The 138,146-nt window shown below is 40.0% G+C and overlaps 16 protein-coding genes across 19 annotated transcripts; 10 read left to right on the top strand and 6 right to left on the bottom strand.

Annotated features, from left to right (window-relative positions):
- Nucleotides 1–13,363: 13,363 nt before the first annotated feature.
- Nucleotides 13,364–16,803, top strand: LOC121793638 (putative late blight resistance protein homolog R1B-16). Its single transcript, XM_042191674.1, has 2 exons — nt 13,364–16,095; nt 16,599–16,803. The coding sequence occupies exon 1, from the start codon at nt 13,476–13,478 to the stop codon at nt 16,083–16,085; it is 2,610 nt and encodes an 869-aa protein (XP_042047608.1). The 5' UTR covers nt 13,364–13,475; the 3' UTR covers nt 16,086–16,095; nt 16,599–16,803.
- Nucleotides 16,804–17,857: 1,054 nt separating this feature from the next.
- On the top strand, nt 17,858–18,652 carry LOC121797040. Its single transcript, XM_042195775.1, has one exon. It carries the CDS (start codon nt 17,858–17,860, stop codon nt 18,650–18,652), a length of 795 nt encoding a protein of 264 aa, XP_042051709.1.
- A 12,989-nt stretch (nt 18,653–31,641) lies between these two features.
- On the top strand, nt 31,642–35,140 carry LOC121793632 (putative late blight resistance protein homolog R1A-10). Its single transcript, XM_042191664.1, has 2 exons — nt 31,642–34,265; nt 34,931–35,140. Exon 1 carries the CDS (start codon nt 31,642–31,644, stop codon nt 33,133–33,135), a length of 1,494 nt encoding a protein of 497 aa, XP_042047598.1. The 3' UTR covers nt 33,136–34,265; nt 34,931–35,140.
- Nucleotides 35,141–38,900: 3,760 nt separating this feature from the next.
- Nucleotides 38,901–49,296, bottom strand: LOC121796082 (dihydrolipoyl dehydrogenase 1, chloroplastic-like). Its single transcript, XM_042194808.1, has 11 exons — nt 48,960–49,296; nt 48,242–48,388; nt 47,593–47,727; nt 47,305–47,422; nt 46,740–46,864; nt 40,373–40,435; nt 40,130–40,204; nt 39,972–40,050; nt 39,777–39,891; nt 39,348–39,462; nt 38,901–38,926 (listed from the first exon to the last, which is right to left on the bottom strand). The coding sequence occupies exons 1-9, from the start codon at nt 49,263–49,265 to the stop codon at nt 39,782–39,784; spliced, it is 1,158 nt and encodes a 385-aa protein (XP_042050742.1). The 5' UTR covers nt 49,266–49,296; the 3' UTR covers nt 38,901–38,926; nt 39,348–39,462; nt 39,777–39,781.
- A 6,703-nt stretch (nt 49,297–55,999) lies between these two features.
- LOC121797038 lies at nt 56,000–56,782 on the top strand. The gene has a single exon (XM_042195774.1). It carries the CDS (start codon nt 56,000–56,002, stop codon nt 56,780–56,782), a length of 783 nt encoding a protein of 260 aa, XP_042051708.1.
- A 2,896-nt stretch (nt 56,783–59,678) lies between these two features.
- On the top strand, nt 59,679–71,900 carry LOC121796081 (serine/threonine-protein phosphatase 4 regulatory subunit 3-like). Of its 3 annotated transcripts, none has more exons than XM_042194806.1 (24): nt 59,679–60,060; nt 61,769–61,849; nt 61,940–62,039; nt 62,136–62,220; nt 62,328–62,377; nt 63,309–63,388; nt 63,533–63,589; nt 65,071–65,170; nt 65,260–65,337; nt 65,445–65,509; nt 65,626–65,694; nt 65,789–65,866; nt 65,943–66,035; nt 67,450–67,520; nt 67,665–67,742; nt 67,859–67,949; nt 68,962–69,054; nt 69,273–69,484; nt 69,562–69,676; nt 70,087–70,218; nt 70,333–70,440; nt 70,516–70,625; nt 70,723–70,827; nt 70,903–71,900. In XM_042194806.1, the coding sequence occupies exons 1-24, from the start codon at nt 60,022–60,024 to the stop codon at nt 71,369–71,371; spliced, it is 2,559 nt and encodes an 852-aa protein (XP_042050740.1). In that variant the 5' UTR covers nt 59,679–60,021; the 3' UTR covers nt 71,372–71,900. The 3 variants fall into 3 exon arrangements, with proteins under 3 accessions (XP_042050740.1, XP_042050739.1, XP_042050738.1); XM_042194805.1 differs by having other exon boundaries at nt 65,943–66,038; XM_042194804.1 differs by having other exon boundaries at nt 65,943–66,038; nt 70,333–70,625.
- A 791-nt stretch (nt 71,901–72,691) lies between these two features.
- LOC121794920 (outer envelope pore protein 16-2, chloroplastic-like) lies at nt 72,692–74,765 on the top strand. The gene is made up of 7 exons (XM_042193323.1): nt 72,692–72,876; nt 73,273–73,324; nt 73,507–73,566; nt 73,963–73,994; nt 74,145–74,178; nt 74,305–74,372; nt 74,488–74,765. The coding sequence occupies exons 1-7, from the start codon at nt 72,745–72,747 to the stop codon at nt 74,629–74,631; spliced, it is 522 nt and encodes a 173-aa protein (XP_042049257.1). The 5' UTR covers nt 72,692–72,744; the 3' UTR covers nt 74,632–74,765.
- Nucleotides 74,766–78,486: 3,721 nt separating this feature from the next.
- On the top strand, nt 78,487–80,089 carry LOC121793631 (serine carboxypeptidase-like 50). Its single transcript, XM_042191663.1, has one exon. It carries the CDS (start codon nt 78,503–78,505, stop codon nt 79,811–79,813), a length of 1,311 nt encoding a protein of 436 aa, XP_042047597.1. The 5' UTR covers nt 78,487–78,502; the 3' UTR covers nt 79,814–80,089.
- Nucleotides 80,090–81,030: 941 nt separating this feature from the next.
- Nucleotides 81,031–81,966, bottom strand: LOC121797037 (putative F-box protein At3g10430). The gene has a single exon (XM_042195773.1). It carries the CDS (start codon nt 81,964–81,966, stop codon nt 81,031–81,033), a length of 936 nt encoding a protein of 311 aa, XP_042051707.1.
- A 2,594-nt stretch (nt 81,967–84,560) lies between these two features.
- On the bottom strand, nt 84,561–95,659 carry LOC121796079 (bromodomain and WD repeat-containing protein 3-like). Its single transcript, XM_042194803.1, has 25 exons — nt 95,391–95,659; nt 95,112–95,177; nt 93,642–93,993; nt 93,395–93,549; nt 92,867–93,106; nt 92,563–92,672; nt 92,392–92,469; nt 92,202–92,308; nt 91,396–91,490; nt 91,203–91,315; nt 90,968–91,071; nt 90,800–90,877; nt 90,620–90,698; nt 90,349–90,517; nt 89,863–89,933; nt 89,580–89,660; nt 89,396–89,466; nt 88,916–89,012; nt 88,784–88,843; nt 88,472–88,526; nt 87,976–88,367; nt 85,958–87,799; nt 85,292–85,861; nt 85,141–85,199; nt 84,561–85,005 (listed from the first exon to the last, which is right to left on the bottom strand). The coding sequence occupies exons 3-25, from the start codon at nt 93,986–93,988 to the stop codon at nt 84,810–84,812; spliced, it is 5,169 nt and encodes a 1,722-aa protein (XP_042050737.1). The 5' UTR covers nt 93,989–93,993; nt 95,112–95,177; nt 95,391–95,659; the 3' UTR covers nt 84,561–84,809.
- A 1,927-nt stretch (nt 95,660–97,586) lies between these two features.
- On the top strand, nt 97,587–100,490 carry LOC121793522. Its single transcript, XM_042191543.1, has 3 exons — nt 97,587–97,723; nt 99,171–99,286; nt 99,745–100,490. The coding sequence occupies exons 1-3, from the start codon at nt 97,619–97,621 to the stop codon at nt 100,064–100,066; spliced, it is 543 nt and encodes a 180-aa protein (XP_042047477.1). The 5' UTR covers nt 97,587–97,618; the 3' UTR covers nt 100,067–100,490.
- A 1,187-nt stretch (nt 100,491–101,677) lies between these two features.
- On the top strand, nt 101,678–102,845 carry LOC121793711 (bZIP transcription factor 44-like). The gene has a single exon (XM_042191753.1). The coding sequence runs from the start codon at nt 102,243–102,245 to the stop codon at nt 102,678–102,680; it is 438 nt and encodes a 145-aa protein (XP_042047687.1). The 5' UTR covers nt 101,678–102,242; the 3' UTR covers nt 102,681–102,845.
- Nucleotides 102,846–108,305: 5,460 nt separating this feature from the next.
- LOC121793814 (DELLA protein RGL1-like) lies at nt 108,306–111,253 on the bottom strand. The gene is made up of 3 exons (XM_042191852.1): nt 111,119–111,253; nt 110,022–110,148; nt 108,306–109,954 (listed from the first exon to the last, which is right to left on the bottom strand). Exons 2-3 carry the CDS (start codon nt 110,076–110,078, stop codon nt 108,479–108,481), a joined length of 1,533 nt encoding a protein of 510 aa, XP_042047786.1. The 5' UTR covers nt 110,079–110,148; nt 111,119–111,253; the 3' UTR covers nt 108,306–108,478.
- LOC121797036 (DELLA protein GAI1-like) lies at nt 111,102–111,839 on the bottom strand. The gene has a single exon (XM_042195772.1). The coding sequence runs from the start codon at nt 111,837–111,839 to the stop codon at nt 111,102–111,104; it is 738 nt and encodes a 245-aa protein (XP_042051706.1).
- Nucleotides 111,840–117,650: 5,811 nt separating this feature from the next.
- LOC121796078 (copper chaperone for superoxide dismutase, chloroplastic/cytosolic-like) lies at nt 117,651–127,478 on the top strand. Its single transcript, XM_042194802.1, has 6 exons — nt 117,651–117,948; nt 118,049–118,078; nt 125,955–126,027; nt 126,135–126,269; nt 126,666–126,883; nt 127,022–127,478. The coding sequence occupies exons 1-6, from the start codon at nt 117,682–117,684 to the stop codon at nt 127,283–127,285; spliced, it is 987 nt and encodes a 328-aa protein (XP_042050736.1). The 5' UTR covers nt 117,651–117,681; the 3' UTR covers nt 127,286–127,478.
- Nucleotides 127,479–130,255: 2,777 nt separating this feature from the next.
- On the bottom strand, nt 130,256–133,773 carry LOC121796077 (probable LRR receptor-like serine/threonine-protein kinase At1g12460). Of its 2 annotated transcripts, none has more exons than XM_042194800.1 (3): nt 133,641–133,773; nt 131,954–133,177; nt 130,256–131,865 (listed from the first exon to the last, which is right to left on the bottom strand). In XM_042194800.1, the coding sequence occupies exons 2-3, from the start codon at nt 133,123–133,125 to the stop codon at nt 130,395–130,397; spliced, it is 2,643 nt and encodes an 880-aa protein (XP_042050734.1). In that variant the 5' UTR covers nt 133,126–133,177; nt 133,641–133,773; the 3' UTR covers nt 130,256–130,394. The 2 variants fall into 2 exon arrangements, with proteins under 2 accessions (XP_042050734.1, XP_042050735.1); XM_042194801.1 differs by having other exon boundaries at nt 133,259–133,756.
- Between the last annotated feature and the right edge of the window lie 4,373 nt (nt 133,774–138,146).

Genomic DNA, 138,146 nt, shown 5'->3' with positions numbered 1-138,146 from the left:
AAAAAGGAGAAGGAAAAAAAAGGTGAAGGAAAAATTCAAACGGAAAAGGAAAAAAAAGAAAAGAATTTTTTTATTTTTATTTTATTTAACTAGCTCTACGGAGAAAAACTTCAGCTCTACGGAGGAGAAAACTAATGGTAAAAAATAATAAAAGCAAGAGAGCAAGCATATTTTATATTTCACCCATGCTCTACGGAGTATATCAAATGTTGTAGAAGATAATTGCATCTTCCATAGGAGCGCAGAGTAATCCATTGCTGTGCTTCGTGCTCCTTGCATAACAAATAAAACAAAAAAAAATTAAAATAAAACTATACAAAATATTACACTCCAAATTAGTATTATAAACCGTTCTACAATATTAGCTTAAAGCAATAATATTCCCCGGCAACGGCGCCAAAAACTTGATGCACTATTTATTAGCACTAAAAATACCTGCAAGCATACAGGGTAGAACTAGTATAGCTAAAGGTCAGTACCAGAATATCGAACACAGGGAATAAGATTGCAACTGGCTATCATATACTAAGCGTCATATACTATCTAGAGACATGGAGTTTTGGGTTTTAGTAAGATTAAACTAGAGAAAAAATATTAAAAAACGCATAGAAACAAAATAATACAAAACATGCTAAAGAAAGTAGAGTTTTAAGATCCAACTACTACGACCTAGTGATGATTAATCTCACAGAACCTTTACCTTTATGTGTCTCCAGGATTATTAGGAAAGTCGCGATTTTCAGATAAGCCCTCTCTCGAGTGCACCTATCTAGTAGATTAGACTCTAACTATCAAAGTCTCCTTCCAATAGATTAGATTCTAACTCCTTAAGTTCCTAAGACTCAAGCCCTCACAAAGGGTCCCCTCTCTCGAGTGCAGATAAACCTATGTGTTGTACTCGTTCCTTTTACCACGTAAAACTAGCTATCTCTCGATTAATCTAGTTAGACGGACATAGTTCTAAAGTTGGCCAGACAAAAGAACAATAAAAGCACAAGAACAAGCAAAATAATCACAAGAGCTAGAAAAAGGTTCAATTCAATAAATCAAAACATAATCATAATAGTTTTCACCAAAAAAACTACAAATGATGTATAACTACTCATAGACAAGTAGTAAAAACAAAAATTAAAGTATAAGACATGAAAGAAATTGATAAACCGAAGGTTGAATCTTCAATCTTCAGTCTTTTCTTGCCTGGATCTGCAGAGCTCCGCTCCAATGGAAGATGGATGAATTTAAGGGTGGAATATGGAATGGAAGAAGTGTAGAGAGTGAGAAGGATTGGAGGCTCTGAGATCAAGATTGTGAATTAGGTTTAGAGGTATTTATAGGCTGGAAAAAGGTTTATTTTTGATAAATTTCGTGTCCTACAAGAAATAGGAGAGATTTGGCTTCACAATATAATAATTTCTTTTCTTCCGTGAATTTCCGCCTGAATTCCCGCCAGCTTTGACTGCACTGCGCAATGTTCGTAGAATTGTCATAACTTTCTCCACAGAACTCCGATTGAGACATGCGAGATATCCACGCGAAGCTCTTTCGAAGACGAAGAGAATGACATATAGTAAGCACTGATTGGACTTCAAAATCGCTTCCAGAATGGGCTCGAACAGAGGCTGCTGCACTTTGGCTTTTTTTCACCTTTTTCTATCTTTTTCTATCATTTATCAACAAACACGTCAAAAATACCAAATGTATAACATATGCAATTTAAGAACATAATTTGCATGATTGACATTTAAAACAAGTCAAATCTAGTCCTTAAAAACATCCAAAATCTGTGTTTGTCACCGCTACATAGTTGGTATATTTATTTTTTATTACAGCTTGTGATGTATGTCGTTTGTATGGTGTAACGATTTGAATATTTTCAACCAAACGCAAGAATCACTCTTGGTTTGTGTTAAAATCTCTTAAATTAGGTCCCACATATTATGACAGTGAGTGACTCATTTCTCATATGGTATTAGATCGATGATGAATTTTATCTCTCTATCTCTTGTTTTACCTACTCACACTATGAAAGTCTGAATTGCCATTCTGGCCCACAATTGCAGGGGCGTATTAAAATCTCTTAAATTTTGTCAATCTATGTGGTCCATTTCTAATAGTTTGAGCTGAATGTATGTAGTGTAATAAAACGTGTATAGATTTATTTTTGTTAGACTTGTCTAGCTATGTATTACTACGTAGTTTTTCCTTAATTTGATAGCAAACTGCCAGTGTTTTTCAGTTTCAGCCATTGTTACATTGCTTGCAATATGCTCCTAAACATCTCCTATCCCTACCAATGTTTCTTGCTTGTTACTAGTACTATTTTCAGCTTGTGTTATAATTTTGTGGGTGATTTTTCATATTGTGTCAGAAAGCTTGAATTAATGCAAAAATTGAATTGATTTAGGTTTTATTGCTGCAAGTTTTGCTGGTGTTTATGAGCGACAAAGACATCAGAGAGAGAAGATGCAAAGGGTGCTATGCTAGCTATTTGTAGATTTTAGTTGTACCTCTCATTCCAGAACTATTTTTGGGATTTGAACTATTTTTGGGATTATAGTTTGTGATTTTTTTGTTTTTTGGTTGTTATAAATTGATATCGAATTTAATGCTGTTGAAATTGAGCTGAGATGAGAGAGAGCCGTTGGTAAGAGGAAAGAGCCGTTGGTGATGAGCTGTCTTTTATTTTAGCTGTTAGTTAGTCAGAGAGAAATAATTAGTTGTAGCTAGTAGTTCCTGATCTAGCTACACCCACTGTTAAAATCCACCACGAAGCAATGAAAACATCGAGGTATCCCCTTCGCATGAAACACATGAGAGTGTCATTTTCTTCCATTTCCATGATCTCAAGCATCGAGCCTGTAGGTTTGTCATCAACCTCAAGGAATGCAAGAATGCATCAGTCCATTTTTTCTTTCTCCCCAAACCCAATGACTCTCTATCATTATCTCGGCCTTGATTCTTGAGCATTACCTCATCTTCAAGATAATCCTCCGCCATTGAGTCGACCAATTCAATTGGAATCAAAGTGTAACCAATGCAAACTAGGCTAAATTCCTTCACAGTTAATGGAGGCCTCTTGGCATTGAATACCTCCCGAGTGCAGTGCAGTCACCTCACCGGGTCGAAGAGGCAAAGTCTATCCATTTGTTTCTGAAGAGCCCATGCCCAAAGATGGAAGGCATACGGGAAGCCCCGAGGCCAATCGTTAAATACGGGAAACGGTTCCACACGATGTCAAGGAAGGCCAGTTTGCTGTCGTTGCGAACAAGGGCAAGGAGAAGCCTACGCGGTTCGTTCTCGAGCTGTCTGTTCTCAAACACCCGCCATTCCTGAGGCTGCTTCAGCTGGCTGAAGACGAGTTCGGGTTTCAGCACGATGGCGCCCTCAAGTTGCCTTGCCAGCCTGAGGAGCTGCGCAGGATTCTGCAAGACAGGCTCTGCGCATTAGTTTGATATTGTTCACTTTGGCTAGAGTCAAATCCGCACGGATTCGTTTTTGGGTCACCTCAAAAGGCCTCAAACTAATTATGGGTGGATAACACTTGTATACCAATCCAATTTACCTCACTCATCCAATGTGGGATGGATTTGTAACCAACACTTTTTTTTTTTCTGAAAGGAAAATACACACTCCTTATTCAAGTCAATACTACTCATTTAAGTGGTATGTCAATAATAATCGTTAAATAATTAAATTCTAACAGAACTTTCTCCATCCCAGTTCCCACAAAATCACATAAAGAAAGATCCACCATGCCTTTCTCAACCCATAATTGAAGAACCAAGAAATGCTTAGAATTGCCTGATCGATTTAAATCAAACATATTTTCAGTTTCAGGAAGAAACTTCAAAGTATTATAATTCACTCTGCACCTTAACATGCGGATATCTCGAGGAACAGTATCACACCCAAGTCGATCAACAAAAGTAATCCATCTGATTGTTTTTGTTTTTGGTTGTTATAAATGTTATCCATCTGAAGTCATAAATAGAAGGAAACAAATTGTAAAGACGAAGAGATATTCAAAATCATTAATGCCTCATTAAATACAAGCTTGGGATGGATGATGCATTGCATGAGTATCAAAATCACTAATGTCTCCTTAAATACAAGCTTGGGATGGATGATGCTACAACATGAATAACTCAAAACCGGATGCAGACAATACATTACAAATGAATGCTATGAAGTTAGACCCAAGGAAAGTACAATAGCATGTAACCGAATCCCCGGTCATCCAGATTAGAGGCCCAATCTGATACGGAGAAACCTGTATCAATGATAATTGGCGAGAAATCGTCGGATAAAAGAGGTCCGTTCGCGGAGAAACTCCGTCGAGCAACCAAGTAACAAAGACGGAAAAGTAAATTGCAGAAAGTAAAATACGATAAAAGATAATTGTATTTCTTTATTTCATCATATGATTGTTTTTGGTTGTTACAAATTCATCTTGAATTCACTGTTTATCGGATATCAGTTAAGGCACATTAACTATTATTTGAGAGTAGGATAAGATAAGTGGGTTACAATCTTGAGAGTAAATTTCTTCTTGAAGATCACTATAGAGGAATTCATAGTTCATATCAAGGTGAGTAACTGTCAAATGAGCAAAGACTGCTAGATCCAGATGGTGTTGAAAGTTAGATTGCATAAGAGATTGTTTAACCGAAGATACATGATTGTATTAGATGATATATGGAGCAAGGAAGTATGGGATGAGATAAAAATGCACATCCCAGACAACAATAATGGGAGTCGAATTGTGATCATGTCCAGAGAATCTCATGTAGCCAAATATATTGCAGAGTCGGAGAGACTACATCATGTGAAATTGCTTTCCAAGTCTTCAAGTTGGGATCTACTTTGCCAAGTTGTGTTTGGAAAAGAGGATTGCCCTCTTGAATTACAAGGGATAGGAGCTAAGATTGCGGTGGGCTTCCTCTTGCCATTCAAGTGATTTGAGGGTTGTTATCAAAGAAAGAGAGATCTACATATGTATGGAGCAGATTTCAACAGATGTAAGAGCTTCCATTGTTGAATCAGAGGAGCAATTCTCCACTATTCTTTCCTTGAGTTATAATCACTTACCCCATCTACTTGAAACCATGTTTCTTATATATGGGAGTTTTACCAGAAGATGCTGCGATTAAGGTATCTGGATTTCTCTCACTGCTGTTCCTACAGATACAATCCTTAAATCTGGTGCACTGGAAAGCCGATGAGACCAACTTCCCTAAACTCCGGGAGCTGTTTGTAGCCCGCTACTATAGGCTAGAGGAAATCCCCAGCGCCATTGGAGATATCCCGACTCTCCAACGAATTCATATTTGTGAATGTGGCACTTCTATAGTGGCCTCGGCACAACAAATTCTAAAGGTGCAGCAAGAAGAGTAAGGCAACTTCGACCTCAAATTGTATATACGTTAGTAGTTTGACCCAAAAGGTAAATATACATGCTCAATTTGTGACTATACGATTTGTTCCTTACTATTCTTTCCCCCTTACATAGTTGGTATATTTATATTTTTTATTACAACTTGTGATGTACTGTCGTTTGTATGGAGTAACGATTCGAATATTTTCAACCAAACGCAAGAAATCTATTAAGGGGTTGCTCCCTTAACGAGATAAAAGCGAGTAGCGAGGAAGTCGCAGGGAAGCGATGCCCCGTCGATCAACCGAGATAGAGTGTTTCTTGCGTGAAAGATAAACAAAAGTAAGGAAAAACTTGTTATTTCATGAGTGTAGAAAAAGAATAACAAGGCCTATTTATAGACTAAAGACCCTAGGTTGATTCTACTTTGATTTGGAAAAGAATCAACAACAAAAACTACCAAAAATAAAGACTTAGAAATAAGATTAATTAAACTACCAAAAATAGAATAAAATGAACTAAAATAAAATAAGATACTTCCATGCTTCCTAACGCGAGACGAAGTCGCCATACTTGTTGGGCGATCGAGTCACGCGTCGCAGTTTGTCTTTCTTGACAGGAGTTCTTGCCTTCTTCCTCCCACGTTCCGATGTCTCAAACGTGATCTTTTCCTCGGGGTTTCTCAAGACATCTTCATTCCCCTGCTCCTGGGCTGTTGCCGAGGGATCCTTATCCATGTCCGTATCAACTCCCCCTCCGTTAACAACCTCATTGTCCTCAAGGAGCAGATGCGGGAATCGCCGTTGAAGCGTTGGGATTGGGTCCCACGTCGGGTGTGCCCCGGCGTCATCTGCCCATTGCACCAGACCTTCTTCACATGCATTACCATCTACCCACACAGTTCTGCGTTCCAACACTTTAGTAGGAGCCACAATTGGCCGACCTCTCGCAAAGGCTTGGGGTAAGTCAGCTACTGCGAATTCCGACGTCTCCACAAATGGACGCAGCAAATTCACATGGAACACATTGTGGACTCGGCTGCCATCTGGTAATCGTAATCGGTACGCCACCGGCCCAATACGCTCCAACACCTCAAAGGGTCCGAAAAACCTCTTAGCTAACTTGGTAGAAAGCGGTTTTGCCACTGAATGTTGGCGATATAACTGCAGTTTCAACAACACCTTGTCGCCTACATTGAACTCCACATGACGTCTATGCTTGTTTGCGGCATCACTCATTCGCTGACGCGCTTTCTCCAAATTCTGCCGAAGCACGACAAACAGATCTCCACGTTGACGAATGAGAGCTGCCACATCGGGCGGAGTGGCTGCGGATGGGGGGCAGCCACCAAAGGCGGCGGGTCTCTACCATACAGGGCCTTGAATGGAGAAACGCCGAGACCCTCATGATGGAAGCAATTCAATGCCAATTCCGCCCATGGCAGAAAATTCACCCACTTCGAGGGCCGATCAGCCGTGAAAGCACGCAAATATTGTTGTAATCCTCGATTTCGCACCTCCGTCTGTCCGTCTGACTGCGGGTATTAGGCCGTGGTAAACTGCAATTTAGTACCACTTCGACGCATCATTTCCTTCCACACATCATTGAGAAATACTGGATCTCTGTCCGAAACTAAAGTTTTAGGAAAACCGTGGTGTTTGACCACCGTATCAACGAACAGATTGGCCACTCGTAAGGCGTTAAAGCTAGAGGGTAACGGAGCGAAGTGTGCATATTTAGACAAACGATCAACCACCACCATAATTGACGAGTAACCACGTGACTATGGGAGACCAGTGATGAAATCTATTGACACATCCTCCCAAACCTGCGAGGGAATTGGTAGGGGTTGTAGCAGACCGGCTGGCTTCTGCGTAGAATACTTGGTTGTTTGGCATTCAAAGCACGATTCCACAAACTTCTTCACGTCCTTACGCATGCCTTTCCAATAAAAGCATGCCGCCAAACGACGAAAATTCCAGTCAATACCCGGATGTCCGGCTGAAGGAGCGCTGTGATGCTCGCGCAATAAAACCTCTTTGGATACTGATTGAGCGCTCACATAGATGCGTCGCTGAAAATACACAAATCCGTCTGTGAAAGACAGCCGGGGGTCTGTGGTTCCACTATCTATTTGTTTGCGTATCTCGAGCAGGTCTTCCTTGGAAGCTGCCTCACCCCGTAAAACCTCCAGGATGTCGGGCAAAGGATGGCACAAGGCCAACAATTGCGCGGTGTCGGTCTGCTCCGCGGTGACATCAGCTGCAGTCACCTCCATGTCGCGTCGGGAAAGCGCATCAGCCACCCGGTTTGACGTGCCAGTTTTGTACTCAATTCTAAACTTATACCCCATGAGCTTGCGTGTATAGAGTTGCTGATCCGGGGTCTGTATTATCTGCTGTAAGAGCTCTTTCAAGCTCTTTTGGTCACTTTGGATTACAAATTCACGACCTAGTAAGTACTGCCTCCATTTCTGCACCGCCTCAACAATTGCGTATAATTCCTTATGATAAGTAGATGACACGCGACGGCGAGGCCCCAACTTCTTGCTAAAAAATGCTAAGGGGTGGTTATCTTGTAACAATACCGCCCCAATCCCAAAATCCGATGCATCGGTGTCCAAATAAAACGGCCGCTCAAAATTAGGGAGTCGTAGAACTGGAGCGGTCGTCATAGCCCTTTTTAGTGCCTCAAAGCTAGTCTCCGCCGCGGCTGTCCAAACAAAGCGTCCTTCTTCAGGAGCTCCGTTAATGGCACAACGATCGATGCATAGTTTGCGATAAAGTGGCGGTAATACCCTGTCAGCCCGAGAAAGCCGCGCAATAGTTTTATTGTAGACGGAACCGGCCACACGATCATTGTCTCTATTTTATTTGGGTCATCCTTCAACTGGCCATCCGAGATTAGATGTCCATGGTACTCCACTGTAGTACTGCAAAAAAGTGCATTTTGAGGCTTTTACAAAAAATTGGTTGGCCGCCAGGATAGCGAGAACCGCTCTTAGGTGTCGCACGTGAGTGTCCACGGAGGGACTGTAAATTAGTATATCATCAAAGAACACAATTACTGACTTTCGCAGTAAGGGGCGAAAGATGTCATTCATAGCAGACTGAAAAGTGGATGGTGCATTTGTCAGACCGAACGGCATGACCAAGAACTCGAAGTGGCCGTCATGCGTACGGAAGGCTGTTTTGTAGATGTCCTCCTCGTTCATACAGATCTGATGATAACCCGAGCGTAGGTCGAGCTTGGTTAAAAAACGGGCTGCACCCAATTCGTCAAACAGCTCGTCCGTGGTTGGGATAGGGAAGTGATCCCGGACGGTCGCAACGTTGAGTGCTCTGTAATCTATGCAAAACCGGTATGATCCGTCTTTCTTGCCAATTAGCAGGACCGGTGATGAGAATGAACTCTGACTACGGCGGATGATCCCTGTCCCCAACATCTCTTGAACTTGGAGCTCAATTTCATTCTTTTGGAAGTAGGGGTACCGGTAAGGGCGCACATTCATTGGTTTGGAATTTGGGAGCAAATGAATGCGGTGGTCGAATGGCCGTCGAGGTGGCATACCCGATGGGATCTGGAATACCTCTGCGTGTGCTGTAAGAGCCCCCAAAATTGAAGAGGGTAGATCTAGAGGAAATACTACCGCAGCTGGTTCATCCTGACTTATCCGATCCTCAGGGATGCGCACTAATTCGAATACCGATCCTTCACTATGCAGGGTCAGTAAACTTGCAAACTGGTGGCAAGACACTTGCTTTGGAACCGATGGTGTCAACTGGAGACAAACGGGTTGGCCGTCGCGGATAAACTCAAGAGAGCCTTGGTCATAGTCGCTCGTGACCCGTCTAAGAGATTTCAGCCTTGCCATCCCCAAGATAACGTCAGGCCCATGGACTGGAAGAATATGTAGATCAATGAGGAAAACATGGTTCTGGATTACGAGCCTAGTTTGAATGCTGGCGTAAGAGCAGATCAGAGACTCCCCGTTACCGACATAAACGCGGAATGGTTTGATTGCTTTTAACGGAAGGGCTAATTTCTCGGCGACACGGGGTGCAAAAAGTCATGCGAACTACCGGTGTCCACAAAAATTAAGACCGGAGTTGTTCTTATCGTGCCGGTCAACTCAATCGAAGCAGGCCATTGCCTGCCCTCCAAGGCATAAATATGGGAAATATCCGCTGTGATTACCTCACTCTCCTGGTGCTCCTCCGACGGAATCTCCTCATCTTCCGTTTCACCATCATCAACCCCCATATATGCTAGAAACGTCATGTTACAGACGTGGCCCGGAGTAAATTTATCATCACAATACCAACACAATCCTTTCCGAGTGCGTTCAGCACGCTCGGCTGCAGTTAACCGAATAACCGGGAGTTTGTTGTATACGGGACGCCTCGGCAGGCCCCCACGGTCCGGTAGGTCGTTTAGTGAAGTCGCCGCTGCTGATTGATGTGGTAGGCGAGGTTCCTTAGCGGACCAATTCCGGCGCTGGAACCCAGTCGATGGAGCAGGGCGCTCCAGGAAACCATCGTACTCGACTGCCAATGCCATGGCGGCAGCCACGGACGCCGGGTGTTGAATTCGAACCTGATTCTTGACAGGTTGTTGTAACCCTTCTATGTAAATAGACAGCAAAATATATTCAGGCATCCCCTTTACCCGATTCAGCATTGATTCAAAGTGGGTATGGTAATCTGCCAAGGACCCCGTCTGGCAAAGCTTAGCAATCAACCCGATGAAGTTTTTGAAGCATTGGGGATCAAAATGCCGGCGAACATCTTCTAAAAAATCCTTCCATTGCACATTCGAATTATTCTCACGATAGTTAAAAACCCACTCCACCACCGGGGGGTCAAAAAGCATCACTACGTAGTGCAGACGGTGATCGTCTGGCATCATTATATGATCAAAGTAGTACTGCACGCGCGTGATCCAATTAGGGGCGTCCGATCCGTTGAAGTGGGGTGGCTTCATCTTGACCTCCCGTGGAGCCTCAAATTGGTTATGTGAGGATGATTGGTTTTTCCAAGAAGGGTTATCCCAGCAGGTTGGGTGTCGTGCTGGTTGCCAATTGGTTGGCCGACTGCTTGCCGGCGGTTCCCAGGTCGAGACGGGCTGGGTTGCGCCGGATGGGCCAGGGCCCGGGAAAGAAAACGACATAGAGCCCACGGAAAACCCTAGACTTGGGTTAACATATTGAGTATCTGTTGAAACAAATGGCATGTGACTGATCGGCTGATAACTTAGTGGTGGAATAAACGCGCCCGGGGTGAAAGATCCCGGCGGATGTGTGATGGGTGGTTGGGGTAGGCTTGGTTGCAGAGGGCCCCCGCCAAATCCAGGACAGGAACTTGGTTGTTGTCGAACCGAGACGGTCGTCGCGGATGTAGGAATTGCCGACATACCCATCGGATCAAAACCCACAGACCTGCTGTGTTATTAGGCGGGTCTGGTGTCGGCCTGGTTGAGGAAATCAGCACCATCGTCCGGCGGTCCACCTCCTCGAGCTTCGTTTTGAATCTTGCGAGTGAAGCCAAAATATGCTCCAGGGTCGACTGAAAAGGGCCGGGTTGCAGCGGCATGGTCGGAACTGTCGTAGCAATTGACCCATGTCCGCTCGTGGGTGCCGTTGTGGCTACCATCGAATCGGTACGACCTACGCCTGTACGAGAATCGACCATGAGTTCAGGTGAAAGCACCAGTTGTTAAGGGGTTGCTCTCTTAACGAGATAAAAGCGAGTAGCGAGGAAGTCGCGGGGAAGCGATGCCCCGTCGATCAACCGAGATAGAGTGTTTCTTGCGTGAAAGATAAACAAAAGTAAGGAAAAACGTGTTATTTCATGAGTCTGGAAAAAGAATAACAAGGCCTATTTATAGACTAAAGATCCTAGGTTGATTCTACTTTGATTTGGAAAAGAATCAACAACGAAAACTACCAAAAATAAAGACTTAGAAATAAGATTAATTAAACTACCAAAAATAGAATAAAATAAACTAAAATAAAATAAGATACTTCCATGCTTCCTAACGCGAGACGAAGTCGCCATACTTGTTGGGCGGTCGAGTCACGCGTCGCAGTTTGTCTTTCTTGACAGGAGTTCTTGCCTTCTTCCTCCCACGTTCCGATGTCTCAAACGTGATCTCTTCCTCGGGGTTTCTCAAGACATCTTCACTCCCCTGCTCCGAGGGATCATGGGTTGTTGCCGAGGGATCCTTATCCATGTCCGTATCAACTCCCCCTCCGTTAACAACCTCCTTGTCCTCAAGGAGCAGATGCGGGAATCGCCGTTGAAGCGTTGGGATTGGCTCCCACGTCGGGTGTGCCCCGGCGTCATCTGCCCATTGCACCAGACCTTTTTCACATGCATTACCATCTACCCACACAGTTCTGCGTTCCAACACTTTAGTAGGAGCCACAATTGGCCGACCTCTCGCAAAGGCTTGGGGTAAGTCAGCTACTGCGTATTCCGACGTCTCCACAAATGGACGCAGCAAATTCACATGGAACACATTGTGGACTCGGCTGCCATCTGGTAATCATAATCAGTACGCCACCGGCCCAATACGCTCCAACACCTCAAAGGGTCCGAAAAACCTCTTAGCTAACTTGGTAGAAAGCGGTTTTGCCACTGAATGTTGGCGATATAACTGCAGTTTCAACAACACCTTGTCGCCTACATTGAACTCCACATGACGTCTATGCTTGTTTGCGGCATCACTCATTCGCTGACGCGCTTTCTCCAAATTCTGCCGAAGCACGACAAACAGATCTCCACGTTGACGAATGAGAGCTGCCACATCGGGCGGAGTGGCTGCGGATGGGGGGCAGCCACCAAAGGCGGCGGGTCTCTACCATACAGGGCCTTGAATGGAGAAACGCCGAGACCCTCATGATGGAAGCAATTCAATGCCAATTCCGCCCATGGCAGAAAATTCACCCACTTCGAGGGCCGATCAGCCGTGAAAGCACGCAAATATTGTTGTAATCCTCGATTTCGCACCTCCGTCTGTCCGTCTGACTGCGGGTATTAGGCCGTGGTAAACTGCAATTTAGTACCACTTCGACGCATCATTTCCTTCCACACATCATTGAGAAATACCGGATCTCTGTCCGAAACTAAAGTTTTAGGAAAACCGTGGTGTTTGACCACCGTATCAACGAACAGATTGGCCACTCGTAGAGCGTTAAAGCTAGAGGGTAACGGAGCGAAGTGTGCATATTTAGACAATCGATCAACCACCACCATAATTGACGAGTAACCACGTGACTGTGGGGGACCAGTGATGAAATCGTCATTCCCCTGCTCCTGGGCTGTTGCCGAGGGATCATGGGTTGTTGCCGAGGGATCCTTATCCATGTCCGTATCAAAATCACTCTTGGTTTGTGTTAAAATCTCTTAAATTAGGTCTCGCATATTATGACGGTGAGTGAATATGATATTAGATCGATGATGAATTTTAGTTAGACATTAACCAACTACCGGGCAAAAGATAATTTAGCCACCACAATATTTTATTGTTTGTTCACACGAAACAACTAAATGCACCTAATATATTATGGAGTATGGAGTTTGTAATAATGACAAACCGTCCTGGTTAAAATATAATGGAATAATCGATTGATGAGGAATTTAATAGCAACTTTCAATTTTATATTGCATGCTTACAAGATCCGAATCTTATCTCTTGGATGAAAGCTTGATACTATTGGTTGTGCGTGTTAAGATATTCAGACTCTTCTTCTGTTTAATGAGACAGTTATATTGTGAAACATATTTAATCAGTTAATATCATAAAAGTGAGTAATTTTACTCTACAAAACTAATACGGATTTCTCAAATGAGTTTCAGGAACAATGTTTTTTGTTATATTCAAGCAATATGGATATACTTCAAACTACAACCACCCTAATAAAATTATAGCCAACTACCCAATTAATTATTCAGTAAAATAAGTATTACTGGCCTCAAGGTCATCACTCAGAAATTTCAAATGATCAACAACTGTGATAAATGTTAGTTTCATCATTTTTTATTTGCAACAATCTTTCTTCCTTGCTGTGTTTTGTTAGTGAGAAAGAAAGTTTTGAAAAATGGCATACAATCTTCAATCACTCATAACCATCCTTGAAGGAATACTTAATCCTGAAGAATCACTTTGGATTGTTAATCACAACAAACCACGACTCCAATCCCTACTCCAAAAAGCTGAGTCTCTGCTACAGATTCTTGAAAAGTCTTCACTTACCAATATACCAAGTAATTTGGAGAGCCAAATCAGAGATGTTTCATACAAAGCAGAAGATATTATTGAAACAAGAATGGTTTCTTCGAAACTTATGCAAGACCGGATTTCTAAGTTTGAGCAAGTGGTTTCCAACAGCGTGGGCTTGGCCTTCCCCACATCAGATCTGCAGCAACTAACTGAAGATCTGGATTTGGTAATGGAACAAGTGTTGAAGCTCATGCAGGGGAGGAACACGACTTCATCAAATCGTGCTTCTTTCTCTCATGGTGAAGTGCAACAAGCAGCCCAACAACTTGAATCTGTAAACCTCGTGGAGGTGGAGGAAAAGAAGATGTCGGCTGGTGCTTCTTTGTCGAGCTCCAAGAACGATTTGGTGGGAGTTGATGCAGATATGCTGCAGTTGAAGGATCGACTTACAAATATGCAGACCAAGCTGGAGATCATCCCTATTACTGGGATGGGTGGCATAGGTAAGTCCACTCTTGCTCGAAATCTTTATGATGATCCACTCATTATTTCCCACTTTGATTATCGTGGTTGGGCTGCTATTTCACAACTTCCCAATATGCAAGATATTCTATTAAGTCTTCTTCGTCGCCCAAACAAAAAGATTGATGCTGAACTAAATGCACGTAATGAAAATGAGTTGAAAGATATATTGTATAAGAGGTTGTTCGGGCGCAGATACATGATTGTGTTAGATGATATATGGAGTACCATGTTCTGGGATAAGGTAAGGATGTATTTTCCAGACAACAATGATGGGAGTCGTATTATGATCACCACAAGGGAATCTCATGTGGCCCAATATGTTGCAAACTCTAAGAGTCTGCATCATGACATGCAATTGCTTTCCAAGTCTTCAAGTTGGGATCTACTTCGCCAAATTGTGTTTGGAGAAGAGGATTGCCCTCTTGATTTCCAATGGATAGGAACTAAGATTGCGAGTGAATGTGGCGGGCTTCCCCTTGCCATTCATGTGATTGGTGGGCTATTGTCAAAGGTCAAAAGATCAATGGATGTATGGGAGCATCTTTCAACAGATGTAAAAGCTTCCATTGTTGAATCTGAGGAGCGATTCTCCAATATACTTTCCTTGAGTTATAACCACTTACCCATTTACTTGAAACCATGTTTCTTATATATGGGGGCTTTTCCTGAAGATACCGAGATTAAGGGATCTAGACTTATGAGTCAATGGATAGCGGAGGGATTTGTGAAATCTAATGGTGATAAGAGTTTGGAGGAAGAGGCTAAGGATTATTTAAAACTTCTCGTGGAGAGGAATCTACTTTTGGTTACACGAAAAAAGTCCAATGGGAAAGCAATGAGTTACTCTGTCCATGATCTTTTGAGGGATTTATGTATAAGGAAAGCTAATGAGGAGAAGTTTTTACACGTTAAGGATTCCATGCGGCGTGTAAGTGTTGAGTCATCATATGAAATGGATGATGTGTGTGCTTCACCACAATTAATGTCACTTGCCCGATCTTTTATATGCACTAGTGATAAGATCAATATATCCTCTGTTTTATGCATATTAAGATTGGTTAGGGTGTTAGATGTAATGGGTATGTTATTGGAGGAGTTCCCAGAAGAAATTTTACAACTTGTGAACTTACGCTACTTAGCTATAAACTGCTCTTCAGGTTTACCTGATGGAATATCAAGATTGCACAATCTGCATACCTTGATTTGTCCACACTTTGTGCCCTATGTGACATCTGAATTTTGGGAGATGTGTGAGCTAAGACATATTAGTTTTGAAAGGACAATAATGACAATCGGGAAGATAAAATTTGATCTTAAGAAGCTGCAGAATCTCAGCACTGTGTGGATAACTCCTAAGTTGATTAGAAGTGGCTGTTTTGAAGGAATTCCAAATATCATAAAGTTGGGAATCTATTATGAAGACTCACCAAACATTGAAGTTGATCTAAGCCATCTTCACAAGCTCGAAATATTGCATTGCGAATCTGAATTGGATAAAGATGGTAGCCGTTTTCTGCACAAACTCAGATTTCCATCTAATATTAGAAAGTTAACTCTTCGTAGATGTGTAGTATTCAGGAGTTTGTTGGCAACTCTGTGTACACTACCGAATCTGGAAGTGCTGAGAATAGTGGAATGTGCATTCGAAAGAGAGGGAGAGGCAGCGGAAGAGTGGGAGGCGACAAAAGGAGGTGAATTTCGCTCACTGTTGTTCCTACATTTACAATCCTTAAATCTGGTGCACTGGAAAGCCGATGAGACCAACTTCCCTAAACTCCAGAGGCTGTTTGTAGCCCGCTGCTATAAGTTAGAGGAAATCCCCAGCGCCATTGGAGATATCCCAACTTTCCAAGAAATTTGTATTCTTGAATGCGGCGCTTCTACAGTGGCCTCGGCACAACAAATTCTAAAGGTGCAGCAAGAAGAGTACGGCAACTTCGACCTCAAATTGTATATACTTTAAAACCCAAAAGGTAAGAATACATGCTCCATTTGTGACTATACTTTTTTGTTCCTTACTATTCTTTTCCCCCCTAAATAGTTGGTATATTTATTTTTTTATTACAGCTTGTGATGTATGTCATTTGTATGGTGTAACGATTTGAATATTTTCAACCAAACGCAAGAATCACTCTTGGTTTGTGTTAAAATCTCTTAAATTTTATCAATCTATGTGGTCCATTTCTAATAGTTTGAGCTGAATGTATGTAGTGTAATAAAATGTGTATAGATTTATTTTTGTTAGACTTGTCTAGCTATGTATTACTATGTAGTTTTTGATTAATTTGATAGCAAACTGCTCGTGTTTTTCAGTTTCAGCCATTGTTACATTGCTTGCAATATGCTCCTAAACATCTAGTGATGCCTGCCAATGTTTCTTGCTTGTTACTACTGTTTTCAGCTTGTATAATTTTTTGGGTGATTTTTCATCTTCTATCAGAAAGCTTGAATTAATGCATAAATTGACTTGATTTAGGTTGTATTGCTGCAAGTTTTGCTGGTGTTTGTGAGCGAGAAAGAGATCAGAGAGAGAAGATGCAAAGGGTGCTATACTAGCTATTTGTGGGATTTTAGTTGTACCTCTCATCCCATAACTATTTTTGGGATTTGAACTATTTTTGGGATTTTAGTTTGTGATTGTTTTTTGTTTTTTGGTTGTTATAAATTGATATCGAATTTAATGCTGTTGAAATTGAGCTGAGATGAGAGAGAGCCGTCGGTAAGAGGAAAAAGCCGCTGATAGTTAGTCAGAGAGAAATAATCAGCTGTAGCTAGTAGTTCCTGATCTAGCTACACCCACTTCGTAGTATATTAGTGATGAGCTTCACTTCGTATCATTCTTGAGTTTTATGAAATAAAGATCTCCATTTTTGGGATTTTAGTTGTAGATTGTTTTTGTTTTTGGTTGTTATAAATGTTTTCCATCTGAAGTCATAAATAGAAGGAAACAAATTGTAAAGACGAGGAGATATTCAAAATCAGTAATGTCTCCTTAAATACAAGCTTGGGATGGATGATGCTACAACATGAATAACTCAAAACCGGATGACACCATTGGATTGTCTTTTTAGAATAACACTCCTTCTAGGAGGTAAAATGGTCCAAGTGTGATTTCAAAGCAAGAAAGTCTTCAAACATTGCCTTCTTTCAAACAAGAATAACAACAAACAAATATTAAGGTTGTAAATGCCAACTTTGGCTCTAGTGATAATGGGATGGACAACTTAGTTTATAGCTTAAGTTGTTACAAATGCCACACTAGTAAAATAGAATTTTGATAATTGGAAAATAGTTATAAATAACTTGTTGGAAAGACATCTTGAAGTATCCAAGAATGTTGGGAAGAGAAAGTATGAAGTTCCAACCCATTGGAAAGAGAATATATCATTTATAATGTAGAGTCCTAATAGTCTAGTCCATATGTACATTTATATCTCATGCCCTATAAATACCAATGTACAATGTATCAAAGAAACACAATTAAGTGAATAAACATTCTTCTCCAATATTCAATATCTGATTATTCAACATGGTATCACGAGCAATGTTTCGTTCTTAGCCTCTCTTTTTTTTAATCCAAAATCAGAAAACAACCTTTTTTCGAATTCAGAATTTATCTTCATCATCGTTCGATACCCTTCCAGCCCTCCGGCCAAGATCCAGCAGTATACAACTCTTTTTTTTCCAATCTCAAACCTGCAAACCAAAGCCAAAATCAAGTGAGATCCAATTCAAATGGCCGAATCAATTGAATCAGTTTCAATAGGATTCAAACTCGATGTGAAAAAATTTCCTATTTGGTCCAAACTCATGCTCGTTGCCGTCGGCAGCCAAGACAAATTGGACCATCTTGAGGGGGACACCATTCCTCCCAAGTCCAACGATCCAAAATTCAAAGAATGGCAGGCCGCCGACTACACGGTCTTCTCATGGCTCATCCAAAACATGGAGCCCCGACTCGTCATGCACTTTGCGCAACATCAGACGGCCAATGCTATGTGGAAGAGCTTGGTCACAACCTTCGGCGTGAGGGCCGATCGAGTCCAAATCTATGATCTCGAAACGACAACAATCAAGACAATTCAAGGAGATAACACACTCGAATTCTACTGGGGAGAACTCCAGAAACACTGGGTCAATTTTGATGCAAGAAAACCATGTCCCTACACCTGCTGTGACAAGAAAGTCGAAATTTACATGAAGGAGACGGTTATTCAAAGGTTACACCAGTTTCTCGGTGGCCTCAATGACAAATACGGCAGCCTTAGGCGAGAAATCCTCAAGCTTAGGGATGATACAACAGCCGAAGAAGCTTTTGGCATCGTCAAACAAGAAGAAGGGCGGACCGCAGTTTGGAACCCATCGGTCAAACCGACGCTGACTCAGGGGAGGCTGGAATTGGAGCCGGTTTTGGAGTCCGATTCAGGCAACCGACGCCACCCACTCAGAACAGAACATTCGCTCCACCCCACACCCTGTGACCACCAACTACCACAACCACACGGATATCCCCACAATCGGACACCTTAAATCGACAAATCGAAGCTTTACTGTACACACTGTGGTATGAACAAACACACAATGGAGACATGCTTAAAATGCATCAGATATCCGGAGTGGTGGGAAGACGGCCACAAATTGAATCAGAATGGAATAACCAAAGGGAAATCAGCGGTGGGGCGAGGGGAGAGCACCGGAGTCGTCGCCCCGACGGGCAGCCAAAAGGCTACCTACGCCAACGACGACATCAAAATGACGATCGGACCTCCAATCGGAGGCGGGTGGTGGCCAGAAGCCGATGAAGAGGTGGGGGCGGCGACGGAGGTAGCGAAGGCTCGGTGTGGGAATGCAAATGAAGGTAAAAGGTTTGGGATTTTAATCCCAAACCCTCCTATTTTTCCCTTATTACAAAACCCACCCCTAATTTTTCCTCAATCCCCCACAGTTTCTAAAAATTACAAAAACCACCCCATTCTGGTAATATCTATCAAACTAGTCCCCAAACTCCCCACAAATCCGAAACAGCTCCACAAAGTTCATTAACCCCTGTTTTTGCCTATAAAAATTGTTCTACTTTAGATGATCCATATATGGCTCGAATATGTCATGTTCAATCTGAGGGGGCTAAGAAAGATAAACGATGGATTTTTTACTGTGGTGTTACTGATACAATGACGTATGATTTAGCAGATTTGTGTAACTTAACCACGTCACACCGCAAATATGTTGAAACTGCTAGCGGAGAACTAGCTTGGGTAGAAGGAGCCGGCACTATTCAAATTTCTCCATTATTAACTCTATCAAATTGTCTCTATGTTCCATCTCTATGCCAAAAGTTGATGTCTATTAGTCATGTAACAAAGGAGCTCGATTGCACCCTTCTAATGCATCCTAAGTTTTTGTGTTCTGCAGGGTCTTCGGACGGGAGCGATTATTGGGCGTGGCACTAAAATCCATGGATTGTACTATGTGGATAAGATAGCTCAACCGGACAGAGTAATGTTGGTTAAAAGAACTTCAGAACAGGAAACGATGTTATGGCATAGGCGGTTCGGGTATCCATCTCCGGGTTATTTGAAAATTTTATTTCCTACTCTTGTTTCAAATTTAGCATTTAATTGTAAAACTTGTGTTTTGGCCAAGTGCCACAGACAATCTTTTCCTTCTACCGATACTAGAGTTGAGACTATGTTTTCATTAATACATTCTGATGTGTGGGGTCCGTCTCCTATTGCTGTGGGACATGGTGTTAAGGATGAATTCCTTACCTCGATTCAATTCCTTCGTGAAGTCGCGGGAATCTTTGCCCGTCGATCAACGACGTTAGGAATTAGGTTTCTTTGTGAAGAAGAAAGGAAAATTAACGTAAAAATATCTTATTTCATAAGGAGAGAAATAAAATACACGCCTATTTATACTAGGACCCTAGGGTTGATTCGACCTACGATCCGGGAAAGAATCAACTAAGAAAACCCGGAAAGGAGTTTACAATTCACTCGACGCAATTAAATTAAATAAGCCCAAAAGTACTAATGATAATAAAATAAAGAAAACTAATAAAAGAAATACTAAGCTAAAGGAAATAAGTCTCGTCCTCCCCATGCATGCGCCACGTCGGCCAGACGGGCCGGAGGTCGGCGCTGCCTACGCGCGCGATCTCTGGCGATGGTTCTCTCCGTCTCCCTGGCTCCTCTATCTCTCGTGTCCACGTCCAATTCTTCTATTGCCTCGTCGTGAGCCGACTCCTCGGGGTGATCGGCCGTCGGTACCGTAACAACTCCCCCCGATAGCGGCGAACTTGTCCTCAAGGAGCAAGGATGGAAACTGGCGTTGCACCACATCTCTAGGTTCCCAACTCGGATCACCGGCGTCGTCCTCCCATTCCAGCAGCAGCTCCTCCACCGACGTCCCATCGCGCCACACCGTTCGTCGATCCGGCACCCGCGATGGGCGGACCACCGGTCTACCACGCGCGAAGGTAACGGGGAGCGGCGTTGTCGCCTTGCTGACCCCCTCAACAAAAGGCTTTAATAGCCCTACATGAAACACGTCGTGCACGCGACTTCCCTCTGGCAACTTAAGCCTATAAGCCACCTGGCCAATTCGCTCCAACACCTCAAAGGGCCCATAAAATCGCCTCGCGAGCTTCGACGATAAAGGTTTCGCGACGGAATGTTGTCGGTATAATTGTAACTTCAACAACACCATATCCCCGACCTCAAACTCAACGTCCCTACGGTGCTTGTTCGCCGCCTCGCGCATTCTCTGCTGTGCGCGCTCCAGATTTCTTCGAAGCGCCACTATCAACTCCCCCCGTTGAGTAATCATTTCTGCTACGTCCGGAGGCGTTGACGCCGGCGGTTGTGCCGCGATGAGTGTGGGGGGGTCGCGCCCGTACAGCGCTTTGAATGGTGATGTCCCCAACCCTTCATGATGGAAGCAATTCAATGCAAGTTCCGCCCACGGCAGAAAATTCGACCATTTGGACGGTCTATCCGCGACGAATGCCCTCAAATACTGCTCCAACCCCCTATTTCGCACCTCCGTCTGCCCATCCGACTGCGGGTGGTAGGCGGTCGAGAAATTAAGCTTCGTCCCACTCAAACGCAAAATTCCTTCCCAAATGTTATTCAAGAAAACCGGGTCTCTGTCCGACACCAACGTCTTCGGGAACCCATGATGTTTTACCACCGTCTCGATGAACACAGCGGCCACCTTCAGGGCATTGTAGTTCCTTGGTAATGGCGCGAAATGCGCGTACTTCGTCAACCGATCAACCGCCACCAGAATCGCTGTGAAGCCCCGTGACTGTGGCAGGCCCGTGATGAAATCCATCGAAACGTCCTCCCAAACCTGTGAGGGTATCGGTAGCGGCTGCAACAGCCCTGCTGGCTTCTGGGTGGAATACTTCGTCGTCTGGCAGTCAAAACAAGCCTCCACAAATCGCTTGACATCCTTGCGCATCCCCTTCCAAAAGAACGCCGCCGCGAGGCGCTTAAAAGTACGGTCGACACCCGGGTGACCGGCTGCCGGCGCCGCATGAAACTCTTGGAGCAACACGTCCTTGACTGATGAATCCCGACTCACATACAGGCGACGTTTGTAGTATAAGAGGCCGTCCACAAATGATATCGCCGGGTCGCCCGTACCCGTCTCCACGGCCACCCACAAATCAACTAATTCTGCACTCGTCTGCGCCTCGTCTCTCAACGTCTGAAGGACCTCGGGGACCGGCTGTGCCACCATGGCCAGTACGCGGCTATCCTCCGCCGGGTCCTGTCCCTCCGCTGCGGCGTCGGGTTCTACCTCCACCTCGGCGTCCGGATCCCTTCTGGACAAGGCATCAGCGACCTTGTTCGAGGCACCCATCTTATACTCGATGCGGAATTTATATCCCATCAATTTCCTTGCATAGAACTGCTGATCGGGTGTCTGAATCACCTGCTGCAGGAGATCCTTCAAACTCTTTTGGTCGCTGCGGATTACGAATTCTCGACCAAGCAAGTACTGTCGCCACTTCTGCACAGATTCAACAATGGCGTAAAGTTCCTTGTGGTACGTCGACGCTACACGGCGCCTTGGTCCCAGCTTCTTACTGAAGTACGCCAGGGGATGGCCATCCTGAAGTAGCACCGCCCCGACCCCAAAATCGGACGCATCAGTCTCCAAGTAGAAAGTCCGGGTGAAATCGGGTAATCGAAGGACCGGAGCCGTCGACATAGCGTCCTTCAATGCTGTGAAGCTCATCTCCGCTTCCGCCGACCATCCAAACGAGTCCTTCTTTAATAACTCCGTCAGAGGACCCGCAATTGAAGCATAATGCTGCACAAACCGCCTGTAGTAGCCCGTCAGACCCAAAAATCCGCGAAGTTGGCGCACCGAGGTAGGCACCGGCCACGCTAACATCGCCTCGATTTTAGACCGGTCCGCCTTTAAGTGCCCCTCCGAAATCACATGGCCCAGATACTCCACCGTTGTACACGCAAAGGTGCACTTATTCAGTTTAACATAGAAATTACTCCTCGCGAGAATAGTAAGTACTTCATTCAGATGGCGAACATGTGCCGGCAGCGTGGGACTGTAGATGAGGATGTCGTCGAAGAACACGATCACGAACTTGCGCAAGAGCGGCCTAAACAAAGTATTCATGGCCGACTGGAAGGTAGACGGCACGTTTGTTAGCCCGAATGGCATAACCAGGAACTCAAAGTGCCCATCATGCGTGCGAAAAGCGGTCTTATATATGCCCTCGTCACACATCCTGATCTGGTGATAGCCGGAACGCAGATCCAACTTGGAAAAGAACCTTGCCGACCCCAACTCATCAAATAATTCATCAGTCGTCGGGATTAGAAATTGGTCGGGAACCGTTGCCGCGTTTAAGGCCCGGTAATCAATACAAAAGCGGAACGAGCCGTCCTTCTTCCGGATCAGTAATACCGGCGACGAGAAAGGGCTCTGGCTGGGGCGAATTATGCCTAAGTCCAACATCTCCTTCACTTGTCTCTCTATTTCCGTCTTCTGGAAGTAGGGGTATCTGTAAGGCCGCACGTTAACTGGTTTCGAGTCCGGAAGCAGATGGATCCTGTGATCAAACGGCCGGCGGGGAGGAATTCTTGTCGGCATGCCAAACACCCCATTATGCGCTCTCAGTACTGCCACGATCTCCTCCGGCAATTCGGTTGGAAAAGAAATCGCCGGCTGCTCCTGCAACGCCTCCCGTTGCGGTAACTGGACGAGCTCATAGAGCTCGGACTCGCCATTAAGAGTGAACAATGACGCAAACTGATGCACGGATACCACCCTGGTCGGTGGCGGCACCAACTTCAGAATAATGTGTTCCCCGTTGCGCACAAACTCCAACGTGCCCGTCTCAAAGTCATTCGTCACCCGGCGGAGGGACTTAAGCCACATCCTTCCCAAGATCACGTCCGGTCCGTGGATCGGCAGGATGTGTAAATCCACCATAAAGACGTGGTTCTGAACCACTATCCTCGTCTGTTTGGTCGTCCAAGAACAGAGTAATGACTGGCCGTTCCCCACATAAACTCTAAACGGCCGCACCCGTTGAAGGGGCAGCGCCAGCTTCTCCGCCACGCTGGGATGGAGGAAGTCATGCGAACTACCTGTGTCGACCAAGATCCGTACCTCCGCGGATCCAATTCTACCCGCCAATTCTATGTCGTCCTCTTTTTGTCTCCCCTCCATTGCAAATATGTGAGAAAGATCTGCGGTCACCATTTGATTTCCCGGAGTAGTCTCTTCATCCTCCTGCACCTCATCCTCAGAGTCGTCATCCACGCCCATGTAGACCAAGAACTTCCCGCGGCAGTTATGCCCCGGAACCCACTTCTCTGGACAAAACCAACACAGCCCCAAGTGTGAACCCTCCGCCTTCTCCGCAGCAGTCAATCGAATCACGGGCAGCTTCGCAAACTCGGAGAATTTCTGCTGCGGGGGCCTATTAATATGCGGTGGCTGAACAGGCTGTTTCTGCTCAAAGCGCGGTCCCCCACGGCGCTGAAATCCTGGGGGTATCTGGGGCTTCTCCAAACAACTATCGAAATCCACCGCTAGCGCCATAGCCGCGGCCACAGATGCCGGGTACTGGTGACGCACCTGGTTCTTAATCGGCTGAGACAAACCCTCAATGTAAATTGGCAATAAAATATACTCCGGGACGCCCCTGACACGGTTCAGCATCGTCTCAAAAGACGCGTTATACTCCCCCAAAGATCCTGTCTGGCACAACTTCGCAATTAACCCGATGAAGTTCTGAAAACATTGCGGATCAAATCGCCTGCGCACATCCGCCAGAAAATCCCACCAGTTCGCATCCGGATTATTCTCGCGGTAATTAAAAATCCACTCCGATGCCTGCCCTTCAAACATCATCACCACATAATGCAGCCTCCGTTCTTCCGGCGTACCCATATGCTCAAAATAATATTGCACTCTCGATATCCAATTCGCCGCGTCAGAGCCGTCAAATCGGGGAGCTTTCATCTTCTCGTATCGGGGCTGATCCCCACGCCCTTGATCCCAGCGATTCGAATCCGAGGCTCCCACGCCATCCGTACGCCCCCATGCACCATCCCAAGCCGTCGGATGTTGGTTAAAACGGGGCTCCGATCGGTGCAACGGATTATCCCAAGCCGTTGGTCGGTTGCCACGCACCCCCACTCCATCAGACATGTCCCATGGAGACGCTCCCGTAGGGTTCGCCGTTGGCGCCCCTCGTAAGTGCAAGCCGCCGCCAAACCCTAGATTAGGGTGAGTCGCGACTCCCGTCGCTGCCGTGGCCACGGAGCGGTACCGCCCCCCGTCATCTCTCCCTCGCTGCCACTCCGGGTAAGGCGGGTCCTCCTCCGGTCGCTGCGGTTGATGCGTGTTGGCGGCGCGGCGGTCCGAGGCGTCAGCCCTGGCCTCCAGGCGCGCGAGCGACGCCAGGATGTGCTCCAAGGCTAGCGATGGTGGATCAACGGCCCCACTTGGTAGTGGCCGCGACTCCACACCCACGTTGACGCAAGCCGACGTTGCTCCCATCGGTTCCGTGCGATTTCCCACTCGATTCGACATGGATGAATGAGATCGTCAATGAAGGCACCAGTTGTTAAGGATGAATTCCTTAACTCGATTCAATTCCTTCGTGAAGTCGCGGGAATCTTTGCCCGTCGATCAACGACGTTAGGAATTAGGTTTCTTTGTGAAGAAGAAAGGAAAATTAGCGTAAAAATATCTTATTTCATAAGGAGAGAAATAAAATACACGCCTATTTATACTAGGACCCTAGGGTTGATTCGACCTACGATCCGGGAAAGAATCAACTAAGAAAACCAGGAAAGGAGTTTATAATTCACTCGACGCAATTAAATTAAATAAGCCCAAAAGTACTAATGATAATAAAATAAAGAAAACTAATAAAAGAAATACTAAGCTAAAGGAAATAAGTCTCGTCCTCCTCATGCATGTGCCACGTCGGCTAGACGGGCCGGAGGTCAGCGCTGCCTACGCGCGCGATCTCTGGCGATGGTTCTCTCCGTCTCCCTGGCTCCTCTATCTCTCGTGTCCACGTCCAATTCTTCTATTGCCTCGTCGTGAGCCGACTCCTCGGGGTGATCGGCCGTCGGTACCGTAACACATGGGTTCTGCTATTTTGTCTTGTTCATTGATGATTGCACTCGAATGACATGGGTCTATTTTTTGAAAAATAAATCTGATGTTTTTTCAAAATTTGTTGAATTCTACTCGATGATTCTTACTCAATTCCAAACCAAGATTAAAAATTTTCGGTCCGATAATAGGGGGAATTTGTTAACTCAAAAATGAAAGAATTTTTGTGCTAAGAAAGACTTATTGCATCAAACATCTTGTGCCTATACGCCTGAGCAAAATGGGGTAGCCGAACGGAAAAATAGAGTCGTCCTAGAAATGACTAGGGCACTTCTCCTTGATTCCAAGGTTCCAAAATATTTTTGTTAGAGGCTGTAGCTACTTCCATTTATCTCCTCAATCGCCTTCCTACTCGCAGCTAAAAAATGAGATCTCCTCTCCAAGCCTTATCTTCCTTAACAACAGTCCCATCTGTTCTGTCTCTTAAACCCCGTATTTTTTGATATTCAGTATTTGTGCATATTCTGAAAAACGATCGTACCAAACTGTCTCCCTATTCCCTAAAATGTGTTTTTATAGGATATGGCATAAACCAAAAAGGATATAGATGTTATGATCCTAACAGTCGACAAGTCATTACCACAATGAACTGTCAGTTTTTGGAAAATAAGTTCTTTTATGGTTCCTAACTCCGAGTCAGGGGGGAAATACGATAGACTTCCTGAGTTGGTCACCTATGCCATGCACATCAGAATCAGATCCTACTGAGGGTCCACCCGAACTAGCTAATACTGCTTCCGAGCAAGTCTTGCACACTGTACAACCTCTGGAACCCGGTGACTCACCAATACCTCGTCCGACACCTGAGGTAAACAATACTGCAATTGAAATTCCTATTATTACTGATGATACTTCTGCATGTAACCCAGTAGATGGAGATACTGGACAATACATTCTACCTCACCGGAGTAATCGAGGTGTCCCACCCAAAAGATATCCGCCGGAAAGAAGGAGGAAAGCAAGATACTCAGTAGGGAATATTGCAAGGGCAAACTAGACAAAAATGGTGAGAGATTTCGAAGAAGCATTATATGAGGAAGAGGAGATTCCCCAGGCAGTCGAAATAGCCATGAAAAATAAAAAGTGGAGAGAAGCAATGCAAATAGAATTGAAGGCACTTGCAAGGAATCATATTTTGGAAAAATGTCTGCTCCCAGAAGGGAAACGCGCAGTGGGATGTAGATGGGTATTCACAATCAAACAAAGACTAGATGGATCCATTGAAAGGTACAAAGCTCGACTTGTGGCAAAAGGATACACTCAAACCTATGGAGTGGATTATTCATAAACCTTTTCCCCAGTATCCAAGATGGATACAGTTCCAGTATTATTCTCAATTGCAGCAAACAAAGATTGGAATTTACATCAATTCGACGTTACAAATGCCTTTTTACACGGAGAATTGAAGAAAGAAGTCTATATGGAGAGCCCTCCTGGCTTTGAGGGAGAGTTCAAAGGAGGGGAGGTATGCCGACTGAAGAAAACTTTGTACGGACTAAAACAGTTTTCGAGAGCATGGTTTGGTAGATTCAATGAAGCAATAATATATCAATAAAGCAATGTAGATCACACCTTGTTCCTAAAAAGGAAAGGAAAAAATATTACTTGCCTACTGATCTATGTTGACGATATGATCATAATGGGAAAAGATGAAGAGAAGATCAATCAACTCAAGAAAAATCTGGCAACTGAATTTGAGATGAAAGATCTAGGAGCACTGAAATACTTTCTTTGTGTGGAAGTATTAAGATTAAGGAAAGAGATCTTTATCAACCAAAGAAAATATATCCTTGATCTATTGGCAGAAGTAGGGACGATGGATTGTAAACCAACAGAAACACCCATCATTGTCAATCATGGTCTACAAATTGAAGAAGGTGCTCAACTGACAAATCAAGAAAGTTACCAAAGGCTTGTGGGGAAGCTAATCTACTTATCTCATACTAGACATGATATTGCATACGCAGTCAGTATAGTAAGTCAGTTTATGCACTAACCTCAACAAAAGCATCTTGAAGTAGCATTAAGGATCGTGAGATATATGAAAGGAACATTTGATCACGGGATCATGTTCAAAAAGAATAACCATTGGGAAATTCAAGGATACACTGACGCAGACTGGGCAGGGAATCCCGTTGACAGAAGATCCAGTCCTGGTTACTTTACATTCGTTGGGTGGAATTTGGTCACCTGGAAAAGTAAGAAACAAAAAGTTGTGGCACTCTCAAACGCAGAAGCAGAATTTAGAGGTATTAGAAATGGATTAACAAAAGTCTTATGGTTAAGAAGACTAATGGAAGAATTGGGGTTGTTATCACAGATTACATGTCAACTTTTTTGCGATAACAAGGCTGCCACTAGTATAATAGAGAATCCAGTTCAACATGATCGAACAAAACATGTTGAAGTTCACAGACACTTCATCAAGGAAAATATTGAGGCGGGAATTGTTGAATTCCCTTTTGTTCGATCCAAAGATCAACTTACAGACATATTGACTAAGGCAATTGGCGCAAGAGATTTCTCGGTTGTTCTTGGCAAGTTAAGTATCGGGAATCCCGTTACTTAACTTGAGGGGGAGTGTTGGAAAGACAACTTGAAGTATCCAAGAATGTTGGGAAGAGAAAGTATGAAGTTCCAATCCATTGGAAAGAGAATATAACATTTATAATGTAGAGTCCCAATAGTCTAGTCCATATGTACATTTATATCTCATGCCCTATAAATACCAATGTACAATGTATCAAAGAAACACAATTCAGTGAATAAATATTCTTCTCCAATATTCAATATCCGATTATTCAACAAAACTAACTCACTAGTAAAATAGGGGGCGCACTATGGTCAATAAGTGAAATTCTGTAAAAAATCAAAGCAAATCTCAGCCCTTGGATCCTTAGATTGGATGGTTGTGATAAACTACATTATTAGACTAAGATGCTACATTATTAGTGCTACATTATTAGACTAAAATACTACATTATTTTACTAGATTAGTACATTATTAGCAAAGTTACATTATTGAACCACACATGCTTCATCAAAAGCTTTCCAACCCCGAAAGCCTTAGCTTGACCTATTCCGCACCAGATCTGCTGCAAGTAACTCAAGAGCTGGATTTGGCAATGGAACAAGTGGTAAAGCTCAAGGAGGAGAAGAAGACGATGTTAAGTGGTGCTTCTTCCTCACATGGTGAAGTGCAACAACAACTTGAATCTGTAAACCTCGTGGAGGAAGGAAAAGAAGATGCCGGCTTTATCGAGCTCCAAGAACCATTTGGTGGGAATTGATGCACTTCTGTTGCAGTTGAAGGATCGGCTTATAAACATGCAAAGCAAGCTAGAGATCATCCTCATTACTGGGATGGGTGGGATTGGTAAGTCCACACTAGCTCGAAATCTTTATGGCGATCAACTCATTAATACTCACTTTGATTATTGTCGTTGGGCTGCAATTCTCCACTATTCTTTCCTTGAGTTATAATCACTTACCCATTTACTTGAAACCATGTTTCTTATATATGGGAACTTTTCCAATGGGAGCTTTTCATGTTGCAATTAAGGGTCTGGACTTAAGACTCTATGGATAGCTGAAGGATTTGTGAAATGTAATGGAGACAAGAGTTTGGAGGAAGTGGCTGAGGATTACTTAAAGGCTCTCGTGGAGAGGAATATACTTTCGGTTGTACGGAAAAAAACTAATGGGAAACCACTGGGTTATTCAATGCATGACCTTTTGAGGGATCTGTGCATAAAAAAAGCTAAAGAGGAGAAGTTTTTACTCGTCAAGAATTCCATGCGGCATGTGAGTGTTCAATCATCATATGAAATGGAAGATGTGTGTGCTTCACCACAGTTGATGTCACTTGTTCGATATTTCCTATGCACCCATGATGATATTTTATCCCCTGTTTTTGGCATATTACGATTGATTAGAGTGCTAGATGTATTCACAGTGGTTTTCGAGAAGTTTTCAGAAGAAATATTACAACTTGTAAACCTATGGTACTTAGCTTTCTCTTGCACTTCAGGTTTTCCTGTTGGAATATCAAGATTGTGGAATTTGCAAACCTTGGTTTGTGGAGAAGAGATAAGCTATTTGCCACCTGAAATATGGGAGCAGTCTGAGTTAAGATATCTCAGATTGTTTAGCATACTCAAAATGGATGAGGAATACATGATAAGATGTGTCCATAAGAAGCTGCATACAATTACCTTTGTGTGGGTAACTCCTTCACTAATTAGGAGTGGTTTTTTTGAAACAATTCCAAATATCATAAAGTTGGGAATATATTACATCGACTCATCAGGAATTTAAGTTGATCTTAGCCATCTTCACAAACTCGAAATATTAAGATGCCTATCTGAATTGGATAAAGATGGTAGCCGTTTTCTACACAAACTCAGATTTCCATCTAATCTTACAAAGTTAAATGTAGTTGTTGTGTAGTATCTCAGAGCTTCTTGACAACTCTATGTGCACTACCGAATCTGGAAGTGCTCAAAATAGTGAAATCAAAGAGAGGGAGAGGCAGAGGAAGAAGAGTGGGAAGTGACGGAAGGAGAGGTATTCCGGTCACTGCAGTGTTTATATCTCCAGTTCTTAAATCTAGTGCGTTGGAAAGCTGATGAGAGCAACTTCCCTAAACTTGAGCACCTTATTTTATGTAATTGTCATGAGCTAGAGGAAATCCCCAGTGCCATCGGAGATATTGCAAGTCTCCAAGAAATTGAAATACATGAATGTGGCGCATCAAATTAAGAAGGTGCAGATAGAAGAGTCCGGGAACGACGACCTCAAAGTGTCTATACGTTATTCATTTACTATATTTCTTACAACTCCCTACCGCCTAACATCTTTCCGCAAAACTAACATACAAAAATATCTAAAACTTAGGTCCCCAAACATAAAATTCTTGGTTAAGTTATTATTTTGGAATTTTAGTTAGACATTAACCCAACTACCCGGCAAAAGACAATTTAGCCACCACAATATTTTATTGTTTGTTCACACGAAACAACCAAATGCACCTAATATATTATGGATTATGGAGTTTGTAATAATGACAAACCGTCCTAGTTAAAATATAATGGAATAATCGATTGATGAGGAATTTATTAGCAACTTTCAATTTTATATTGCATGCTTACAAGATCCGAATCTTATCTCTTGGATGAAAGCTTGATACTATTGGTTGTGCGTGTTAAGATATTCAGACTCTTCTTCTGTTTAATGAGACAGTTATATTGTGAAACATATTTAATCAGTTAATATCATAAAAGTCAGTAATTTTACTCTACAAAACTAATACGGATTTCTCAAATGAGTTTCAGGACCAATGTTTTTTGTTATATTCAAGCAATATGGATATACTTCAAACTACAACCACCCTAATAAAATTATAGCCAACTACCCAATAAATTATTCAATAAAATAAGTATTATTGGCCTCAAGGTCATCACTCAGAAATTTCAAATGATCAACAACTGTGATAAATGTTAGTTTCATCATTTTTTATTTGCAACAATCTTTCTTCCTTGCTGTGTTTTGTTAGTGAGAAAGAAAGTTTTGAAAAATGGCATACAATCTTCAATCACTCATAACCATCCTTGAAGGAATACTTAATCCTGAAGAATCACTTTGGATTGTTAATCACAACAAACCACGACTCCAATCCCTACTCCAAAAGGCTGAGTCTCTGCTACAGATTCTTGAAAAGTCATCACTTACCAATGTACCAAGTAATTTAAATTGTTAAACAAGTTAATTGCAGCTTTGATGCCTAGTTTATTTGCAACAAGCTTTCTTCGTTGCTGTGTTTTGCTTGTGAGAAAGAGATCTGAAAAATGGCATACAATCTTCAATCACTCATCACCATCATCCAACGAATCCTTAATCCTGAAGAATCACTTTGGATTGTTGATGGCAACACACCACAACTCCAATCCCTTCTCCAAAAAGCTGAATCTCTGCTTCACATTCTTGAAAAGTCTTCCCTCACCAATATACCAATTAATTTGGAGAGCCGAATCAGAGATGTTTCATATAAAGCTGAAGATATTATTGAATCAAACATGGTTCGTCAAATGCTTTCCACCCCTCAAGGCTCAAGGCTTACTTTCTCCACTCCAAATCTACACAGAGTAATACAACTACTTGATTTTGCAACGGAAAAACTTGTGAAGCATGTGGAGGGCAAGGCATACTCAACTGGCCTTTCATCATCGAGTGGCGCTTCTTCTTCGCATGATCTATCACCAGATGTGCAGCAAACAATGCAACAACTTCAATCTGTTAAGCTTGAGGAGGTGGACGAAATTAAGATGCCGGTTGCTGTACCTTTGTCGAGCTCCAAGAACAATTTGGTTGGAGTTGATGCAGATATGCTGCAGTTGAAAGATCGACTTACAAATATGCAGACCAAGCTGGAGATCATCCCTATTACTGGGATGGGTGGCATTGGTAAGTCCACTCTTGCTCGAAATCTTTATGATGATCCACTCATTATTTCCCACTTTGATTATCGTGGTTGGGCTGCAATTTCACAACTTCCCAATATGCGAGATATTCTATTAAGTCTTCTTCGTCGCCGAAACGAAAAGATTGATGCTCAACTAAATGCACGTAATGAAAATGAGTTGAAAGATATATTGTATAAGAGGTTGCTTGGGCGCATATACATGATTGTGTTAGATGATATATGGAGTACCAAGTTTTGGGATAAGATAAGAATGTATTTTCCAGACAACAATGATGGGAGTCGTATTATGATCACCACCAGGGAATCTCATGTGGCCCAATATGTTACAAACTCTAAGAGTATGCATCATGACATGCAATTGTTTAATGAGGCTGCAAGTTGGGATCTACTTCGCCAAATTGTGTTTGGAGAAGAGGATTGCCCTCTTGATTTCCAATGGATAGGAACTAAGATTGCGAGTGAATGTGGTGGGCTTCCCCTTGCCATTCATGTGATTGGTGGGCTATTGTCAAAGGTCGAAAGATCAAAAGATGTGTGGGAGCAGATTTCAACAGATGTAAAAGCTTCCATAGTTAAATCAGATGAGCGGTTCTCCAATATACTCTCCTTGAGTTATAACCACTTACCCATTTGCTTGAAACCATGTTTCTTATATATGGGAGCTTTTCCAGAAGATAACGAGATTAAGGGATCTAGACTTATGAGTCTATGGATAGGGGAGGGATTTGTGAAATCTAATGGTGATAAGAGTTTGGAGGAAGAGGCTAAGGATTATTTAAAACTTCTCGTGCAGAGGAATCTACTTTTGGTTACACAAAAAAAAGTCCAATGGGAAAGCATTGAGTTACTCTGTCCATGATCTTTTGAGGGATTTATGTATAAGGAAAGCTAATGAGGAGAAGTTTTTACACGTTAAGGATTCGATGCGGCGTGTAAGTGTTGAGTCATCATATGACATGAAGGATGTGTGTGCTTCACCTCAATTAATGTCACTTGTCCGATCTTTTATATGCACTAATGATAAGATTAATATATCTCCTGTTTTTGGCTTATTAAGATTAGTTAGGGTGTTGGATATAATGGGTATGTTATTGGAGGAGTTCCCACAAGAAATTTTACAACTTGTCAACCTACGCTACTTAGCTATCAACTGTTCTTCGGGTTTACCTGATGGAATGTCAAGATTGCACAATCTGCATACCTTGATTTGTCCACACTTTATGCGCTATGTGACATCTGAATTATGGGAGATGTATGAGCTAAGAGATATTAAGATGAAGGGGATAATAATCCAAATCAGGAAGATAAAATTTGATCTCAAGAAGCTGCAGACTCTTAGCACTGTGTTGATAACTCCTAAGTTGATTAGTATTGGCTTTTCTGAAAGAATTCCAAATATCATGAGGTTGGGAATCTATTATGAAGACTTACCAAACATTGAAGTTGATCTTAGCCATCTTCTCAAGCTTAAAATATTGCGTTGCCAATCTCAATTGGATAAAGATGGTAGCCGTTTTCTGCACAAACTCAGATTTCCATCTAATCTTAGAAAGTTAACTCTTATTCGTTGTGTAGTATTTAGGAGTTTGTTCACAACTCTGTGTACACTACCGAATCTGGAAGTGCTGAGAATAATGAAATGTGCATTCGAAAGAGAGGGAGAAAAGGTGGAAGAGGAAGAGGAAGAGTGGGAGGCGACAGAAGGAGGTGAATTCCGCTCACTGTTGTTCCTACAGTTAGAATCCTTAAATCTGGTGCACTGGAAAGCCGATGAGACCAACTTCCCAAAACTCCAGAGGCTGTTTGTAGCCCGCTGCTATAAGCTAGAGGAAATCCCCAGCGCCATTGGAGATATCCCAACTCTCCAACGAATTTATATTTGTGAATGTGGCGCTTCTATACTGGCCTCGGCACAACAAATTCTAAAGGTGCAGCAAGAAGAGTACGACAACTTCGACCTCGAATTGTATATGCGTTAAAACCCAAAAGGTAAACATACATGCTCCATTTGTGACTATACTTTTTTGTTCCTTACTATTCTTTTCCCCCTTACATAGTTGTTATATATATATTTTTTACTACAGCTTGTGATGTATGTCGTTTGTATGGTGTAACGATTTGAATATTTTCAGCCAAACGCAAGAATCACTCTTGGTTTGTGTTAAAATCTCTTAAATTAGGTCCCACATGTTATGACGGTGAGTAACTCATTTCTAATATAGTATTAGATCGATGGTGAATTTTATCTCTCTATCTCTTGTTTTACCTGCTCACACTATGAAAGTCCGATGTGCCATTCTGGCCCATAATTGCAGGGGCGTATTAAAATCTCTTAAATTTTATCAATCTATGTGGTCCATTTCTAATAGTTTGAGCTGAATGTATGTAGTGTAATAAAATGTGTATAGATTTATTTTTGTTAGACTTGTCTAGCTATGTATTACTATGTAGTTTTTGATTAATTTGATAGCAAACTGCTCGTGTTTTTCAGTTTCAGCCATTGTTACATTGCTTGCAATATGCTCCTAAACATCTAGTGATGCCTGCCAATGTTTCTTGCTTGTTACTACTGTTTTCAGCTTGTATAATTTTTTGGGTGATTTTTCATCTTCTATCAGAAAGCTTGAATTAATGCATAAATTGACTTGATTTAGGTTGTATTGCTGCAAGTTTTGCTGGTGTTTGTGAGCGAGAAAGAGATCAGAGAGAGAAGATGCAAAGGGTGCTATATTAGCTATTTGTGGGATTTTAGTTGTACCTCTCATTCCATAACTATTTTTCAGATTGAGTGAACTACATAAAGCATCTCTGACGTTTCCATTTGTTTCATTCCAGACCCCTGATAAAAAAAAAATATTGACACACGTCTCTGGCGTTTAACATAATCACATATCGTATATTTGTAGCCATTTTTCGGACTAAAATACCCTTATGCCTTGCAGGGCATTTCAGTCATTTTTACTCTGCACATGGCTGCATTTTTGCAGACATTAGCTCTGCACATGGCTGCGCTTTTGTCAAATCATAGTATAATTGTTTGAGTTGATTTATTTGATTTCACAAATACCATAAAAAATTTGTTAAGACTTTGATACACAATTAATCAATAGATATTATAAATAAATATAAAAAACATGCACAAAAAATGTATTATACTTCTAACAGTTAATCCATTACATTCACTACTAAGTATTTAATTCCCCACCGCCGACGCAAATTTATTCTCTAATTCATAGATATACATTTTGATTTTACATGCATAAAGATAAAGATGCGTACTGTATAACTCATAGGATTTCCTTTGTTATATTTTCCTACGTATATTAAAATGTTTTTGCTAATCCTTTTAGTTAGTTATTTTATTAATTAAATTTATATATTTTATTATTAAAAATATAAAAGTTGTTCCATGAAAAATATTACTACTACTACAAGAAAAAAAGTGTTGTTTCGTTAATATTTTTATTTTTTTATGGAATATTTCATTTTATTTACTAAAAACATCTTAAACTCGGTGGTTTGGCTAGTCATTTCAATTATAACTCATTTTTTATAGTTGAATATAAAGTGTTTTTACTATATAAAAAATAATAATATTAAAGAAAAAAATAAATTTTTATTAAACAGGCGCACACTTTTTTTCTTTTAATATTTTCTATAGAATATATGTTATATTTTTAATAATAAAATTCATAAATTTATATTGTTAAAGTAATTAACTCATTACTAAAAGGACTGGCAAAGAAACAATTAGAAATCCTAATAAAGAATAAAAGGATTTAAAGCATCTTTAAAGTATACTATATAAATAACATGTAAATGGATTAATGAATAAAGCCGTGTGGACGGTGGGGTTAAATGAACAGTATAGCACATGTTGCTGCGTTTAATGAACAAAACTCTGCAGTGAATATTAAGTAGCAGGTACATGCAGTGCAGCAGCCTGCCACAGCAGATTTCCATTGGATATGACCATAATGCCCTTTTAAGGCTGAAGGGGTCTTTTAGTCAGAAAAAACCTGATTATGTTAAACGCCAGAGACGTGTGGCGATATTTTTTTTGTCAGGGGTCTGGAGTTAAACAAATGGAAACGTCAGAGATGTTCGGTTTCCCAGACAAATAAGGCCTCGTTTGGTTTCCCAGACAAACATAATTTAATCCTATCTTCTCCAATAATCAGATGTTCGGTTACCACTTTCCACCTAATCTTGGCCCGCAACTATTGATCTAGGCCCGTCTCGCCCATCTCGACCGACTCCTTTTCTCCCTAATCTCGTGACTATCCATCTGAGCCCACCCCCTACGACTAAATTATCCGCCTCTCTCAACCAATGCTCTTGTTCAAAGGAGAGAGATGATCTGGGTTGGGTTGAAGAAGAAGACTCCTATTTTTATTTATTAATTTATACTTCGTAAATTTACGTTCAATATAACACTTGTCATTTTTTTTGGAATCCACGTACATTAATCGAGTGTAAAGTAAATAAAAATAAAAATAAAATAAAAATAAAAGGGACGATAAAGTGTCTATTGTTGCATTATAAAAAAATCACTTGCAATTATTTAATAAATGAACTAAACAACCAATTGATTATTCATTTAACTAGTTAACATTTAATGGACAAATTAATTGAATTTTGATGCACGATTATTAAAAACTTTGTGTTGCTAATAAATTGAATTTTTCAGTCAGTTAATAACTTTATATTTATTAAATTAATTAATTGAACCAAATTTATTTGTAAATAATCTTATTTTTAGTCTTATGTGCCAAACATTATTAAGATGATACAACATATAATCTTACTAACCAAACACCAAAATGGAATTCAATACTAATCTAATTCTATACAAAGCCCATCCCAACTTATCCTATATTGTATCTTGATATCATTTTGTCTATCAAACCGAACAAACACTAATATGTTAAAATTTATCCCTTCCTTAAAAATTTACTCATTTAACCAACCCTACATATATAAATATATCGAGAAGAGCATAATGAAAAATGGCCACGGCGATCAGAAGTTGGTAATTTGAATCTTGAATGTGATGTTAATGGTAGCGGTGTGGTTTGGAATGCGATCAACAAAGTCAAAGTGATAGCAAACAGAGCAATGGTAAATAACAAGAGATTTTAAAAAAACGGAATAAATTCACCTATAGGGTGGAGATATGCGAATTTTTCAGAATAAAAGATTTTTACTTTTTTTACTTTTTCTTTTTTACCTCCTTAAATCCTAACACTCATGAATGCACCACTTCTGTTGTTGCCTCGAGCACAACAAATTCAGAAGGTGCAGCATGAAGATATTGGAAATTACGACCTCAAACTTCGTCTCGTATCACATACTATGACACATGATGATCACACTGCCAAGAGGTAAAACCCAAGTTCATTAATTTATTCATGCGTTCCATTTTCATATAGTACCATTTCCACTACTTCATGACCAGCTTGAAGACCATTTATGAAGTTCTCCATACCTAAGACCGCACACTGGAAAGTAGGGAGTTGGGCAGCGCTTGTGTTCAGCACGCTGCAGTACCCTACTTCTCGAATGCACTGGCAAGCTGATGTGTGCAGCCCATCAGTTATAATGAGTTTCAGATTTTGAGGGTCTATGGGCGTGGTTAGAGTGAAATACTCTCTGGAGGTTAGAAGGAGAGTGTCTACTGTTGAGTTTGTAAGCGGCCTCGTAAGAGGATCAACACTGTCAGGTTGTTCAGTTTCTTCTGCCTTTATGTTTCATTCTGCAAAGGATTGTTTCTGTGCCTTATTCATCCGTTTAAGTTCTTTGGTCAAATATTTAGAATCTTTCAGTGTTGTATACAGTTATCTACACTTTTGGTCAGAGTAGAGGCTGTTAATGCCTCATTTGATAATGGGATCAATGGGAACTTCTTTTATCAAACAAATGATGATATTATACCAGATTAGAAGTCAGTCTTATTCTAATAGTAATAAATGATCAATTAGAAGATGTGTACCTCGAGGAGGTGAAAGTTCGAATTGAAGAGTTGTTGCAAACCAAACACAGCAACAGCTGTTCTGATAGCATCAATGCCTTTGTCTTTCTGAAACTTTCATAATCATTGGAGGATTTAAAAACTCCCTGTTCATTTGTAATAGCTAAAAAATCTCTTACAAGAATGAAGATCCTATACAGTGACGTTCACAAATCTCTTACAAGAATGAGGGTTCTATACAGCAATGAGTGGTTATACGGCGACAGGTTCACTAACTGGCTAAGAATTATGGGAGTTTACCTGTACCATGGGATTTCAGTGAAGAGAGTTTTTCAGTACATATATATGCAATATTTTGTGAGTTTGTGTGTGTTCAGTGATAATAATTGGATCCCAATATCTCAGAAGCTTACCTTTGCTGATTTATATAGCTCTTGGGATAAAGTTGGGTGTGCATGAACGGCAAACTTTATGTCCTGTGAGGTACCAATATACAAACATAAGTGATATTCCAATACTTCCATGATAGACTTTTCAAGATTGCTAACTTTGAGCATTCCCATACCTGGACTCTGGTTCCTAATGCAATAGCATTAGATGCTTCGTGTATGAGGTCTGCAGCGTGCATCCCGAAAATGTGAACGCCAAGAATTTCACCGGTGTCAGGTCTGTATATCAACTGCATAAAAAGAAAAGGTTAATCCAAGAAATGTCATGAAATGCAAAAAAATTGAAAAATCAAAATCGTGAACATTCCGATTCCTGTTCATGGTATATGAGGGTTAAGGAAAATGTCGTATACATATAACAGCATGCACAAAATTACTATTATAGGTCACGGAAGACAAATTAAGCTTGTTTTCTTGCTTCAAATGATACTATTTTTTTCCTTCCATCACTTTTCCGCATCTTTTCTTCAATAAACTCAGAGTCATGCTGAGAGAAAGAAGAGGAGAGAAAGAACATTGGTCTGTTCTTTCTTTGCTTATGAGGAAATAGATATTCTAACATCCATTGATCAAGTACGTGCTAATTACCACAAGTCGTGTAATGTTATCACACGTTTGTATAGCAGCAAAAAGAAGATAAATGAGACAGACCTTTGCGAATCCTTCCCCTTCGTTTTCAGCCAAGGCCTTGGTGTTGGCCTTGAAACTCGTTTTGGCAATACTTATTTCAAACCCCTGATTTTCAGCCTTTTCCCATTGCTTGAGGCTGCAAAGTAAAACAATTGAGATTTAGGAACATATAAGCATATTATAAAATCAATAATGAAATCTTACAACAGAGTAGTGATTGAGTAGGCACATACAGGTAAAATCCTATCCACAAGTGTTATGCAGAGTTTATGAAAACCACCATGCCACTTTGAATTTTATGGGGAATTCAGCGATGCTATGCAGGTTTTTACTTTTAACAATGAAATAATAGTAATTATAGTGTGCAGTCCCTAGAAAGTGGCTAGTGTGATAAGTTAAAGTGAGAGTTAATCCAATTCAAGTCCTATGCGAGTCATGCAACTAATTTACCTCGGTCAGTCCAACCATGTCAGTCCAACCATACTGATCTCAGGATGAGTGAAACAGGCTGCTGGAATGCTTAAATGGTTAAGCACGTGATCATTTCCAGTAAGTTGTTCGACAACTGTTAGAAGAAATATTACAAGAAATATGTTAAATAAAATATAAGTTCACATACTGATTTAACTAAGTGCAATCACAAACCAGAAATTCCTTGAGCACTTGCTGTATGGGCGAGCATCAATTTACCATTTGCATCACCAATGCAGTACAGGTGTGGGATCTATTGACAGAAGTGTTGTGTCAAACACAATAGAGGTTGTTGTAAACAGTTTCCAGTGACAAATAGATGACAAACTAACCAGGTTTCCATCTGCATCAATCACTCTCATGCGCTCATCAACAGGAACAAATCCCCTTTGTGTCTCCACATTAATCTGCAGTCATGTCAAGACAGACCGTCTTTTATACTTTCAGACTGATAAAGTGAAAATTCATTCAGTGTACTGTAAACAATGCACAGTCTATGAGAAACTGAACCATAATACGAGGAATGTAAGTTGGTTTGGTAACAAATTTATAGTATAAGATAGGTTAATACTTACATTCTCCAGTCCAAGGCCTTTTGTGAAAGGAGCCCTTCCGGTTGCAATTAAGGCTGCATCGACCTACATCAAAGTGTTACTTGCTCACAAATGGTTCATATCTCACATTACTAAATGAGAAGAATCAAATTCGATGGGTGTAAGAAAGCTTCTGGGGACCTCTGCATAAAATGGTGGAAATCGTTTTTAGATGACAAATTTAACTATTTTCTTTGTCTGTTAGATCAAATATCCTCGTGTAATCATCCAGATAGAACAATATTTCATAATCGAATGCTCTAGTAGCAAATCATTAGATTTCTATGTAAAACATGTAGTATATCTGTTAGGAGTGAAAGGCGAGGGGAGGGGTAGGGAGCACGAGAGATGCACGGAATTACGACTTGTCAAGCGTAAGGCTAGTAATGGATGGAATTCGATCACTTGTATTGCAAAAAGAATAATGAAGAACACTCCTCCGCAGAGGCCTACGACTAAGTCGTCCAATTACAAATGATCTATCCAAGATGAATTGAACTCCCTAATTACATTTATTTATACTAAACGCAGCTTAACTAAAAGGCATAAAACTAGGAATGCATGAAAGTAGGAAACGGCTGAACTGCTTGCCGAGCTGGGTGGCTGACTTCTTCAAACCCCTGCGCTGGCTCCCTTTTCCTCGCCGCCTCCAACCTCTTTCCCCTTTTTGCGGCGGGTGTACACCTTCCATCCACCGAGGCTGTTGACCGTATCAATTGCTCCGCCCGTCGGAACAGCCTTGTCCTCAAGGCTGAAGAAAGGAAACTGTCCGCGGATGTCCGCCTCGTCCATCCAGGTTGCCTCGTCATCCCCCAGGCCGACCCAACTAATGAGGACCTGGTCGACGGTATCGTCATCTCGGTGCTCAGTCCGGCGTGCCAGCACTTTGTCCGGAAGGAAGAGTGGCGCGGCATCACCCAGGCTATCGGGCAGCGTGGCCTCCACCGGTGCGTCTCCCACGGCCCGTTTGAGGAGTGAGACATGGAACACCGGGTGAATGCGGGCCGAGTCGGGGAGCTTTAGGCGATAAGCCGTCGTGCCTATGCGCGCCTCAATCCGAAAGGGGCCAAAGAACCGGGGTGCTAACTTCCTGTTGCGGCCACTGAACAGGGAGGACTGACGGTGCGGCCGAAATTTCAAGTAGACCATATCCCCCACGCCGAACTCGACGTCCCGACGCCGTTTGTTCGCGGCCGTCGTCATGCGGTCCTGGGCTCGCCCTAAGTGACGGCGCAGCAGCTTGAGCATCTCGTCGCGAGAGCGAAGAGTATCTAGCACGGATTGTGCCCGAATCTCCCCGGGCAGAAAGGCGTGCAGCGTGGGCGGGGGTCGGCCGTACACCGCCTCGAATGGTGTCATGCACGAAGCCGAGTGCGTGCTCGTGTTGTAGCAGTATTCAGCCCAGCCCAGCCATTTGTTCCATTGTTTGGGCCGATCAGAGGAGAAACAGCGCAAATATGTTTGCAGACAACGGTTGAGTACCTCCGTTTGGCCATCGGTCTCGGGGTGGTAGGCGGAGCTCATCTTAAGCGTGGTTCCTGTGGCCCGAAACAACTCCTTCCAGAATGAGCTGAGGAAGATGGGGTCGCGATCTGAAACGATAGACCGAGGAATGCCGTGGAGGCGAACCACCTCGTGCGTGAATAACTCCGCGACTTGGCGGGCCGTAACAGGGTGTCGGAGGCCGATGAAATGAGCATACTTGGAGAGGCGATCGACGATGACGAAAATGCAGTCCAGACCCCCCGCCCTAGGCAGCCCCGACACGAAGTCCATACTAATGTCTTCCCAGATTCGATCCGGAATCGGTAATGGCTGGAGCAGTCCGGTCGGGGACTTGGTTTCAGACTTGTGTCGCTGGCACGTCGCGCATGCTGCGACGAAATTAGTGACCTGTTTCACCATCCCGGGCCAGTAAACATTCGAGGCGATGCGGCGATACGTGCGGTAGGCTCCTGAGTGGCCGCCTGTGGGCGTGACATGGAATTCGCCGAGCAGCCGCGGGATCCACGGCGAGCCGGGTGGGACGACTATCCGGCCCTTGTAGAACAGGGTTCCGTGGATCAGCTCGTAATGAGGGGAGCTTGGCTGGTCGGCCTCCAGCACGGCCTTGATCTTTGCGAGTGCCGGGTCCGAGGTGAGAGTCGACTGGACCGAGGACCACTCGGGCCACGAAGGGATCGAAATTGCCGATAGTTCCAGCGTGTCGTCGTCGCGGCGGGATAGGGCGTCTGCTGCCCGATTCAGCTTTCCCTCCTTGTAGATGATGGTGAAGTCGTAGCCCAACAGTTTGGTGGCCCAGTTTTGTTGTGCCGGGGTAGCTAGAGGGTGGGCTAGTAGCTGGCGTAGGCTACGCTGGTCCGTGTAGACGACGAAACGGCTGCCCAGTAAGTAGGGGCGCCAATGCTGGATTGCGAGGAGGAGGGCCATGAGTTCCTTCTCGTATGCCGATTTGGTTAGCCAACGTGAAGATAGCGTCTTGCTGAAGTACGCCACCGGTTGGCGGTCCTGCATGAGCACGGCCCCGAGGCCACGGCCCGACGCATCGCATTCTATTACGAATTCCTTCGAGAAATCCGGCATCCTGAGCAGCGGGGCGGATGTTAACGCTGCTTTGAGGGCTTCGAAAGCGGACGCCGCCGTTTCAGGCCAAGCCCAGGCCGGCTTGGAACGGGGCGTTGGCGGTTTCTTTAGGAGTTCCGTTAGCGGGGCGGCGATCTTGCCGTAGTCCTTGATAAACCGGCGGTAGTACCCTGTTAGGCCCAGGAACCCGCGCACACACTTCAGGGATTTCAGCGTCGGCCAGCGGAGGACAGCCGAGATCTTGGCCGGGTCCATCCTCACCCCGTCGAAAGACACAATGTGGTCGAGGTACTCGACGCTAGTCCGGCCCAAAAGGCATTTTTTTGCGTTGACGACGAGGGAGTGCGTGTTGAGCACCTCGAAGACTTTGCGGAGGTGGCGCATGTGTTCCGCCCATGTGGCGCTGTAGACAAGGATGTCGTCAAAGAAAACTAAGACTAATTTCCGCAGGGCCGGTCGGAAAATGTCGTTCATCATGCTCTGGAAGGTGGCCGGAGCGTTGGTGAGGCCGAATGGCATCACTAGGAACTCGTAGTGGCCGGAGTGGGCGCGAAAAGCCGTTTTCGGGATGTCGGCCGCTGCCACCCGAATCTGGTGGTATCCCGCCTTGAGATTGATTTTGCTAAACCACTTGGCCCCGTGTAGCTCGTCCAGGAGTTCCTGTATCACTGGGATAGGGTATTTGTCCGGCACTGTACGCTTATTGAGCTCCCTGTAGTCCACGCAAAAACGCCACGAACCATCTTTCTTGCGCACGAGGAGAACCGGGCTCGAGAATGGGCTGGTGCTAGGTTGGATGACTCCGGAGGCCAGCATCTCAGCCACGAGCTTCTCCATCTCGTCCTTCTGCAGGTGATTGTACCGGTAGGGGCGTACGGAAACCGGGTTGGTGTCTGGGACGAGCGGGATCCTGTGATCGGTGCGGCGATGCGGAGGCAAGCCGGCGGATTCCCGTGTGGTGTCTGGAAACTCCCCGATCAATCCCAGGATTTGCGATCTGGCAGCCGCGGATAAGGCCGAATCGAGGCCGAAAGGTTCCGCCGCCGCCCCCTTTTCCATTGCCCAAAGGACCCAACAGCGGTCACCCTCCTCGAGGCCGCGGAGGTCGCGAGTGGAACACGCCCGGCGCATGAGGTACGGGTCGCCCTTAAGTGAGACGGGGCGGCCGTGTACTCGGAAGTCCATGCTCGAACGCTGCCAATTCGCCATGACATAGCCGAGGGACGCGAGCCATGCGACCCCCAAAATGACGTCAATGTTCCGGAGGGGAAATACATAGCACGATACTACAAACTCCTCATTTTCTAATACTAGAGACACATGTCTACACATCCCTGCAGCCTGTCGGGTGGAGCCGTCTCCCAGAACCACCGAGTACGGCGAGGTCGGTGTGACCGGCAGCGCGAGCCGCTGGGCGCACTGCTCGGAGATGAAGCAGTAATTCGCCCCGCTATCGATCATCACCTTAACCGGATGAGAGGCGATTCCTCCAAAGAGCTTCATCGTGTTTGCCGTGTCCAGACCGTTTAGGGACAACACCGGCAGTTGTGGCTCCGCCCCGGGTTCCATCACTTCCTCTTCGTCGGGGTCGGAGTCCGCGGCTGAGTCCTCATGTTCTTCGCAAATCATGACGTTGAGAGTCCTGGGTGGGCATCGGTGGGCTGGCCCAAACTTTAAGCCGCACTTGACACAGGTCCCTGCTGCAATATGCCGACTATATTCCTCCGGAGACACATTCCGAAAGCATTTGGAGACTGGCTTCGACGAGGCTGTCGAGTACGAGGGGTTCGGAGAATACCCTTTCGTGGCTAACCGATTTGAGTGGATCTGGTAAGAGTGCGTCTGGACCGTGGTTTGGGAGGGAGTCGGCCGCTGAGGTTGGGCCGATGCCATGATGTCGAGGTCTAGGGCCATTTCGACCGCATCCTTATAGGTCGTGATTTTGGCGGCCTTCATTTGCAGCCGCACCTCGGGTCGGAGGGCAGCCATGAAAAACCCAGGTATTGCTGGCACGAGATGTCCGGTACCTGTGCAAGGCACGCCTCAAAGGCCGCCACAAATTCCGCCAGCGACCCGGTGTGTCTTACCGCCGCGAATGCTTCATATTCGTTCAGGGCCCCGGTGCCTCCGAAACGCTTCATCAGCTCTCTTGCGAACCGAGCCCATGTCAGATCCGGGACTCGGTGTCGCAGCAATTGGTACCACGGCAGGGCCTCTCCCGCCAGTGCCACCATCGCCAAGGCCACCCGATCCTCAGGAGCGGTCCCGGTGATCAAGAAATACTGCTCAGCTCGTGCCAGCCAAGCGAGGGCATCAGAGCCATCGAATGTGGGCATGGGCGACACCGAGGCGCTCCCGGCCGCCGCTGTTTTTGAGGCGTGGTTCGCTGAAGTGGAACCATCCTCGGGGTTAGGTGCATCCTTGAGGTTCAGGGACGCGAAGCCTGCTCGCATCTCCAGGAGCATGGCCGTGAGTTCGGAACGGACCTCGGCTACCTGGTCCTCCGTGTGGCGGAACTGAGTGTTGAGTTCCTTGACAGCCGCGTCCAATGAAAGATTGCTCTGACGCAGATCCCCGGTCGCCTTCTCCAAATCCTCCAGTCGTGAGTCCGCCCTTGAGTTAACCATCGTTCACCGCACCAATTGTTAGGAGTGAAAGGCGAGGGGAGGGGTAGGGAGCACGAGAGGTGCACGGAATTACGACTTGTCAAGCGTAAGGCTAGTAATGGATGGAATTCGATCACTTGTATTGCAAAAAGAATAATGAAGAACACTCCTCCGCAGAGGCCTACGACTAAGTCGTCCAATTACAAATTATCTATCCTAGATGAATTGAACTCCCTAATTACATTTATTTATACTAAACGCAGCTTAACTAAAAGGCATAAAACTAGGAATGCATGAAAGTAGGAAACGGCTGAACTGCTTGCCGAGCTGGGTGGCTGACTTCTTCAAACCCCTGCGCTGGCTCCCTTCTTTTCCTCGCCGCCTCCAACCTCTTTCCCCTTTTTGCGGCGGGTGTACACCTTCCATCCACCGAGGCTGTTGACCGTATCAATATCGGAGGAAATTCAATTTTTCTTTTGCTCAGTTGGTTACTATTTAAACTTGAGCACTGGTGAACTTCTTTACTTTCTTTCTGATATTGTTTGGTGAAGGAGGCGGCAAGTCCCAGGTTGTACATTCGTTAGTTCATAGGCATGCATGGAAGATGGTAACCAGGAAAAGTATTTGTTACCTCCAACGTATCTTTTGGTTCTTTTGTCTTCGCATCAATAAGCTCAATAGGCACTGGCTTCCCATCTTTTGCAGGAGTTATCTTTCAAAAGTACCCGAGTAAAAAAATATCAGTATGCTTTAGAGGAAGCTATGTGCAAAATAAGAAACAATTCTGTACCTAGGTAGCAAATACTCCAGTGTGATAATCAATTTTTCGTGGATTTATCAAAACTCGTTGAGCTAGCTTGCCTATCTCAGGATCAAATCCGGGCATAAGTTGATCCATAGCTTCAATAATTGTAACCTATATAACATTGCACAATTAGTTGCTTGAAGGAGCATCTTCATCTCTGGTAGGGATCGTGTCTTAGCAAGACTATTGAGTTTGTCCAAAAAAAGGTTAAGGTGTTGACAAGAATAGGAACCGGGTTGATTATCTATTTCCCTCATTCTTACAAATTCTCACCAAAATATAATTTTTAGTTTGAGAAACAAAAAGTTAAACTACTTGAAAGAACTCAGAGAAGAATGCATTTTTTTGCCATTACCTCACTACCAAGAGCAGTGTATACATCACTGAACTCAAGCCCAATGTAACCACTTCCAACTATGGCGATCCAATCCGGAACAAATTCCAATTTAAGGGCATGATCACTGGTTATTACCGTCTTCCCTGCATATTAGGGATACTAGGATGCATCAGGTTATTTGATACCGAACAAATGTTTAAAGAGAATGATAGAGATATCACCTATAAGGCATATAATGCTCCAAAAAAACAGAGGACAACACAAAAGGAGAAAACATGACCTCTTTTTTCACAAATCTATTTTTCTTCTCTCATTCTCCCCCAACTACGGCACCATTCAGACCCATAAGAAAAAGATGGATTACATATACAGTATGCTACAGAAGATCAACACAGCACGCAGTTGCATAATTGTGTTCAGGTCACGGCATTTTCAGTTGACAAAAAAATAGACAATGAGCAAGTGATAAAGATAAAAGTATCAGATAATGCATTCCTAAGGCATCAATAAATGTTAAGAGAGACAATAGACCTGTAAGGGAGTGTGGATATCAAAATAGTAATTAAATGGAGAGAGTGTCTACCATCAACTTCAATTCCTCTAGGAACAAAAGGAACTGACCCCGTGGCAATAATTATGTCCTTTGCAGTAACCACATTGTCAGATGAACCAATTTTTCCATATTTGACTTTCTGAGGGCCCTGAAATAATTAAAGAGATTTCTAGAGTGAATCATACGAACTCGATCCTCATTATGGAAGATTCAAACTGAATAAGCATTAGTTACATTGTCCTCCAATATATCTAGAATAAGAGAATAGTTTATTGTCAATATTTATATACAGATTAAAGGATAACACTTAGAGCATACCACTATGGTGCCAAATCCTGTTAATATGTCCACGCCAAGTGATTTCAGTGAATTAGTTAAATTACCACGGATTTTTGAAGCAAGATTATTAGCATGGTCAGCGACTGCCTGTCTGTCATACCCGGCAGCAGCAACCTATAATTAGAGGTCGAAAAGAAAAAAGACGGAGTTATGACGCAGTTTCAAGGAACTATAGAGGCGTAATAAATCTTTGGAAGTATTGGTGCAGTAAAAGGAATGTCGCTGTAGTAATTACAATACAATGAAAAACAAGACCCAACAAAATTAAGAGCTAAGAGCGATTTCAGCATCTAGTGTGAAGAATAATCTAATTTCAGCACAAACTTCAACCACTAATTCCTTATGCTAATCATTGTTCCAGGGATTAGATGGCCGATCTCAACTCATTTTACGAACAAACAAGTACAGATAGGTGTATGGTGAGTAATTTAAACTACATATGAAAGGAAGTAGCAGTAATAAACACTGTCCACAATTTTAATAATCTAGAACGAAGTCAGCTATTCTTTCCACAAATAGATTGTCACAGGCTTATGGTGAGGTATCGTATAAAGAAAGCTACACAACTTCTGAATGAAACTATTGAATTTGTGATTTTCATTTTAATTGTAAAGAGTAAAGGAAATACCTGCAAACCTAAAGCTTTCAGATGATGCTCATCTTGAAGCTCACGCATCCTACCACTTACTGCTAGTAGGGCTTTAGAAGGAACACACCCTCGATTTACACAAGTTCCACCCATCACATCGCCCTCAATAATAGCTGTTTTTAGACCCTGAAAGTAACCATGGAATTCTTGAGGTTTTATTACAACTATACATCTATAGAATTATCTCTCAGATAAAAAGAGAGATAAAATAATAAAGATTGGAAGTAATATTTCATGGTGCAAGCAAAGTGAAGATCCAAGTGACGTTCAAACTCAATCCATTCTAAACCAAACACATCACATGATTCAACTAAGGCTCAAAAGTTGAAAACCATAAAATTCATAAATATAGCTGAATTTCCAGCTCAACACCTTGGTCAAGGGTATAAGAGGCTTATCCATCAATTATAAAATCGAATGCAACTGAAAAGCCTAACCTACAGCGTGTACTGTTATTCAACAATGCAGCTAATTTTTTAGCTCAAAAACCTCAAGATGGAAATGAAAAATGTCATAATAAACTAAAACTTAGGTATGTAAAATCAAACTTTCACATATTAGTAATCAATAATGAAGCTCAAAACTCCAAATTCAGCCTAACACCACAGAGTTTCAGCTCGAATTTAGCCCTAACAACCAAAATCAGTCATCACCCGACCACAAAGGCACAAACTAAAATTGAAATCAAAGCTCCTACTTTCTCCACGGCATGCAGCCCAGCCCCATGGCCGCCGACACCAGCTCCAATAATGACGAGATCATAATCGAACGACGCCGGAGCGCTGCTTCCATTGCCCGCATCAGAATTCGAAGCCGAGAAAACTGACAGCCGCCGAGAATTCGCCTTCGCTGAGACAGCTCCGACGCCGCGATTACGGAACTGCGGCGGCGAGCGAAATCCAAACGCCTCTCTCCGGAGGCCGCACAGACGTGAACTCGAATGTGGCCGGAGAGTGGAATACGGCGGGTTGGAGATCGACAGAGGCGAAATTGAAGCATGCATCTCGGAGCTGTGTGATGAGAGAAAAAGTGAGTAGTGTGTGTGACAAAGAGATGAATCTTCTTATTCGACAGTTGGGGATAAACTTAAACACCCGGTTGACGCTGACGTGGCGAACGGTCTCAAATGTTATTCTACTGTACACTAGAGCATCTCCAATAGCATTAGGCTAGTCATAGCCTAGCCACAAACTCCTTCTATCACATTATCAGTACTAGACAAGCAACTGAACAAGTAATATAGCTAGCAACAATAAACAAAATTATAAAAAACAAATAATTAACACTCACACAAAATACGGAATTAAATTTACGACACAAATACAGGAAAATTCAATAATAATATTTAATTTAAAAAATACATTAATTAAAAAAATTACATAATTAAAAAAAGGTAGATTAAAAAAATTACATAATTAAAAAAAAACTAACGTCGTTCAGTCCTCCGAGCCCACAACTCTTCAATTAAATCCTTTTGGAGTCGAATATAAGCATCCACTTGGCACATGTCGGCATGTGCTTGGAGGCGGCCGGCTTCATTGTGAGGTACCCCGCTTCGTACGTTGGGGGCGGCCACATCGTGGCTTGGACCGGCTCCATTATCGTCGTTGGCCCAACTAGTCAGTTGTACACATTCATCTTCGACAATCATGTTGTGCATGATAATATAGACGTACATTATATCAGCAATGCATTCGACATGCCACAAATGCGTTGGACCCCTAATTGCCGCCCATCGAGACTGGAGCACACCAAATGCGCGTTCCACGTCCTTACGCGCCGACTCTTGCCGTTCCGCAAAGTAGGCTTTCCTCTCATCTGATCCGCATCTGATCGTCTTCACAAAAACGGGCCACCTAGGGTATATCCCATCCGCCAAATAGTATCTCATATCATGCCGGTTGCCGTTGGCGACAAAACTGATGGCCGGACCGACGCCCTGGCACTGCTCGTTGAAAAGGGGCGACGAGTTGAGGACGTTGAGGTCGTTGTTCGACCCGGCTACCCCAAAATACGCATGCCAAATCCACAGCCGGTAATCAGCTACGGCCTCGGGGATCATCGTGGGATTCTTTCCCTTGTAGCCGGTCGTGTAGAACCCCTTCCAGGTAGCGGGACAGTTCTTCCACTCCCAATGCATACAATCTATGCTGCCTAACATACCCGGGAACCCATGCTTCTCCCTGTGCATCTGCATCAGCTCCTGGCAGTCTTCGGGGGTAGGGCTTCAAAGGTACTGATCACAAAATATTTCAACCACGCCCTGACAGAAATACTTCATACATTCAAGGGCAGTCGTCTCACCGATGTGGAGGTACTCGCCCCACATGTCTGCCGCGCCTCCGTAGGCCAACTGCCTGATTGCCGCAGTGCACTTTTGAATTGGTGTGTGGCCGGGTCTGCCAGCCGCATCGTGCCTAAAGCGGAAACACAGATATCGATGCTCTAAAGCGTCAACAATACGCATAAACAGGGTCATGTTCATCCTAAAACGCCGCCTGAAAAGGTTGGCGTTAAACCGCGGCTCCTGTGCGAAGTAGTCTTCATATAGCCGTTGATGTGCAGCTACGTGATCCCATTCAATCACTGCTCAGCGGTGGACAACGGGTCGAGGTCGAGGTACCGCCGGCTGCAAGGCCCTTTGTATCAGCCGGTTTATCTCACTGGACGTATAGGCCTCCAACTCTTTGTTCATTTGCCGTTCATACTCCTCAGCATCCCCACCACTACCACCACTACTACCATCCGCGTTACTCATTTCGCGTTGTTGATCTTGTACAGAAATTAAGATATAGAGAAAACTCGTTAAAACAAGTGGTGCGAATGAAAATGACGTGCAAATCGCGTATATATAGTGTTTCGAAAATTAAATAAATAAAAAAATGGGCTGGCCGATCGCTCGCCGATCGGGAGCCTGCAATGGCGGCCAGCCGACCGGCGAGCAGATCTGCCAACGCCCGAAAATCTGCGTGCGCTCGCCGATTTTCTCGCCGAATTGCCGCTCGCCGCCTGCAATGGTTCGGCAAGCGAACCGGCCAGCGCCGGGAATCGGCTAGCCGGTCCACTCGCCGCCATTGGGGATGCTCTTATAGATCGACGAATTATTGTCTCACCATTCAATTAGTAAATCTAGGATTAGACTCTATGCCTTGTTCGGTTGATGGGAAAGTAAAGTTGGCAAGAAAAATAAATCTCAGGAATATAATTCCTAATAACTTTATTTTTCCGTGTTTAGAAAATATCAAGATTTTAAATTTTATACTATTTTATTTAAACACCAAACTAAAAATATACTCTTACTTATTATCTTTTATTTATAAATTTTTATTTATAAAAAAGAATTGTAATATAATTTTTTTAATAAATTATTAATTACAAATGATAATAATTATATTGATCCTTATGTATTATTTTATTATTTTAAATATGTATTATCCATCATAATATATAATATAATTGTAATTATAGCTACATGGAGTATTATAATGATAAATGATTATAATTATAATATTTACGTATATATAACTGAATAAATTTTATAATTTTAAATTTCACTACAACTTTATTGATTGTTATTAATTTATAAGATAATTATTATTATTTATTATTATATAATTTATATTATAAATTACATTTAAATTTTTTAGTAAATTATTAATTATTATTGTGATAATAAAAAATATATATAAATATTATAATAATATAGTTATTATGATAATTTTAATTATAATTATTTATTATGCCAAAATTAAGAATGATTTATAATTTTATATCATTTTTAATACATTTTAATTAATTAATTAATAATAATAATAATAATAAAATTATACTTATATTGCATTAAATATGTAAGAATTCCAAAACTTGAAAAAGAATACTTAAGAAAAGTTGGGGTTCATAATCCTGAAAAGTTGTACTAACTTTCTTTGTTCTTGAGATTCTGATTACTTTCCTAGTTCGATAAAAAACTGAAACAAACACATTAATTTAAAATTTAAGAAATTAGATTACCTTCCTAAACAGAATCCTGACAATCAAATTAGATTAATAGAGATTAAAATAGAAGGGAGAATAGTAAACTCATTATTAACTTATTGATGAATGGAATAATATTAATAGTTAATATTATTATCCTCCTCTCTCTTACTTTACTATATCATTCTCATCATCTCTCTTACTTTACTAATTTTATCTTAATTCCCATGTCATCCTCATTGCCCATATTTTTATGGGACGAAGAGATTAGTATATTTTACTAAGTAGGTCACATATTTTATTTACCCATTTCACTCAAATTTTAGTTATATAACAAATACTCCCTCCGTCCAAAACAAAATAAAGATATTTGAGATGACACATGAATTAATGCATAATTGGTAAAGTAAGAGAGATGAAGAGAAAGATAGTTAGAGTGTCCACAATAGTGGTACAACCACGACTCAACCACAAAAAGAAGTTGTCCGCCCAGTCAGCACAACCATGCATTAGCCTCAAAAAGTTGTCCAGCCACGCCTCAACCACGACACAGCCACGCCTCACATTTTGTTTAATTGTTAGTATATTTTAGGGTAAATTGCTTCAAAAGTCGTCAATTTTGCAAATATCTTGGTATTTCCCTTAAACTTTAAAAGTTGCATGAAAAGTCATGAACTTCACATTTGGGTGCCGATTTCTCGTGTCGGGTATTCCGGCCATCCGGGTGCTGCCGTGTAAATTTTATGCTGAAGTGGCGGATGATTAGGATGCTGACTATACATTAAATGACTTTTTTTTTCTTTTTAATTTTCATTTCCCTTCCCCTAATTTACTAACTAAAGGATTTTAACACTTAACGGGAAAATTGCAAAATATCACGCCCAAACTCACTGCTCAAAAAACTCAAATTCACTTCTTCTCAACAACATCCGGCTAGCGTGACGACAAGCTTGAACTACGGCTAGCGTGACGGCGCAGTGACGGGGCGGCGACGACGACGACGACCTTTGCATCCGATGGCACCGCCGAATGCGTAAGTTCTTCTTCTAAATGTCGACTTTTCATGACTTCAAATTGCCTCTAAATGTCAACTTCCCGTGAACATTCGACGGCAATTTCCCGTTATGTATATAGATTTCACGTTATGTACACATTCTGTAGTATAAAGTAGAGAGAGCTTTGGTATAAAGTTTGTAGTAAAGCCCTAAAAATATTCATAAATGAAATTGATGTAGTATAAAGTTGCTGTAATATAAAGCTCTAATCATAAGCATAAATGAGATTGTTGTAGTATAAAGTTGTTGTAGTATAAACATAAATGAAATTCTGTTTATATATTTGTGATAAGTTATCTGAATTTGAAATTGGAATTTGTTCAGGGAAGATATATTTGGCCTCTCTATTCATCATGGGGGCCAATTCATTCCTAATGGTAAATTTCAGAAATATATTGGTGGTGGAAGGACAGAGGCAAGTGGTTTAGACCCAGACAAATTTGGGTATTTCGATTTAATCGAGGAATTGAATAAAATAGGGATTGAGACATGGAGTACACTCACCTTTATGAATCATGTGACAGCTACCCACGTGGATATTAAAAGTGATAAGGAGGTGATGGAGATGTTGTCTAATACTCCAAGTGTGAGTTTTAAAAGAATGTGTAGTATTTATGTTGTTGATAGGAGTATGTGCATGGGTGGTGAACATGAGAGGGTGGTGAATAAGGTTGAAACTGTAAAAAAGAGAAAGAGTATGGTTGAAAAAAGTAACTTTGAGTCTGCTACAAATACTAGGAAGTCCACTACTATGAGCAAGGGTAAGAGTGTGGTAGAAAAAAGTATGGAGAAGAACGTGGTTCAATCAGTGGAGAAGAGGGTTTTTGAAAGTGTTAAGAAGAATGTTGCTATATCTTTTGATGGAGGTGGCAGTGAGAGGGTGGTTAAGTCTACAGAGAAGCATGGGATTGAAATATTTAGTAAGAATGTAATTGAAGATGTGAGTAAGATAGTGACTCGGTCTGTGGATAATAATGTAGGTGGAGCTGGGAGTAAGAGTTTCAGTGATTCTGTGGATGAGAATATGAGTGGTTCTGCGGGTAAGAATGTGAGCCATGGTGTGAGTACAAGTACTGATCAGAATGTAGGTGAGAAGAACGCGATGGGAGATGGAGGGTATGACAGTGAAAGTGATGGGAGTTATATACCATCAAGTGATGAGGAGACCGATGATGAAATGGAAGCCGATGAGCTAGTGTCTGAGGATGAAGAATATGCACAAGGCAGAAAGAAGATTAAAGAGAGGAAGAAGCCCTTTGTAATAACTGATGAGATGTTCCAGGGGATAGTCAATGGAGGCCAAAAGAGTGACTATGTGTCTGAATATGAAAATTCTGAAGAGGATGATATTTACTGTGACTCCACTGACTTTGAAGATGAAGAGAGACGATCAAGACAATGACATGCTAAAGTGATGTATGATCCAAAATGTGATCATAAGCTTCTCACAGTCACTGCTGGTATGGGATTTATTGATGGTCACCAGGCTAGAGACGCACTGATAGATAATGCCGTGTTGAATGGATGGATGATTTATGGGAGTCGAGTGACGAAGACCGGTGCATTTATAATAAAAAAATCACCAAGGGGTTCACACTTGTCCCAGGGCTATGAGGAACAAAATTGCTACATCCAATTGGATTGCTAGAAAATACTTAGAAGTTCTTAAGCTTAGACCAAATCTGAGTTGTAAAGATTTAGGTATAGCTTTAATGCAGAGGTTTGCTGTTGAGGCCACAAAGTTGAAGCATGTTGTCAGATTCCTTGTGAGTGGATGATTTATGGGAGTCGAGTGACGAAGACCGGTGCATTTATAATCAAAAATCAGCAAGGGGTTCACACTTGTTCCAGGGCTATGAGGAACAAAATTGCTACATCCAATTTGATTGCTAGAAAATACTTAGAAGTTCTTAAGCTTAGACCAAATCTGAGTTGTAAAGATTTAGGTATAGATTTAATGCAGGTGTTTGCTGTTGAGGCCACAAAGTGGAAGCTATATCATTCAAAGAGAAAAGCTATTGATCTGTTGAGGGGATCTGTGGAAGATCACTATGCTAAGTTGAGGAGGTATGTACTTGAATTGAGTAGAGCTGACAAAGAAGGTAGGTTTGAACTACATGTGGATGTAGGTGTTGTGTTCAAGGCAATGTATATTGGATTTAGTGGTTTGAGAAAGGGTTTTAAGGAGGGATGTATGAGGGTGATTGGACTAGATGGGGCTTTCTTGAAGACATATCTTGGTGGCATATTGTTATCGGCAGTGGGAACTGATGGGAACAATCAAATGTATCCTATAGCCTGGGCAGTAGTTGAAGTTGAGAACGAGGTTTGTTGGACTTGGTTCATCAACATTCTAGTGGAAGAGCTCAACTTAGGAGAAGGAGTTGGAATTACCATCATAAGTGACCAACAAAAGGTATAATCTAAATTGACATTTTACTTTTGCATTCTTTGATTACTCAATTCAGTCTCGTACTGCATCTTATATAGTAGCAGACACAAGTTAATGGAAATAAATAAAATTCATTTCAAGCTTCAGATTATATTAAAGGCTCTCAGCATACACTAGTTTTTTGGATATTTGAAGTTGTTGATGGTCTCTGTATTGTCAATTTAAGATGGATTTTGATTATTATGTAGGGGCTTGAGAATGCAGTGAAGGAGCTTATCCCATTGGCCGAGCATAGAAATTGTGCAAGACACATCTATGCCAATTGGAAAAAAAAATCACAAAGGTCCTAAACTTAAGCAGCTTTTCTGGAAGCTAGTTAGAAGCACCTACATGCAGGAGTATGAATTGGCATGCCGGGAGTTAGAGAAGGAAAATGGGCAAGCTTTTGCTGATTTAATGGACAAGAACCCGAGCAGTTTTTGTAGGGCCTTCCTCACCCCAACACAATGCTCTGATGCTATTCTCAATAACGTCTGTGAGTGTTTCAATTCATACATTTTGGAGGCTAGAAATAAACATATCATAGACATGCTTGAGGAGATGAGAACAACGCTTATGGAGAAGTTGTACATAAAGCATGTGGAGATTGAATCTGCTGGGAGTAGTTCATCCGTATGTCCAAAAATTAAAAAGAAACTCAATACAATGCTATATGAGAGCAGAAACTGTACGACAATACCTGCAATAGGGGGAAAATTCGAAGTTACTCATTTTGATGACAGATTTGTAGTGACTCCTTCAACAAGGCAGTGCGGTTGTAGGAAGTGGGATATAACAAGCATCCCTTGTTTGCATGGTGTTGCTGCTATTAACTATCTGAAGCAGGATGTGGATGACTATGTCCACCAATACTTTTCTGTGAGCAAGTATAAGGTGGCATATGGGTATGGTCTACCAGCTGTGAATGGGGAGAAACTATGGCCTGTTGCCGAAGGTTTTCCAGTTACCCCAGCACATGTGAGGAGATGCCTGGTAGACCTAAGAAGGTTAGGAGGAGGGACCCATTCGAGAAGGATCCGGCCAGACCAAACAAGCTAAGGAAGATATGTGTGATGACTAGCAGGAACTGTTTCCAAGAAGGACACAACTCAAGGAGTTGCAAGAATGAGACTGTTCATCTGCCAGAAAAACCAACGGTCGGTTTCAGTTTGACTTTAATACATTGATTTGTGTCTTGGTTGAATACATTATGAACTAATTCAAATTTTTTCAAGCAAAAATGGGAAGGCCTCGCAAGACGCCGCAATCACCGACGTCACATAGTGGCACCACCACTGTTCGAGGGAGAGGTAGAGGAAGAGGAAGAGGGAGTGGAAGAAGAGCGGGGCTGGAGTAGGACCGACTGGAGCAAACCCGGCTGGAGTAGGCTCTACTCAACAAAGTGCAACTTGAAGATATGCCATGAAGATGTTCTTTGTTGTTTCTATTCCTTTAAATGCTTGGTGTTGTTATGAGATGACATCTTGAGATATTTGGTTTGTTTTGTTGACTTCTTGACATATTTGGTTTGTATTGTTGACATCTTGAGATTTTTGGTGTGTTATGTTAACTGATGAGATATATTTGGTGTGTTTTGTTAACTGATCTGCTGCAAGTTTCGGTTGATTGGGATTTAAGTTTTACTCATTTTAATTAGACTAAGTAGTAGTACAGTTGCATGATTTTTGTGCAATACAGCTACTGTACTACCACTACAAAATTATATATGCAAAAATTTTGAGCAATAGCCATCTACTGTACTCAAATTCCATGTTTTTCACTTGTCACTTCATGGATCACCAGCTACTGTATTCAATTCCATATATACAAAATGATGACATGAACAAGAAGGATAAAGTAATCACTGCATTGAAAATTGCATACAGTCTCCAGTGAAAATAAATTTGAGGATATAATAGAACTTCAATGTAATATCCTAGGCTATGCTGAAATACATTAGGCTATTACATATTTGGACTATTATACATAAGAACCCAGACCACAACACATAAACAACAAATGACATACTTCAAGTTCCGATTCCGTCGACGCAAATTTTCAGCCACAATTTGGAGTGATTCAAATTCAACTTCTTTCAAATGGACTTTCTCCGTTAGCATATCTTGCATAGCAACACTCACTTGCAATGCCTTTTCCATGTTGTCTCTCTCCATCTTCACTTTTTTCATATAGTTCTCTTGATTTGGTAATAAAGATGGATCAATCCAGCGGAAGAACTTGCAGTCATCATGCTTCCAAGTGCTACACCGATAGAAACATCGTCCTGGATTGGCATTCGTCTTAGATGTAACAACTTCAGTTTCAATTCCGTGACTACAAACCATGACTTATAGCCTTGGCCAACTTCTATGGCTCGAATTATGCGACGATGTGGACATCCTAAATCAAATCAAAATTATGCTCAAATTATAGCTGTTGGACAGTGGCAGACAACAAATCATCAAAGAGACTCAACATTATGTTCAAATCTTCAATGCAAATCTGCAAATCTGAACATTAATTTAACTTGTTCAACCACTAAATTCAACCAAAACCCAATCTGCAACAACATGATTTTTGAATCTGCAAACCTAAATTCAACCTGCAAATCTGATTTCAAACAATCTGCAAACCTAAATTCAACCCTCAACAAATAAACAAATCTGCAAACAATCTATTTTATGCCTCAATTCGAGTTCGAATAAACAAATAAACAAATCTGCAAACAAATAGACAGATCGATTTCGAATTCATGCTTCAATTCGAGTTCGAATCGAATCGGAATCGAACCCTACCCTATATTCGAAAACCCAACCCGAAATCGAACCCTATATCCAACAATCGATTTCGAATAGAAATACATCCAGATTTCGTAAATCAAATCCATTGGTTTGATTAAATCTAACCTCGTATTTGATTGAAGACAAAATCGTGAGGAATCGTGATGAGAATTGCAGATGGAGGAATCACCACCCTACCTATGGAGGAAACACGATGGGATTGTAGATTGACGAATCGCGACCAGTTACATGTCGCAATGGAGAAGAAAGAGTTGAAATCTCGACGGGAATTGAGATTTCTGTCACAGAGAGAAGAGACATAAACCCTAAATTGATATACATTTTAATTTAATTGAAACTAAAAAGCGACGTCGTTTTATTATTCTGCCGGAGATTTTGCCATGTCACGCCTCCGGCGAGCCACGTAGGATTAGTTTTTACAGGAAATGTACCGGGTCGGGTCGTACGGGAAATTTGCAACACCTTGTAAAGTTCATGACTTTTCATGCAACTTTTAAAGTTTACGGGAAATACCAAATTATTTGCAAAGTTGACGACTTTTGAAGCAATATACCCTATATTTTAATTTGATTTGAACAAAATTAATTGTACGAAAATAAATAAATTGGAATGGAATGAAAAAACTGAATTGGGAATATGCATTTTATAGATAAAAATTAAAGAATTAAAAAAACCAGAAAAGTATTGTCGCGGCGGTCTGCGGCTTGCAATAGGCCGCTGCGGCGCCGCTGAGAAACCGCCGCGGCGCTTTGGCGGCTCACAATAAGCCGTCGCGCCACACGGCGGCCGCGACGGCTACCCTATTGTGGTCACTCTTAAAATAATGTTATTGACAGTAGACCCACACTACTTCCATTACTTTTTACTTTTTTTTTATTTTTTTCTTATCTTATCAAGTGCATATTAAAATTTATGTGATATATAAATTTTTTATATTCATTAGAGATGGAGACGGAGGGAGTTAAAAAAATCAAAACAAAAAAAACAAAAACAATTTAAAAAGAGAAAAAGATCACATTTTCCATATTTGTGATTGGAATTGTTTGACCACAAAGGAAAAGCGCGTGAATGTCGGAAAATGGCGGGGTGGTAGAACAGTAATTTCCTAAAAACGAGGTTAAAATCGTCATCCAGCTCAGTACTCTTACTCTGCGTTCAAAGGTCGGGGCAAAAATTAAAAAAGGACTTGGTAGAAAAAGAAGGAAAGAAAAGAGAAACTCGCGACAGATAGGAGAGAGGGACGGGAGAGAGGGAGAAGAGGGAGGCTGGAAGCTCACTCTCAATACCAATGGTGGTTAGGGTTTTTCTACTGATTCGAATACAGTAGCCCCGCCCGAGCAACCTCCTGATTTTGTCGGAACAGCTCGTCTCCTGCCCTCTTTATTCTTCAAAACCCTAATTTCGCGTTCGGGGGTTTGGTGATTTGAGCTCAGCAAGTTCTTCCCCTTGCTGTTCTCGCTCGGAATTCGCATCGAGATTAGCTTCTTGGTGTTTTCAATGGGGTCGCAGGACAAATCACCGAACAATACCACGCAGGTCAGTAAAGGGAAAAACACACCATCGAAGAAAGAAGTTTTTCTCTGTATCTTAGGCTTAGGGTTGAATTGGAGTGGGTTAGGTCCTTTTCAGGTTTCGATTTAGAGCTCTCGTGTTTATTGGCTTTAATTGGGGGGGGGGGGGTTAGAATCATTATATGTGCTTAAGAGTTCCCACTATACAACGGAACAATTATTTCTTAATCTGAAATTTGTTTTCTGATACTGTTTAATATGTGTGAATGTGTTTTGCTACTTCTGTTGTTCAATATATGTATGCTTAACTGCAACGTAGTAGATGAGTTTGAAGGTTAAGTGATAGTATTAGTAGCAAACAAGCAAGCTAATTGTCTCCAGTACTGATAATAGATTAGACTGGTAAGTAGGGGAAGACAATCTTGTTCTGTTGATATCTTTTCGTAAGATGTTTTGATCAATCGTAGTTCAAGTTCTTTGAGGTTTCATTACTACTTGGGGTACTCCCTGTTTATGGATATCTAATAGTAAGTAGATTTGCACTGCTGGTCCAGTGTAATTGAATTTCTTGAGAAGTTGCTAGGCTGGCAGTATTCTGAAATTCCTTTAGAAAGTGCATGAATATATTTTGAAGGCTATGTCTTAGTAATCATGAAGTCAACTAAACAATGTCTTTTTAGTTTCTTCGAAGTTTGCCATATGCTTATATCAGAGGATTGTAGAAGGAGAATAAATCTGAGGCCTTCTTCAAAGGATGTTTTAATCAGAAGTTCATGAAATATCTATCCCAACTCCCAACTGAACTTTAGGAACTCTACTATTAAAGAGTATCACAAGTCTTGTGATGCATTTTTGACTTTCATGTTTCTAGAATATTACAGGCAATTTCTTTTTCACAAAAGAAAAAAGTAATATTATGACAGAGAATTGATTATGTGGTTCGGATGGTCGGACCACTCTCTTTTAGCCGTAGATTAAACCTATTACTAAATGAGATTCTAACATTTCTGGTAGTGTATATCTTGATTGTATTATCTTCTATGAGAGAGGTTAAAAATTAAACTAGGTATTCTGATCTCTCTGATTATATATTTTAAACACATTTTCAAGGGTGTTATTTGAATTCATAATTTAATGTTTTAGAAATGTAAGCAACTTATCTGTATATTATGGATTATCTTGAATCTGTTTAAGGGAAGTAGTATGGCAAAGTTTGAGGGGAGCAACCAGGATGGAAGAGGTAATTCGTGATTAATATAGGATGGAGAGTTATTTGATATCTATATAGGGGTGTATGTTTGAATTATTTATTTAAATTATATCTTCGTATTACCGATTTAAGTTTTAGACTGGAAAGCCATTCAGTTGGGTTTTTTCTACAATTTCTGTAGTGGTAAGAGTGGTAAGACCAACTTATTTCGGGAGAAAAAAAATATCAGACCACAAACATGAGGGAAAGTAAATATAGATGGAAAAAATCCTTTTTCAAAATTCATTGCCATAACCATAACTATAAGTCTATAACGAAGCCACCCGAACAAACATATACATGTCCACCAGATCTTGAAACCAAGAGCCTCACATAATTTTTTTTGAATAGATGTTTCTTTTGGATTTTTGTTGCTGAGTGCATTCTTAAACTCTTGAAGGACTGATTGATAGTTTTAGTAAGTCCGTTTTGCTGCATGTAAATCTTTCTTTTCATAATTCTTCACACATCTCCTGGTTTCCAGCGTGTTAAAGTATACCGCTTGAATGAAGATGGGAAATGGGATGATCAAGGCACTGGGCATGTCACTGTTGATTACTTGGAGGTTTTATTACCATATTTCTCTTTACCATACTTTTCTTGGCATGATGGCTGCATATTATAATTTTACTGAACATTATTCCTTGTGACGCAGAGATCGGAAGACCTAGGTCTGTTTGTTATTGATGAGGAGGACAATGAAACACTACTGCTGCACCGCATCAGCTCAGATGATATCTATCGCAAGCAAGAAGGTGTCCTTTTCTGAATTGTTCTTTTTTCATTCATAAATTTCATTATTCTTGTCTTGTTTCCTTCTATAAGTTCTATACTGCATTTTACATTTTCAGATACAATTATTTCCTGGCGGGATCCTGAGTTTTCAACTGAATTGGCCCTTAGCTTCCAAGAGACAACTGGTTGCTCTTACATATGGTTAGTATCAACCTTATTGTGATTTAAGTCAACTTCCTTTTAGTATATAGCTATTTAAAGTGTGCTGCTCAACTTACACATCTTCATATTAATTGTGATCCATGCAGGGATCACATATGTAGTCTGCAAAGGAACATGCACTTTAACTCACTTGCCAGTAAGTTTCCTACGGTTGGTGTAATTATTACCCATGTCTTTGTAATTATTGTAAGTTTTATAATTTTTCCCATGCTATAGGTGCCTTATAGTATCTGAATGTATTTTGGAGAAGTTTATTCAAGTGTAAAGAGATGAGATTCTAGTGTTGATGGTTGTTGAGGGGCAATGTGTTACTTGTTTGGTTTACATGCTCTTGTTTTTGGGACAATCTTTCATGTGCTTGTTTCTATAGTCCCTCGTATAATTGACATTTCAATAGACAATTTTCATGTCATTAAATTTGAAAAATCAAATAATGATGTATATTCTCACATGTATCTTTTATGTTCTCTCTTTATTTCTATCCATATTATAGTGATGTAATTATTTGGCAACATGTGAAGTTGTCATAATATTGAAGCAGTATTAGTTGTAGATATACAAGGTAATTTGCATATAAAAGGAACTATCACTTACCACATGGTTATTATTACATCTGGTGCAATGATCAACTTACTTGTAAATGTTATTAACTTATCAAATTGCCTAACGAGTAACCATTCCTATAAATTCTTCTTTCTGTGGCTTATATTTTATTTTTCAAAAAGAGTCCTGCCAGAATGCTTAAGAATAATGGATTTTTTTGTGCTTCTTTAAGAAATTATCTTAGAAAACCAAAACCATGTTTTCTTACCACACTGTCCACACCTGTACATAATGAACATAAAGGGTAGTTACCTCAGTGTGGACTCTTGTATAATGGGTTTGGCAAGCCCTACTTGGGCGCCATGGACCAAATGTCTCCATACCTATGCGGCTGCCATAGATTGCCACAGAAAACTTCCATGCCAAAGCATGGTGTTGGTGTTGATAGAAAATACGTAATTTGAGAAATTTAGTCCCAGCAGAAATGGTAATAGCTGTATTGGTTTATATTTTGAACCTTTCAGGTGAAACTTTCAACAACATCAATAGTGAGTTGAGGGAACTGCCTCCAGTTGAGTTGTCTTCCCTCCCTTCGATACTTAAGGTACTTGATCAATTCCCCTGAATTTTCTCATTGTATATTTTGATGATAGTCGTATTATTTTTTTTGTTCTTTTTGAACTCTCGTGTTACTTTATTATCCTTTGCATATCCCAATATTATCCACATGTTTGTTCTGGTTTTGCAGATTGTTGAGTGTGGCATAGCAGATCAATTGCGTGTGACTGAACTTATATTGAATGAGGTAAATGCTCTGTACTTTATGCTTTATCATGCTCCTCCTGCCTATGGTGCACATGCTTGTGCATCTGTAAGCAATCTATACTAATCTAAAGTGCAAGTTTGATGAAAAGTCCTTAATACCTTTTTTGGAGGGAAAATGGAAAGATGAGGTGTCTTCTATTCAAAAATAATTTTTTAAGACAAAAACAATTGGACAAATAATAGCCCAATAAAATGCTAACTTCTTGAAGAAGTGTTAAAACACATTTAAATAGTGCACTACCATTAAATTTTTTTTATAATTAAGTTATTAAATTTATATATTAATTAGCCTTATATTTGAGTTAAATTGGAATTGTGCTAGAGTGTTTAGTTTGCCTTCCATTTATTTAGGTTAAAATTGAGATTTAATCATTTATTGCAATACTTTTTAATATAAAGAGTAGTGTAAATTCTCACATTATTCAAAACAAACAAGATGCATAAAGTATTATCGTTATTTTAAGTGATAGTAGTAATTTACTTTTTATACGTATATGTGGCGGGAAGTAAGAAATTTATTCTTTCCAATATAAAAAATTCATTTAGTCTTTGGAAATGTATATCAAGTTATGCTATGGTCTGAAATTAAAAGAAAGAAATAAACAGTCCACTAAAATGTGATTATTGGATAATACAAATTTTCTAACTTGACTTCTCAAAGAAGTTTTATATGATTTAAATTATTCATATATTTAATGTGGATATGTTTAATATTCCATATTTTTTCAAATTAATTTTTTATAAATTAAGCTATTAAATTTATATATTAATTTACCTTTTATTTGGATTAATGACTTGCATAGCACTTTCAATAAACATCTTTGCTCACACATATTTTCTTTATTTGTATATCTTATTCTAATTAATTCATACTCTTTGATCATTAGTCACACATCTTATTTTTGTCATTAATTTTATTGTTTTTACTTCACTTAGATTATATATTAAAATTGCATAAATGTTTCATTGACTGGGGAGTAGTAAATTCTTCATTTTGAGTGAGACAAGATAAACACATTTCTGTTTTTTTAAATCTCCATATTTCTTTCAATTCTTATTTTCTATATATTTATTATATTTTATATTCATTATTTGAAACTCTTATATCCCGTGCATAGCTCCGGTGTTAATACTAGTTGTAATAATGCAAAACTTTTTTGTTCGCTGGGAAAAAGGTCTCATGTCAGATCTGTTAAGACTATAACTCATTAATCTAGAAACTTTTCATTTTATGCTATTTAGTAACAGTGATGATACACAGTGATGATACACTGTTTTATACTTTGATAGTTTATGTGAACCTGTAAAGGAATGGTAAGATGATTCTATGCCATTTTTCAGATTTTGTGGTGTTGTTTGCCTTTCTTCTCTTGTATCTGATTTTCTTCTTGCTTGATGCTTATACCCTCTTAAGTTATTATCAGTTGATGCTGACTTAAGTTAAGCTTATTTGTGATGCAGCAAGATTTTTTCCGGAAGTTGATGGAACTTTTTAGGATATGTGAAGATTTGGAAAACATTGATGGTCTTCACTTAATTTTCAAAATTGTTAGGGGAATCAGTAAGCAGAATTATTGTTCTCCTTGGCATAGTATTGTATTCGAGCCATGCCAACATTCTGAACGTTTTTAATCCACCATTTACTTGCAGTTCTGCTAAACAGTGCTCAGATCTTTGAGAAAATTTTCGGGGATGAATTGATTATGGATATAATGGGATGCCTAGAGTGTAAGTGTTTCTCCATGCTAAAGTATACATATAATTGGATCTCCAATTGTTTCAGACCATTGGCACCTCTCTGAATATCTTGGTTGGTGCTTCATATGGTTTTGCAGATGACCCACAGGGACCTCTCACCCATCACCGCAACTTTCTAAAAGAGGATGTAATTTTTAAGGAGGTAAAACCTCATTATACTTCATTAATTCCCATTCCATCCGTGGCCACTTCAAAGGGGATGCTGAAGAAATCTCTTATTGAAGATACAGTGCTAATTTTTCATGTGTGTTGTTTCAGGTTGTACCTATTAAGGATCCTGTAGTTCTTTCAAAGATACACCAAACTTACCGAGTTGGGTATCTGAAGGTATCATTTTGTGATTTGCACTGCATATCACATATTCTCGTTGTGATTGACTGATTTGAAGAATGAAATGTGATGATTGCGTTGCTCATTCTAGGATGTCATTTTGCCCAGAGCTTTGGATGAAGGCATAGTTGGAAATCTAAATTCTATTATTCATTCAAATAATGCAATTGTAAGATTTATATCAGTTGGTTCAGCACTTCTTATCATGCTTATTTTTCTCATTAATTTTAGTTATTTCCTTGCAGATTATTTCCTTGCTGAAAGATGATAGTGCCTTTATCAAGGATTTATTTGCTAGGATGAAGGTTCCTACCATTTCCATAGAATCAAAGAGAACTGTGGTACACATTGGATTCCCTTAAATTTAATTCCTCTTTGGAACCACCCCCTACTCATTATGGGGACGAACATGAAATACATGTACGATATCATTAGGGAACATATATATATCATTGTTCAAAAATGAGGATACATTATGCCATAAAACTTTTAGGGTTTATTGCTCTTAGCATGCAGAGAAGTAATTGGATGAAAATGTATTTTCTTTAATAAAAAGTAAAAAAAGTTGTGAAAATAAAATATGTCCCAAGGTGTATTTTTTCTTATTTGGTCCCGGACCGAGTACATGGACCAGGGGGCGTCCCTGTGGCTTGTGCTTCATAGCATGCAACATTATCATTTGTAGTCCTTGCGAGGACTATAACTTGCTAATGTGTCTGCTCATTATTTTCCATGAGCAATCTCTTACCTGCTGCACATAACACATGCGTAAACCTACATTCAACCTGCTTTCATTTTATAGTAGTAGTAATTTATAAATATATTGTATTTTATAATTTTTGTCTGTCAGCTTGTTCTCTGTGATATTCTTTTCTTTTCCTAGTATATAACGTTACTTTACTTTAAGACATTTCCCAAATTATTTTAGGTTTTAAAAAAAATTGCCAATAACTGGTCAGTTACAGTGTAGTGCGTATTACCGAACACCCAATCTTATCTAAAATACACATGCCTACTTGCTTTTGCAAATTTCTCATCATTGGTAATTTGGATGATGTGGGGGTAAAAGTACTACTTTATTTGCATCATGAAGTGAGAGTTTTCTTGGTTATCGGCTTGAGCCTTGGATTATGGATTATTAATAACCATATTGGTATCTTGGTAGTGAGAGCTGTAAAGGTATATTACCAATGTCTATTGAAATTTCAGGAGCTATAGATAGTAAATAATTTCAGAAAGTGTCAGTATAATATTTGCGGTGCTATTTTTAGATGCATGTGAAACCTACAGTGTTCGTATTGCTCGTGTTTAAGAATTCCTGGTGGAGTTGTGCACAAATATTGTTCCTTGATATTCATATAGGAATGTTGAACATTCTTAGAAAATATTTAGTATAGTTTGTTCAGTATGAACTCACAATTTTTGGCATGCATGGCAGTTTGATATAAAGTTAGTAGCAACTTCTATGCAATATGCCTGGGTTGGTCTATATAGTTTGATATAGTCATTTCATGTAAAGTTCTGTGAACATTTAGATAAATGGTATTGGTTGTTGACTTGGATGTTTTTTTTATCACCGATCATGTTGCTTCCAGCTTGCTTTTGGTTTTTAGTAAATCAGTCTATATACTTCAATTCTAGAGTTTAATATTCAATGGATTATGCATGCCAATGGAGAGACAACCTTTCTTTTTTCTGTGTTGTCAAAATAGTAATCCAGAAATCCACACCTTGTTTTTTGTGTTAAAATAGGTAGACTTCTTGCGCGAGTTCTGTACCTTAAGTAAGAGCTTGCAGATGGTACATCAGCATCGGCTATTTAGGTATGTTAAGCTCTGCCTGTCTATTTTTTTCTTAAACTAAATTTCATACTTTACAGGATAAATAATATATTTGCCTTGTTGTCCACCTTATAGCTCAAATGTTGACAACTTTTGCTGATTATAGATAATTATATTATGCTGTAGGGATCTAGTGAGTGAAGGCATTTTTGACATCATAGCGGATGTCTTGCAAAGTGAAGACTATAAGCTTGTATTGACTGGGTAATGAAATAAATCAGTCTTTATAATGAAGAACTTGTACTACAATTTTTTTGTTTTCTATGTTGTATTCTGTACATTTAGGATCGCTCCATGATTTTTTGCCATAATGGATGCAGGACAGACATCCTCGTTCTTTTTCAGAGTCTGGATGGGAATATTTTGCGTTCTTATGTCAGTCGGCAGGAAGGAGCTCTTCTTGGACTCATGGTGAGAATTTGACTAATCTACTTAAGTGATTTCATACCTGATTCGTTTGGCTGCAGATATTGGTCAGATTAGTTGTGTAAATTGACCACACCATGTAGTAGTCTTATCTTATTGAGAAAATCCTGTTAAATGGGGCAAACAACTGTCATATGTTGAAGTTGGATTTATATGAAAAACCAAGATGATGCTCTGGTAAAGCTTATGAGCAGATGATCCTTGTTTCCAAAGTTTTCATTATACTTCGTCCGGCCTACCGAAGATGACTCACTTTAATTTTTCATCAGTCCCAACCAAGATGACCTCTTACTTATTTAGAAAATAATTAAAATATTCAATTACCTTTTCTTTCTCTTACTTTATTTCTCCCTTCCAACTTTAAACACCCAACAACTTTTTCTCTCTTACTTTATTCTTGTTTTCTACTTTAAAACACTCAACAGAATTTTATCTACTTTAAAACATCCAACAACCTTTTCTCTCTCTCCTTAAACTCCTTAAAATAAGTGTGCATAAAATCCTGTGCTGTCACATGCAGGGGTCCCTGGGATGGAGGGAGTATTACTTTGAGCCTCCTTTAAGCTCTTTTTCAGAAGTGGATTTAGTATCTTTAGGTTCTTTATCATTGTTTCTTTAGTGGGAGGAGGTGGGTTGGAAGAATACTGATAGATTGAGTAAATTGGAAATATGATGATAGCATGATAATGAAATAGAGATGCCTTGAGAAAGAAAGTCCTGATAGATCCTTAAACTTACTCCATTTCTTTGTATATGTAGTACAGTCCTTGTTTATTTCATGTGCCATAATGGCCTTGACATTATTCATCATTGTGTGGGTTGTTGCCATGCACAATTGCGAATTAAGATCATGAAACTCAATTCTGTCTCGATTATCATAATTTAAATGTCTTTCATATTGTGTGTGCATACTCTCCATTATTTACTGTCCTATCAGCAGTTGGTGTGGTAGTATCTTAGCCTCCTAGCTTAAGGTAACTTGCTTCTTAATGTGCAGGTGAAACATATGCTTACAGATTATGGAGATAATATGCATTGCCAATTTTTTGAAATTCTTCGCAGTCTTTTGGATTCTCCACCAGGCGCACAGGTACATTACTCGTACAACTGTTTCCCTCATTCTTTTTCCACATTAATTTCTCCTCACAATATGGGAGTCTCTATATTCAAATTTTGTAAAATGATGTCCTCCCTCCACCTCGCTTATGGTGGGATGAGGGAGTAGTACTTTTATCTATGAATATTCCCTTACACATCAACTCCTTTAGGTGATTATAGCATGTGTTTGACTGTCTCAATTTATTGCAGAGAGAAAATATTGTGGAGATTTTCTATGAAAAGCACTTGAATCAGTTAGTTGATGCATTATCATCATGCCAGTCAAATAGTGATGGTCCTGGCAGCAAGTCTGATAGTTCACTTGGAGGACCCGGGATTCAAAGATCCGTGAAGCCTGAAATTTTGTTAAATACCTGTGACTTGCTATGTTTCTGCGTTGTGCAGCATCCTTACAGGATAAAGTAAGGTTTTCACTCTGCTTGACTATGTCTATGCGATCAAGAACCCTGTTCTGATCTATCTTTCATTTTCTCTGTAGATGTGATTTTCTTCTTAACAATGTGATCGATAAGGTTCTATACCTGACAAAAAGAAGAGAAAAGTACCTTGTTGTTGCTGCTATTAGATTTGTGAGAGCGCTTGTTTCTCGCAGTGTAAGTAAATAGTATTGCATTCTCACTCTTATTCCTTTCTGACACTAATGTAAATTTATTGATCTATCAATATATGATTTTTCAGAAGTGGCAGATTATGTAAACAAAGATTCTTAGGCATATATAGCTAGTTGTAGTTTCTTGGTGCTAATTTTTTTTTACCATATTATTGGCTGATAACCCATTTCCAGAAGTAACCTTGGCTAAAAAAAAGTGTTGAAAAATGTATTTTTGTATAATTGGCTAGCCATGATGATGTCAAAAAAATACTTGATGACCCCTTATCTTGACTGTGTTACTGATTTCGTGAGATATTATTATTGTTTGCCCTGAGCTGATCATAGGGCAGAGATCCCATTTTATTCATCTACAGCGACTGATATTATACCCTATTCTTATTGATTTTGCAGGATGAGCACCTAATGAATCATGTTGTTAAGAACAACCTTTTCAAACCAATTGTAGACGCCTTTGTGGCCAATGGAGATCGTTATAATCTTCTAAATTCTGCGGTTCTTGAACTCTTTGAATATATCCGGAAGGTTTTAATTTTTTTTCATATTTATATACGTGTATGTACATTGCACTGATTGATTGGGATATGCATGGCTTTTGCCTTTACCAAACTCTTTTTTTCTCATGCATGGCTTTTGCAGGAGAATTTGAAAATATTATTACGGTATCTGGTGGATACTTTCTGGGATCAGCTGGCAAAATTTGAAACTCTCTCTTCTATTCATGCACTGAAAGTTAAATACGAACAGGTATCGTCATTTCTCTGTGATATATGCGCCTCATCTTGGTGGTGTTCCACAAATGAAACATATTGCCACTTGCAGTCGCTTGAAAATGTTGGTACAGCAAGCACTGGTACATTGTTAGACCAAAGGAAACGACTTGATGAACGAGCTCTGGAAAAAGAAGAAGAGGATTATTTCAATGAGGACAGGTGGGTGCTTCTCCGCTCATGAATATAACATGGTGTATATCGCTACTAAAAGATTGGATCTTGATATGATAATAAATATTTGATTTGTTTGCTTCAGTGATGAGGAAGATTCAGCATCTGCTCATTCAGCAAGCATTAAACGAGGAAAACCTGAACCTCCCATTTTAGTTAATGGGTCTGCTCCGGAAAATCCGTCACCTAGGTATTTTACTGCCAGACTGAGTCGGAAATCTTTCCCTTGGAAGAACTACATTACTTATTCTGTCTAAAATTGAAGGTCTGGTGGACTGGTTGATTATGACGATGATGAAGATGACGAGGACTACAGGCCGCCTCCAAAAAAGACTACAGGCTCGTCTGATGAAGATGGGGGACTGGTAGAGTTCCCATTGAAACGCAAACTAGTTCCGAAAGAGGATAGTGAGGCAAAAAGGTTGCAACTCTCTCCGAAAGGCTTAAAACCCAGAGCTGTCTTTTGCTCTACCTTAAAGGACGGGGGACTATCCAGCAACAAACAAGCAACCGAAAATGTTCCTCCAAGTGTAAACCAGAATTCCGTCACACCAAATCCTGAGAAGGGGCTGTCTGAAACTGCAGAAGTGGCAAAACACACGGTCAAAGACGAAGTCTCTTCCAAAAGCTGCAATGACAGTTCAGATGATTCTACCGATACAAGAAATCTTGGAGATGAGCGCCCTTTGTTATCACCGAAGTCCTCGCCAGAGATGGCTGTGAAAGGATCTTGAATATATTCGAAAGAGTTCAACATGCTTCAACTTCCACACGGCAGAGTCCCCACATCGCCCATATTCTTTAGCGGACTCGACCAAATAGCATGAGTAAACGAGGGAGACAAACAAACAGAGCCCCCCTCGGATACTGGGAGAGCATACTGTACAGTACTGTCGCAAGGATGCAGAGGACTTGCCTGTAAGCTTCTTCCTTAATTTAAGTTTCCGGGCAAATCTCAGCCGAGTATTGTTGTTCGTCGTTGTAAGACTAACACCAACTACAGCCTTTTGCTAATACACCATCGTCATCTTTGCTTGATTCTTTCTGCTTACCTGTAATGTCGTCACACATGTTTGCGTTTGTATGTGATAAAGACAGGGAAGCAAGCAAATCCTGTCGTTTTTGCATGATCTGTGTAAGCTAGGGAACACATTTAGGGACCTTGTTGAGGCAGAATTGTGTTTCTTTTTCATGCGATTGTATCTTACTTAGTAAGAAAAATGTACATTATTTTATATTCGAGGTAAACTATCTTCTTAAAAAGGCTATTGACTAGTTTCTCCTTGTCGATGGCGTTGAAATCGACAGTTGCTCCATAGGGGAATTTTGTAGAAGAGAAGTGCCACTGATTTTTTTCGTAACTAATTATTCATGTTTACTTAGAGGGGGTATTTATTTTCATTCAATCGATAAATTTATCCAGACTTTTTGGGTATGTTAAAGGTTCTATCCATCTCAGTATGCAATTAAGTAATTTATATTACTACTATTATCTTGGTTTATTTTAGCAAATTTACTAAAGCAAAAGTTTATTGACGAGTTTGGAGTATTAATTTATTAAGTAATACTAGTAAATGAATTGGCATGATGCTACGCTTCATTTATTATATACCGAGTGAGCTGATTTTGGCCTAGTACTGAATGTCATTCGATTAATCAAAAGTTAATGTCATATTTGGAAAGTGTTCCGTTGATTATACATCTATACTTAGATTCTTATTTTTAATACTTTAGATTGCAATTATTAATTTTGTTACATTACACCGATCTAAAATCATTTTAGCATCTCCTTTAAAGCATATCCACTTTCCAGCCCAGACAATAAATATAAATTTCCAACAGAAACCTAATATGATAAATAAAATACTAGTACTAAGATTTTATGTAATGACTCAATTATATCCAATCAAAATAAGGGATTTCGATTCAAGAAGATCGGCAGGAACCTCGCATCTTACAGCCACGTGTCCTCGTCCTTAGTAATAGTCTCCGCTTCTTCGCCATTTATATATTTCTGTTTCACTGATCAATTCATTGCCTTTTCTACATATATAGACCTTTTTATTCTGTTACCTAACTATATTTAATAGTAATAGATAGAAAAGAAATGTTTGACAAGAAAAATTTGGAGACTCGATCAGTTCTGGATGAACTGAGGAATTTTGAGAAGAATGTTTTCTTCGATCTCGGCCACCCTCTCCTCAACCGCATTGCTGACTGCTTCGTCCGAGCTGCCGGGGTAACTGTTCTTATCCTTCCACATTCTACTAAATTAAACTCACATTTCATAATAAAATTAATAGTATATGAAAGAGAGTTTCACATTCTGGCGGAGTAATAGTTTTTTCCTACCAACTATTCTTAAAATTCGCACCAAATCAAAATAAGACTATAAATCATGGACGATATATTTTGGAATTAAGAAGCACAAATTTCATCTATCTGCAATTTGTACGCACTATTTTTAGTCCATTTGCATGCAGGCGATGGTACATTAATTGACATGCAAATGGCCGATAGATACTAAAACTAATGTAAAACTCATTTATGTATAACAATATTTACAATACTTGTTGCAATCTACGAGTAATTATTCCACATCTTCCATGGTTAAATATATGTGCTTTTGCTGCAGATTGGAGCAGTTCAAGCGTTATCAAAAGAAGCATATTTCACTGCTGTAGAAGGTTCAAACATTTTCCAGCTTATTTTTATCCAAAAATCTATATTTTTATCCACCCAACCCCACACAAAAAGGAAAAATTGTTTTATTTTTTATCCAAAAATCAAACAAAATTCTATACAAATTTATGATATGGGACAATAGACCCGAATAAAAATGTTTTATGCCTCCGCCTCTGTTTTCCAGGTTGCAATGGCGACACTGTTGCTTCTCCGAAGAAGGCGCGACAAGTAGCAGCCCTTAGAGGTACCGAAAATTGATTCATTTTTAGAAATTTAATGTAATGAGATTTTTGATAAGGGGATGAGGATAAGATTTTTATTTTGTTTTTTTGTTTTAGTTGCGTCATTGATTTCTTGCTATCGTTAGATCCAAGTACGCATTAACATGTTATAAGATGTGTGCTGGTATTGATACTACCCAAAATCAACATTAAAATAGAACCATGAAACATGAACATCTTATTTTAGTTTGCCTTTCTTTTGATGTCACGTATGGGAATAAATGCATATGAATTTGCACAGCTTGTTGAGATATAAATTTGTAGCATTTTTAGAGTAAGTCAATGTGATTTACTTTTTAATTAAGTTCTGCTGCCTTATCATTTCATGAAATTTTCTTATTTCATTTGGTTATGTGCAGGGGAAACTAATCAAAAATCAGTTGAGGCATTGGTAAGTCTAAATAATCGTGCTACGTTACTATTTAGATTCCTATTTCAACAACGACTAATTAAGTTGAACTTGTTTAATGTTTAGTCTTCAAAAATAAAGATGATTTTGATCCAACCAAAAATAATTCTTTTGCTTTGTAATGTGATGCAGATGAAGAGGACTGGGAAGGAAACGCTACAATGGGGTAGGATAGCATGAACTTTATATGAATATCCCTTTTCTCTACCTAAAAAAAATATTTCTCATAAAAAATACTATTTTCATTGAAATTTTACAAGTATAATAAATAATCATAGAATTAGTAATGCAGGTATGGTAGCCGGAGTTTACTCAGGGCTTACCTATGGGTTGAAAGAGGCTAGGGGCAGCCACGATTGGGTATAAAATCGAACCTTACTTTTTAAATTTCATGTAAAAATATGCAAGAATCTGAGTTGAAATCAACACAACTCGGAATATTTGACATCCTCATTGGTTCTTTTCTCGGATGCAGAAAAACAGCGCGTTGGCCGGGGCCCTCACTGGAGGGGCCCTGGCGCTAACGCTTGACCATAGCTCCCACGAAAAGGTAGTGCAGTGTGTTATAACAGGAGCTGCTCTGTCCACCGCTGCTAATCTTCTTGCAGGGGTATTATAGTCTTTTCAACTCTTCGCGCAATAGTATAATTTTTTTTTGTCATTTTTTTCACTTCAAGAAGGTTGAAGTGAAATTACTACGTAGGCACAAATTTCTCCTAATGTACTTACAATTTACCTTTGTAGTTGTGAACTTAATTTGGACAACCAAATAATGCAATTTTGAACAATTTTGTTGCAAGCTTGTGGTGTATGTGTATTTTTTCTCTTATGTATTATCTGATTATCTCATTTGTCGACAAATTCTACGATGACTCATAGATTAATGGTCTAGTGAAGCAGAGGAGAAATGGTTATTTTTTGAACAAGAGAGAGAAGAATTTTTGTAGAAATTTTTTTATGGGAGGATATTAAATCTAACATATACTATATAGTACCAGTCAAAAATAATTCTTTCAAGGATAAATTGGCAAATGAAAAATATAATTTTATGATAATTAAATCACTATACACGATTTCAATTATTATAGTAGTATATTTTTGTGTGATTTAATTATTTCTAATTTTGCCAAATTATCCTTTAAAATATAGCGAATTGGAACGAATTTTTATTGAGGCTAAGGCCATCCACTACGCTGTCTCTATACCGTCCCTTAAACCGTCCATTAACTACTATTTGACCACTATTTGAGGGCCCCACTGTCCTTTTTTCCTCCATCCCTTAACTAAGGGACGGAACCTGCAACGCTCCGTCCCTTAACCGTCCCTTATTCCGTCCCTTAATTACTATTCATTCAATTTCATTTTTTATTTTTTTTCCCAACCTAATTCAATTAAAACAAACACACTTTTCCTCGGCCACCTCCACCGCCTCGCCTAGATCCTCTTCCTCTTCTTCCTCTTCCTCCTCGTCCTCGCCCGCCTGGGGTTGTACACCGCCTCGGCCACCTCCACCGCCTCGGCCTACTCCCGGCGTGGGATCAACGGGAAAATCCTCCCGGATCTGGGATAATCCCTGCGAATACCGCGGGGCGGAGGGACGAACATATGCATCAAGGTCAAAATTGGGTGGTTGGTACCCCGGCGTCGCCGAGCCCTGGGTCCCCGGCGTTGACGAAGCGGAACCGCCCAATGTGTTGATCATGGTCTCCCAATCGCCGAACGCGTTGAGATCCCACCCGCCGGAGCCGGAACCGCCGTAGTTGCCGTCGCCGTCGCTGGACATCTTGAGTTGTTATATGAAAATTTGAGAGAAAATCTAGATGATAGGAAGAATAGATGTGTAGTTGTGTGTGGAATGAGGATGAGTTTAGAAGTATTTATAGAGTAAAAAAATTAATTAAAAATAAAAAAAATTAAAAAAAATAAAAAAAGGGTATTATTACCGTTAGAAATTTGTTCTTTTATTTTTATTTTATTTTTTTTAAAATTTGAATTTTTTTTTAAAAAAATATTTATTGCGTCAGCACGTGACGACGCCCACTCGTGGGCCGGCGAGTGGGCGTCACGCATGACGCCGGGTCGCGCCACGTCGCCTAGGCGCGTGGCGAGACAGCCCGTCTCTTGGCTCGACGGGACGCGACGCGGGACGGCGAGCTGCAACGCGTCGCGCCGGGGTCCCGTCTCTCCGGGACGAGACGCGAGACGCCGGCGAGACCCGTAGTGGATGGTCTAAGACTGAGATAGAGGATGGGCCGACAATTGTGAATTAGGTTGACCATATGATTGACATATTAACTATGCATTAAAAAACTCAATAACTGCATACTAGTACTATAGTAGGATATCATTTTCATTGACTTGAATAGTGATAAATGATAATATGTTTGAATTTTGTAAAGGCAAAAAGTACACTCCAAGTATAATTAACCTTTATTTTATGAAAAAAAAATGTTTATAAAATCTAATTTTATGCTTATTTCATACTAGTACTTTTACTTATTTTATTTTTTTTATGGATGATTTAATATTTAAAATATTTATGTTATAATCTATTTTGATTTAAGAAAATAAACTCTGTACGTTTTTTTATTACTAAAAATACTTAAAATCAAGCTTTGATACATGTATTTGAAATTACAATAAAATACATAAACATTATAGAAAAACTAAGGCTATCCGTTTCGTAACTTCTTATATAATTACTAATTCGATTTGTAACTTCGTTTGTGTAATTGCAACTTCTTTTGTGTAAATATAAAATTAAATTTAGAGTGTCATAATGTATTCATTACTTCTACATAAAACGCATTTACAAATGCCAATGAGTATTGTTCTTTTTTTTTTCTTCTTTAGAGTAATTCTAATTTGGACCTTTAAGAAATTATGAAAGCCTCAACCTTCACTACACCCACCCACCATTGACATAATGGTAGTGGGGATGTACTTTATAAAAAGTCATTTTTGGCATGCCCCCTCAAAATTTAGCCAATAATTGCAAAAATGTCAATGTGTATGTTCCTTTAATTAATTACTACTATGAGAGGACTCAACCACCATAAGGGGGTGATGCCTCTCTTTTTTCTAGAAAAATTAATGCATGGTCCAAAACCGTCGGCTCAACCTCATGCTGGTCAACTTCAAAATCATTATTTTATTATTATCAATAAAATATTTAAACTCAAAACTAAGAAAATTTTCAATCCATGAATTCGAAAATTCCATTTTCTTTTTCATCAATCTTTCATAGAGAATTTATTCATTATTCATTATATCTGCAGTTCACGATTTTCTATATTTCTAAATAGTTTTTTAGCTTATGGAGAAGTACATATATAGTCCTTTTTGGTTTATAACTAGAATATCTATTTAATTAAATATATAGAAAAGAAAAAATTGAAGATGAAATCCATCACATTTTTACTTAGTAGGAGTACTACATTTTCAATGAATTGTGATAGTATGTCAATTACAGCACGTGTAAAATTCATTCCTTAAAGTAAATTCCAAATTAGTGACTTCTTTTTTGGAAAAAGATATATACTGTGTTAAGAATTATAAGATGCAGTTAATGAGGCCATAACATTACATAAGTTGGTCAGCCCACAATCTTTTCACTTTATTAAATTTAAGTCCAATTTATTGACTAATAAAACATGCATGATTGCATACCTTTTAATTTTGTCCTATCTATATTTTTTTATAATCTACCAACACTCTAGTACGTCACCACTGCCGTCAATCTATGATTTTTTTGGTGTATTTCATTTTCCTTAGTTAGGATTTTGAGATTGAGAACTATTTAATTTAATATAGTATTTTGTCAAATGTAATGAAAAAACACTCCTACAGCCCAGTTGTTCATCGACATCATAATTTTTTATTTTTTCATTTATTGCCCTCATGTTCGATACCGAAATCAAAGCAATGATTTTGTCATAGTACCACAGATTAAATGAAAAGAAAATACATGAGAAATGTCACTATTTTCAAAGGTCAACCATCTTATGCATGTGATTTCACAAATCCATTTTTTTTATTAAAATCAATATCCTACAATAAAATAGTCAAACCAGAACATAACTCAAAACCAAGACAGATTTTCCAAGCCTACTAAACTCATTTGAACTGTCCCAAACACTAAAGGGGTGTTCGGTTTGCAAGATTGTACCCGGGATTAAATTTGTAGTATGTTTGGTTCATGAGATTCAACCCCACAACTCAATCCTAGATGGATAATCATGAGATAATTAGTCATAGCTAACCCCCTATGACTAAAATAATCTCACAACTCAATCCTAGATTGTATCTCGTATTATTTTATCTTGGAAACCGAACACCACCTAAAAGTATACCAATTCATAAACTATACGAAAATTAAAAAAAGTCAGAGACATGAACAAGTCAAATTAAATTTGGTCTTTTATCATACTCTATAAATTAAACCAAACACCACACTTCTACCTCACTACACTCTCTCATAACCATCATCCATGGCTTCTCCACCACCACTCCTCTTCCTTGTCCCCGTCCTCGTCCTCGTCCTCATCTCCTCCGCCTCCGCAATAACCTACCCGAAAGAAGCCCTCCCCACCAAATCCGGCTACCTAACCGTTAACTCCACCACCGGCTCCGCCATCTTTTACACATACTATGAATCTCAATCCCCTCCCAAAAACACACCAAATTCTCAAACCCCGATCTTGATCTGGCTCCAAGGCGGGCCCGGGTGCTCCTCAATGCTCGCAAACTACTTCGAATTGGGCCCATGGCTCGTAAACCAACAAGTAAAGCTCGACTCAAATCCAAATTCTTGGAACAAACAATTTGGCCTACTTTTCCTCGATAACCCCATCGGCACGGGTTTCAGTATCGCTGCCACACCCGATGAAATACCCCGCGACCAAAATTCCGTTGCTAATCACCTTTACATCGCTATCACAAAATTCATATCCCTCGACAAGTCGTTCAAAACCCGGCCCATCTACATCACCGGCGAGAGCTACGCCGGCAAATATCTGCCGGCGCTTGGCTACTACATCTTGAAAAAAAATGCAATCTCGTCTTACGAAAAGAGGATCAATCTGGCAGGTGTGGCCATTGGAAACGGCCTAACCGACCCGGAAATCCAAGTCCAAGACCACGCGATCACAGCCTTCCATTTGGGCCTGATCAACGAAAAGCAAAAGGCCCAATTAGAAAAATTACAACTAAAAACCGTCGCTTTCATAAAGAGACGGAAATGGAGCGACGCTTCTGACGCAAGAGCAGATGTGCTGGCGACGCTGACAAACATGTCTGGCCTCGCCACGCTCTACGACGTCAGGAAGCTGGCCCCGTACCCCAACAACGTGCTGGTCAGCTTCCTGAACGACGAGGGTGTGAAGCGGGCCCTACACGTCCCGGGCAACATCACTTTCTCCAAATGCAGCACGGCGGTGGCGGATGCGATGCAGGAGGACATAATGAAGAGCGTGAGGCCGATGGTGGAGTGGCTGGTGAAGAGGACGAGGGTGCTCCTGTATCAGGGGCAGACGGATTTGAGGGACGGGCCCACGTCGACGGCGGCGTGGGTGAGGGAGATGAGGTGGGAGGGGATTGGGGGGTATTTGGGGGCGGAGAAGGAGGTGTGGAGGGTGGGTGGGTTGCTGGCGGGGTATGTGCAGAGGTGGGAGAGGTTTAGCAATGTGGTGGTGTTGAATGCTGGCCATCTTGTGCCTACTGATCAGCCTTTGAATTCTCAAATTATGATGCAAGATTGGGTGTTGGAGAAGGGCTTGTTTGGTGGTGGTGGAAAAGTGTGAGATGGTCTAGTTGGTGGAGTGACGATCTCGTGATTGAATTGGCATTGGTATTGGAAAATTAAGGTAGATTTTATGGGATTTTTGTGATGTGAAATGGTGTTTTACTATCTTGGGATGGATTTGCAATTGGTGGCTTAGAGTTTGTTATGATCATGATTCATGATTAAGCTTTGGATGAATTAATATTTTGGTTTGTGTACCATTTTGATGTGGGGATCCATAATATTTAAATATCCCACAGCTTCGCATATATCTATTAAGTATGAATTAATTTTAGAGTTACAGATTTAAAACAACTCAAATTTGCGAACACAAACAAAATACTGTCAGAAAATGTCGTTGAGATCTATTTAGAGGCCAGATGTTCTCTTGAGACTGATTCTCTTGTCCCATATGAAATTGCTAAAAATCTTGTCTTTTTAATTAGTATACAAATTTGGATAAAAATCTCCTCTCATTTACAACTCATTATGACATGATACTCTCCTCCGTCCATATTTAAAAAACTCTTTTGCCATTTTGGTTTGTCCACAATTTATAGAACAACTATTTACTTTATTTCACTTTTAGTATGAGAACCTCATATCCCACCAACTTTTTACAACTCACCATCCAATATAAAACTAATACTTTAAATGAGTCTCAAATTCCACTCACTTTCTCTCTTTACTTTTTTTTTACAAAGTCAAACAATTTCTTAAAACTGTGCTAAGTCAAAATGACTCTTTAAATAGTAGACGGAGGGAGTATCATACGTCGTAACTCACTTCTTATTCTACATTGATTTAAAATGATTAGAATAATCTTCTTGTTTGAATGACCAATTTCTACATGCTTTAGCTCCGATCCAAAAAGGACTAAGCTCTAGAGCATAATAACCTTGCCCTACCAGTTTGTACAAAAAATATTTTGTTTTTGAATTTTCTCTCACAATATATTATCTGAGCAAGTAGATTGATTGATAAGCTTTCTACATTAAATTTATCACAAAAACCATAAAATTCTAATAATCCTATAGAAAGAGTATTTAAAACAGAGTTGGTAGGGGCTCGAGCCCCTCCCAACAACATGTGTGCCCGCCAAAGTCCACGAGACCTAAAACGAGCATCATCTGCAATAACGAATATGTAAGATGATTGTCAAAAATCAAAATTGTGCAATAAATCATAAGAGAACTAATATACACAAGAAATGAGCTAGATATAAATTCTTACACATTAATTGATTGGCCTTGAATCCGGTAGTGCAAATCCACTCTCAACATATGAACTAATACTCATATAACCCGGATAGTCATATATCTCAAGTTTCTTCAACTCTTTGGTAATCCAATCATAAACCACCAAATGACTTAAGTGATCACTCATTTTTCTTTCAAGAAAAAGCAATCTACCATTCCTCAACCCCAATGGCCTCTCCACATGAGAAAGGTTAGCAACACCATACACTCTACCCCACTTCCCCTCTCTCCACACCCAAAGCTCGAACGCCTTAGTAGCGCCCGACCTCCTCTCGTACCCAACAGCCCCCAACGACGAGTCATCAAACTTGACAAGGTGAAAGGCAGAGTCCGACCCCTCAATGTTTGGTGGCAAGGGGAAGGACGACAACGTCTCGCTAGCAAAATCAAATGACTCAACCACGACACCCGAGTCAAGACACGCCATCCGGTAGTAACTCCCGTTGACAAATGCTGAGCCCGACTTGGGGCAATTCATGGAATGAGGGCTCTGGATCTCCTTCCATGAATTGCTTCCAAGGGAGTATAACTCGACTTTTGTCGTGTCATCGAGGTAGTGGCCTTCCTCGTCCTCCCAGTAATGGAGCATGTAGGTTATGACTTTGTAGTCATTGGATTTGAGGTCATACCCGAATCCGCTGCCGTGGGAGATGGTCCGGGTTATCCCGGGAGGGCGGGGCACGTTGGAGGGGGGGAGGTGTTTAAGCTCTTGAGTTGTTAAGTTGCAAAGAACAATGTTGCCGTTGAAGTCATCGAAAGATAACAAACCACCACAGCTATTGAGAGACATTGATTGATATTTGTGCATGAAGGAAGGGTTGAAAGTTTCATGGTTTCCATACAAGATTTGGGGAGAAAGAACTGTTAGATGATGGTTGTTACCATTGAAACGTTTCACAACTAGCCTTTCCATTCTACAAAGGAATCAGAAATATGTCATTTTCTTCTACTTCAAGCATTAATAGAAAATTTCGGAATACATGAATGATTATGTATTCAGAAATCATTTATAAAATCATGGAAAAAATAGAAATTTATAAAAATAGTAGAATTTACGTCCATTTAACATTTTTTGCTTACATGAACGTCTACCTAATTTACACAGAAAAACATGGCTAGCTTATAGGGTATGTCCTGAAATCTCCATCCAACATCAACGTTGGATTCAGGATAGTTTTGATTATCTATTAATTTTAATTAAAAAGTTAATTTTATTTCAAAAATCGTATCAAAGCGCACAAATTTATGATTGGAAATTTTTATGTTGTCATGCAAATCGAAGAAAAAAACAATATCATGGATTGTTTAAAATTTACTAACCTTCAAATGCTGTCTCATACTGAAATCAAACCTCGTGGAATGCTTCGATCCTATCTTATATTTTCCTTCGTTTTGAAGTTGTTTTGATTGATTTTGTTTTTCATTCTCACAATTTGGTATTGTTGTATAAGAGAGAGCGGTGAGAAGAGAAACGGCTAAAAGAGAAGTAATGGTTAACAGAGTTAAATTTTATTTATTTTTAAATGTCAATAATACGAAGTTAGGCCATCCACAACGCTGTTCCTATACCGTTCCTAAACCGTTCCTTAAACTACTATTTGCGGGCCCCACTGTACTTTTTTACTCCATTCCTTAACTAAGGAACGGAACCTGCAACCCTCCGTTCCTTAACCGTTCCTTAACCGTTCCTTAAATTACTATTCATTCAGTTTCATTTTTTATTTTTATTTCCAACTCAATTCAATTAAAACAAACACACTTTAATAAAATTAAAATAACATTACAACTTAAAATTCAAAAAAATAGAAAAAGACATAATTAAAATCCTAAAAAAATAAAAATTGACATAATTTAAAATACAATTTTATAGAGACAACCAAGAATAAGTTTGTCCCACATCGAAAGTGGAACATAAAACATTCAAGGATGTCTCTATAAAATAGAGACAACCAAGAATGAGTTTGTCCCACATCGAAAGTGGAACATAAAACATTCAAGGTTGTCTCTATAAAATAGAGATAACCAAGAATGAGTTTGTCCCACATCGAAAGTGGAACATGAAACATTCAAGGATGTCTCTATAAAAGAGAGACAACCAAGAAAGAGTTTTTCCCACATCGAAAGTGGAACATAAACATTCAAGGATGTCTCTATAAAATAGAGATAATCAAGAATGAGTTTGTCCCACATCGAAAGTGGAACATAAACATTCAAGGATGTCTCTATAAAATAGAGATAATCAAGAATGAGTTTGTCCCACATCGAAAGTGAAACATAAAATATTCAAGGATGTCTCTATAAAATAGAGACAACCAAGATGAGTTTGTCCCACATCGAAAGTGAAACAAAAAACATTCAAGGATGTCTCTATAAAATAGAGATAACCAAGAATGAGTTTGTCCCACATCGAAAGTGGAACATGAAACATTCAAGGATGTCTCTATAAAAGAGAGACAACCAAGAATGAGTTTTTCCCACATCGAAAGTGGAACATAAAACATTCATGGATGTCTCTATAAAATAGAGATAATCAAGAATGAGTTTGTCCCACATCGAAAGTGGAACATAAAATATTCAAGGATGTCTCTATAAAATAGAGACAACCAAGATGAGTTTGTCCCACATCGAAAGTGGAACAAAAAACATTCAAGGATGTCTCTATAAAAGAGAGACAACCAAGAATGAGTTTCATAAATTCGCAAGCCCATCAAATATATATGGGCTAATACGAATTTCTAGTATGCATTTATTTGTAAAAATTGTTTTTAAATATAAAAAACAATTTTTATAAATAAAAATATTTTTCTTATTAAATTCGATTTTTAATAAAAAAAATCGAATTATTGCGTCACCGTGACGACGCCCACTCGCGGGGCAGCGAGTGGGCGTCACGCGTCGAATGGGAGGCCGCCACGTCGCCTCGGCGCGTGGCGGAACGTGTCGTGCCGCGTCTCGCGGGAACGGCACCCGGCACGGCACCGGCACGGAATGGCGACGACACGGGCGGCTGCAACGCGTGCCGCCGCGGTTCCGTTCCTCCGGAACGAAATAAGGCACCGCAACGGCACGCGTTGCGGATGCTCTTACGAACAATACAATATTTTGTGTTTTTGTCACATCCATATGAAGAGTTAATACCATATGAAACAACGCTTATTACCTAGAGTCGTATACAAAATTTTTTAAAAAATTAATAATTCACGTATTAACTTTATGATAATTATTTGGGCCATTTTCCACATGAATACAAATTTTCAATATTTTAGAATGCCCTTTAAATTTTATTTTTTGTATCCAAATAATTGGACTTTCAATTTCTCTGATTTATGTCATAAAACGAACTAGAGAGAAATAGTAATTGACTTGTTACATTTATGTTGATGTGTTGTCGTTTTAAATTTATAAATTACAGACTGCTTATAATAGTAAATTTATTGCTCTCATTCTTTGATTCCCTAGAATCAAATGCTGAAATGGACAGAGAGAGAGAGAGAGAGAGAGAGGCCATTCAAAACAAGTATGAACTAAATTAGAGAAAATGTTTAACTGTGATCTTTAAATATTTGAGACTATACAGGAAAGAATGAATCGCCTGCTGTCAATTTCCAGCAGCAGTCAGTCTCTAAATTTTGGTATTCCTTCCCCTCCAATTCTATAAGATTCCTCAACTGCATACCTATTACAGAGGGGGAGAGATTATATACAAGTTTATATGAGATGCTGACTACATTCTCTACAAAACTGTGCTCCGTATGACTACAAAGCCGCTAGGATCTTATGGAACCAGTCCGACAGTCGTCTCAGCTTTGACGAGAGCTCCACATTTTTCCCGCTATATGACTCCGCATTCGACAGCATAACTTCAAAATCGTGCTTCAACGCATCCAAACTCCTATAGTAATTGTTCTCTAACCTCGACTCAATGACTTCAAGAGACAAGGGGACGGGGAACCTGCTGAGTGATGTCCAATTATAATACATCCAAAGGGAGAACGGGCGACCACACACATACACGATAGTACATGGAACATAAAAGTGTATATAGGAAGTGAAAAAAGATGAGATAAATGGAGAAAGATAGACATGCCTGTTAATAAATTTAGTCTTTTGAGAAGCTTGCTTCATCTTGTTAACCCCATAATAATCCTGCAAAGCCACGAAAGGGTGTTACAATTATTTGATCCGATCTTCTAATAAATAAATTCACTTCTTTCACATGGAAAGGGGGATCTCTCTACCTGAGATTTGTATCCGGACTTCTCCAGCTTGCTAAAAGCATTAATGAGAGTTTTTCTTATACGCTCGTCAATCTGAGGCTGCTCCATGTCAGTACAGGAATCGTGGAGTTCCCAGGGACTGTGATTATGTACACCAGGCTCACTTCTGTACTTTACAGCATACTTTTCCCATGGACTGTCTGGGAATTCAGGAGATTTGGCCTTGATGCTTACAACTCGACCTTCCCACCAACTCCCATCTTCCTCACCCTCATTCTTCCACCATACTTGACATTTACTTCTAGAGGTCCAATTTCTTGCCATAGATGCATCATACCTACTTTTCTCAACCAGAAAATCCGGAAAACCAGAAATTTCTGGTAGAGTCAGATTAAATGATTGGCCATCTACATCGGAAGTAGGGTCTACAAATTTAAGGGTCATTCTGCAGCAGCTCTCCCCAGAACCAGGAAGCGTTGCATATTCGAGCTTCTCAACCTTACAAAATTCCACAGCTCGTATGTCCAGCCTAATAGTTTCCCAAGGGCCCGGATTCCTCACGTGCATGTGATGTATGTACTCTTGATGGCCCTGGAGGTAGAGTCCGGTGAGATGATTACAGAGCTATTAAGAACCAACAAATATAATTTTATAACAATGTGAGGAACAAAAGAAGTACGTATTTACCTGTCGCAAATACACAACGTCATCCCCTAGTTGAGGTATATACCGAGACCCTTCCTCATGAGCAGACAGCATTAACCAGGAGCTTCTTCCAGTCTGGTTTGATTTCCTTGGAGGACTATTGCCATGAGTATAATTGCTGCTTCTCTTGGCTCTTGCGGATCTTAATCTAGTGGAGTTTCTGGGTAATGATTTCCAGTCTCCCGAAGAGTTATCTTCGCCTCTGCTTGGAGAAGCCTTGGCAACATCATTCGATGTATCTTCAGAATTATCATGGGGTTCCATAAATGCGAAGTTGCCTACTGATGAGGCTAGATCACGAGCAGTTGATCTCACCCGGATAGACCTGGCCTTACGAATACATTCTCGAGGAACCTCAATCTCATCAAGGTTTCCAGTATTCGACGTGCTTGGTCCCATACTACCAGAGTCCCCTTCTGGATTACTCCGACCTCTTGAAGGCTTTAGCCTTCTATAAACGGCTGTAAACATCCTTTTAGTTGAATCCAATTTTGGCGAGTCTTCCAACTCAGACTTGGATGAAGATCCATTTATAAGACCATCTGACCCTAGTCCTCCATATTGATCTTTGTTTTCAGAGTAAGGCATGTCTATTTTGACATCGCCAGAAACTTGTACATCCAAATTATTTTCTGCATCCTTGCTTTCACATGGCATGACAGTATCTCCTGCAATTGCTTTTCTGGGATCAATACCAATATCTATTGAAATACTACTAGGCTTATTATCAATATCTCTTGTAAGACTACTAGACTTAATTCGCAACTTTGTTGGGGTTTGAACACCATTTTCCTTCAATTTGAGTCCGTTCTCAGTCTCATTTATGCAGGCGACAGAAGGTACTGTTGAGCCATTGCAGACCTCATGGCACTGACTTGAGGAAGCCCCACCATCGTTCACCTCATGCAATGCCAAGGGCCCCTCGACATTTTCTGCTCTCTCTGGACTTCCAGGTGCACTAATCTCACGAGTTATCTCTTTCTTATCTTCTAAACATCCTTCATGACCTTGGATCCCAATATTTGGGTGCTGTGAACTATTGCCCTCTGTAAAGGTTGAAAGGTCATTAGCAGTATTTTCTGTGATAATTTCGTGATGACGAACTGGACCAGATCTCGAAAATAAACCTGATGCTGAAGATTCTCCAATCTTCAACCTCTTAGAGGTGCGAGATCTGGCCCCTACCCAAGTAATTGAGCCATCTTTGCATCCTCTAAGAAGATCCATATGGCTTCTCTTCCCGGTATGACCATCAACACCAACATCGTGACAGTCCTCTTCAGAATATTTATTTGTGTTGACTTCCTGAAAATTTCTCGATGATGAGCTTGCTACAGCATATTGCCCATTCAACCCGATGTTTTGTTGGGAAGCAAATTTAGTTGAGTCGCGGTTTGGCAATTTCAGAATCAACTTCTTCCTGTTTCCAGGCAAGTGAGATTCAGGATGAGTTTGCTCTGTGCTCACTGCATGGTCCAATGATATTTCTTTCCTCTTAAGATTTTCATACCACTCAATTGGCAAGGATGCATCTGATTCTTCACTTTCAAAGCTTGAGTCCTGCAGTGCTGATTCACTTTCAGATGAATTGTGATCAGAGCCATTTATATCTCCATCTGCAGATGCCCCTGTTATTCGAGAGAACAGATGAAGTGCGTTTCTAGCAGCTGCTCTCTGAGGCCTTGACTTTGATGAGGACTTCTTACGTTTAGCTTTTTTTCCATTCCGTGATTTCCTAGTGCGGTTGTTCTTAATTGTACTATCATCACTCTGGTCCAAATTTCTCCTCTTCACACGCCTCCCGGAAGATGTCATAATCTCCACCTGAAAAGAATAACAAACAAAACAATTAAAAACCAAAATGGCCACCCAAGCTCACAAACTCACATTCAGCATTTGACCTTCACAGCAAATACGCCACTTCACCCATCCTAAAGCAATAAGATTTGAAAAATAACTAAGTCGTCCTGGTCTGCATTTAGCAGAGAGATAACCTTTACCTTCTGCTTCTTTCTCTTGGATCTACGACGGTCATCTCGGAGCAAGTCCTCAACCTCACTGTTCTCGGAGCTGCTTTCTAACTCATCAGAATCCAAATTTAAGCTTCCTTGCTCCCATCCAGATGAGTCGTCCTCTGCCATATTATATTCTGAATCATTATCATCACTACGAATCTCAACTGGTGGTTCCCAATCCATTGCATCAACGAACTCCGGTAGTGGAACTATTAATGTCTCCAAATCTGCAATGGGAAGCATTTGAAAATCTGGGTCCAGAGTAAAATCTGGCCCAACAGCAAATCTTAAAGATGAAGGGCGCCACTCAATTCCAAGAGCACCAAGCCGTCGTTGTTGGTAAGTACTCTGATAAGGTTCCGGATATGGTATCATACCTTAATGCAGCCAAATAGAAAGAAATACGGTGAAAAACATTACATCAATAAAATAATCTTAAGTATATTATAACAAAAATGTACTATCAGAAAGGTCAGTTTACCAGAATCGCACAGGAGATCTTGCATATTCCTCCGATAAGGAGCAAGCTGTGTTTCCTGTATTAATAAAGCAAGTATAACTCAATTAGCAATATAACAGTCACATTTGATACATGTGTTTGCGATATGAATAATGCCCACATTTAACGTCCATTAACGAAAAAAAAGGTTGCATGTTTTAAGGATTGCGAAAATGAGTAGAGGTTCCCTGGCAACTAAGGCAGAGTCAAGACTGAAGTGGAAAAGCAATAAAAAATTATATTGAAGATAATAAGATTCCAGAAGAATGCATAGTAGAAGTTGCAGACACCAACCTGGTCAAGAACATTTCCATGTGTGTCATGAATAAGAGGCCTATAATCCCCTAGAAAGAACTATTTATGAAGAATACAGTCAGTAACTGAATCAGTTGAGGATACACCAAAAAATGCAAATATATAAAGTACCTGGTCATATTTAGCATCTCTCTGTGATTCACCTTGACCAGTGCTCAATATATATAATTGGCCAACATCATCAGACAGAATTATAGATGTCCCATCTCTGGATGACCAAAGAAAATCACATTCAAATCAGCATTTAGCACAAAACTCTAGATTCATTGAACATAAGCACAAAGCCAAAAAACATCTTCTCGAATGAATGAATTTCTAAATAAAAATATATTTGACAACTTAACCTTGTTCAAACACACTATAGACGTAGTAACTGGAATAAAACAAAAAGAAATAGGCCAGAAACTTCTGAAGCCATCACAGCGGGTATTAAGGTATTGCAATGGGGCATATGCATGTTACTTGCACAAAAGTATCTTACTTAATTTCACTCATCATCTCTGCTCTTTTTTTACGACGGATCAGAACTCAGAAAACACAAAAAATGAATAAAAAACAAGATTTAAGTTTCTTCTAGGAATATTAACTCACGATGAAAACTTTCCATCAACTAGCTTGAATGGGCCAATTTCATATGTGCGAATTGGTGTACCTTCCCATATCTGTAGATATAAGGCAATAATAACATGAGCTGAGGTGTTAGTAGCTGGTAAAAGGAGCTTTGTGAGAAAAGATTACAAGAACAGATATATATACATATATATTTCAAACTCACATCCCATAGTATTGTTTTCCCATCATATCCTGCACTCATTGCTATTCGAGGATTGAATGGGTGCACATCCAGTACATAAGTCTACAAAGAGGAACAAGATTTGCATAAGTTAACCATATAATGCCCAATAGTACAGTACAATGACAATAAAATCAATATAGAACGAAAAGGTGGTAAACAGAACACAATACGACATGAGCAACTCAGAAGCCTGCTGCAGTCAAACTACAACAAAATAAGCATAAATATTATTGTTGTGGGAAGAATTAACAGCATAACTTACAGAATCAGTATGGCCAGTCAGTGAATGCACTAAGCTACCATCAACAGCATTCCATACACATATCCTGCAATCTGCATAAGTGACAATCGACCTTTGAGTATCTAGAGTGAAGCAGTACATCAACTCAGACTTCTTTAAGGATGAAATCTAATGCTTAAGAGCTAACAAAGACACCCCCAGAACAAATAAAATGAAAAAAGATGGAAAACATCCTCTCTTAGGAATCCACTTTAACATATATTCAAGAACAATTAGCTTAAACAACTTGAACAGTGACAGTGAGCAATGAGGATACATGAAGCCTTAAGCCAAGAACGAGTGAACATAATTATGTGAAATAATACATAGTTTCATGGATGTCTTGCAGCCATTTCATTGAGTTTATGATGAAATCTATCAAACAAGAATTCATAACAAAAATTAATAGCTTCAAAGACTTCTATTTTCTGATTCCACAATACAAAGTAAACCACATTACTAACATACCCATGATAGCTGCGAGAACAAAACGATTATCTAAACTCCATGCAATCATATTGACACCCCGAGGGGTAGGAAGAACTCTCTGACGTGGACCCCCTCGGGGCGCTTGAGGGGAAATTTGAGGTGGTGGAACTTTCAGGTGATATGCTCTAATCCACCTTCCAGTTTTTCCCTAAGAACGAGGTGCAATATGTCAAGTGGGTAAATAAATAAACATAACAAACTAAAGTTGAACAACACCAAGATGATACAGTTTAAATGGCCAGAAACTCACATGTGATCTCCGTGATCTTGGCATCCAAATGATTGCACTGCCATCACGAGAGCAGGTAACTATATTATCATGATTGAACCTGCAAATTAACCACAATATAAATTGAGCAAAAGGAATATCCATTAGATATAAGAGAGCACTTTTCGATAAAAATGCAGTACAAAATTGGGAGACAATAACCATGTATTTTTAAATTTTGGTAATGCATCTTCCTTTGAGGTATCTGATGACGAAACACGAGCAGCCACTGCACAACCACTGCATTTCAGAGGGAAAAAACTCACTAAAAAGTCACTGAATAAAAGTTGATAAATAATCAACAAGAAAAGTTATCAACTCAAAACAAACCTGAATTGTACATAATTTACATCATTCTCATGACCAGATAAGACATCTATCTCATGGTTGGGTTGCTCTGAATCATCAGTGCTGGGTTTACAGGCATTCCACACCTGAAAAAATCAGCCACCCGTAAGGCAACACCAGATGTTTCAAGAATATTCATATGCCAAGTATATTGAGCTCAATCAGATTGGCCAAAGTGGTTTTCAATGATAAGGCCAAAAACAATTTATCAATATACCCTTGCAAGAGTGTCTGAGCTGCCGGTCACAAAAACTGTTCCGCTAGCATTAAATGCACAACAGAAAATCTGGTGGGTCTGTTGAGTGATGCCAGTAGGAACATTGTTTCTCCCTACAGCACTCAAATTATTCCACAAATGTAATACACGGGATCTTCTCATAAAAAATAAATTCATATAAACATCAACAAACCAGCTAAAGGCTCAGGAGGCTTTGGTGAATATGTACGTGGTGCGGTGTTGGAATATCTAGCATCCCAAATTCGACAAGTTCCATCATCAGAGGACCTGTCACAGAAATATAATAATGATCAAGGTCAGTGTTATGTAAAAGGTGGGATGAAGCAATTTACTATAGAAGACTAATAAAAGGCAAAACAATATAAATAAAGAAGTGTAGAGTAAAATAATTATCATTTAATAACTACTGGAAAACAACCTAACAGCTCCAGATTTCATTTGAATACCATCAATAGAAAAGTAATTAGTTTAGAATAAGAGAATATTTAAACAAAGGAGCAGAATGTAAAAGAGGAATAGCACAGTCACAAAGGAAAAGCACATGACCAAATACTTCAGAAGAAATCGATAACTATTAACTATAAGAATTCAGTTACAGAAATAGCTTTCCACTTGTGTAGACTCAACTCAAGCCCATTTACAGCAGTTCCAATTTCTAACACAATGTCTTATCCAGTTAGCATAATCACGATCTATAACTCTCTGAGATTAGAACATTCAGAAAAAGTATTTGAATTTCATCTTCCACAAGAAATTGTAAAAATTTGTAACTAAACCTTTGTAACAACTGATTATACTGATCATTAATTCTCACGATGGCAACAGCTTTCTGTAGGTAAATAATACGTCTGCTGATCAGCTTGAGATAAGGACAAAGAGGTACTAACACTCTGACATGTAACAAATATGAATCACCAAAAACCTTAGGACAAGAGTAGAAGGCAACCAATCAAGATCATTAACTTAATATGAACTTACGACAAAAGCTGATAGAAAGCGCCTGGTCTAGGACTGAAGGCAATAGCGGTGACAGCTCCTGTATGACCTCGTAATACAGAGATCGGTAACCCATCGGGCAGGCGCCACTGAAATTATGGAAAAGGTCAATGATACAGCCGGTATTGAAAAAGAATAAAAGTAAAGAAAATATCAAAAATAAAAATCTTACAACTCGAATTATGCAGTCGTTGGAAGCAGAAGCAATCAGAGTGTTGTTCACATTCACAGCCAGGTCAGTTATGTCACCCTTGAAATAAAGTTATAAATATCAATCCAATAAAAGCAATAGAGAGAGAGAGAGAGAGAGAATGGGACAAAAGGGTAATAATTTAAGACTCACTTCATGCCCTCGACAGCTGGCCAAGCAATATGCAGTTTCCATTGACCAAATTTTAACAAGACGGTCATCGGAACCAGTAATCACATATCTCCCTGATCGATCAAAAATGGCTGCACGCGAGAAAATCTTTGAGATTGGTATTCTATATCACTGCTCACAATTATATTGCATGCTTATGTATAATGAAACTTAAAAAGGTTTATATGCACACAGAGATCTGAATTGATCTGATGAAAAATCTGATAGAAGTAAGAAAACTGCAAAACAATAAAACGCAAAATGAAATCACTTAAAGATGACTGACCACAATAAACAGCATTACGATGTCCTCTCACACTTTTAAGATTTTGCATCTTCTGAACCATAGTGGACGGTTTTGCAATAGCATAGCAAGCAGCACGTATACATGGCGCACGATGATGCCTAGTAAAACCACCACCAATTTCCCTTAAACCTAATCCATGTACTTGACCTGTCAATTTGTGAGGCCAGCGCATGTAGCTTGGGGGATGCCTACTTTTGTTCTCCCTCCCATTGTGATCACCTTGAGAAAGGAAAAGCAAAATCAAATGACCTACTTGTAACAAGAAAATACAGGCTTGGACAATCCTTACTCCATTTACTCCTAAGAACATGCTGTAAAACACGCAAGGAAAGAACTACTGTTCTCTAACAAAAAATTCAGCTGAATAGATGGAACATCATTAATCAGTACTGATTTTTTTGAAACAAAACCTTGATGTTGAAGCAGCATAACCAAAGGAAAGAGAACTTGAAAACTAATGCATCAAAGTTGTAAAAGAAGCCTACTCTACAAGCTATATATACGTACTGGCCAAAAGTGAAAAAGATCCAGTTCCTAGAAGCGTAGGAACACTAGCTGCATTCACTATATTTTCACCAATGACATCTTGTGTATGAGCAACTGCACCAAGGAGTAACTGTTTCAGAAGCTTTACCAGGTGATCTTTTTCAACATGAGGATGCCTACAAATTAGTTCAATCACACTTGTAAAATGACAAACCATAGTAAACCCAAGCAGGGAAAAAATATGAAAAGCTTTAAGAGCAGTAATTACCTTTCCACCAACTTATTATAACTTAGGGGAAATGATATGCCATCATCATTTTCATTTCCACTGGGCAGACCACTACGTGAATACCATGAATGATATCTTCTAGGTAAAAGTTGGTGCTCCAACAGTTCATTCCAGAACTGCCCATAAGTCCTGTGGCAAGGTCCAGCTGAGAGGAAATGCATGATAAGAAAATATACCTCTCTGAGGTCGATATCCACATCAGCTTCAGTGGGTCTTCTCTGCAAATCTGCCTCATTGGCTTTCCCAATCTCCTTGTTAGAGAAACTCAAGGATTTAATATTGATAGGAGTTGCATTACCACTGGGGATATATTTCCTGAGAGCCATATGTCCTGAGAAGGTTATATGGTTATGCTCAGCGTTCTTAAAATAGCTAAAAGAGTCATGAAAGTATCAACCATGCACCAAACAATATAATGAAAGAAATTATCAAAGGGTGATAATCATAGAAAGGTAAGATGAGGCATGGAAAAAAGATCAGGACCACTGTGTTCTTAACTACACAACATAGCGTACATAATTTAAAAGACAAAAATTTAATATTCAACAGTGATATAGGAGGAGTAAAGACCTCAAATCTATCACTCAATTAGTTGGAGAGGTACCAAAGCACAGAGGATCTGCACCAGACAGTTATTCCACCTCATTGTTATTAGGTACTAACAAGAAAAGAGAAAACGCCCTTGCTAGCACTGCCTCTAACAATTATAACTTAATTACTTAACTACTAAGATAGAGATTTCCTGATAGCTGTATTGATTCAGTCTATTACCCCACCACTGACTTATTATCTTAGATTATTTCAAGTTCCAAAAAGTTTGTACAGTCATAACCATTAATCTCTTGGGATCTTTGGAAATGCTATGTCACTAAACAGAAGGATGACTGCAACGTCTGTAACATCAGTGAAATGTGCATCCACTAGTAGTTATTGCAAGCCCTTATAAATGCAACACTTGTAGTTAGAGTATTCTGTCAATCAGTTTAGTGTTTTTTTTTTTTGCGTTCTCACCTCTTTTTGGAGAAGAGATACAAATCTATTGGGCCAAAAACTACTCATGTATGATAAGGTTATTGGCCACAATGTAATAGTACTACATCTCACATCTCTACAACTACACAACCAATAGCTAGTAAGTAAACCAATCAAACCCCACCCAGGCCATATTACATCAATTAATCACTGACCCTGGACCATGCTTTTGCTAGAGCTCTCCACAAAACATTAGCATACATGGCCAATTCAGGTATATTAAGCAAAATAATATTAACATGGGAGCATCCACAAGCATAAGAATGATAACAAACTACTATACTAGATACTTATGCCCAACAAAAACTTAAATTCCACACAATTGCATGATCGAGATTGCTTAAAATAAATAAATCAAAACATAAAACTGAAATTAACAAATAACCTGAATCTTAACAGGCCAAAACGTAATTATACCTGTCAAGTTCTTTAATCACTCTATAATTCCAAAACCCAGAGCAAACATCTCCCATGCGGATCACACTGTAGCATTGAGAGACAAAACCCTAAAATGTTTAGCTCTCCATGCTCCAGAATCACACAGAAAAACAAAACACGCAAACATAACACAAAAAAATCACTCAATTTATAATCCATTCTGCTCATGCAAAAACGCCCCCGCCGAATTCAGGACACTAAGAACGTTAAATACTGAAGTTCCCCTCTTTTCTAGAGTTCGTTTGATCAAATATTCACCTGTGACGCAGTGCCAAGGCAAAGGGAACAATGGAGCTTGCAACTTGAAACAAAAATAAGAATGGGGATCGAATGTGGCACGAATTCAGGCAATAAAATACAATTTCGACATCGTATTTTACATCAGAATCAAAAGGAATTCAGGAAAAGAGGCGAAACATATAAAATTGAGGTCGGTTTATAAGATTAATTGTTAGATATTGGTGGGAGCTCTGAGTTTTTGCATAAACACTGTGTAGTTTGCTTTTGTGGGGAAGAGAGTTTGGAGAGAATTGTAGAGAGAGATAAAACGATGCGTTTGTGTATATATATATCTATACGCCCACTCTTCGAATCGAGAAACCTTGAGTGAAACTCTGATATTTACAACTTAGTCCTCCTATTTTCGTATACTATATTTAACACCCTAAACTTTTGAGCTTAACTGAAATTATTCCCATTATTAATCTTATTTTTCTAATTTAAATTCTAATTATTCACATAAATAAATCATCTTATAATTTTAGTAAGTTTTTATCTGTAGTAAAATAAATCATATTTTCCAGTACTATAATATTTCATTCTCAAGCTTGTCAATTAAATCTATACATATCAATTCCATCCTTCACTTATTAGTTTACATCAATTATGCAATTCCATCACCATTTGCTTATATCAATATCAATTATTCAATTCCATTGGAAAAACCATTTATTTAAAAATAAATATTTCATTAAAAAAAGTTAACGGCCTTTGTACAGAATATTACTATTATTCACGTATATAAAAAGTTGAGATGAAATAACAAATCTTCGTCGATGCTTCACGTCAAAAGTTAGACGCCGAAGAAAATCTATAATGATAATAAGCAAACTTTCGGTCGTTGAGATAATGAGATGTACTTTCCCGTTGGACGATCATATCTTATTAGGCTTATTTCAATCAAGATGTTATCTTCATCTGTTTGGGATAAAAATATTTATTCTCTTTTTTTATTTAAATTTATCAATTATTTCTTTTTCTCTATTTTATTATTCACAGCAATGGCCTCTAAAATTTTGTGATATATAAAAAATGATTATCTTGACCGGAACGAATCGAGTACTCCCTCCGTTCGCGATAGGAGTACTTTGCGATAATGAGATGAGATAATGAGATGTACTTCGGTCGTTCGCAAACTTTCGGTCGTTGAGATAATGAGATGTACTTTGCGGCACGGGTTTTAAAATATACTTAGAAAAGTGGTAGAAAAAAGTTAGTGGTATATGAGTTTCACTTATATTTATTAATTTTAAATAAAACATGAATGGAATGAGTTAAAGTGGAATGTGGGTCTATTACCATTTATAGTATAAATGAACCCGGACTTCTATTCGCGGACGGACTAAAGCGAAAAACGGGACTCATATTTGCGGACGAAGGGGAATAGCAATGTTTGATAAGATGACTAAATGTTATGCATACCCAATCATTAAGTAAGTGATAATATTACTAACAATTTAACATCATTATTAACATTAAATAACTGATAAGTATTGTTTTACGGTTATTATTATTATTCTTATCCTTATTACTACTGTGATTATGTTAATAATTTTAACTATTTTATTTATGTTTTCATAGACTAATAAATTAGTATAAAATACTATCAAAATACGTGAGAATCGTGAAATTAAGAAAAAATATCTATGCAAAAATAGGATTTGGAAAATAAAGATCTTGAAAAGTTATAAATTTTTATTTTTTCTCAAGATTCTTATTACTTTCCTTTTTCAATAGTAGAACATCACATAAATGGAAAATTTTACAAAATCAAAATCAAAATCAGATCACTCTCAAAGCTGCCAAACAGAGATGATTATAAAGAATTGTACCATAGATAAATGAAGTTAGAGAAAATCGGGTAATTGAATGCGTACATCCGTACATATTAGAATTGAGTACTACTACTAGTCGACTACTATATATTTGTTTAAGTAAATTACTTTAGCTTATAATTAAAATCAACTTTAATAATTAAAGAATAACTAATACCTAAATCTTATTGGACTCGCTCATTACATTATGGCACGGCCTATTTGCCTAACTAGATTCGACCCGGCCCATTTGTCAACTAGATTCACCCGGCCCGCACCAGTCAACGATTCACGAATCACGATCAGAGCCCTATTTAATCTCCGAAAATCAGCTGTGCGGATTTCAGATAAATAAATTGATAATTCCGAAATCCCCAAACAAGGCCTTACGAGATGGCATCGCCGGTGATAACGCCGGAGGACGTGCTGGAGACGCTCATGAACGATGGGACCATCGACGCGATCCGTTTGAAGATAATCAACCAGCTTAAAGCCAATGTGAGATTTTTGCATGTTTGTTCTTTGATTTTTGTGATTTAAGGGATGAGGTTTTGTAATTGACGCTTCTATTAGTTTATTCGTGCATTGACGAGCTCCATGACTGCTAAATTGGTAATTGTTTTGAATTTTTATTTCTTTGGCTGATCTTGCGTTCGCGTTTCTAAGAATTTTTTCAGGGAAGCTTTATCCATGAGCAATTCGTATTTTTCAGTTAACCTCTTTTCAAAGTTTTTGGATTTGTGAAGTGTTTTTGGGAATTGTGTGAGCTCACATTTCGAGTAATGAATTTTGTTATTGTTGAATGGAGATATTTTCCCTCATTTAAGTTTTGGGAGTTGAGATGGAACTAGTGATGCATGGTTGTTAGTGTTATTGATAATACTGTATACAAAGGTAGTTTACATTTTTTGGTGTTAAAATTGTGTGGATACTTCTTCTTCCATCACGGCATGTTTCCTTGAGAAGTGATGATGGGCAACTCTTCTTGTCATGTTGATGGTAAGGATTGCCGGCTGAAACCCCAACTGCTCTCATAAGCTAGCTCCAAGTGTGGATTTGCACCCAACCTTATATCTAGAGAGTCATCCATCCATCCTTGATGTGGGATGCAAGAATTAACAGGCATCACATCCAGGCATATCATACATTGTAAATGGTGATATGCGTATTTTGTGAATAATGTCTATAATATCGTGGGGTTTACTGCGGATTTATATGATTGTTAGGGAGCATATGTTATGATAAAGGAGATGTATCTTAAGAAGCTTGTAATGTAAATTTAAGCTTGAATGAACTGTTTTTTGGCCGACTTATATGCATCTAGTTGTTCATCCCAAGAATTTGTACGTACTGCTTGGATGCATGTAACGTATTGAGGATGACTGATATGCATGATTTTCTTTATCTCCTGCTTTTGTTCCCTTTCTTGTTTGCACTTAAGCTAGAGAATGAGGAGCTCCCGTGTCTTGTCAGTCATTCCACAAAAGACTCTTATTTTTCACTTTTTTTATATTTTTCCTTCCTTTTGTGTCATAAGTTGAAGAAATCAATGCATCTCTATCTCAACAGTTCATTAAGACTCCTGAAAAAGCCTCAATTGAGAGTCTGAGACATAACAATACCCCTTCCCAATTCTTAGGAAGTTAATTTATCTATATCCAACAAGAAGATTTCTTCAGTTGCCTGACTCTAAAGTGCCATGAGCTTGTGACATGTGGTGGTTGTCAACATACTTAATGAACTGCTCAGATATCATTTGCATATGGCACGCCCTCCATTTTATAAGTGATATCTACTTATAAATCTTCTTGTTTCAGTTCTTGTGGATGTTTGGATGGTTGGTTCTTTATTTCGTCGTGGACATGGAGATTATTTAATTATTTCACTGTATTATGAATCGGTAATCCATAAAAACAAAAAAGTCATTGTCCTGGATTTCTTGCAGGAGGAGCTAAAGAGCAACACAATAAAAATGGTGGAGCAGAGTAAGGTTCTCAACACTGCTGGTGCTGAAAAACAGACAAAGCGAGAATTGTTTGATTCACTACGACAAGAGCTTGAGTAAGTTACTGGTACCCTCCTGGAGTGCTTTTAAGCCATAATAAATTCTGTTGTGAGCATGCTGATTTTAGTGTCCATAGTGTGTTGCCTTGGCATTCTGAGAGAGTTATGTTTCCTCATATGACTTACAATGATCGTAGATTTAGCAATGAGTCTAAGGCAAATGAAATTTAAATTGCTTGTTTAAGAGAAACTATCTTTCATCCTTTTCATTGGGTTTTAATCTCTAGAAGGCTTGCATGTAGCTAGCTACTTCCTGCCATTCAAAACATTGAAGTTTTGCATTGTCAGTGGATTTTCAGCTTGCACTATCCAGATTCAGCATGATGCTTTATTATGACAAAGCATATGCAAACTGGTGTGTCCCGTTTGTTTCTCGGGAACCAGAACATGTAGTTTGTTTCTTCGGAACCAGAACACAATATGTAAGAGTTAATGTGGTTGCCAACTATATGCAGGGCTCCTGTACTTGAGAAGGCTTCTAGATCAGTTTGGGACTTGATCTTAGATCAAAATGGCTTGGGGAAGGAGATTAATGACACTGTCGAGAGAGTCTTCTGTCAACTGAGTGGTTGTGAACCTCCATTGTTTCCTATGTCTAGCTCTGAAGCGCAGCCAGCGAAAGACAAAGAGGTTAGTCCTTCTTCATCATCCAAGAAAAGAAGTTTTAATGACATGAGCACAGAAGAAGCAAATGGCATTGCACAAGAGTTGGGCAATGGCTCAGCCGTTCCTGAGAATGTTACAAATGCAAAAGGACCGTCACCTAGTTCCAAATAATAGAAATGACTTCACAACATGGATCTGGCTTAAGTTTGTGTTGTCGAGAGCCCGAATCAGAATTGGTCCCTCCAATTCTAATGCCATGTCTTGGGCATTGGAGATTGGACTATTGGACTTGCTCCTTCCATGATCTCTGTGGAAAGAAACTGGAGCAGACACGTAAAGTAAGTACTGTCGTTATGAGTCCTCCTTGATAGATTATCCTTACAATAGTTGGATCTCCTTTGGATGTTGTGTTATGTAGACATTTTAGTTTATGAATCTTGTATTAGTGATCCCAATATTTTGTCAATCTTTGTATGCCATCTAGTTAGTAAATGACTTGTAACATAGGATAGTCCAAAAAAGTCCTAAAGAAAAGTTTTGATTCCAGGAGCCAAACATGCTATTATTAGCCGTTTTCTTATTTTAAGGTTTTATATGTCCAGCTGTATGTACTTGACTGGCTAGTTCAAAAATCTTCAATCTGGATAAAAGAGAGGGAATAAATGGGGTAAGCCCACCACTGTGAAAAGCTTTATTTGTTTATCTATACTTGATTTAAAAAAAATAAATTAGTGAACCATGGTTGTGAAGCTTTTCACAAAAGTTATTGAGATCGGTCACTTTACAATTTTCATCTTTGTATACTCTCTAATATAATCATTGCTTTTTTTTTTTGAAAATTCTACATAGTAGGCCTACCTGTCATTCTTGAGATAGCCAAATTGTAGCCAAATTGTTGTTTTCTTGACCTCCAAAAACCTTACCCAATTGGAGACGTAACTTATAACCAAATCAATATTAGTCTGACAAATGATTATCAAGATGGCTATGACAATAATTCATCAATTAAAATTCGCTTATCTACTTAATGATTTTATATTACAATAATACAACAACTAAGTCCTCTTATCTTCTTATTAATTTATATTGCAATAATGCAAATACCAAACAAGTTGAAAGAATTGCTTGGAATTAGCTAGAGTTTCGTCACTCAACTACAATAATTTGGCTCACTAATCAAACTATAAGTTTTCGCTAACAAGATAATAGCCACTTTATCAAATCTTTTGCTTTTTAAATTTAATTCTACACTATTATCCTTACAATTTTTTATTCAATTTGCAGCATTTAATTAACGATGAATTATTAGGATTAGTTATGTATACTTTTTATTTACATTCAATTTTTGTAGTGATACACATGTTAACTGAAATTCATTTATAATAAAAATAAATAGTCCTTATTTTGAGTGTAGTCTTTTATCTTATGGATATTGCATCTATGATGGAAATACAATGTGAAATAAAGATGAAAAATTACAAGAAAAGCAGAAATATCATAAGTTTGTTCTAGACATCAAATATGTGGCTACTCGGTTTTCTTTCTTGAAAATATTAATCAACGATACATCACAACCCGTGGCAGACTTTTCAACATCAAGAACTAGATAGAGATAAAATTTTGGCTCTCCAAACTTTTTCTTCAATTTATAAAACCTTATCCACATCACAAAGTCCATTCAATTTAATACTTCCAGTACAATGCACACACTCACACATACACAAAGATATAAATATATACATATATTTTGTGTGCTATCGTTATCCATATGGGGATTAGTCCACCATTTCTTACCAATTGTATATGCCCTTAGCTTGGAAGATTCCTTCTAGCTTCAAAATTCTTGTATTTCAATCAACCTTTCTCATTATATAAACCCCTTTTCTCAACCCTTACCAGTTATCACCCTCCATTGTTCCTCATCATTCACATTTTTCTTAATCCAAAAAAACCCACAAAACTTCTTACATCGTTCAATTTTATACCATATTTATAAATCGTACTTCACAGACATGATTTCCATGCAAAACTCCATTTTTTTCATGCAAAAATCTTCTCTTTTTCTGATATGAGTGGTGTCATCTCAGCATTCTTGTCTAGAATTAGACTTCTCCAATCATTTTCAGTAGTTTTCTTATACTGGTTTTACGTTTTTTCATAAACAAAATCTAATTAATCCCACCATCATTTCCTTAAAAAAACCAAGAAAATCTAGTCCATTCTTGCATCACAAGTAGTTCAAAAATCCGAATAATTTTTTTTTTATTTTTTTTTCAAGAAAATCTAGTCCCACCTTGCATCACAAGTCCAAAAATCCCAGGAAAAAAAAGAAAATTTGAAAAAAGCAATGTCAGCCATAAACATAATCTCGAGCTCATCGGAGGAGGACGACAAGAAGAGGAAGAGGAAGATCTCGAACCGGGAATCAGCTAGGCGTTCGAGGATGAAGAGGGAGCAGCACATGAAGGATTTGAACGACCAGATCTTGTATTTCGGGTCCAAGAGCGGCGAGCTCGCGCGGAAGATCGACGAGATAGGGCGGCGCTACGCGGCGGCAGAGGCCGAGAACAGAGCCTTGAGGCTGCATGGGGAGGTGCTGAAGAAGAGGCTGCAGTTGCTGGAGGAAATGGTGGATTCTTACAATAGAAATTCTTGTATTAATGTGGAAGAAGATGACGATGGTGATTGTTTTGTGAGGGATGTTTTGAATGATTTTGATGTCGAACGGCCATGGCTGCAGCCGGCTTTTCAGTCTCAGGCTGTTGATGGGATTTACCAGTTCTGATGGGGGAGGAAACACACAGATGTACGTGTGGGTGTGGGTGTGTGTTTTGGTGGGGAGAATGTGGATTTATCCATGGATGATGACTTGTAAAATAATGTAGAATGTGCCTTTTGCAATTGTTGTAATTTTCTTGTTTTTTCTAATATACAACACTTCATTTCGTTATGTTTTTTACTTTTCAGATTATATATAGTGCCATTTGATTTGGCATAATTCTTTTTCACAATCACTTTTCATTAATTTAGTCACACACATTTACATTAATTTACTTACATTAAATTTCATTTTAAATAGAAATAAGTCAAAGTCAAGTAGTGCGGATTGGATCGTTATCAGATCAACATATGATCAACTCCATTCAATATGATTTAACCTAAATATGACATGTTAAGGAAACTCTCAATCTGAACATCAATTCAAACCCGAATGACCCACACATGACACCAATCTGTTAGCAATAGATACAATATAGATTGACACGACACGATAACGATACAAACCTAATATTACACGTTAAAATCTTATCATAATTGCGCAAAGAATAAAATTACAGTAATATGGAGTATTTTTTAATGGGTTACCCGAACTCAACCTGGCCAAATCCAAAGATTCCGAACCCAACCTAAAATTATCGGGTTCCTAATGAATCAACCCGATAAGTATTTAAATTCAGTAAGGCTTAATCCAAACTTATTAATAGTACGTGTTTATATCAGTTCAATACCTCAATCAAAAAATATAACTGTGTACCGTTACTAATTCATTATCTTGTTTTTGAATCGACTGGAATGACATCATGAAATGATAAATCTATTGCATCTTTGAAAATATAAATAATTTTGGTAAAGCATACTGGTTGAATCTACAAAGGTAACAAGTACCAATACCTATAATTTTGGTAAAGGAGAGTTGAAATCACCTTATTAAAAATAAATTTTTTTTTTCATAAATAGTGTGTAGAATAATTTTCAGATGAATCAAAATGGAAAACTATAACTATTTTTATAGGGAGAGAGGCTGTATGGTGTTTCTATGCGTGAAAGAGTATGACTACTTAATTACTTATGTATTTAATTAACTTATGTTATATTCGTCACATGAGCATATGGTTTAGTTTCGTGTTTATCATGTCTCAATAGTAAAATTAAATTAATTAGTAGCTAGTCGTGATTTCAAACACTATTGCCATATTAAATTAGCTGTGTTCTACATGTGGTTGGTATGGTAGGTTTAAGAAATTAATTAGTTTCAAAAACTTAAATCCTTTTCATTTTGGACTGCACAAACATTTCTTCATCAATACGCATTTTCAATTCTCCACATAATCAAGAAACATTGTATTGTCAAAATTCACATTTCTCCAAATGGCTTAGAATTCCTCGAAAATGAAATGAAAAGCGACATGTATTTGTTTCTAGCGATCATACTTATTCACCAAATTAGCAATATTTAGAAGCAAGCGCCAACAGCAACGTGGACTATTGGATGACTGCTCAATAATTTTGGCCTAATTTGGTAGTAGTACTATAAAACTCTCTTCCCACAATTAATAATTTAAGTATTGTATTTAGGGTTAATAGTTATTTAAATCATAATATTTGGTCAATTTCAAGTTTGACCACATAACTTTTGAAATTAAAATATTAAATCATGAACTTTCAATTTTTTTTTCTCCATTGTCTCATCCATGTACAAAATGTAGTATTTTGACGATGTTCGAAACAACATTTTTACATTAGAATAAGAAAAGAAATCAGAATATAAAGAAAAAAAACTAAAGATTTGATAAAGTAATTGATTAGTATTAATTTTTTATCCTAATTGGTGGAAACCTTTTTTATTTCCTGAAAATTTAAAAACACATTATTCACGTGGAAGGGAGAAATAGAAAGAAACTCATATCACAGTATATATTTAAAAGGATCGAGTTAGAGGTTGCCCATTACATAACTATGTCTTCTTAATTACAATGAAGTTTGAAATGATCAACAGAAAAAATAAATAATTTCAGAGCATTTTTTAAATGCTGATACAAAATAAAAAATTATTCGATATCGGAAAAAGAATCCCCAACCAAATGCATGACCTATTGAGAATTGAGAGGATGCATGCATTAATTAGGAAATGGGATGAAGACAATTTCTATTATATCAAGAATAGAGTGCAAGATGTTAATGCCTCACCAAGTTCATCTAACTTTATTTGTACGTGTTAGCAATCAAGCACAATCAAGCTTGATCCTGATATCTAGGGGTGAGTAGGCGAAATCAAATATCCGAACCGAACCAAATTGAAATTTTGAAATTCGGCTCGATTTTTTCGGTTTTTTGATTCGGGCGGAAAAAAAATTGAAAAACCAAATTACTATATTTTAAATAATAATTTTATATATATATATATATAATTTTATATTATATATATATATAGGGTCCTATTAGGTTGAAATTTTTTAGCTTAATTGAGTATTGAGATGCATTTTCAGCCACTCATCCACAACATTTTTGAAATGTCAACTGCAAGTAGATTATGTCAACTCGAAGGTATTATCGTCAATAGTCTGCATATCAAATGTCAACAACTTATAGTTGACATTATATGTGTATAATTGACATGAATTGTATATGTAGTTGACATTATATGTGTAGTATAGTTGGCATAAATTGTATATGTAGTTGACATGGATTGTACACATAATTGATATTATATGTGTGAAGTTGACATAAATTGTATAAAAAAAAGTATTTATTGTATAAAATGTACCATGAAATTACCATTATGCCCTTTCATAATTAATTAATCTAAAAATATTTTCCATGTGGAAAATTCTGGACCACTCATTTAATAAAAATGAGTGACTGATAATGCATCTCAATTCTCAATTGTTCACAACCCTATATATGTGTGTGTGTGTGTGTGTTTTCGAATTTTTTGGGTTCGATTCGGTTTGGATTTTGAACTAAATTCGGTTTTTCGCATTTGTTCCAACTAGATATCAGTAAGGGTGAGCATTCGATTTTGGTTCGGTTTGGACAAAAAACCGAACCGAAATCCGAATGCTCATATATCTAGTTGGAAATAGAACAATCAAATCCTATATATTTCAGCTAAGTATTTCTTTCATTGTACATGTCCCTTCAAAAGGGATAATTCATTTGTGTAAAATAATTAAGCAATACAAAACAAAGAACGAAAAATGAACCGCAACCCCAAGGAGTTCAGGTGGAGCTGCCACACCGAGGGACGACAAATTTAATTGAATTTTCAGGCCCTCCGGTGATGGGGTCGTTTGATCTCCACCCACCCTATCCGGATCCGCCATTGCTTACATAGTTACATACATAGAATAAGGGTGTTGGGTATAAATGGAATTGAAAAAGGCATGCGAATTTGTTTACCTATTGTGTTTCCAATGTCAGATTTGCTAGAAAGATCATAAATAACTGTATTTCTGATTAACTGCATAAGCTGGAAGTGTGGAATGGAGATGAATTGAGTCTTGAAACCAACATTCCTACACTCCATGCTCTTGCTTAAATTATCTAAACTTCCACACAGACAATGAACATATTGGTGTCTCCTTCCAGCTAACAATGAGGGAATCTCCATTTAATCCAATTGTGCAACAATCTCCACACTCAAATCTATCAAGAATCATTCTTGCATGCCACTTTGCCAAGTTCCATTTCCACCATCCCAAACCTTCCAAGAAAGGCCCTCCACACCTCTATCCCCACGATCCGGTGCCCCCTCTCTCGCCCCTCAGCCACCACAGTGTTCCTCACAACCGGGCTGAGGATATTCGCCTCAATAAACGACCTCTCCGCACCACCATTCCTCAACAAATCCCCCAAACTGTCGAAATAAGCACCACAGAAGAGAAGAGACTCAACAAAACGGTCCACAAAGGCCGGGGAGTTCACATTCCCTTCGGCCTCAGTGATGACCATCACATTAGGATTGATCCTCCTGATGATCCTCATCAAGATATCGAGCTCCCTTGGCCTCGAGACGAGCTTCTCCAAAGCATGCGCGCTGTGGACTATAAACTTAACACATTGGAAGAGAAGTCCACATTCAAGGAAGTGGCTATAGCTCTAAGCCTCACACCAGCCTCCTCAATCACGGTGCTCGCCTCAATTGCTATGGCAGTTATCTTGAAATGTACAGGACGGTCTGGTGGACCCCACAACGTGACGGAGTTCAAGATCAACAACGTGCACCTTTCTATAACCGGATATGCATTCCACCATTGATTGAACGGCAGCAAACTGCGTGACCTGAGAGAAAGGCAGCTGTGGCAGAGCTCGGGGCAGTGGGATCTCGTGGAGTTTCCATTTTATTCGTGCACTTCCCTTGTCCTCGTTCGATCTTTTCAAAGAGGGCTTGAGTGAAATAGTACACTAATCTTTGTGTTTTGTTCATTTGCTTAAAACTCTGCCTGTGGCACTCTTCAAGAAGTTTGCTTGCAGAATCAAACTGATAATTATCCACTTTCTCTGCAGATGAAAGGAGGTCCTGCACGAGACGAACATCCGCAGCATTCTCTCTGGAGAGGTCTAGAAATACATCTGCATATGGATGCAGATAGAATAAAGTTCACTTGCACATGCCATCTTGGACAGGATGAAGTTGGCTGCAGCGAGCTTGATTACATGATTGATCGACATTTCTGAGGGAGGCAGCGCCTTCACTTCAGCCTCGTTGCTCAGTCTAATCCTACTTCTGCAGCCCCTCAAAATCTCTATAGATGCAGGTGGAAATGCATAGGACTTCTCCTCCTCATTTGCTTCAACAAGTGGTGAGTTTTGAGAGTTGAGACCTGACAATTTTGCTATCTCTTCAGCACAAAACTGAAATGGTGAAGAAACAATGGTTAGATATTAATCATCCAAAGTGGCAACTTGTGCTAGAATTTTTTTCTCTCAGTTCGGGGACTGCACCAGGCTTCGATCAGCATCGCCTTCTCCGTATGCCTGAAATTCAGAACAACATGAAATGGTTTCATCCAAATTTCTTGAAAAGTATCTACAATCAATTTGTTTTAATCAATTTGTACAAATTCAATCAATGACAAGAGAAAACAATGAGCTTAGATAAGCCAATAAACTATAGTACAAAAAGTTCAGCCAAAATTATTTTGAACACAGCCATTATACTATGCAGCTAGACAATGGAAAAAAAAGAAATTTATTATTTTAATTATTAAAATATCTTAGTAAAACAATAGGACTGGACAAAACACATCTGAATTTCCCAAGTAAACAGAATATCCTTGTTTACTGCAAACTCCAAGGTAAGAGATATAGTAGTAGTTAACTTATTTTTGATGAAGTTAAGAGAAAAACATCAAGATATGTACAATGTGGGATGCTTATTTTTGTTTTCTTTAATGAAAAAAGCTTAAATGAAACTGGCAAGATCATACATTTCAAAAAGTAGTTTCTCAGAAGCTATGCAGAAATTAAAAACACAATGGAAATCAAAGACTAAATTGATCACATTTTTTGGAACATCCGTTCAGATAGTGAGCACGTTATGAAATAGATGCAAATGAACAATGCATACAATAATAGTTTAATGAGGAATAGAAAAATACCAACAAAGGAAAAATGTACCATAAAAAAATCTCTGTGTTTTCTCTAATGAAAAAAGCTCAAATTAAAATTTAATCAAGACCTTGATAAGGGATCACCATCTTGAAACAGTTAACCAAAACTGGCAAAAATCATTCATTTAAAAAAGCAGTTTCCAAGAAGCTATACAGAATGCAGAGCAACTAAGAAAAATCAAAGACTATTTCATATTTCTTGGAACTTCCATGCAGATAGTGAGCACATTGGTGTGTCTTTCCAGTTTACAACGAGGCACTTCCCGTTCATACAATGCGTGCCGGAATCCCCACAGTCGAACCTCTCAAGCACCAGATTCGCGTGGCTGATGGCTAATGTGCTGAGCTCTGTCTCCACCATTCCAAACCTCTCAAAAAACTTTCTCCACACATTTATCCCCACAATCCGGAACTTCCTCTCCTTTCCCTCGGCTGCCACAATGTTCCTTATGGCAGGGCCAAAGAATCCTATCTCAAGACACGACCTCTCACCATCGCTCTCCAAACAGTCCTCTACATACTCAAAGTTAGCTCCATAGAAGAAGAGGGCCTCAACGAAACGGTTCACAAAAATCGGAGAGTTCACATTTGCTTCAGCTTCAATCATGATCATCAAACTAGGATTGATGCTTCTGATGAACTTCATCAAGGCCTCCAGCCGGTTTGGATCAGTGATCATATGCCTTAAGGCGAATGCTGCATGGACTACAACAGTTTCTTCCGGATCGAGATCCAATGCGTTTTCTTGATGATTTAGGACATACTCTAAGCTGACCACATGGAAGGAAAAGTACAGATTCAAAGACTCAGCCAAGATTTTTAGTCGAAAACCAGCCTCTTCTATTGAAGGATCCGAGCTCGTTGCTACAACAGTTATTCTAACACGCTCAATCGGATGATCTGATCTCTCTGCTAGATTTTGTATCAAGATCATCATTTGTGTACCACAACAGATATTGAGATCAACAATATTCACCTTTCTAGATCTTGAGACGTGGTTCGCCACTGAATGAATGCCAGTGAACTGAATGACCTGATTGAGAGGCAGTTTCTGGTAAACTGCAGCTATATCAGAGATCTTGGCTATGGAGGAGTCATGTGGCGAGCTATGCAACACGTGTTTGAATCTCCCGGTTTTGCGCTCGATTCTTTCGCAAAGAGCTTGGTTAAAATAGTACACCAATCTTTGCATAAATTTCATTTGGTTTAACCTCAGCTTGCTGCACACTTCAAGAAGCTTGCCTGCACAATCATACTGCTCACTGCAGACTTTCTCCGCGCACTTCAGCAGACTCAGCACGAGCTGAACATCTCTAGCGTCGTCTGCAGAGAGGCCGGAGAGGGTGCTTGCAAATGTATGGCTAATATTGGAATGGATGAAGTTCGCTGCAGCCAACTCAATTATAAGATTAGCTGACAATTGAGACGAAGATTGAGTCTGTCTCCGTGTCTTATTTTCAACGCCAATGCTCCTTCTGCAGCACCTCGGAACCTCCAAGGATGCAGATGGAAGTGTAGGTTGTGAATCTTGAGGTTTGATCTCGGAAAGTATTTTCATAGTTTCTTGACAATCTTGAAATGGTGGAGAGACCATCTCTAGATAAAGATAATCGAGGGAGACAACATTAGCTTGAACTTGCAGCTCTTCATCAATGGCGTCGTATACCTGTAAGAAGCCAAGATCAGAACAATACATGATAACTTCAAAATGAAAGTATTGCATATTATTGTACCTGTTTCTGATTTTCTCCTTCGGCTTCCTTGGCAGAGGCATTGCTAGAGCTAGACATGCCCCCTTGCTTCACGGATTCCTCTTTCTGCACGATGTTGTTATTTATACCGAGTCTCCAATGCGTTGAGCTGCTTAAAGATTGATGTAAGTTGGAAAATTTGCGACAGTGACCTTGTTAAAGAAAAGACAACAAAATGGTTTGTTGTCTTGTGTATAATTTCAGTCATCTTATTCTCTAGTCATTATAAGGTGATGGTTCAGGCACTAATGGTTCATTCCTTTTGGTGGCACTTACAATGAAAATTTGGAAGCATCTACTTGTTGTTTTTTTATCATAGACAACGATGTGTTTGCATTACAAGTAGCTGTTTTTTTGTTTCTTACAAATAATGTGAAGGGATTGGACACAACCACACATGAGACATTTGATGTTACCTAGGAAAGAAGATGCAAAATAACAATGCAACAGAATATGCACAAACGGAAAGCAAACAAATTTATGATGAGTGCAAAGCTCATACATTCTATTCCGAAGCCTAAAGAGAAGACAAGCATAGATTTTCGTCCAATAAGACGACACCAACATAATAGTAGTCTCCGTTTTAAAGATAGACTGCAAGAACACTCGCTCTGCAGTTTTAGCAACAATATGTGTCTGAACAAGATGACACAAAGAAACTCAGATAAACGAGGTTCCACAATGAATGTTAAGGCAACCATTTGCGCTCCCAAGCAAGTAGGGGAGTTAAGGAAAGCGTTTGAGACGCGCTAAACAGGTTGATCCATAGAAACTAAAGCATCTCCAAACAGAAGCAAGAAACGGAATGGGTTTAGAAATGGAAGAGAATGCTGCACTTTGGAGATGCTTCACACATTATTTGTGTAAAAAATAAATTTTTTCATGACTTTTGTTGATTGGAATAGAATAACCTCTTAAGACATGTATAAATAGAATAAAAATACACCATTGTATTCATGAGGCCATGTAACAAAATTTTGAGATAGCTACATATGCAAAACTGCAAGATTTAGTGCAAAATAAAGAGAATTGTTTCTGGAGAAACTGGATACTTAATATATTTCAGAGCTTTTCCTCACCTTCATCATTGCTGAACTTCCAAGCAGACACAAACCGAATTGGGATCCCGTTCCAGCCAATAATCATACTTTTCCCGTTCATTTTGAGTGTGCAGGAACTCCAGCAAGGACTTCCTTTCACCATCAATCTTGCCTGATGCATAGATGGCTGGCTGAGCTCCGTCTCCACTAGACCGAACTCTGCAAAGTATTCCCTCCACAAATCAATCTTAAAACATCGCTTAAAACCACCATCTTCACGCATAATGCCATTGCAGATCACCTCCTGAAAGTATATCTTCTCCACTATCTTTCTGTACTGGTTTTCCCGTTCCAGGCAGGCCTCTAGGCTGTCAACCAAGGCACACATGAGAAGGAGCGCCTCCTTGAACCGAGGAGCAAAATCCAGTGCATTGATATCTGTCTCCACATCAACAACTATCAAAACGAGAGGTTTGAGATCCTTGATCCCTCTTAGTAAAGCTCCAATACCCTCGGGGCGATCTGATAATGGTATGAGACAGAACTCCATGAAAACGGCCACTGTTTCACCGGCTTCCAACTGCAGACGATCCTTCTCAAACTCCCAGGTCTCCAGATGCAGAAACATCAACACGAAAGGCAAATTCATAGACTCTGCAAAAGATGACAGCAAATTGCCTGTTTCTTCAACACTATCTCTAGCTGAGCATACGGCACTGATCTTGAGCTGCTTCACGCCTCGTCTGGCTAGAGCATCCATCACTAGTATCCAATACGACCCAACCCGAAATCAATGAAATGAATTCTCTCAGCTGCTGCAACAGAGTCAAGAATGGTCTGAACCCCAGTGAAATTTGAGATCTGGCTGGAGGGGAGTTTCTGTTCAATTTCGACCACATTAACTTTGAGATCCATCACTGCTTGTTCGATATCCACATGCTCGACCTCTCTCTCAAGATCGATCCTTCCTCTCTCCACATAAATCCTTTCCCTTAGATATTTACCAGAGAGTGTGAGAACTGTTTCAATAGGGTGACCTTCAAGAGAGCCTGAGAGGGCTAGCACGAGCAGCTCTTCAGCCTCATCATAATGTCTTTTAGCGAGCTTTTCAGAAGCATCGAGCAGCCATAAGACGCGCTTCAAATGTTCAGCACAATCAGATTCCACAAGTTTGTAAACATCACCTCTTTTTTCATGAGTGGACTGAGATAGTACTATTTCAGCCATATTCATGATGGTCACAGCAGAAAGAAGCTGAGATTTCGAACTCAAGCTGTTTCTTTCTTCTGATTGGAGACGATTCAAACGCTTCAGTTTATTTCCGTACCTGTTTAGGAGCGCAAATGGTTCGCGTGGAACATCACTCTTGGCCTCAATGTCATGAAGAGGAAGCTCCATGTTGACTTCTTGAGGCATGTATTTGCCAGAGCTGCCTGCAGAGTGAGAGTCATTGTCGAGATATAAGAGTATTTGAAACAAAGCAAGGAGGCAGGGGATTCTGTTTACACGAACAAGAAGACAGACTCTTATACCACCCACCCGTTTCTTGATACAAACTGTTCAATGAAAAAAATAACCTTTTCTCCACAGCTCTTCTTAAATTTCTCGAAAAGATTGGGACATAAACAGATACAAAGATAGAATTTCCGTCAACATTACGTGAATCAAACATAACTTGACGTTTCTTGATGAGAATCGCCCCCTCTTGCAACACAAAGGAACAAAGAAAGTGCATGACAATAACATCTACTTATAAGAACATGAGTGATTTTTTTAAACTCTCCTAATGGTAAAAATTAGATTCCTAACTGAGACCTGTTTTGTTTCAAATGTGCATTAACTTTGAGATCAACAACTATAAAATTCCAAAACATGGGAAATTCACTGCCCTATATAACTTCACAAATTTTTTGACCAAGTTTTCAAAATAGGGGTAATTACACTATACATACAAAAAGTTTCAACAATGTTTCAAATTAGTTCAAAAAATTTTAAGTTCACGTATATCATACAAAAGTTTAATTAGTGTTTAAATTGATACATTCCGTCTAAATCATTTAACACCGTTAACTTTTATTATTTTTTTATTGCATTCTCTCTCTATATTACCTAGCAGAATTGGTTTAATCGATTATGTTAACTAGTGGAAATTCCTCATCAACTTTTTCATTAGTTAATGCAACTTTCACCAGCATCTCCATCGGTCTGGATTCATGGAAATTCCTTTGTCTATAGGAGTATGTTTTAAACAAATATGTTCATTTTAATTTTGACTTGCTCCTTTCATGTTGTGTTACATTTGCTTCCTACTTGTTTTAATTAATTAAATCCTATAAAAAAATAGTACACGGTGAGCTTGTTGCTTGCTTGGTTGAATTTAAATACTGGAAATTCTGTTGCTTCGCTAGCACCTAAGGATGTATTCTAATGTTATGGCTAATTCATCCATCAATAGTAAAATTTGAATAAAATAAAACAACAAAGAAAGAAATTAGGAAAACAAGAAGAAGACTAAGAGCATGAAAACAGAACATAATTGGAAGCACATGGCCAGGATCATTTTCATTTAGCACAGTTTAGTTTTCGACAGCAATTAAGAAAAGTAATGAATTTTTTTATTATTGCAAGGCATAACTCTTGTATAAAATAATAATAAAAAGTTAACGGGGTTAAAGATGTAAGCGAAACTTTTTGTATATATATATATATATATATATATATGGTAGTGATTTATGGCAAACACCCCTTAACCATATAACTAGAGAACAAATCATAGCCACAAGATAAAAAAATCAAGGGCTAGTATTAATTTTCAAATTTAAGGAGAAATTAGTTCCCTCACTCACAAATTTACTCCATAATAACAAGGCGGGGGTATTGTGGTCATTTCATAGCCAAAATCAGAGCGGAGAATAGAAGGCGGAGGGGTGGTGGGGGTGAGGGAAGCAGGATTTCATCAGCCATGAGAAGTGCCAAGAGGAGCATGAATCGGAGGTGGATGCTGCTGACATGTATGCGGCGGCGCCGGTGGTGGTTTCTGACGAATTTTCTGACGAGATTTGGGCGTCCGACGCCATGGGGGTTTCTCGGTCAAGATCGATCTGCAGTTTCAGAGGCGGCGGAGGCGCCGATGAGATGATGAACGATTGCGCGCTGTCGAGCGCTAAAATCTCCTACGTCACGAGCGGGATCTTCCTCGATCTCGACAAGCAATTCGGATTCTTCAACGATTCGGAGGCGCCGCCTCGGCGGAGCGGCTTCAGAGGTCTGGAACAATTTGATCGGACGTATAGCTTACCGAACAGGATCGTTTTTCCGGCGAAGGAGAGCGATTTCAGCACGATGGATGAATCGGCGTTATAGATTTGAAGGTGGATTTGTCAGCGCCGGAGACGACGGAGGGCTGCGGCAGGGGCGGTTTTGCAAATATTAAAAGTTGTGGGGGGTTAGCGGGATTACGATGAGTGATAGGGGGCTGAAGCGAGGAGGTGTGTCCCACAAAGTTTGGAAATGGATATTCAAGTATCCTCCTGCAAATAAGAAGGAAAGAAAATGATGATGATGATGTTGTTCACATACTCATGTGTTATGCAGTTATATTTGAAGATTTGTTGGTGGAAACAAAGTTCATATTCAGTTGCTCAGTAAATACCAGATACAATAATTTCTAATTTTCATGCATGGTTTGTTTAACTTAACGGCAAATTGAGATATGAAGTTTAGAGATGAGACAATTTGATTATGTTAATTAGTTGAAAGACAGCGACAAACAATTCCATTTGAGTTGTTCCATTACTGATTGTTGTTGTGTCAATACTGTTACTATGATCCGCTATTCATGCTAAGAGTGATGTGTTTTGTAAACCAGAGTGAAGTAAAACCATGCTAAGAGTGATGTGTTTTGTAAACAAGAGTGAAGTAACATCGTAATGAGAGTGATGTGTATTGTAAGCAAGAGTGAAGTAAAATCATGTTAAGAGTGATGTGTTTTGTAAACAAGTGTGAAGCAAAATCATGCTAAGAGTGATGTGTTTTGTAAACAAGAGTGAAGTAAAATCATGCCTAAGAGTGATGTGTTTTGTAAACAAGAGTGAAGTAAAATCATGCCTACGAGTGATGTGTTTTGTAAACAAGAGTGAAGTAAAATCATGTTAAGAGTGATGTGTTTTGTAAACAAGAGTGAAGTAAAATCATGCCTAAGAGTGAAGTGTTTTGTAAACAAGAGTGAAGTGAAATCATGCCTAAGAGTGATGCGGTTTGTAAACAAGAGTGAAGTAAAATCATGCCTAAGAGTGATGTGTTTTGTAAACAAGAGTGAAGTAAAATCATGCCTAAGAGTGATGTGTTTTGTAAACGTGAAGTAAAATCATGCCTAGAGTCATGTGTTTTGTAAATAAGAGTGAAGTAAAATCATGTTTAGAGTGATGTGTTTTATAAACAAGAGTGAAGTAAAATCATGCTAAAATTACTTTAATGGGGCAGAAAAATGAATTTAAAAAAATGAAAAATGAGTATACGACAACCGCTTTTCATCAAAACGGCATCTTCGCCAATTCCTCCACATCATTTCCGAGTACATGTAAAGCCATTTTGATATCAATTTGACATTACGGCCCAGCTGTATATTCTCTCCATTAACAATTTAATTTCATTACTAATTTACAGTTAAGGAAACCTCATCATGAAACTTTAATCAGCAAAAACATATTAAATTTTGTATATGCAGGAAAACCTCTACACAACATTTCCCAGAAAATTAAAAGTAGGAAAGACAACAAGTGAGATTTTCAAGGCATGAATTCATAAGGGGTTGGGAAAAACACACTTGTTTACTCAAAAATAGGCGTTGGCTTTTTATAGAGTGATCTGACACGTGAGATCTGCTTCACCAAATATAAAATCTCTTTTTAATACAAAACCACAAAAAAAATCACCAGAAACCTGCCATTATTTCTTTAATTCTGCAACATAGATTCACTCTGTAACCAAACAACACAATTAAATTTGCCAAAACAATCCCACATTCCTCAAATTACACAAACCTGACAAAACCTGACAAAATCTGACAAAATCACCGCATTGGAAAGGAAATCCACGCACTGAAAAACATCACTCACAGAAAAAGCAGAGGCAAAAACATATCATTAATCTCTCCAGACGCAGCGTTCGTAAAAATAAGTTCGTCAATTTCGTCGGTGTGAATCTGCTTCTCCGATTCTCGAATCGTATGACATGCATGCACAATTTCTTCAATTCAGCATTCTGGAAAATCGAAATTGAAATCAAAATAAGGGCGGAATGAATTTGCTGAATTTCAATTTTTTCCCCAAAACGCAGGGGAATACCATCTAGATCTGATAGTGAGCTATGGCGCGGTTCCGGTGATCGTGCCGCGAGTGACGGGGGTGAACATGCTTCTGGAGAGCTTCGAGCCCATCCATGGCGTCCTCCTCTGCGAAGGCGAAGACATCGATCCCTCTCACTACGAAGCCGAAGCCTCCAACCTCTCTCCCGAGGAATTGGAGGAAATCCGGAGACTACACACCAGCAATTAGCGTTGGGAGAAGATGAGAATAAAGTTGATTTACTAAAATACCCTTCTGCAGTTTATTAACTAAAAATGTTTACTTATTTTAGTCATTGGATTAAGATAATGTGTGGCTGAGATTTGTTCCCTAGTTATACACTTAATATTAGTTATATCTTGATCACTACCCTATATATATATATATATATAGGGTTGTGATCAATTGAGATTTTTTAGCCTAATTGAGAATTGAGATGCATTATTAGCCACTCATTTTTATTAAATGAGTGGTCCAGAATTTACCACATGGAAAATATTTTTACATTAATTAATTGTGAAAGGGCAGAATGGTAATTTCATCCTACATTTTATTTAATAAATATTTTTTTATTTTTATAAAAATAATTAATTTTTTTTTTCGATTTTTTATTTTTTTATTTTTTTTATTTTTTTTGTCAACTACATATACAATTCATGTCAACTACACACATATAATGTCAACTACATATACAATTCATGTCAACTGCACATATATAATGTCAACTACATATATGATTCATATTACCTATACACATATAATGTCAACTATAAGCTGTTGACATTTGATGTGCAGGCTATTGACATTTGATGTGCAGGGCTATTGACATTTGATGTGCAGGCTACACATCGTAGTTGACATCGCGTGAAAATTAAAAAAATTAAAAAAAATTAAATTTTTTTTTAAAAAATTAAAAAATTAAAAAATAAATTTTTTTTAGTTGTTGACATTTTAATACGAGTTGTTGACATTTTAATACGAGTTGTTGACATTTGATATTCTGGCTATTGAAATGAAATGACGATAATACCCTTAGTTGATATAATCTACTTATAGTTGACATTTCAAAATGAGTGGCTGAAAATGCATCTCAATTCTCAATTAAGCTAAAAAATCTCAACCTAACAAGACCCTATATATATATATATATGGTGTAATTACCCCTTTCAAAATATCCTTCAAAAATTCATTTAATTTAGCTTTACTAAAAATGAATGGTCTTTATAAGTAACAAATTCGAATTTATCTGGGGAAAAAATGGCATTTTTGAGGTCAGTAGTCGCCGCAAGAACGACCGCAGTAGCAGCCGCAGTCGCAATTCCAGCCGCCTTCGCTATCTCTTCAGTCGCATCGTCGTCTCCTTCGTCTTCCACTTCTTTCAAAAGGCTACCCGAAAACCCATCTTTGGGGTCGCTTTCGCTCAGTCTGTCTGCGGTTCGCGGAGCCGAAAAATCGGGCCTTTTGAAAGCTGTAGCGAACCCGCCTTCTGTTTCTGTCGAAATGGATCCGGAACAATCGACGCAGGTGGTGATTTCATTTTACTTTTTCTCACTATTGAATTGTGATATGGAAATTTATTTTTATTTTGATCGTCTGAATTGGTTTTTTGGGGCGTGTTTTGTAGCACAACGGCGCCATATTGCCAGAATTACTGGTGAGTTTTTCTTCATTGTCTCTCATTTCTAAGAGTATCTCCAAGAGGAGAGGTAAATGGAGAGGTAAAGTTATATAACTACTATATTTACGGGTTTTTTCTTTTTTTGTTCTAAACTAGAACTTAAATTCCGTGTTTGTTCTAGACTTTTTTTTTGTTCCGGGTTTGGGAGAGACGCATGACCCTCATGCGTCTCCTTTTAATGAGACGCATGAGGATTATGCGTCTTTCATAGAGACGCATGAGGGACATGCGTCTCTCATTTTTTTCAAATTTTTTTGAACGACGCATGACCATCATGCGTCTTAGGGAGAGACGCATGAGGGTCATGCGTCTCTAATACATACATTGAGTAATGATTGCTATTTTTGGAGAGAGATATTGTATGAATATTGTAATACGCAAGGTCTACAAGCCTAGTAAAATGATGATGTGATGTTTGTGTTGTTGGTGGAGATATTACATGTACTCATTACGCATGATTTTGTGATGGCAGTGCTGAACGATGGGAGTCCAACCAAGGAAAACAACTTCATCTATGTATTAATAATGCTACTAGCCTACTTTTCCACTTTCTCACTTTCCCACTTTTCACGCCACTTTTCCCACTTTTCACGCTGCTATTTCCACTTTTCCACTTTTCACACTATGTTAGGAGTGAAGGGCGGAAGAGAGGCAGAGAGCACGGGATATGCTCTCCAATCACACTTAATAATTTGTAAATGCAGAATAGAGAGGAACGATCACTTGATTGAATGGAATGTAAAGAAATATCAATCCTCCGCAGAGGCCTACGACCAAGTCGTCCAATACAAATGATCTCTCCAAGATATCTTGGACTCCCTAGCTTACATTTATTTATACTGTAAAATAAATACTAGAATGCATAAAATTAGGAATCCCATGATTTGCTCCATTTACTCCTTTGCAGCCTTGATTTAGGAATCCCATGATTTGCTTCCTTTACTCCTTCGCAGCCATGATTTTCTCACTTCCAGCTGACTGTCCCTTATGATCTGCTTCCTTGATCTTCTCACTTCCACTAACTGCCTTCCCACTTCCTCGGCGGCTGTAAACCTTCCAGCCGCTGGTCCTATCAACTGCCCCGGTCGTCGAAACAGCCTTGTCCGCAAGGCTGAAGAATGGAAATTGACCCTTGACATCTGCCACATCCATCCAAGTAGCTTCATCTTCCTCCAACCCGTCCCATTTGATGAGGACTTGGTCAACTGTTTCGCCCTCCCGCAGATCAGTACGCCTTGACAACACCTTCTCGGGTAGAATTGGAGGGTCAGCGCTGACGAGCCCGTCCGGCAGCGTGGCCTCCACCGGTGCATCCCCGATGGCCCGTTTGAGAAGGGAAACGTGGAATACCGGGTGGATGCGGGACGAAGCGGGAAGCTGCAAACGATAAGCTGTCGCGCCAATGCGAGCCTCGACCCGAAAGGGCCCGAAAAAACGCGGAGCTAACTTCCTGTTTCGGGCCGTGAAGAGGGTGGACTGGCGATGGGGGCGGAACTTCAAATAGACCATGTCACCCACGCTGAACTCGACATCCCGTCGCCGCTTGTTTGCTGAAGCTGTCATACGGTCTTGAGCTCGCCGGAGATGATGGCGTAGCAGTTCCAACACCTCGTCGCGAGAGCGAAGAGTGTCTATGACGGCTTGGGCTCGAATCTCCCCCGGGAGGAAGGTATGCAAGGTGGGCGGAGCTCGACCATAGACCACCTCGAAAGGAGTCATGCCCGAAGCCGAATGGGTGCTGGTGTTATAACAGTACTCTGCCCATGCTAGCCACTTATTCCACTGCTTCGGTCGGTCAGATGAAAAACAACGCAGGTACGTCTGCAAACACCGGTTCAAAACCTCCGTCTGCCCATCTGTTTCGGGGGTGATAGGCGGAACTCATCTTCAATGTTGTTCCCGTGGCCCGAAACAATTCCTTCCAAAATGAGCTGAGGAAAATAGGGTCACGATCAGACACGATTGACCTTGGAACGCCATGAAGACGAACCACCTCGTGCGTGAACAGCTCCGCCACCTGCCGGGCTGTGAATGGGTGTCGAAGGCCTATGAAATGACCATACTTGGAAAGGCGGTCAATGACGACAAAAATGCAGTCAAACCCCCCTGCCTTAGGTAGACCGGAAACGAAGTCCATGCTAATATCCTCCCAAATACGGTCCGGAATTGGTAGGGGCTGCAAGAGACCGGCGGGAGACTTTGTTTCGGTTTTATGCCTCTGACACGTTGCACAAGCCGCGACGAAATTTGTGACTTGCTTCATCATTCCAGGCCAAAAAACGTTTGAAGCAACCCTGCGGTACGTTCGGTAGGCGCCAGAATGTCCACCGGTAGGCGTGATATGGAACTCTGCCAGCAGCCTCGGTATCCATGGGGAATGGGGGGGGACCACAATCCTCCCTTTGTAAAACAGAGTGCCGTGCACCAGCTCGTAATGAGGGGAGGTTGGCTGTCCGGCCTCCAGTGCAGATTTGATTTTTGATAGGGCCGGGTCCGAGGACAAAGTTGCCTGAATCGTTGACCATTCCGGCCATGACGGAGTTGAGATGGCGGAGAGTTCCAGCACGTCCTCATCTCGACGGGAGAGGGCGTCGGCCGCCCTATTCAGCTTTCCTTCCTTGTATACGATAGTGAAATCGTAACCCAATAACTTGGCCGCCCAATTTTGTTGCGCTGGAGTTGCTAGTGGATGAGCTAACAGTTGACGCAGACTGCGCTGATCCGTGTGAATGATGAAGCGGCGGCCCAACAAATAGGGGCGCCAATGGTGGATCGCGAGGACGAGGGCCATGAGCTCCTTCTCATAGGCTGATTTTGCTAAACTCCTAGGGGACAAGGTTTTGCTGAAGTAGGCCACCGGTTGACGTTCCTGCATTAATACCGCCCCTAGGCCTCGGCCCGAGGCGTCACATTCAATCACAAATTCCTTCGTGAAATCTGGCATCCGGAGTAAAGGTGCGGAAGTCAGTGCTTTTTTAAGAGCGTCGAAAGCGGAGGCTGCCGCCGTTGGCCAGATCCAAGCGGCTTTGGCGTGGGGTGTCGGTGGTTTCTTTAAGAGCTCCGTAAGGGGGGCTGCGATCTTGCCGTAGTCGCGGATAAAACGGCGATAATACCCTGTTAAGCCGAGAAATCCGCGAACACTCTTTAAAGAAGTCGGAGTCGGCCAGCGGAGGACCGCCGAGATCTTGGCGGGGTCCATTTTAACACCCTCAAGGGACACGATATGCCCAAGATACTCGACGCTGTCCCGCCCAAGAAGACACTTTTTGGAGTTGACGACGAGGGCGTGAGCGTGCAAGGCTTCAAAAACACGTCGAAGGTGGCGCATATGATCTGCCCAGGTCGTGCTATAGACGAGGATGTCGTCAAAGAAAACCAAAACGAACTTGCGTAGCGCCGGCCTGAAGATGTCGTTCATCAAGCTCTGGAATGTTGCCGGGGCGTTGGTGAGGCCGAACGGCATAACCAGGAACTCATAATGACCGGAATGTGTGCGAAACGCCGTCTTGGGCACGTCGTTAGGGGCTACCCGGATTTGGTGATAGCCGGCTTTCAGGTCGATCTTGCTGAACCACTTGGCCCCATGTAGTTCGTCAAGTAATTCCTGTATCACTGGAATAGGATATTTGTCGGGAATGGTCCGCTTGTTCAGTTCCCTGTAATCGACGCAAAATCTCCAAGAGCCATCCTTCTTACGCACAAGGAGTACCGGGCTAGAAAAAGGGCTAGTACTTGGCTGAATCACCCCGGAAGTCAACATCTCGGCGACGAGCTTCTCCATTTCATCTTTCTGTAAATGATTATACCGATATGGGCGGACAGAGACGGGGTCAGTACCTGGTCGCAGAGGTATGCGATGGTCAGTGCGGCGGCGGGGGGGTAAACCCGTGGCCTCCCGTGTGATCGAAGGGAACTCCTCTATCAGTTTCAGCAGTTGCGAATGGGCTGCCTGGGACAGGGACGAGCTGATCCCGAAAGGTTCCGCCACGACCTCTTTCTGTACCGAGTGGAGGACCCAGCAGCAGTCACCTTCCTCGAGGCAGCGGAGGTCCTGGGAGGAGCAGGCCCGCCGCATTAGAGTTGGATCGCCTTTGAGCGAAACGTGCCGGCCGTCGACTGAAAAATCCATGGAAGAGTGCTGCCAATTTGCCCAGACGTATCCGAGAGAAGCGAGCCACGATACCCCCAAAATTACGTCGATGTTCCGGAGGGGAAAGACATAGCATGAGACCACAAACTTCTCCTTCTCTAATGTAAGAAGCACGCCCCTGCAGAGCCCTGCTGCTCGTCGTGTGGTCCCGTCGCCCAACACCACCGAGTAGGGCGATGTGGGAGTAATCGGCAGCTGGAGCCGCTGGGCACACTGTTCTGAAATGAAACAGTAGTTAGCGCCGCTATCCACCATCACCTTGACCTGTTGTGAGTCGATTTCCCCAAATAATTTCATTGTATTGGTCGTGTCCAGCCCATTCAGGGATAGGACGGAGAGCTGCGGCTCCACGTTGTTGTCCACAAGTTCTGACTCCTCGGGATCTGAATCAGCGGCTGATCCTTCTTCCTCCTCGCAGATCAGGACGTTGAGCGTCTTGGGGGGGCATCTATGAGTCGGCCCGAACTTCAGGCCGCACTTGACACAGGTCCCTGCTGCTATGTGCCGCCTATACTCCTCTGGAGACACGTTCCGGAAGCGTTTGGATAGGGGTCTTGACGAGCCAGAGGAGTGAGAGGGGGATTGGGAGTACCCCTTTGAGAAAGAGCGAGCTGGCTGGTTTGCATATGTTTGTGGCTGGGTGGATGATTGGGTGGGCGCTGATCGCGGGGGCTGGGCGGATGCCATCATGTCAATGTCCAACGCCAATTCGACCGCATCCTCATACGTAGTGATTTTGGCGGCCTTCATTTGTAGGCGGACCTCAGGGCGAAGTGCCGCCATAAAAAATCCCAGGTATTGATGACACGAGATATCTGGAACCTGTGCGAGTCGCGCCTCGAAAGCAGCCACGAAGTCCGTTAGGGAGCCGGTGTGACGGACTGCGGCGAATGCTTCATATTCATTCAAAGCTCCATTGCCTCCAAAACGTTTCATCAATTCCCTTGCAAATCGAGCCCACGTCAGATCCGGGACTCGTTGTCGTAACAACTGGTACCACGGGAGGGCAGCGCCTGCCAGAGCTACCATGGCGACGCCAACCCGGTGCTCGGGAAGGGTTTCCGAGATCAGAAAAAACTGCTCTGCTCTTGCCAGCCACGCGAGGGCCTCTGAGCCGTCAAAGGTAGGCATGGGTGACGTCGATACACCACCCGCAGCTGTCGACTTTGACCCCCGATTCGCTGAGGTGGCCTCGTCCTCCGGTCCGGACTTATCCTTCAGCTTGAGTGAAGCGAACCCCGCACGCATCTCCTCGCGCATGGCGTTCAGATTAGAACGTACCTCCATTACTTGGTCGTCGGTGCGGCGGAATTGGGCATTCAGTTCAGTCACCGCCGCGTCCAACAAGAGCCTGCCCTGTTCCAGATTTTCCGCAGCCTTCTCCAATTCTTCCAGCCGCGTGTCCGATCGAGAGCTAACCATCGTTCACCGCACCAATTGTTAGGAGTGAAGGGCGGAAGAGAGGCAGAGAGCACGGGATATGCTCTCCAATCACACTTAATAATTTGTAAATGCAGAATAGAGAGGAACGATCACTTGATTGAATGGAATGTAAAGAAATATCAATCCTCCGCAGAGGCCTACGACCAAGTCGTCCAATACAAATGATCTCTCCAAGATATCTTGGACTCCCTAGCTTACATTTATTTATACTGTAAAATAAATACTAGAATGCATAAAATTAGGAATCCCATGATTTGCTCCATTTACTCCTTTGCAGCCTTGATTTAGGAATCCCATGATTTGCTTCCTTTACTCCTTCGCAGCCATGATTTTCTCACTTCCAGCTGACTGTCCCTTATGATCTGCTTCCTTGATCTTCTCACTTCCACTAACTGCCTTCCCACTTCCTCGGCGGCTGTAAACCTTCCAGCCGCTGGTCCTATCACACTAGCTCCACTTTTCACACTAGCATGAATAATAATGCTACTGCAGTGTATGTATTAGAGACGCATGACCCTCATGCGTCTCTCCCTAAGACGCATGACGGTCATGCGTCGTTCAAAAAAAATTAAAAAAAATGAGAGACGCATGTCCCTCATGCGTCTCTCCCAAACCCGGAACAAAAAAAAAGTCTAGAACAAACACGGAATCTAAGTTCTAGTTTAGAACAAAAAAAGAAAAACCCCCTATATTTACCCTTTTCATGAAAAATATCATTCTCCAAGAGGAATGTATTTGAGAAGGTATTATACCCTTTCTCATTTTGAAGAGGTATCTATGGAGAGGTAAAATTTTATAACTACCACATTTGCCTTCTTTTCTTGAAAAACCATTCTCCGAGGGAGAAGGTATTTGAGAAGGTATCACATCTTATGTTTTTTTAATGCATTTTGTACTATTATTTTATGTTTAAAAAATCATTTACCTTTCTATATACCTTTTCCCCTTGGAGTATGTTTCTTTTTGGAATGGTATATTTCACTTTTTGAGGAGGTATATAGATAATACACCTCTTTTATTTACCCTTCCTTGTTGGAGATGCTCTAAGTGATGATTAAATTGTTGGTGTAGCCATGGGGTTTGATTGAACCATGCATTTGTTGTTTCAGTGAGAAAGCTCTAGGCAATTATCTTGAGGGCCACATGTTTTTGTTTTTTTAATTGAGATGTTAACATTTTTGGATTTTGTGATAAACAATATGCAGGTTTAAGTAGAAAGTATATTAGAATTTGAGGGATAAAAATACTACAGGATATAACTTGCACAGATATATGATAGTAGTAGTAAATGTTGGAATAAATCAACTCCAATAGAAAAGACACAGACTTCTTCATCAGACACAGTTCTCTTAGGTCTAAATAATATCCCAAGTGGCTTTCATAGACTGCAATTCAATAGTGAAAACAGTCCATTCCTGTGGTTTTTGCGCCTGGTAAAATAATGAAGAAAATAGAGAAAAAGTTCTCACGAAAATAGTAACAAGTACAACCATGAACTGGGCAAGATACACCCATGAATCTTCATCTTGTCTTAGACTCATCCTCAACTCGTTCAAATTGTGAAACAGTTGAAGACTTATGCAAACTGTCAGTCATGCTAACAGAAATTCTGAAAATCTAGGAAAGGAAAGAGTAACGATCAAAATGTTTGCGGAAGAAGTTGAGTCGAACATCCACTCTGACAAAAATCTTAAAAATAATTTTGAAATTTTGAACATTTTTCTTTTTGTCAAATAACAATTGTCAACCCCCCTAAGTTTCATATTTAAAAAAAAAAGTTATACTATAAATTTCCTTGGCTAAAGATGAATTGATATCTTTAATAAAAGGATAGCATGCAATAAAGATTTATGAAGTCAATCAAGTAGTCTTATTCCGTGCAGTTGTAGCCCCCAACCAGACCCACAAAAAAAGTAAGCAAACAAATAAACAATGAAATCGCATGATTGTTGCTCCGTGTGTCAATATCTGTTTTATTCTGATGTGTCTTAAGCATTTCTTTTTCGTTGGCATGGTTAAGGACTGATCATTTCGCATTTGCTTATCACTGGCTACTTTCATTACTGTATCTTCTTATGGGATATTGGGATTCTGTCCTTTTAGTTAACATCAGTTATCTTTAATCATAATGATATGATTCTTTGTGAATTTCCAGTGACTAGTTTAGGAATAGAAAATATGTTCGATCAACATTTCTGGCCACTATTGGTATTTTAACCATGTATTGCAATATCTCTCACTGTTAGCATGTCTGGACAGACTGAATTTATGGTGGATATGAAATGTGAGGGCTGTGTTAATTCAGTCAAGAATAAGTTGGAGACTGTTGATGGTGAGGATCTTAGAAAGTAATGCTGCATTTCTGTTATAACCAGTTACTCTTAGTTAGTTTCATTCTACAATTTAACAGTGATTTTTTGCTTATTGCTCAACTTTTAGGTGTTAAAAAAGTGGATGTGGACTTAACCAATCAAGTTGTAAGGGTTCTTGGAATTTCACCTGTGAGGATTTTGACTGAAGCCTTGGACCAGACTGGACGGAAGGCCAGATTAATTGGACAAGGTCTACCTGATGGTAAGCTTTAAAGTTCAGCCTTTATCCTCTCTTCCTCTCTCTCGTGGATGTCTCGGTCTTTAATAACATTCATACTTCAGCCCTCTGGATTGCTGATTCAGCTGGATGTTCTCCATTTTAATCACTTCTTTTTCAATCGTCATGACTTCTTAAATGTAAAGGTGTTAAAGAAAAAGCTAGTGATGTATACATTCAGCTTAATTAATATATCCTGAGAATCAAGGTTAGATTCTTTGATGGAAATGATCATTTTCTTACAGAATTTACTGTAAAATATCTGAATATAATTTGAGTTGAAGCAGTTTCACTAATGTTGTCTCTTAAATTATAATACTAATACTTTTCTGAGTTGGAAAAGATTGTTTAAACATCAATGAACCTTGTAAACTTGTGCAGATTTTCTAGTATCGGCTGCTGTTGCTGAATTTAAAGGACCATCTATATATGGTGTTGTCCGCTTAGCCCAAGTTAACATGGAACTAACTAGGATAGAAGCCAGCTTCAGCGGTTTGCCCCCTGGAAAGCACGGTTGGTCGATCAATCAATTTGGTGATCTCACAAAGGGTGCTACAAGCACTGGAAATATCTTTAATCCCTTGAAGGATGAAAAAGAGGTTGGTATCATTTCCCTTGTCAAACCCAACAAAGGCTATATAAATGTGATTGTTTTCTTTGATGAAGTCGAAACCTACCCATTCTCCAAATTATTTGAGTTTCATGGTCTTTATTTAACCCAAAAGTTGCTATTTCAGCCACTGGGTGACCTGGGAACATTAGAAGTTGATGAAAAAGGCGAGGCGTTCTACTCTGGCACAAAGGAGAAGCTAAAAGTGGTGGACATCATTGGACGAGCCATAGCGGTGTATGGAAGTGAAGATAAATCAGATGAGGGTATTGCAGCTGCAGTCGTTGCTAGAAGTGCCGGAGTTGGTGAGAATTACAAAAAGCTTTGCACTTGTGATGGCACAACCATCTGGGAAGCAACTGATGCAGATTTTGTTAGCAGCAAAATTTAAGTTCTGTATATAGTATATTTGTATGTAGTACTATGTTTCAATATATTATCAACTTTTGTCTGAAATAAATGATGTTGGAAAGTATGCTACTGAGTACACCCTCCTAGAATACAAGCAGCAAAAATTAACGGCTTAAAGGGTGTATTGTATTTATTTTATTTTTATATATTTATTTAAATATGGTACAACAGCTTTTGAGGGCTCAGCAGTAGCTGTTTTTTGTTTCTTAGGAATGTAAAGGGAATAAATACAACCTCGTATGAGACATTTGATGTTACCTAGGAAACACCAATTTTAAACTATGTCTGAACATAAGAGATGAATTTTTAAGAATCTAGGATTTACCATAATTACCTGAACTTTTGTCTAATCTCCACAGTTTTAGCAACAACATGTGTCTAAACAAGACGACACAAGCAACTCAGATAAACGAGCTTCAAGTTCAACATAGAGCCCATCATCAGGTTAATGAAGGCAAAGAATGAATGTTAAGGCAACCATTTGAGCTCCTGAGCAAGTACGGAAGTCAAGGAAAGCATTTGAGACGCGTTAAACAGGTTGATCCATGGAAACTGAAGCATCCCGAAACAGAATCAGGAAACAGGTTGAGTTCAGAAATGGGAGAGATTAGTTCACACATGTTTGTGTTAAAAATTATTTTTCATGACTTTTCTTGATTGAAATAGAATAACAATATACCAATGTATTTATGAGGCATAGAACAAGTTTTTGAGATAGCTACATATGCAAAACTGCATGATTTAGTGCAAAATAAAAAGATCTGTTGCTGGAGAAACTGGATAATATTTTCATCATTGCTGGAACTTCCAAGCAGACACGAACTGAATTGGGATCCCGTTCCAGCCAATAATCATACTTTTGCCGTTCATTTTGAGGGTGCAGTAACTCCAGCTAGGACTTCCTTTCACCATCAATCTTGCCTGATGCATAGACGGCTGGCTGAGCTCCGTCTCCACTAGACCGAACTTTACAAAGTATTTCCTCCACAAATCAATCTTAAAACATCGGTTAAAACCACCATCTTCACTCAGAACGCCATTGCAGATCACCTCCTGAAAGTGGACCTTCTCCACTTTCTGTAGTGGTTCCCCCGTCCCAGGCAGGCCTCTAGGCTGTCAAATAAGGCACACGTGAGGAAGAGCGCCTCCTTGAACCGAGGAGCAAAATTCAGTGCATTGATATCTGCCTCCACATCGATAACTATCAATGTGAGAGGGTTGAGATCCTCGATCCCTCTTAGTAATGCTCCAATACCATTGGGGTGATCTGATAATGGCATGAGGCAGAACTCCATGAAAATGGCCACTGTTTCACCGGCTTCCAACTGCAGATGATCCTTCTTAAACTCCCAGGTGTCCAGATGAAGAATCTTGAACACAAAAGGCAAGTTCATGGACTCTGCAAAAGATGTTAGCAAATTGCCAGTTTCTTCAACACTATCTGTAGCTGAGAATACGGCACTGATCTTGAGCTGCTTCACGCCTTGTCTAGCTAGAGCATCCATCACTAGTATCCAATACGACCCAAACTTTGGCCCGAAATCAATGAAATGAATTCTCTCAGCTGCTTCAACAGAGTCGAGAATGGTCTAAACCCCGGTGAAATTTGAGATTTGGCTGTAGGGGAGTTTCTGTTCACATTCAACGACGCCAACTTTGAGATCCATCACTGCTTTTTCAATATCCACATGCTCAACCTCTCTTTCAAGATCTATCCTTCCTCTCTCCACATCAATCTTTTCCCTTAGATACTTACCATAAAATGTGAGAACTGTTTCAATAGGGTGACCTTCAAGAGATCCCGAGAGGGCTAGCACAAGAAGCTCTTAGGCCTCATCATACTGTCGTTTTGTGAGCTTCTCAGAAGCATCGAGCAGCCATAAGACGTGCTTCAAATGATCAGCATAATCTGATCCAAAAGCTTCCACAAGGTTGGATACATCACCTCTTTTTTCATGTATGGACTGAGATAGTACCTTTTCAGCCATATTCATGATGGTCACAGCAGAAAGAAGCTGAGATTTCAAGCTATTTTCTCCCCCTTTGGAACTCAAACGCTTCAGTTTGTTTCCATACCTGTTTAGGAGTGCAAATGGTCCGCGTGGAACATTACTGTTGGCCTCAATGTCATGAGGAGGAAGTTCGTTGTTGGCTTCTTCTGCCATGTCTTTGCCTGAGGCCACAGAGTGAGAGTCATTGTTGAGGTATAAGAGTATTTGAAAGTTGAAACAAAGCAAGGCGGCAGAGGATTCTTTTTACATGAACAAGAAACCAGACTCTTTTACCATCCACTTGCTGTTTCTTGAAACAAACGGTTCAATGAAGAAAAGAACCTTTTCTCCACATCTCTTCTTGAATTTCTTAAAAAGATAGGTACATAAACAGATACAAAGGTAGCATATCCGTCAACACTATATGCTCGTTTCCCTAGTCGAACCCTTGAAGATAGGTACATAAACAGATACAACGAGTGCTACAAGCACTGATAAAATCTTTAATCCCTTGAAGGATGAAAAAAGAAGTTGGTATCGATTCCCTTGTCGAACCCAACAAATGATAAATAAATGTGATTGTTCTTTTAAATGCAATCGAACCCTTCTTTCGGTTTCATGGTCTTTATAAAACCCGAAAATATGCTCTTTCAGCCATTGGGTGACCTGGGAACACTAGAAGTGTATGAAAAGGCGAGTCGTTCTATTCTGGCGCAAAGGAGAAGCTAAGAATGGTGGACATCATTGGACAATCCATAGCGGTGTATTGCAGCTGCAGTGGTTGCTAGAAGCGCAGGAGTTGGTGAGAACTACAAAAAAGCTCTGCACATGTGATGACACAACCATTTGTGAAGCAACCAATGCTGATTTTGTTACCAGCAAAATTTAAGCTCTATATATTGTATATTTCAATGTATTATCATGTCTTGTTTGAAATAAATGATGTTGGAAAGTATGTATAGTGTGAACATGGATCGACCTTATTTAATAAAATATCACAAGCTCCAAACATATGAAATTACATTATTGCACAAAACACAATGAATTGATCACCTCAACCCTAAACGAATTTAAAAGAATCACTTTGCCCACTTCTGATCATGAACCAGAGCCGTTCCTTATAGATTCAAGAACTTGAACAACCTCAGACATGATCGGCCTCCGCGACGGCATATCCGATGTACAAATCAGCCCCAACTTCATCACCTGGATCCCCTCATTCTCTGCAAATCCACTCAAACTTCTGTCAAAACAATTTGAAGCAACACCTTTCTCTACCAGACCTCGAACATACTCATGTAACACCACCACCTCATTCGCTGCTCCCTTCCCCACCGGCTTCCTCCCGGTGACAATCTCCAACAGAACAACTCCGTAGCTGTACACATCACATTTATCACTGAGCCTCGAGCTCTGAGCCAGCTCTGGTGCAATGTATCCTACTCCATGGTGAATCTTCGTCAAACCATTGCTCCCTAGCAATGGAAGCAGATTGCCTAGGCCATAATCAGACAGCTTAGCCGTGTAGTTCTCATCAAGAAGCACGTTTGTTGATTTGATGTTGAGATGGAGAACCGGAGGTCTGCAGTCATGATGAAGATAGGCCAAGGCCATAGCTGTCCCGACTGCTATATCAAACCTCCTCGACCAATTCAACTCTGGATTACTTCGATCATCGTTCAGACCATGCAAATTGTTGTATAGATTTCCCTTGGAAACAAATTCTGATAGAAGCAATTGCATGTTGGATGACCAGTAGTAACCTTGAATTGTGACAAGGTTAGGGTGGTGTAGGCTTCCTAGGCGTCCGATTTCATGCTCAAATTCTTCTTGGTTCTTAATTCTTCCAAGCGCTTTCAGCCTCTTCACAGCCATCATTACCCCTCCTTGTAATGTAGTTTTGTACACTGTTCCAATGGAGCCTCCACCAATCAAGCATTCCTTGTCTAGCAATGCCTTGGTGCCTGCCTCCCAATCCTCGTACTTTGAGGGTAAACTTGTGCTGAAGAGGACCAGTTTTCCGAGCATCACACTAGATTCGGATGAAGCTAATGTAGTGGTAGCGCTCTCCGAAACCATTTCTTCATCTCCTCTTTTCCTGCTGCGAGCCCTCGTGTTGATGATGGTTATGACACAGACACCAGTGACAATTACAGTGGCAGCAACTATGGCAACGATGGCAGAGGCGCTCAGCTTTGGTTTTCTTGCGGGGTTAGTAAGATCAGCATTAGAGCAAAATGTCTCCAATGGAGCACCACAAAGGTCTGGATTGTGAAAAAACGGGGATGGTCCGAACTTCTGGATGCTTCCAACCGAAGGGATTGCACCAGAAAGGTGGTTGGAAGAGACACTGAAGTAAAGCAAGTTTCTCAAGTTTCCTAAAGTGGAAGGAATTGAACCAGAGAGCAAATTCTCTGACAAATCTAACCACACTAAGTTGGACAAATTCCCTACAGAGAGTGGTATGTTACCAGAGATTTGGTTCTCGTGTAGGTCAAGAACTTCGAGGTAGGTCATGTTGTCGAGGTTATGAGGAATCTCTCCCTCCAAAGAATTACCAGAGATGTTCCTGCAAGCACATTTCATACGATTGAGAATTATAAAATCAATGAGAAGAAAATATATAGCAGTGGAAATGAGATTGGATTCGGACTCACAGCTCAAGGAGAAACCGGCATTGGGTGATCTCATTAGGGATCTCACCTACAAGTTTGAGGTTCTGTAAATCAAGAACTTCCAACCATTCTATACTCCCAAACTCTGCAGGAATCGTCCCATCTAACGAGTTATTACCTAATCTCATCACCAAGAGCTTCTTCAAATCCGCAATACCAACTGGTATGCTTCCATTCAACCTATTGAAGCTCAAATCCAAGTACTTAAGGCCACTGCATTTGGCAATAGATGCAGGAATCTCACCATACAGATCGTTTCCTGAAACATCGAAAACCTCCAAACTCCTAGAGCAAGTTCCGACATCCGAAAAGGCCCCTTGAAAACCATTCCAAGAAATATTGAAGTATGTAACATTCACCAATCTTATAACCTCCAACGGGGCAGGCCCGGTGAACACATTGCTACTGAGATCTAATAAGTTCAAACTCCTACATTTTGAGACCTGCTCTTCAACACTACCCGAAAGCTTATTACTCCTCACAGACAGATATGAAATTGCTGGAATTTCACACAATTCAGAAGGCAATCTCCCACTAAGACCATTGAAAGACAAATCAATCCCTTCTAGATTTGAACAGTTCTTAACAGACACAGGGATTGAGCCCGAGAGGTTGTTATGCGCCAACGACACAAACCTAGTCTTGTAACAGTTATTGAACAATGCTGAAGGAATCTCTCCATTATACTCATTTCTTGACAAATCAAGAAACCTAATGCTTGGCAAATCTCCAAGAAACTCAGGGATTGATCCAGAAAGCGCGTTCGAGCTTAAGTTGATCTTCCACAATGAACCAATCTCACCATACTCAACAGGAATATTACCAGTTAACTTATTCCCAAACAATGATATAATCCTCAAAGATTTCAAGCCAGATAATGCAGGGGATAAGACCCCACCAAGACTACAATTCCACAAGAGAATTTTCACAACATTTCCATCCGAATCACAAGATACCCCACCATAATCTTGGCAGGGGTTTTTACTAGAATCCCAATTCTTCAAACAATCATAAGGGTCATCCCAAATGTCACCCTTGAATTGAAGCAAAATCTCCTTTTGGGTAATGGGAGAGACAAAGATTGAGACAATATTAAGCAAGTAGAAGGCGTAAAGAAACGCAATAGTATGGGAAACTGTACCTAGTTTTCTCATGATCCCAACAAAACAACAGCATTATACCTGCAAGATCAGCTCCTACTCACATCTGCAGATATACTCATTTTTATCATTAAAAATGTGATATTGGTTTGCGGGCATAATTGGAAATATGGTGGAATTGAGTTACATTGATACACATGCTATAAAGATTGCCCTTTTAAGTTGCTATTTGCAAATCTCTTTATTGAGAGAGGGAGGGCTGGATTGAAAGAGAAGGGTGCAATTGAATGTCTCCACTATTGATTATTTGAGCTAGATGTTCATGTAAGTCTGTATGAGAGAGAGAGAGAGAGAGAGAGAGAGTTTCATCAAGTAATGTGAATACAACTGCAGCTCTTTCTCTTTCAAACACACTGGCACAAGCTTGATGATACCAGAAGAAGTAAATAAGGGATTTAAGCATTAAAAAAGTCGAGAATAATAAGCCAATCTGTCAGCTCAAATCTTGGCCATTATTATGTTATCGATTAAGGTGTCGGTTTCAGAACAGAAGAGAAAGCATTTACTACCTTCAACAACTGCCCCCACCTCCGCCGCGGCAGATTCCCCGCAGTCACCGGAAAACAGCAAGGAAGAAAAATACCTACAAAAAGTTGGTAGAATTAAATTCGTTCTGTTCCGCATTAAATATTTTTGTCCGCTTTTCCATTTGTATTTGCGCACCAACAATTATTTTCCAAATAACTCAAACTTATATTTATTTTTTATATAGCCCGGCGTTTAATAAATTGTCTAATTATAGCCATAATTACGATAAATTTTTCTTTGTTTATTGCCATAATTACAACTGAAATGGCGACCTGTCACTCTATTTGAGGGAGTTTACAACGGTAGGTAAAAATCCAGGGTATGATTTTGTTTTATCATCCAGGGCGTTTATCCAAAAATATATCACCAATTAGTACCCATATTTTTACATTTTTAGCAATAAAATGACATGAAAAATATGTGGGTAATCAAAATAATGATGCGACAGTCAAAATTGCAAGTTGATTGAATTATAAATGTTTAATTTTGAATAGTCAACGTGTAATTGAGTAATTGTCGTGTAATATTTGTTGTCACATCGATATTTCAATCACCAGAAATATTTTACAGAACCTAATATTATTCCCTAAAATAAAAATAATGCATAGTATTAATTAATCGGAACATTTTCAGATAAATACCACCAACAATGAGATAAAATAGACTCTTTACTCATAAAAATTTTTAATCCTAAACCCTAGTAGCCCAGCGTCTTAAATGAATATCAAATTGAAAAAGGAAAAGATATTGTGCAATATTAATGTACTCCGTATATATACTAATTGTTAGCTTTTTTGGCTGATCAAATAAAAGGGCCGAGGGTTTGAAAAACTAGCCGTTGGAAGCTAAGTTGAAGAGTTTGTTTCATAGCTGTTTTCGGTGGTTACAACCGTTCGAGCTCCAAGTGAGCTGATTAGAGATCTCAGCGAATAACCGCACACACACGCACTGATATTTAGAGGGGGTGTGTGATGTGAAACAAAATAGTGAGAACAAGCATGTGATTCCAGAGAGGAGAAAGTAGATTTTCACCAGTGAATGAGGGAGTTTGAATCTTGGTTTAGATGAGAGCAGAAATTCACAAGAGAGATGAATGTTCTTCGTTGTTTGTAATCTAGAGCTAGTTGCGATCTTGTATTCCATCTAGATTATATCAATTCAATACACAAAACCTTTTCTTCGTCCGTGGATGTAGGCTTCGGTTGAACCACGTATTTCTCGGTGTCCATGTTTTTTTTATGTAAGTGTTGATCTTGTTTCACAACGTGGCGCCATCTATGGGAATCGTTGTTGTGCGATCACATTGAGAAGAAGGGGATATCGAGATTTGAGGCCGAGAAATTCTGGGGGAAGAATGATTTCGGCCTATGGCGATTGAAGATGAAGGCTATGTTGGTACAGCATGGTTTGGCCGATGCTCTAAAAGCGGATGATAAATCTAAGGCTGAAGAGATTGATCCGAAGGAGAAATTGAAGAAGGATGAGATCGCTGATAGGGCGCATAGTGAAATCATTTCGAATCTTGGAGATAAAGGACTCAGAGAAGTTGCGAGGGAGACCACCGCAACTGGGATTTGGCTCAAGCTAGAGTCATTGTACATGACGAAGTCTTTGGCGAATCGGTTGTATATTAAGCAAAGGCTCTACTCCTTCAAGATCACGGATGAGAAAGGAATGGAGGAACAGCTGGATTCATTTAACAAGATCGTCGATGATCTTGAGAACATTGATGTAAAGTTGGAAGATGAGGACAAGGCAATTATCTTATTGAATGCTTTGCCAAAGTCTTATGAGCAGCTTAAAGGTGTGATGCTCTATGGAAGGGAGACCTCAATAACTATGGAGGAAGTGAAGACAACTCTTAAATGCAAAGAACTCCAGAAGCAAGGAAATAAGGCATCCTCTGATCCTGTTGCAGAAAGTCTCATTGTCAAAGGAACAAAGGGAAAGAAGAACTTCAAGAAAAAGGCAAATAGATCAAAGCAAGTTCACCCATCTCAAAAGGCAAGTCAAGATCAAGAAAATGAAACTAGATCATGCCATTATTGCAAGAAGCCTGGCCACTTGAACAAGAATTGTTTTTCTTGGAAAAGGAAGCAGGCTGAAGAGGAAAATAATAAGAATACAACTGATTTTGCAGAGGAGTTGGAAATTCCTAAAGCTCTGACTGTGGCTGAAAGATCGGATGAGCTCCCATGGATCATGGACTCTGGTTGCAGCTTTCATATGTGCTCTATTGAGAGCTGGTTAGATGACATGATAGAGGCTAATGGGTCAGTTTTATTGGGGAATAATCAGATCTGCAACATCAGAAGGATTGGGAACATAAGGCTCAGACTGCATAATGGATCCATTAGGTTGCTCACAGGTGTAAGGTTCATCCCAGAGATTAGAAGGAATCTGATATCCCTTGGTGTCTTAGATACAGGTGGTTATGCCTGTGTTCTTTCAGGTGGAGTCATGAATATAGTGAAGGATAAGGAAGTGATCATGGTGGCTGAAAGAAAAAGAAGTATGTATTATCTAAAGGCAAATGTAGTTTCTGGAACTATGAATGTGGCGCAGAGTTTGGATCTAAGAACTTGGCATCTCAGACTTGGACATCTAGGGGAGGATGGAATCAAGGAATTGGGGAAAATGAACCTGATCAAACTTAATGATTCGAATGAGCAGTTGGGAGTATGTGAGCAGTGTATGCTTGGGAAAAGCAAGAAGCTACCATACACAAAGGGAATTCACAGTTCAACAGCACCTCTGGACTATGCACACAGTGACTTGTGGGGCCCAGCCACACCAATCACTTTGAGTGGAGGTAAATACTTTATATCTATTATTGATGATTTCTCCAGGAAGTTATGGGTGTTTATTTTAAAGGAGAAGTCAGAAACCTTCATGAAATTTAAGGAATTGTGTAAGGAAGTAGAACTGGAGAAGGGCTGTTCTTTGAAGTGCTTAAGAACTGATAATGGCTTAGAGTTTCGGAGCAAGGAATTTGATTTGTTCTGCAAGGAAAAGGGTATGAAGAGACATAGGACTGCTCCATGCAATCCACAACAGAATGGGGTTGCTGAACGCATGCACAGAACAATCTTGGAGAGGGTTAGATGCATGTTGTTTAGCTCTGGCTTGCCTAAACGGTTCTGGGTGAAGTTGTAAGCATGGCAACAGTACTCATAAATAGAAGTCCTTCTTCAATAATAAGTTTTGAGACTCCTGATCAGAGATGGTATGGAAGAGGTCTGGATTACTCGAATATGAGGATATTTGGTTGTATGACCTATGCACACATCAGACAAAGCAAGTTAGAACCAAGGGCTTTGAGATGTGTGATGATTGGTTACCAAAAGGGAGTGAAGGGGTACAGGATATCATGCATAGAACCAGGAAATTAGAAGGTTATTATTAGCAGAGATGTGCAATTTGAGAAGAAAAGAATGCCATATCTGGAGAATAAGCAAGCCAGCAAAGAGCCAGAACCTGAGAGGTCAGAGCAGATTGATCCTTTAGAGCCTGAGAATTCAGTTCATGTAGAGGTTTCAGATGTGTATAAGCCTGTTGATACTGAGCAAGAAGCCATTGTTGATACTGAGCATGGAACAATAGTGGCTGATGAAAATGAAGAAGGCAGGAGCACACCATAACCTGAGGTCAGTTAGCAAAATCTGGATAACTATATGTTAGCAAGGGACAGAGTGAGAAGAGTCCCAAGGCCCTCAACCAGATATAGTGATGTTGAGTACTTGTTGTATGCACTGTGTATAGCTGAAAAGATTGAATAAGCTGAGCCATCAAGTTTTAAGGAAGCCATGGAATCCAATGAAAGCAAGCAATGGATGAGTGCCATGATTGAAGAGATAGAGTCTCTAATCAAGAACAAGACCTGGATTTTGGTCAAGAAACCTACTGATCAGAGACCAGTTAGCTGCAAGTGGATTTTTAAGAAAAAGGTGGAGGCTGGAAACAGAATCAGATTTAAAGCAAGGTTTGTAGCAAGGGGCTTCACTCAGGAGGAAGACATTGATTACAATGAAGTATATTCTCCTGTTGTGAAGCATGCTTCCATTAGAGTTCTACTTGCAATAGCTGCACAAAGGGATTGGGAATTAGAGCAATTAGATGTAAAAACGGCTTTCTTGCATGGTGATTTAGATGAAACCATCTACATGGATCAGCCAGAGGGTGTCTTGATGCATGGAAGTGAGGATAAGGTCTGTTTGCTCAAGAAGAGCTTGTGTGGACTAAAACAGGCCAGCAGGCAATGGCACCTTAAATTTGATGAGCATATGGAAAGGATGGGTTTTGAAAAATCCTAATATGACAGTTGTGTCTATTTTAAGGATAGAAACAAGGCATCTGTAGTGTATCTACTGTTGTATGTCGATGATATCTTGATTTCTGGGCCAGATAAGAAGGAGCTTCAGAAGGTGAAAGAAATGCTTGGAAATGGTTTTGAGATAAAGGATCTGGGGTGTGCTCAGAGGATTTTT

The sequence above is a fragment of the Salvia splendens genome, chromosome 3, assembly GCF_004379255.2.
Source record: "Salvia splendens isolate huo1 chromosome 3, SspV2, whole genome shotgun sequence".
Classification (NCBI taxonomy): Eukaryota; Viridiplantae; Streptophyta; class Magnoliopsida; order Lamiales; family Lamiaceae; genus Salvia; species Salvia splendens.
This window is presented reverse-complemented; position numbering and strand designations above follow the sequence as displayed.

What these genes read in the sequence shown, in the direction of transcription:
- LOC121793711 (XM_042191753.1), top strand. Translation starts at nt 102,243, where the DNA reads ATGTCAGCCATAAACATAATCTCGAGCTCATCGGAGGAGGACGACAAG.
- LOC121796082 (XM_042194808.1), bottom strand. Translation starts at nt 49,265, where the DNA reads ATGCATGCTTCAATTTCGCCTCTGTCGATCTCCAACCCGCCGTATTCC. An exon ending in TAGAGGAATTGAAGTTGATG is followed by an intron (nt 46,865 to 47,304) that starts GTAGACACTCTC and finishes CCTAATATGCAG; the next exon opens with GGAAGACGGTAATAACCAGT. An exon ending in TTGATGCAGATGGAAACCTG is followed by an intron (nt 40,051 to 40,129) that starts GTTAGTTTGTCA and finishes TTCTGTCAATAG; the next exon opens with ATCCCACACCTGTACTGCAT.
- LOC121797036 (XM_042195772.1), bottom strand. Translation starts at nt 111,839, where the DNA reads ATGGATGCTCTAGCCAGACGAGGCGTGAAGCAGCTCAAGATCAGTGCC.
- LOC121796079 (XM_042194803.1), bottom strand. Translation starts at nt 93,988, where the DNA reads ATGGCTCTCAGGAAATATATCCCCAGTGGTAATGCAACTCCTATCAAT. An exon ending in CCAAAATTTAAAAATACATG is followed by an intron (nt 90,699 to 90,799) that starts GTTATTGTCTCC and finishes GTTAATTTGCAG; the next exon opens with GTTCAATCATGATAATATAG. An exon ending in TGACTGGCCATACTGATTCT is followed by an intron (nt 89,661 to 89,862) that starts GTAAGTTATGCT and finishes TCCTCTTTGTAG; the next exon opens with ACTTATGTACTGGATGTGCA.
- LOC121797040 (XM_042195775.1), top strand. Translation starts at nt 17,858, where the DNA reads ATGGCCGAATCAATTGAATCAGTTTCAATAGGATTCAAACTCGATGTG.
- LOC121797037 (XM_042195773.1), bottom strand. Translation starts at nt 81,966, where the DNA reads ATGGAAAGGCTAGTTGTGAAACGTTTCAATGGTAACAACCATCATCTA.
- LOC121797038 (XM_042195774.1), top strand. Translation starts at nt 56,000, where the DNA reads ATGCCAATTGGAAAAAAAAATCACAAAGGTCCTAAACTTAAGCAGCTT.
- LOC121793522 (XM_042191543.1), top strand. Translation starts at nt 97,619, where the DNA reads ATGGCATCGCCGGTGATAACGCCGGAGGACGTGCTGGAGACGCTCATG. An exon ending in TCAACCAGCTTAAAGCCAAT is followed by an intron (nt 97,724 to 99,170) that starts GTGAGATTTTTG and finishes GATTTCTTGCAG; the next exon opens with GAGGAGCTAAAGAGCAACAC. An exon ending in TCACTACGACAAGAGCTTGA is followed by an intron (nt 99,287 to 99,744) that starts GTAAGTTACTGG and finishes AACTATATGCAG; the next exon opens with GGCTCCTGTACTTGAGAAGG.
- LOC121794920 (XM_042193323.1), top strand. Translation starts at nt 72,745, where the DNA reads ATGTTTGACAAGAAAAATTTGGAGACTCGATCAGTTCTGGATGAACTG. An exon ending in GAAGGAAACGCTACAATGGG is followed by an intron (nt 74,179 to 74,304) that starts GTAGGATAGCAT and finishes TTAGTAATGCAG; the next exon opens with GTATGGTAGCCGGAGTTTAC. An exon ending in CTAGGGGCAGCCACGATTGG is followed by an intron (nt 74,373 to 74,487) that starts GTATAAAATCGA and finishes TCTCGGATGCAG; the next exon opens with AAAAACAGCGCGTTGGCCGG.
- LOC121796081 (XM_042194804.1), top strand. Translation starts at nt 60,022, where the DNA reads ATGGGGTCGCAGGACAAATCACCGAACAATACCACGCAG. An exon ending in ATTCTCCACCAGGCGCACAG is followed by an intron (nt 69,055 to 69,272) that starts GTACATTACTCG and finishes AATTTATTGCAG; the next exon opens with AGAGAAAATATTGTGGAGAT. An exon ending in CCGGAAAATCCGTCACCTAG is followed by an intron (nt 70,828 to 70,902) that starts GTATTTTACTGC and finishes CTAAAATTGAAG; the next exon opens with GTCTGGTGGACTGGTTGATT.
- LOC121793632 (XM_042191664.1), top strand. Translation starts at nt 31,642, where the DNA reads ATGGCATACAATCTTCAATCACTCATCACCATCATCCAACGAATCCTT.
- LOC121796077 (XM_042194800.1), bottom strand. Translation starts at nt 133,125, where the DNA reads ATGAGAAAACTAGGTACAGTTTCCCATACTATTGCGTTTCTTTACGCC. An exon ending in TGCCGGTTTCTCCTTGAGCT is followed by an intron (nt 131,866 to 131,953) that starts GTGAGTCCGAAT and finishes ATGTGCTTGCAG; the next exon opens with GAACATCTCTGGTAATTCTT.
- LOC121793631 (XM_042191663.1), top strand. Translation starts at nt 78,503, where the DNA reads ATGGCTTCTCCACCACCACTCCTCTTCCTTGTCCCCGTCCTCGTCCTC.
- LOC121796078 (XM_042194802.1), top strand. Translation starts at nt 117,682, where the DNA reads ATGGCATTTTTGAGGTCAGTAGTCGCCGCAAGAACGACCGCAGTAGCA. An exon ending in TAAGTTGGAGACTGTTGATG is followed by an intron (nt 126,028 to 126,134) that starts GTGAGGATCTTA and finishes CTCAACTTTTAG; the next exon opens with GTGTTAAAAAAGTGGATGTG. An exon ending in TGGACAAGGTCTACCTGATG is followed by an intron (nt 126,270 to 126,665) that starts GTAAGCTTTAAA and finishes AAACTTGTGCAG; the next exon opens with ATTTTCTAGTATCGGCTGCT.
- LOC121793814 (XM_042191852.1), bottom strand. Translation starts at nt 110,078, where the DNA reads ATGTCTAGCTCTAGCAATGCCTCTGCCAAGGAAGCCGAAGGAGAAAAT. An exon ending in AAGGAGAAAATCAGAAACAG is followed by an intron (nt 109,955 to 110,021) that starts GTACAATAATAT and finishes GGCTTCTTACAG; the next exon opens with GTATACGACGCCATTGATGA.
- LOC121793638 (XM_042191674.1), top strand. Translation starts at nt 13,476, where the DNA reads ATGGCATACAATCTTCAATCACTCATAACCATCCTTGAAGGAATACTT.